Genomic DNA, 131,152 nt, shown 5'->3' on the forward strand with positions numbered 1-131,152 from the left:
CGCACAGGATCAAATAACTGGGAACTTTTTAATTTTTTGTTTTAACACTCAGTCGATATTTCCTCCTAGAACCCAGTTGCTACGAAAGTCACTAGGCTGTAATGATTGAACGCGCTAAGCTAAAAGCTAATCTGATGTTTAGCAGTGTACCATTGAACATTTTGTCGGTCGTCAACTTTGCGGGAGTCCCCATCGAATATATATATATATATATATATATATAATACAATGTTTATTTCATGGGTGCTTTTACAAAAGCGCTGTCCTATCATTGATCATCATTTATTATTCACGTTCTATGCGCAGGAATGGTTATATGGGTCTCCCTTCTCAGTCTCAACTCCCAATCTCTACAATAGGTTGTCTGGAATCTTACCTCAGCCATAGTTTATATTATAGTGGTATTAATTATGGTCATAAGTTAGTTAGCTGCTTCTTTATATTATTATTATTATATGTCTCATCAATCGTTCATCGGAACAGCTATTACGGCATCGTTGCCGTGGTTGCTACATCACTTAGGGGGAATATCTGGACGGTGTCCGCATCTTAAAATCATAAACATCATTATCGGGTACCCATTTCATTCGAATCGCAGTCATCAACTGTTCTAATTGTGTCTACCCAGACGAAGCCTGCCTGTAATTCAAGTACGATAGGCAAACTGTCCCGCAACGGGGTACAAAACCTAACTTGCAAATCCTTCCTCGTCCTGCTATCGCCTGCGATATTCCAATGGTCACTGTGTTTCGCATCATCTCCTACCTCTGTCAATGCATTAATTGCCATTATCTCACACTTTCTTCACTCGATTTCATGTTGCAGTTTTTCTAAAGAGCAAATTTCGCCCTCGCGGTTCTTTCGTCTATGTATGTACACAGCCATCTGCGCTGATAGAAATGTAACATGTGCTGCATTGGTTAGGTAAGTTCAGCCCATGTTTGGGCCATTATCTCTGGAAGGACTGTCGCTCTAGAAAATGGTTGGGTGGAAAATGGTTGAAGATGCCCGTACAACAGTAATAATGTCGCGTCGATGGGCTAGCAGATTTTACAGAAAATTGTTTGCGAATATAGGGAATAGGTGTGCAGAACTAGTGCGATGACGGCTTGACCCTTGTCTCAGTCGTATTTGTTAAGATATAGACGTACTATCATTGTCACCTGTCGTTTCGGTACCGCTGGGTGAAGGCATAGCAGTGGCTATTAAACACTCGGAAAGGAGTTTTTCTAAAGGACATTCTACTTGTTGTGCTATCTCTCTCTCTCTCCTCTTAGTTCAGCGTTGTTTTGTGTGCTGAACTAAAACTTCATTGAAATGCTTGAGCTAGTTATCTTTATACATGAAAATTTGCTTAGTAATAATTCTCATCTATCTTGTATTAGAGGACTAAACAGTCGAGAGTTGGCTTCTTCATTCCGTTAGACATTTCATTCTGCCGCCGTGGGTTAATAGATTCCCTTAGAGGAGTGTTCCCAATGCGGCATTAAGTGAAGTACACCTCAGTCTACTTCATGCTTAACACAATGCCTTCATGACCTGGCTGGCTGCTCGCCTAGGTCACACACTACATGAGTCTAATTCGTCCTATCTGTTATTACTGTTATTGGCATATCTATGACTATCATTCAATTTATCTAATATAATGGTCATTTCCATAATCGTATTATGTTATTATTATTTTTTTTACCAGGAATTTTTTTTATTACCAGGAACCTATCGTGATCGTTATTGTTTTGCTGCCATCATAGCTTTCTATCATACCCTCCCGTAGAGCATTGTTCTATATTGCTTTTACTCTACTTTTCCCTGTAATGGCTTACCGTATATGTAATTTAGCGTCTTTGATATTATCTATGACACATATTTATAAGTGATATAGTTCTATTGTAAAAACATAATAGATACAATTGTTGGCCAACGGTCGAAAATTGTTTCTCCTTTACAACGTGTTTCTATGGCAACTTGTTTGCCGCTTGTTGTTGAATTGGAATGCTTAATACACTATGTATAGCTCGTGTTCATGTTGAATTGAAGAACTACTCATTGAGTCTCACATATCAGGGTGTGAGCTGCGTACACGTGCACGCTCGACTGGATTTTTGCGTGTTTCAGACGTGCACTTATATCTGTGCGGTACGTACTAACAAGATTTATGCATGATAGACAGTGAAAACGGCAACAAGGCACTCTCCTCGTCTACTTACACTATTCGTACTTACTTACGTAATGCGTTACGTTACTTAAGTAATAATGAAGCGTATTCTCATACTTCGCTAGTAATTATTAGAATAGTAATATATCTTGACCATTTTATCATTGTCGATTCACTGAATGTAAAGCTTGAAGGGTCTTTAAAAACTGTCCTTTCGGAACTTCTCTTCAACGAGGAAGCTCCCTTTCGACGTCTATCATCCACAAGTTCGTTCGGAAACCGATCAACTATTTAAGTATGTCAATCAATGAGGTCCTTTACAAACCGGCCTATTGAACCATGAATTATAGTCGTTCCCCATTTAACCTCCACTATAATTTGCATACTGGATCAACCAGCAATTTCAACGACGAGTGACGAACTTTTAAGGTCTATGTGGATATATATGGATATTAGGACGACTCAAACGTGGCGCTGCTAAGTACTAAATGGGTGCAAGTTTTTCTTATGCTGAAGATAACTTACATGCAAATTAATTATCGCGTAAGCTAATGCTACACACTCCTGAGGACGTTTATATTCTAGACGCAGTTGCTGGTTGAACTACGTAGATTTGTAGGTACCCTTTTGAACGTTCATTCACGGTAAATGTGATTCCATGTACGCTATGGCTCGTTGAGTGGACACTTGATTAACTTAGATAACAGTAAGTTCAGCCTCCAATAAACTACAACGTATTCGTTTACGGAAACAATGTGTATGATCATATCTCGATGCGTGTAGAAAGATGTCAGATAACAACCAACGTTACTGCAATTATGACAGACCTTTTCTTCTCAGCTTGTGCACGATATATGTCGCGTATAAAACAGTTTCTCCATATCAGACCCTTGTGATAGATTTCGCACGAATGGTATCTTATTGCGTGCAGAAAGGTTGACTAGGCATGGAAATAGTCATTGCGCAATAAATGGCTATAAAAATGATCATCAAAAGTGCCCATAAATATGCCGACAAAGTATACGGCGATTATTATTGTTAAACACTGTTATTATATCTTTCTTCTTCTTATTTTGTTGTCTTTTTTTTTTACTGAGTCGAAAAGTTGCGAATTTCTCGCTTGCCAAACCCCGCTTTTAAGCACCCCGCGTGCATCATTGGGCATATAACAAAACTAACTCTATGATTTGTACCACTCCACCCATACAAACTGGCTAAGCTATAGATGCTATATAAATTTCCCACATACTTATTATTACAACGACAATTATTAATACAAATTATGAATACCAGAAATTACTATATCGAGGGTAGAATCATACCAACCGAGTTTCCTCCAGTACCTTTATGCGTTGGTTTATTATTATTTATTATAGCATAATATAATTATGTGCCTATTGATCTTGCGAGGCACGGACCCGCCTCGGGCGTCACAGAACCATCACGATTCGTCATTAAGGTATTGCTAATGATGACCAATAATACTTACGATAGTCGTAAGATTATGGTATTTCATATTCAGTGTTATTGATAGCAGCTGAATGTTTTTCCTATTAGAATTTTTTAGCGAGTTCATAGATATATGTATATATATCTACACAATGGACAATGTTAGCATCCTGGCAGCTTGACAAATCTTAGACTCGATCGGTAATCACGCGTATCAGATCAGTAGTATAGGCCCACTTGTACAAGTGGTCCTTTTGACAGTCTTGCTTTCAACAAATAAGTAATGGAGAAAATGCCGATCTTCTAATGGTTGGAACATAATGCAACAGAGATAAGTATCATCATTCTATGAGGTTTTGTTTCTAACCCTTGACACCTCATGGAGACGCACCGATTGCATTGTTTTAAGGAACATCCAGCTTGAGTTGTTCTGTGATTTACCGCTCCAGCAGGGTGCGTTTCGTTATCGATTACTTTACTGGCTACTGGCCATCTTGTTTCTATCAAGCTATCCCTATCAAGGTCTATCAAAAGCATTCTCACGAGTACTGCTAATTTATTTATTTAAAAGAAGCGTTTTTTTGTCTATTTCGCGTGGCTCTGTTCGTCCCCGATAAGAGCTTGTCTTTGTCGACAGGGTTTATCTAGCGGGGAATGACTTCATTAGATGGCTACTGGTTTGTTATGCCTGAGGTCTCTCATTTATGTCTCGTTCAACAAATAGATGAGTGGGCTACATTTATGAACGACTCTTCGTATAAGCTATTTACTATCGACATAAACGGTATGACGCGTTATCGTCATCTGACACTTATATCTGATGCAGCACCATGTCTCCTAATAGAATCAGTGGCTTGCTGATAGCATTCTGATCACTGTGAATCAACTACGGGGTCCATAGCTGACTTGTATCAATGACCTTAGCATGCAAAACATCGGTTTCATCGTATCTACCCACAATCATTGTGGTTAGTGGCTGTGTTATTTATTATTTACTTATTTATCCGTCTGAAACCGCACTATACAGGGGCACAGGGGACCTAGAAACATAGCCTCATATTAAATGTAACTTCCTATAATAGTTTTAAGTTAACGGTGTTTTTCTTCGGTATCACAGTCTACTCTATTGGCCACTCGCTGACGTCAAACATCGACAAGTCGAAGTAATCATTATAATGCATCCAGAAAACGTGGCGTCGTTGCACTCTTCCCCCGCTTCGCTGTGTGCAGTACATCCAGTAACGGTTTCTACACTAAGTAACGGTGTCACTAACTTTTATCAGCGCACCGTGATAGTCTAATCGATGATAGCTCAATAGGTACGATACCGTACCGTACACATTGCGAGTGCAGTCCTCAGTCTTTTGATGGTGTCGTAATAACCTATATGTATTGTGAACACTATTTTAGTGTTTTTCATAGTCTCAGTTTCCACATGGCTGTTTGACCCTACTCGACAACAAACGTGAGCCCTGCGACCGCGTCACCTATTCCTGCACGTCCTGTTACGTGTGGTGGCCATGGTACCGGTAACCTATCACTGGGAGATAGAATGCCGAAGGTCGCACATATCGCATCATATTATTGTATATGGCTGACTGACAGGCTAACTTTGCTGTGGTGACCGCTCCTCTGACTGTGTTTGTCTGATGAGGAAGAAGCAGGCCATTGACGATCTTTTGAGATTCTATATGTCCGCAGAGGCTGGCAGACGTCGCGTGTGCTGTTACACCGTCAGCACTTCCTTGCACCCATTTTCTCACCATTATTGTCACTTATTGAGGATATTAGCTGTTTCTCATTCGACATTCTCCTACGAAAAACGGGTTCGCAGGTACATTCTCACATATACCCGCAGGCCTAACAGATTTCAAGTCTCAGATCTAGGTGTGAGTGTGTGTGTGTGTATTGTAGTAGATTTTATGACCGTTGCTTGTTAATTGTTTCAAAGCAGAGGTCTTCGTGTGCCCGAGAGGCGCTGATGAAATGCTAGGAAAATTGCCGACATCGGCAGAAGAGGGCGGTGAAAATAACGGCCAGCAGAGACCTGGTGATTTATGATTTGTCTGAACAGTTGAAAATAAAGAAAGAGTCTGTTTGCACCCGAAGCAGCGGCAGATATCGAGAAGGGTCTGTCCGTCGCACTGATTTATTAGCAACGTTAACCAGATCGCCGAATATCGTACGATCGGCTCTCATTTGACATATACCTATATCGTTTTCTGTATGGGTATCAAGCAGTGTCTGCTTCGTGAAATGACACGAAGAGCCATTCCTACGAATTGTAGTAACTTTTGTCTGTGTGTACGCTACCGTACGAACCATTACTATGAGAAACTCTCAATCGTCTGGCCAGGGGCGTAGATTCGGTTACAGCTAGCACTGCTGCTTATGGTAAATATAAACTAATTAATCACTGAATGAATAACAGGAAAACGGTGCGCGTCCAGAGGCTCCACTGGCAGCTGAGTTAGTTAGACGACATTTTGAGCCGCCATACAGCTGAAATCAGAAACAAGGCATAAAAAAGTTACAAATAACTAGCAATGAACAAGTAGTAGCGATATTAAGTTAACCCTATTTTAAAGTAGTCCAGAGGTACAAGGTCTGTGATAGCAGATGGGCGGAAAGTATATAATTTTTGTTAGAACATATCACATTGGCAATTGATTAAAGTCTGCGATAATTCGGTAGATCGATGAAATCAGCAAACAAATGAAGATCGCCCTTCCGCTTACGATTTATCTAGTAAATCTATTGAATACATTGATGATAATTGCATTAAACACATATGGACGAAATTTAGTTCTACAGTCCACAACGAAGCGTTCTGAAGATAGCCCCCGTCTAAATGTAGGCCCGTTACCTGCCGATGGAGTGCTTCTGTCCGCAGGGACAGGATACTCGGATGTTGCCGAACAGGGTCAATCGAATCTATTCGTTTTTATCGGTTTCTGCCTTCTCCTCCGTAAGTTCATTGAGTGTATTGACGTACTGAAGAAAAAGACAAACAGGACAATGTCAGCCGCCACACGCCGGACACAGTAGAGCCGATATTACACCTTTGTTCCATGGGAACAATCCTTTACTTTAAGATCAAGGACCATACTTCATATAGACTCCATATAGTAACGTTGCTGAATAGAGCAGCGAACCATCATATACATAGATGCTCGTATACATATAGGCGCTTTTTACTCACCATATATCGGGAGAAACGACAGTGCAGTCTTCGGAGCCACGTCAATTGTGAGCCATGTTGAGTCATCGCCAGCTGGCGCAACGAAGCATTGAAAAATGAATCGGGATGAACCGAGTGAACACCATTAGCTAAATATTTTTGCAAATGTTTTGAAGGCCAAAAAAATATTAGTAATAAAACCACTTTATGTTTTACATTAAGCTCGGCAAAGTTCCTTGTCAACAAAGCTGTTGCGATAAAACTGTGTTGGCCCTAGGCATTTAGGTATAGAGTACATTGTGAATACATGATAGCTGTTTGTTTGCGCAAATGTTGGCTTGGACGATCGGACTAACGGTAAAACTTACATCCAGCTTTCTCCGTTGATCTGGAGTTAGAAGATAGACATAGGTAGACGGCCACAAATAACTGCAAAAGGAGTGACGATTCGTGAAGAAAGTATACACACCAATATTATTCAAATTCGGTAGTAAACTAGGTTATTCTTCGTATAGCGCAGTAAATAAACCGGTCCGAGTAAACCGAGAATGTCGATCCGCAGTGTTAACTACACGCTTAAGTTAGCATAAAGTTATGCACTTGACGACGTTCAATTGAATGTAAAATGTCCTATTGCTTAAATCGCGTGCCGATACGCGTATAAATACCACCAGTGAAATTCAAGGTGATTACCCGAAGGCTCCATCGAGAAGGCCACTGTACTTTCGAAGTATGTTGACTGATTCTAGCATAAACACCCGGAAATCAATCTGAAAGAGGGACATGCGAAAAAAAAAACAATTCATATTTATTCCATTTCACGTTTCCGTTGGACCTATTTATGCAGCCTTGTGGTAAGCGTTCATTATATCGCCTAATTAAACGGCAGCCTCAGCTAAATACCGAACGTAAATTTATTAAGCCTCATGGGAAAAAAAACATATTTTTACGTAAAAAATCACATATTCAACTCAGATTTATAATGAATGTATTGAAAACTAAACAATTATCGTCAGTTTGTGAAAACTAAAAAAAACGTGGTAAAATCCTACATTGAGTACTCATGTCTTTCCTTGAATATTGTCAAATTTATTATCGTCGTCGCTCGATTTGTCTGAGAGGCCTCGTAATAGTAGGCTGACTGCGTGGCTGCTTACCTTAAGGCCTGTTTCCGCAGGGTCTTCAAAGAAATATAACAACGCATCGAAAATTGAAACGTGATTTGAATGGCCTGTCACTCCATAATGGTCAAAGGAAACCACCTGCAATTAAATCCAATGCATTTTATGTCTACAAAATATAAGTACGATAGGACGTGTTTACTTTCGCATTGAATTTTACTGCAACATTAAGTGGGTAGGACAGGAATCAATCAGGGCTTATTCAGGTGACTCCGTTTGTCTTCATTAACTTCTACTGCTATTAGTAAATCCCCAGCAATAAGTGTAAGTAAGGATGATTAATTGTTTCAATCGATCATCCGCTCATCACCTATCTTCATTCTCTTGCCTTTAATGGTACACTATGTAAAGATTAGGCTGTTTCTAAGCACTTCCGAACATTTTTTGCAGAGAGTTCGAGTTCAGCGTCCCAAAAATGCCTTACTTCTTTCCGACGATTCAATGAGTCTTTATCTGAAAATATGTCGACTGAACTTCGTCGCCAAAAAACTATCATTATGCCTACCCCATTTTTCCATTACTATATCTAACCCATTGTTTTTTCGTAATGCGACGTATTATACTTTCTAAATAATCTGATCCCCGCTTCGCTCGTTCGTGTACCAATGGTCCCATTGAAAAGCTGAAAGGGACGCGGACCGTTGAGGATAGTGTTTCATTGATGCCTAACACAAATACTACAGAGCACAATGTGAGGACCAAGCAATATTGCGATCTATCGTCTAATAATAGCCCACATAAAACGCGTTGGGCGAACATAGAGCGGCATAGGATTGCGTTTGAAGGGTTGGCGACGTTACGCACACCACGTCTTACCCACCAAATAAGGAGTATTGTCTAAGACAGAACGGGGGGTAACAGACGAATCCGAATTTCGGAGTAGATTCAACACGTCAGCCACCAGCGGGGGCACCAGTGGAAAGTGTCAGCTAATTAACATATTAGTTAGAATAGTTTCAGTCCGGCAAGCGAGATTACCAGCCTGCGAGAAAATCATCCAGTGTGCTCGACCGTGTATTGGTTTGAAAGCGTTCTACTGATATTGCCAAAACAGATGTGGGCAAAACAAAAAACCAAACAAATTTATATTTTTGATGTTTAACGCACAATGTCCCCCGAGATCCGTTTACGACACGGTAAATCTTTACCCCAAGGGCAAACCAACGTACGGACTGATAACTGTAAATTATACTATCGTTTGGATTCGATAATCTAAATTATTGCCTTTTGTCAACCATAAATCTAGCGTTCATGGTTGACGAAAGGAAGCCCACGTGCAATAAATCGATAGTAGGAAAAGTTGCGTAAAATCATTGACATTGAGCTTGCGTTGTACTTACCGTGTCACAGTTAAGGCTGGTGACGTATTTATAGATGAGGTTGGCGACTAATCGATCATTCCAACGTTTTTTCGGGTTATCAGGCAGCAGGCCATGCTAAACAGAAATCAGAAAATTTCGTAGGCACACGCAGTAAAGCGCAAACGTTTACATAATGTGAACGGGAATACTGGCTCTGGAGTGATTGTTTATTTATTAAATTTACCTAATAGACAGTATCCAGGTGGGTCTGATTGAAGGTTACGACCTACTTGGACATGTGCCCATTTCAGCGACACCTTCTGCAATTACGAGTGGCTGGTTTACCTGAACAGCAAATATCTCCATCCACCCGATCGGCCTGCAAGCCTCCGGGAATATCAAGCATACAACCATGATCCATTTGTCACATAGTTCCGACAGAAGGTTTAGCGCTTAGCGAATAAGGAACGATCCATGTAAGCTCACTAGGCATAAAAGTTACATGCAGAATAACTCGGTATCGCCTTACAAATACATCTCTTAATAACGAAAAGAATACGACTAGACGCTAGAACTATTTACTGTAGGTATTTCCTCATCCGCCGTTTTCTAATGACCATATTACATATATATATGGCTGTCATATATTAAATATGGCCTGTATTCCACCAATGATAGCCTAGCACTGTTCTAGCGTCCGAGGAGAGAGTGTGTAGCAAATCGAGGGTTGAACTGTTTTGGAAGTTGTAATTCGAATTTAGTGTTTCACTTCGACACCTACCTGAATGACTGTGATGTTGCCTGCGGGAATGCCCAGAGATCTACAGGCGTTCAACAATTCCGCCTTCCGCCGCGAACCCTCCCGGTAATAATCGCCTGTTGAATTTAATTGTTCGGATGCGGACAACACCCGAGTTGAGTGGTCGAATGGGAGTGGTTCGCATAGAAAGACCGAGGTAGGGGGTCGATCGTGAAAAGAAAGCCGTTGGTAATAAACATAATGGTAAGGTTAAGGATGAAAACAACGCATCGATAGCGGAAGATTTCGAAACATGGATCACAGGGCTTAAGGGGATTTCAGGCTTTGTTTGTACGTAAGATATTATTGGTTATAAGAAACGTATTATACAGGTATAATTGGTATTGTGCAGCATCTCTTACTGCAATAAACTGGCATCAGGTATTAGAAAAGTAAAGAATTTAGAGAAAAGTATCGAATGATCCCAAATAAAAATATCAAGTGGCCTGAAAGTACATGTATCAGCTTGAAATTTGCCGGAAGAACGGAAGAAGATTTGCCGGTACTCTTCACTGTAACGTTACTGATAAGCTTTACATAGACACTTCTTCCTTACGTCTGGTGCTTTGGTGCGTACGCAGCGCTCACCTGTTGAAAGGCAAAGTAAATACACATCTGTACCGCGTTCGATTTCATTCACAATCAACGGTCCAAAGAACATCGACTCGTCGTCCGGGTGAGCTGTCACCAAGAGCAGGCGCTAAAATATAAAACATGCGAGTACACAGATGACGAATAGGTAACCATGAATACAAGCGATACATCAATCCAAAAAGAAGACAAAGGGTCGCTTGACTATTGTCAAAAGGACAAACCCAAAAAAAATCACGCTTTTGTATATATATATATATATATTATAGCATATGTTGCTCGAAAAATTAGCACACTAGGAGTTGCTCCTTGGTGGAATTTGGTAAAAGGAAGTCCAATCGACGTATTAAGGAGTACGAACAATTTCTGAAAAACGAGAATGATTACCGGACCAAGCCGTTAGGCGGGAGCGTCAATATTTGCAACAAGCGGTTCGTGCTTGGTTCGTGTAAAAGACCGGTGTAGAAACCGGTGATGTGGGAAAGCTTTAAGGGAAGGCTCTACGAACGCTTTTTGCCGGAGGAAGTTTGCCGAAACGGTACTTCTGCCGCCATATTAGAAGCGAAAAACGTGTCTGCACTAAGCGGGCACGACTGGATGAACTGAAAATACAGCTCAAATCCTCAACGTGTCCCAGACAATCTTTTGAAGAACCGCAGCGGCTAGAGTGGATTCGTCATCCAAGTTAGTCTGAGTGGCCCAATAATATATATATATAAAGAAGGACTTGTGTATTCTTCATGTAATTATGTTCCTCGCAATGGCCAACGGTATCGCGCCCAGCAACGCCTCTTGGCTGGCCATTTTAGATAGCGGTTGCGCGCTGTTGCAACAGTCTTCCAACAGTCCGGGTGCCCTCATATTTCCGTTCATCGTCGTACGTATTCGGCGCATTCTCTTCATGGAGCCTTCACGATCCAGATCTAGCCTCCCGTACGGTATACATTTAGTTTCCTCTGTTGGTCATACCCGCTTCCGTCGACAAAATCCTTTCTTTTGTTCCTTGTTTCAGCACTGGCGATGCGATGTCATGGACCAGCGGCTAACCCAAAGGCCAGCCTCCTGCGGACGTCAGACCTCCAACCGGCCTGTTCCTTGTGGCGATTATATAATCTCGTCGTTTGTGTACAGATTGGTAAAAGCGCATCTCACCTTAAAATGCGTAGGATACGCTACAAAGGGATTAAGCCAGTCACGGAATCTTTGCAGTTGAATAACGTCACGGTATGCTACGCATATGAACGCAGAGGCAATATGAAGTTGGGTTAAATGCCAACAAAATCTTCTCATACCAGCACTCAGTCAGTTTATATTTGGAAGACCTCTTCTTACACCCCCAACCCGCTAAAGCACGCGAAAACATTTTTCAAACTGCGTTGATAAAAACCAAAGGCGGCGACGACGATAGATGGTACCAGGGTGTAAACCTGACATACCAGAATTACAGACGAACACAATAGCTTTTTTGTTGGCTGAAGCACAACAGCAGCCGAAGCAAAAAGGGAAAACGCTACTATAACGAACTCTACTACGTACACCAAGCAGGTATTAACCAGTATATAGTCACCACATTCCCTTGTCTGTTACTCTAGCAGAGCGGTAACAACAAGTACACAGAAGACACGTAAAATCAGTGAGGCAAGTTGACAGGCCTCTGCAGTCCCTCCACGACTAGTCCTAGTCCCTTCTAGGTCGCTCAGTTTCTTCGGTGGTGCGATAGCGAAACTTTTGGAAATAGCTAGAGGTTCCGTGCCCCGTGCTTTCTTCATGCTCAATCCCTTTTGTTCACACTTTCCAACTCACAGTGTAGACGAGTCTTTAGGCAGCGCTAGCTCGGTAGAACTGTGCAAGCACCGGGTCGCGGCCAGGAGTGAGTAGTCTGAACTATACGCTATGAGACATACCAACTTCCGATATCAGCGTCGAAGCAGAAAAGCCAGCATCGAGTGATGTGACGCAGATCACAGACGAAGCTATCAACGAAAGTGAGTCAGTCGACTGTGTGTGATTTAGTAGAAGAGAACAAGACTCAGACACGAAATAACAGCCATTATATGAGTCTTTCTTGATATTGACCCAGTTAGCGTTCCAGCAAGAAGAAGAAAGTCATTCGTAGACCCGAATCACCACACTGTGTGTTGGTACGGTATTCTCGGTGTTACTCCGTTAGTTAAATTAAGTAATATACTTCCTCTTTGGCTCGGTTATATAGCACAGTGGAATTCGTGAATAACATACGTCAGTGCTGAGTACCAGCTAAACGCATCATGAGGCGTTTTGATGGGAGATGCCATGGATGAAGGTGCTAAAACGGTGGTGAAGTATTACGCACTCCGGCACACAATATTAGATATTTGACGCACTTAAGATTAGTGCTTCGATGAAATTTTTATTAAATGTTTCTTTTACGTGTATAAATGCATTCTACCTATACAGACAAGCATTACGCCCCTGTATGGGTTGCGTAATGTTATGATCAGATGTTTTTAAGGCAACATACAGTCTGCAAACAACATTTCCTCATACGCCGTACAATACGGCGAAACAGCCTCCGTTTGATGACGTTTGTCGTGCAATTAGTATATCCTAACTATTTACCTCTACGCCACCTAGTTGCTTCGCTGTACGCCGTTTTCGCGAACATATTATCACTGAAAGGGGAAAGTAGCAGAAAATAAAATCAACGTGTTATTAATGTGCAAGAAACGTTATTTTGACCTGATAGGAACAACGAACTTATAGAAAGTCTACTGTTTTTTCTATATAAAACCTACACAAAAAAGGCAAAAAACGTTTGGTAAAAGTCAAAATAAAGGAAAGGCCTTTTGCCATTGACAGTGAAATCTGCGAAGTCCAGTGACTTTTTGCTGTGTTCGGACTTGTTTCTTGAGTATTCGTTCGCAGTTTTGTTGTAGACGAGAGGTATGCTCGGTGCCAGCTTCACACCTGAACCAAAACGCGTGCGCAAAGAGATTGAAGTAAGGATACAGCACGTGTTATGTTACACTATCTGCACTGTTGTCCTTAGATGCTCTCAGTGCGCCTTAATTATCTCTATTTTTCATTAGCTATCCATTGGCTTCTTTCAGGCTCGCGGATAAAAACCTTCAGTGCAGGGCTTGTGCATAGTCCTTCCTGTGCCTCATCCGTTTGTTCTGCGCGCTTTTGTAAGCACTTTTGTAAATTTTTTGTCGTTTTCTCTACCTCATGACGCTCGCTAACAATACTTGCAGATGTACGATACAAATGCATTGAGGCCTATCTAATACAAGTCGTATACGCTATCAACGATCATGAACAGTAGTAAAAAATATGATTTTCCGACGTCTTTTTTGAACTTGTATAAAGGTTTTGTTGTATGTACGTGTAAGGCGCCCCAAACGCGATCTTTCTCCTTGGGGTATCCTTGCTTATTAAAACGCTATTTTAGCCAATTTGTATCAGCTATTGGCAAAGATTATGGCACACGCTGAAGAAGGCAACAAAAAAGACTCACATAGAAACATTGTACCCAGCCCCAAACTCGATTTGACCAACGAGAATGGAGAAGACACGGATAAGCTATGCTGAGACTAAACTGCTTATCAAGCCGCATGCGATGACGGACTTGCGGCAGGCCCGCGAGAATGGGGAAGCGTAAGTTCTGTAGAGGATGGTCCTGTTTTTACGGTTCTGCACATCCCGGATGCGCTGATCCTCAATCTAACAACACAGTACGTCCTAGCAGAATTGAATGCTGCTATTGCTTCGAGTACGATCGCAATTGGAGACATTGTGACCAACATGCAAAAAACATTGATAGCTTCAACAAAGATACAACGAAATGGGAGACCTTTTATCAACGATGACGATGGCAACATCTGTAAGTTAAAAAATGTACGAATAAAATCAAATAATAACGCTAGGACAGAGGCCTTACATATATTGATTTTTCGTGACCTTAGATGGACAAATACTGTGTAATATTTCAACACACAAGAAATCACTTATATGAACAGATGCAACGAACTCGGCGTATCATTCGAGCGTAACTTAAACTTTCGGACATATCGGATACTGAATCGGTAAGTACGACTACATTTACCCCTATTTGAGCGTAACGGCTTACGAAGTGAGTGCAACGTCAAAGTACCGCAAACATGAATTGTCCTTCTACGCAGTCCAGTAAGCGTGAGTGGTGTCCCTCTTTAAATGAATATTAATAAAGCTTTATATTTTGTGATATAAAAAGATATAGACACACTCTAACAGTATTAAATCCAATTTAGTATTTCCTAAAAGGCGTTGCTATTGCACGCGTACAATGGATGCGTTAGTTTATTAAAGAAGATAGCATCATTTCAAGTACATAGCTCAATATCGTTGGCTGGAATTTACGTCAGCTAATCTGAATGTTATTGGAGTATATAACGGTATTTAAAGACGAGCTGAAAAATAAACGTAGCTCAGTTATCCGTACAGGACACTTGTAGGCCAATACCGCCTCGAAACAATTGGGAATTTGTCTGGGTCGCTCGAACGTTCCTATTTTTCAATGGTTAATGGTTAAGTGTAACACGCTTATTTTGGAAGGCTCTTATTCCAAACCTTGTCTTGTTTGACTTATGCTCGAAAGATGGGCTTTTTTGAGAGAAAGAAAGGGGATTTTATGTCGATGGCGTTGAGGTAGTCAGAGGGCTGCGGACGCAGCATAACCTAACAATTGTAATAGTACAGCGTAGATCTAATAACTGAGAGAGGTAGATTCCGGTCTAACAATCATCCCTATCAAAGTTACTCTCGTCAAGTTTAAAAAGGGAAGTGAAAAAAACTACCGTTAAGTTGAAATTGTTTTCATTTTTCAAAACAACAAATCGCTTTTTACTCATACTTGAACCAATATAACTTCGTTCTATACATCACAATCGTCCCAGAGGTTAGCTTTTTAACTTGGGTGCCAGTCAGAAATATCGAAACGATCAAACAAAAAAATCTGTTTGGTGTCCGAAGCTGAGGCCAAGCCTTACGGTTAGAAGTAAACGACCACAATAGTCTTGTCACGTAATGAAAGAACCTTCTAACGGTGCATGATTACTATACACAGAAGCAACAGATGGAAATCGAGACGGCTAATGCACCAGTATGATACGCGATAGGGTGAAACCATCTAACTTTTCCTAGTGAATTCTAAAATAAAAGATCATAACGACCGTTTCCTAAACACGAGCGAACAAAACGGATTCAAGTAAATGCAGAAGCCTGAACCCTTTATTGAAATATTTATTACTAGAGATGAAATCCTTTAAGTCGAAATACCTGCTTCAAGCAACTGGTCGTGTTGCTACAAGAGCCTGTCGTTGATGCTAGTCGCTGCCGTTTGAAAGATCTATGGACTACATGCGTCTGTCTTCTTAGGACACAGCCATAGACACTTGGTCAGCGTCCGACTCGATTTCGAACATCAACGGGGCCAGGGTTTTCTATTAATTTGCATTGGCTGTCAAACCTGTTCTGGCGCTTTGCGCTACAGGATTCTGATACAGAAATGAACCGCACTCGTACACTGCTCAGACCATCGAACACAATGACAGAAGTAGCAGCCCGAACACGTTTCAGAGACCTGAGTTTGTAGCTTCTGCCCACATGGCAGATGCCCGCCAATTACTATGACGCAAGTAACTTAAAGTTCAGCAATTCCTGTCAAACCGCATGATTTTCCCATTATCGCCAAATAGAGAGAACTGCAAATTTGTGGCTTCAAATAGAACGATGTATGTAACTAGTACATTAAATTAGGACGTTGCGATGTTTTTTTTTTTTGCTACTAAACAGGGTATGTTATATTTCGTATTTGAGTGACAGTTAGTTATTCTTACGTTATGTATCCCCGCCACTGCAACGACTGCCTCTTTTGTTTCGGCCAAATGATGTATGCCATCTCATCAGAAAGTAGCTAGTTTAGGCAAAGTTAAGAAGATGAGTATCCAGTAGGGGGAAAATGCAAGAATCAATCGATCGATGCCGGAGAGCATGAAAGATGTTTCGAAATTCAAAAAGACAGCGTACACGGTGTTTGCCTGTGTAGCCTCGCGTTTCCATGAAACACGATGATCTGATTTCGCTTGCGGGGCCTTTTCTCTTGGGTTGGCTTGATGCAAATGAGCCAAATAAACACGTACCGGTCAGGTTTTCGGTTCTTAGAAAACAATGTGTACTGGGTCAGGTCCTAGAAGTTCCGCCAAATGCAAAGCATCTATTGCTTAGACAAGTATTTAGGCCTAGATCGAATTCGATCCCAGGCTTTGGCCTATCCTGAGGCCATCCTTTCCAGTTTCTAGTTCATGTTGATATAGGGATAATTTCTTCTTAGCGGTGACAGTTCTGTGCCAAAATTTGTCATTGTGACTGCATAACGCTTGACACAAGGCGAGACGTCGAGATGCAGCGTTAAGCTGTAATACCTTGTTAAATTCAGGCGGTTAATGAGGCACCCACGTCCCAGATTTCTGTGTACACTCAAAAGACTACATGCGGCTCACGACAGTCGTGTTGAGTGCCGCCGATTATTTCGCCCAATTCTTGAATTGTTTGTCTTGTTTCAGAAGCAACTTGAACTGAGACGGTCGACCATAGCAGGAGGCAATCCTGTCGAACTTAGCATATTACCTTTGGGCAATGTTTTTAGCGATGGCGCCATTACTGTGCACAAGGCAAATGTTTCGCGTCATGGAGAGCTTGTCACCGGTGTTTTGGCTCCAACGAAATCTACAATATAGTGGGGGTCACAAAAGCACTTTCCCATTTGAAGCATCCATGTTTAAGGAGTTCTTGCAAGTTTTTCATTGTACCCGCAACACAATACCGCTATATCACTCCTAGTGTCGCAACAGCGCCTTCGGACGGTATGTCAGAAGTAAATAAAAAGGACGAGGAAAGCTCTTAAGCGCAGAAACACCTTTTCGAATCTTACACTAGGTAAAGTCGAACACATGCGCCGGGAATCGTACTTGACACATGCACAGAAGGTGTAATGTATTGGCCTTAAGTGAAATCCAGCTTACTCATTGCTAAGAAAGAAATAACATTATCCCCTTGAAAGGCCATTAGTTGACTCTAAGAAGTTGATTAAGTATATGAGCCTTGTGTACATGATCGGCACGATACGCACCCATATTTGGGTTCTTTGTACGGCGTATTCTGCTGGTAGTTAGGGAATTCGAAAGGTAACCAGCGATTATTGCAGATTAGGGCATTTTTTAAAGGTTCGAGTACGATGTACAGCTAAGCTTTCAGCGACACGTAATATGAGCGAACTAATGGTATGACTTTGTCGTTTCGAAAACGTTGGCACAAGGGCCAATACCATATAAGCATATTCTCTCAAAATCACAAAATAATTCAGCTTATATTATTGTCTATCGTGGATAATTAGCTAGTTAAAATACGTGTACAACTAACAGTAAATCACTTCGTCGTGCATTTCTGTAGTAATAGATCGTAAATAAAGTTATTACTTATTACGAACACTTTACGCCTGGCACCACTGCCCTATACACCTACGAGGAGGGCATTTGGCACACAGCAACTATTTTTATTCGTTGCTACTCCGTTCCTCCTGTTCGGGAAAAGCATTTATCTAAATAACACACCCTAAGCAGATCTAAGACCTCCGATTGTCCGGCTATATTAGATTAACTGAAGTCTAGTATTAGGCCCAAGTTGCAGGATGCTTTAAGGCATGCTTGCAAACAATATAAATAGCGATGCCCCGGGGCGACATTCCTGTCCTTCTTCCCTACTTCATCCTTTACGTCCTCAACCGCGACTTTTTGCGAGGATCGTTCACTTTGGGATTCGTTCGATATCTCGTATCGATGGCGTTCGTTCAGCTACCTAGTCCGCACTTCATCATATCATTAGACCTCTTTCTGGAGTAATTTTTGTTGGTTTCTAATCAAGGTAGAAAACTCGATTTCTATTTTAAAGCTATGACGCCTGTGAGCCTTCGTCCTAAACGAGACCGAGCCTGTAAAAATGTTTCTGTCAAATAAAAGCTCTATGCTTAATATTTACATCCTATACATGATCATTTCATTTGATTTCAGAGTAAGCAGATCTAATGAATTTGTTTTCTATTTATAAAGCATGTGTTGTATTAACTATTCAACACATTTCAGTCCTGTTTTTGTGGTTGCACGTAATCGACGGAGGATACTAAGAAAATTCAAGTTTTACGCTGGTTGACCCGAGGTCTACGAAATTGGTCATTCCGTTGCCAACATGCACTCAGATACACACTCGGATCTACGAAATATTCAGCTCAGATATTTTAAGCCTAAAACAAAACAAAAGGTATGGGTGTTTTGATTTTTGAACAGTCTAAAGCCATCGGGAGTTCAAACAATCATTTTGTGGGCGTAATCTATGCCTACTTATGTGTGAGCATACTTGTTTGTTGATGAGGGGGGCTTCACAAAAGGGGGCATATCTCTTCGTTATGAGAAACGAGCAGAAGCTGGTGCGTTAAGCCCCATCCTGGAATAAACCTGTCCCGTTTATAGTCGTATGCTGCTTAGAGACGATCCGATTCAGTGCAGCTTTAGTACGTGGCAAAACATTATCTTCCATCGTAGCCTGATTTGGTTATACAAAGCTGGTATCTGTATATTCTATGACTACATCAAGCCAGTTTAGCTGCTACAAAAATCAGGTGCATATACTGTTTTGTTTATTCCCCAGCGATTCCAGTAGGCTGTGTTCAGTTTGGCTAGATTGTATCCTTGGCTTTAGTTTTTACACAGCCGCTGGCCATAAGTAGGATACAGTACAGCTCTTCCTTTCACTCTTTTCCTAACCCGGTCTATTCTCCGTTGCTCAATATTTCACAAAAAGGACACATAACAAATCACACGTAGGAGGACAGAGCGACTCCTAGATCGTTTTTATTAAACAGATTATATTTTGACTAATGCTCAAAGAGTGTGCTGACAACCTGAACACTGCTCTGTTTGTTATATGACTTCTGCTTTTCCAAAAAAAAAAAAAAACTCTATATTGAGGTTTATCTTGTCCTCGCTCTCAAGCGTGGTCCTTTTCTCTACGAAGGTCAAATTTAAATTTTGCCCGTTCACTTTTTTTCCAATTGTTTTAATGAGAGAAGTCGCTGAAAAGACCTCAAGGTGTTACGAAGAAGAAAGGTTTGTTTGAACCCGAGGCGGAACTGACGTAAGAAAGTTTTCCTTGTTATTATTAGGTATATTATTATTAATAATATGTAATAAGTAATTTCTTATGGAAAAACAAGCACTAACATATACCTATAAGCTGTTTGGTTAACCAACTGTTAATTATGTTTGTCTAGAACAAGGGTTGTTAAAGCAAATAATATAACAAAGCAGTTTTTTTTTTGTATGCAATACAGGAATGCATCTCTTGCTCATGACAGATAGAAACAGAATACAAGCAGGATCTAACTTACATTTATTTGTTCCTAAGTTCTAAGTATAGTGTGGAGCGTTACCCCAAGGTGTAGGGCGTTAACCCTATGGGTGAACATTACGGGATCGCGTCCTCAGGCCAAAATTAGTGACCACAATTGCCTTCCGAAAAGATAAGTGGGCTGTCCGTTACACTTTCTAAACGACAGTTTTCCCATTTAATACACAGCCGTAAATACTTTTTCGTCCCATAAGATACTTGTCGCGTAAGCAGATGTAATAAGAATAAAAAAAAAAAAAGTATAAATAGCTGTAAAGTGTAATGTTCGAAAAGTAACAGAGAAACATATAGGTACACTTACTTTTATGTCGGTTTATTGCTTTTTAACATATTTTTCGCGTATTCGTATCACCTCTAAAACAGTCGTTAGAATTGGTTATTTATGTCGTATAGAGCATGCTCTAGAATAAAATACGTCGGTGTCATAAGGGATAGCCATTCGCTCTCGTGATGCGCTTTAGTTAAGAAGTAGAAACTAAGTAAGTTTTAAAGGGCAGCCCGGAAAATTTTAAATTAGCGAACCAAGTTGGCATGCATGTTCAGGGTCTTGCGTTTTTATTTACATGCTGGATAGAATCAGCAAACTTATAAATCCCATATTACGTTCTTGGGCTGACAAACTGAGTACGTGACCCAAATATTTGTTCAGAACAAGCGGAGCAACTGAGCTGGTAACTAACGGAACGAGTTAAGTTAAGAGCCCTAGGGATCCTAGAGAGTGAAGGGTCTCCTAGGATAGCCGCTTAAAAGAGCCTATCAGCCACGCCACGCAGAGGCAAGGACGTTTTTCCGTATTGGCAACAGGCTAACAAATAAGAGAAAAAAGCGACGACAAATATCCGCTTATCCGAAGACGCAGTCCTACATCTGCGTACCAAGGACAGATTTGCCACTCACAAGCAGACACGTAGGCATATATATATATACGTGTGTCAAGATTTTATCCATGCAAGGCAATGGAATTAGCGAGTAATGTGTGATTCACTAAACCAGTTAAAATGTACGAGTAAAACCAAAGCTAAAACTGCTATAGCGAGAAAGCCAATGGAGAAAATGCTTGATAGCTTTTCACTTTTGTTTAAAGGAGAAACCAACAAAACACCTAGAACTGTCTGTCTTCTGCATTCCTTCATACGCTAACTTCGTCTATAAAAGGTGGTCATAAGACGTCAAAAGGAACCTAGAGGCTTTGCTTTATGTATAAACCTGTTGGCATGCAGTTGAAAAAGACCAGGAGCTATTGTTTCTAGTCTCTTCACGTAAATACGACATAATTTAGAGTAAAAAACGAGAGTTATTTTAGTAGTGCTTATATTGGTATCCTGTAAGCATGACAGATCAGTATCGCTTGTGACTATTGTAATGTTATATACTCTGCTCTGATCACAGTATGACATAACCATTTGCATCAGCCTTACTCGTAAACCCAAACTGGAACTTTTATTTCGCCGGAGTATTTAAAAACGGTTTGAGTGTTTTCGTCGTTAAATCGCCAGATGTTACTGCATACACCCGTATTCCACACTAGATTACTACCAGATAATAAGCATGATGCTGGTAATATATGTGAATTTACCGCCATTTCTTCGCCCGCAGCGACATCATGAGTATGAGTGCATACTGTTTTGATTCGTGCTAATGTACTGCTGCTATAAAAACGTCAATACTCATTTGCCCTATATATATATATATATATGCGCATATATATATATGCGTTGGAAACACGCTCTATTATGATCCTGACGCTAGGTCTGACGTTTCTAGCTTATTCTTTCTGCCAAAAAGTTCCATAGTCCACTACTGTCTTGGTCACGTATTACCTCCTGCTGTTTCCTCAGGTCTGCCGCCATTAGCTTTATGTTAAGCGCAACTATTCCTATCGCGCCCCTAGCAGAATGGAGAACCTCGACAAAAAGAAAATCAATCCTGCAATTAGCAGACCAGCTCAGGTCGGAAAACTAAATAAATGTCATCTACAAGAGTTAGTTGAAGAGTATGTTCTCATGAGTAAAAATATGACGACTCCCCCGCCGCCGGCGCAGGCGGGTGCTTGTCGAGTCCAGCAAGGTAAGCGGAGGGCTCCCGGAAGTCTTTGAGCTATTTCTTCGGCGCCCATGATTATCATTAGCTACCTTCGTCGCTCTTATTCTCAATTTCTGTCTGTTAACACGATTACTGCTGTCATAGCGGAATGTCTCGTGGTCTTTTCAAAGTTGACAAATATGCTGCTGACGTAAATATCTGGGGTTGTGTGTGTCCGGTACCCCTTACTTGAGCATTGTTTTAGAAATCTGGCCATTCTACGCCAAATTTCGAGCCCGGAGGATCTCACATGTTCGATTAGGTTTAACAGATTAACGCATTACTGCTGCATTGCTACCAGAACTTAAAAAGAGTTTTGTGCTATTGGAAACCAAGTCTAATTTATGTCCTCTGTTTGAACCCGCCCCGTTTGTAACGTCATCCCAACGAGACTTCGGAATGCCTCTTCAGTTTCTGACGGCCCGCTTCATTCCATTTCCAGCCATGAACTAAGATTTATCGCATTAGGTTACTGATAAGCTGTAGAGCAATAGCGGGCTTGTTGTACTAAACAGGCCCATTCAATTATCAAAAAAATTCTTGCATGAGGAACACGTGCGATGGACTAATAGGTGCGATATATACCTATATCTGCTGTGCAAAAATATACTTTATATTTAGTTGGTGTTATTTACCGTGTTAATTTGATGTAGGTGGTCGAACAGTCAACAAACAACTATAATCTATACGTTATGTGATTTAAAATATCTAGGTATGAAGGCCTGGATCCTATTTTTGGGCTCTGAACTTGCCCTATACATATGATCCCGCCCTTTGAGCCGTATTACGTAAATTAAATATTGCGGACTATTGCGAAGACAACAAACTATTGTTGTCGTGGGTTCGTCGTTCTGATATGAACGTCTCAGCGAACCCAGTCAACGGTTGTTTTCACTGACGCAAAATCTCAAGAAAAAGGTACCAGATCTCTCGTCTACAAGCTAGCTTTAACGTATCGAAGAAATCCAGCGTCAGCTGGAGATTCGCACCGTACTGCAAATGTCCAGTTTAGCATTTATTTTTCTATAATTTATTTTTTATTACTATTATTTAGTATTTATGTTTCCGAACAGCACACAATATTTGGTCCTATCGAGCTTGAAAAGAACCATTTATATCGTATCATAGAGCTTTCCAACAAACTAATATTGGCGTTTCGTGTTGCTATATCATCTTATATCGAATGTTGCCTTAGATTAGAGCTATGACTATCGACATATCTGAGAGGTTGAAAAATTCTGATACCGACGTAGAGCAACTCTTAAGCTCTCCTATATAAAGTTTTCCTATATAAGGATACATGACTGGTGAACACGCCAAATAGAAAAATAATAAGAGCACCATTACTTCGTACAAAGCTAACCCAAGTATAGTTTACTTGGAATCAACGTATTATCCTGGGTGTCGAGGGATCACGTTTACTGTATCGTCCCGAGAACGTAAAAGAGAGACCGCCGTTAAATATTGAAGGACAACTCAGTCGTGCACAGATATGCATTTTTATAATGTTCCATTCATCGATGCTGGGTTCAGATTCAGTCCCACTTGGGCTCCTGGTTTTACTTCATTTTGATCTACCACTACGTTTTTTTGTATATTATAGGCCGACTTGAGAATAACAATGCGATTGTGCCTGTCTCGCGATACGGGTTAGCGGGCTGCAGTGATGAGTACCTTGTTTGCCAATTAAGTCAGATGAGTCAGGGCTTCTGCAGACAAGCCCAGACAAATAAGGGCAAACAAACAGATTCAATCACAGAGATCATTTAGAATATTCTTAGAGGCATTGGAACTTGGAATATATGCTTATTTAGCAGACAGCTAAAAACGAGCTATTCGTCTCGCTGTCTTCTCGGCGGTAAATTACAAAACGAACCTACTAATTGCTTTGCCAATTAACTAATGGTACCGTAGTGAGCTTCGGATGAAAACAACGACATAAAATGGCACCAGAAACTCGTGCATCTCTGAGACTAACTTAATTAGCTCTGGACTTTCTTATATGCACTAATACTGTACTAGGTCCAGTAGGGTAGGCTATCCTGTTATAGGTCCCGCTGGCTATGGTTGTTTATATTGGATTTCCGGTTTTTGGCCATGTTAATTCAATTCGACTTAAATCAACTTCATCGAAACGTACAAGCCCTTAGGTCACATTAGTTTGAAGAGATTAAGATAGACCAATGATTAAATGAGAGCCTCAGGTAGTAAAATCAATGTGCGACAACTAGAAAATCAGCATCGACACCAGATTACTGCGAACAAAGTCTTAGCCACCACCAGGCTAGTACTCTATGCAACCGGTAGAGGGAAATAGGGAGGTTCAAACATACCTGTCAGAACCTAGGAAAATTTATCACGTAGTTCCTACACTTAGTTGATTGATCTAGAAAAGTTCTATGGTGATTTTTAAGAGAATATCTAAAGGATTCGCGACGGTGGAGATCGGATGTACATTGGTTTGCACACCCTCGAAGCGTATATAACTATGAAACAATATGATTTTCATATTCATTGAAAAGGTTTAGTGTACAAGCGAACCTTGATAGCGGAAGGTTCACGCTGGATTGTTGATATCATAGTCAAGTACTGAAAAAATATTTTGTCCCAAACCACAATGACGTATGTAATTATAGATCCAAGAAAGGATCTATAAAGATACAGAAATATATGTCAGAGGAAGCTCGACAATTAGGTAGTATGCCAATGCAGATATAGAGTTCCGGACGCAAAACAACTAACCCAGTCGTTGTTTGCCTTTTCCTCTTTTGTCTTCAGATAATCTTTGTCCAAACGTCAAGTCAAGGCACCTTGAGAATGAGCCTAATCGAACGCCTATTTTATCAAAGTTGATGAAGTTTATTAATACGTTGATGAAGCAATGATATGTTTTTAGAGAAAACACATTTCGTTTTGGAGATATAACAGGGCGATCTTTAATGTTAGCCAGCATGTTCTGAAGGTCACAAGTGTCTGCGCCAAAGGACAATTTGCGGCCTTGTCCTATAAGGAAAAGGTCACCAGCAGAAAAACGGCGGTCGGTCTCTCTTCATGGGACTCTATGTAGAAGAACAGTACATGATATAGGGGATGAATATAAACAGACCTACCCCCACGTTCTAATAAAGCGTCATTCGAGAATGCAATGCCAGTACGTATAACTGAAAAGCGGTCGATCAAATAAAATTTGAGCCAATCGTAAATTATAGGAGAAAAGTCTTAGTAGAAAATTATTTCTGAGAAACATCATAAAATGATGTATCGAAAACCGTTGCAACATCAATTGAAGCTGTAAAAGTATATATAATAAAAAAAGCCGGACCGAATGATGCAAATTACCAGAGCGAAGGCAGAAAAACATTTTGCAAATTAAAAAAATATATATATATGTTGGAAAATAAGCTCAATCTGACGTTCGGGACATTTTTTAAAAAAGCTCTCGTTAAGTTTGTTGGATCATCACGGCTGCCCTCACTGTTAAATAGAAGAATGAAGAACAGAAGTTTGAAAAGCAGCTGATTATGTTACTAACAGGTGGGCAGTTACACATGATGTTTGTCGGAAGATTTTAGGTGGAACAGCATTAAGTAAGTCTGGTAAGTTGGCCTTTTTGGACACGCCCAGGGACAAAACTAGTTCTTCGGTGATAGGCAAAAAATTAAAAAATAGACACAGGAAGAAATGTCTGAACTAACGTCCTCGTATCTAATTTTGGCAAAAAGATGCAAATAGTTCGGCTACTTTATTCTAGCGTTCAAATGTCATATCAGCAGAAATCATACTTCTTGCTGGTACGACATTTGCAGATCATTTTACTACGGCAAATACAGAAGACGCTATAGCAATTTAGCGTCAGCCAATGTAGGTTGTAACCTTAGCAACCTTTCTGTGGCGGTCTCAGCTAACATCTTGTTTTTTCAATGCACGGCCATGTACTTGTCCTAACATGTTAAGAGTACATCTAGAGTGACGAAGCTCTGCCGGAAAAGTTCGAGGATTTTTCACAGCAGCATCGTAAATATTATATAGAGTGCTGTTTAAAGAGTTGTCTGCTAGATTTTATCTGTAAACTCATACAGATTTGACAGAGAGAAAGTACCCCAGCATCTATTGATTTCTACCGAAAATTTCTTCAGATTCTTCGGATTGGCTTCGAAAATCGTTGTGAACGCCATCGAGAGCAGGTCAGAGAGCTCATAGGATTGTATGACTGTTAAAGAGACATGAACCACAGGTGCCCTGAGCGTCAGCAATGGCAAGAACTATAGACGTTTCAGGCTCTTTTCTCGTCATTTCATCCATTGCAGCTAATGAACGTTTGAAAGATACGCCACTATAGGTAATTTAAAGATATCTCGTTTACTCCGATTTATGTTCTCCCTAGCAAAGGCAATCGTGGGTAATCTTTTGATTTGGTTGCAGCATTAAGCATTCCTATTGATGTGAAAGAGTTCTGCTGCCTACATTGTTTAAACAAGTTTCACTCATAATACACTCAGTAGATTAACGCAGCATGCACCACTTTACTACCTGTACATATTGTTGAGACAACAGCAAAACTTCAACAAAACGCACTTCGAAGCTCTATAGAAATTCATTATGACCACCTCACATCGATTTCGCGTAAAACGAGCGATCGTAAAGTGTTCAAGCTCGTAAAGCGACAATATCAACATTTTGCGGGAAAACTCGATTATTTTTCTCACTGCTTCTACAAGCGTGGCAGACGTATTTATTTCTATTTAAAAATTACCTTTTCGGAACCTAGTAATTTGCTGCCTGTCTAGTTTTATAAGCTCTGCTGCGCGCACGATTGTCACGTACGTAACGTGGACCATTTACCATCTAATAGATCCATCCAAGGTAAAGCTATTTGTTGCCAATACCGTAATAATAACCGACATGACTATACTTTTGCCATTAGCTTTTTCTAAGAGCTAAAGGATACTCCTGGGTACCGTTTGTCTTTTATGTGTTCACGTTCTCGCAAGAACAGTGGATTGGTCGTTTAGACCCTGGCGTTCTCTTGTCCATCATGGTTTCCGTGCTTGGCCTTATCAGCAACGTTGTCGTCGCTAGATTCATCATCGTAACCTTTATTGGACACATTTGTATCCTTTTTTTCGGGTGCTAGCGCGTTATTCTTACTCCGTTTGCTCAACGTCACATGTTCAGGTTTGCTGAAATGGCTGATGTCCTTCAGTAGTAGACGCACGCGGATGTTGGCCAGCGATTCCTAAAGTTGCTTTGATCAACTGAGTCCTGAGTTTGTGCCGTTGTGCTCGAAGATCCAACAGCGAATGCATGGCTTCGGACAACACGCTCCTTCTAATGGGAATTGAATTCACATTTCATTATGTGACAGTCACTGGCGGGCTGTACACTGGGGTGCTATTTTGTATACACTGGCTTATTTCGATGTCCAAAACGCGTGTTGCCTTCTTGAAGATAATAGGCTTATTCAGATGTACTTCATTAGCATGTCAACAATACAGCCAAATATCTAGGCTACCTTCAACAGATACGCTCAGATCAATGTCGCTGAAGGAGAATGCCGCTCACTAGCAAACCATTACGCGTGTCACTGTTTTGATCACTGCGCATGTAAAAACAAAGGCTTCTGTTTTAAGTTCCCTAAAAGTTTTTTTTTTTTGTTACAGTACTAGAAGACGGGCTCTGATGCGTGGCCTTGTATGCGATATTATTAATCGTACAGGGTTGTTAATTAAGTCGTTGCATTTTTCTGAATTTGCTTTAAGTAACCGCTCATCGTACAACAAAAGATAGAATACGACGAACGATAGGCTGCTAATTCTTGTGGAACTTTTTTAAGTAATGCGCTTATAAGGGCGTTAATGAAATTTCGGCTTTCTAACGTGCTCAAGCTAGGCCATATTACATAAGCGAAAGGTCTCCACATTGTATAGGATCAAAAAGGCGGAAGCAGACTAGAATTAGAGAACGAATAGATAAAGTAAGTAAATACGCTGTAAAGCTTTGATTTAGGCTATTTATACACGAAATTCTCCGCCTGACACTCTCCCAGTAATACGTTAGACAATCCAACCGATAAACATTTCGTCTGCCTTTCATAGCTATATTATATAGAATAGCCATATTATGTAGAGTATTCTATGCATACATTGCCACGAGCGGTAACGCTTCCACAGAAACCACGTACAGGATTTTTGTTAACAGAAAATGGGCGCCATTTTAATTTTCAATACGACCCTTTAATATGACGGCTATAGAAAGCAGGATTCTTGTAGAATTTAAGCAGTCACGACAGCGAACCGCTGATTATCACTAAACGGATTATGCCAAACGAAGCACGTGATCTTCCATGAATCCAGAATTCCGTGAATCCAGATAGCAGAGTTGTCTTCACCGTCTGCTAAACGCTCAGTGGTCGACCAATGTGCGGCTAATGTTCGGCCTTTCCGTCGCTTGCACCTATGGTAGATAGTTCGGTAATGTTTCCCATTTTCCACACCCGGCTCACTTAGCATATTGCTCTTACTGTCTTCACCTGTGACATCGTAATTAAATGTCGTTCAGAAGAAAAGCAAGCTCTATCTAGCAATGTAGACTCACCGACACTCGAAATCTTTGTTTCAGGTTCAAAGCCATAGTGTTGCATACGCGTTTCGAAACGAACAAGCGTCTCTACAGGATTTGAGTCGTGCCTAACGCACCTAGTTCATGGAATGCTCAACCTTATATGTTCCATTTTTCTTATCTCAGAACTTTCGTCTTCTTATTTAAGACCCAATGATGTCCCTTCACGTTCTCTTTTGCTACGTCCTGTCTAACCATCAGCTAAGGTCCTTCTTAATGTGCTTACTTTAGTCTAATTTGATATAGCGATATATATTTTAAACGAAAATGAATCCCCTACTATATGGAGGTGTTTTAAGTCTTAATCTTCGGTTTATCTTTGATGACGAAGTTTCATCTACGTTGCACCACCATTGGCTTTCCCATGCCTCCTTATGCTTATAGTTATCAGCACGATTATCATTACATACACCGCATCTAGCGTTGCAACCGCCAACGTGATTTCAGCTTATTCATCCCTCAAACATATTGCATCTTATTTCGTACTGATCGGTTTCGCTACGATGGAACTAGCACTGCCGCCCATAGTCGCTATCGTGGTACGGTCGCGTAGATTCCAACCTGTACACAGTAATTGAGCGTTCGTTCAGGGTTTACTCGCTCAGTTGCATCATGTGACCAATTAACGCGGCTGACATTTTCAGCGGTCGGCTGCGGGACAAAGCGAAATTTCGTACAAAGTATGGATGCTTCTCTCGGCGACAGCTTCTTTCGTGGTGGGCGATCAGCGTACAGCGCATGAATCCAGCTACATAAACGTATTCATATAGTTTTATAGATTAGTTCGGTGTGCCGGTGACAACAACCGCCGCAGAAGGCGAAGATGGCCCAAAGCAGGCAATCGCTTTCTTCTGTCAATGATAGAATCAAGGTTATTTTGCAAGACTGAGATCCAGCAGCTGTGTGCTCGTGCACAGGAGCATTGCACGACTAGCGCTCAACGTTAACCGTCCGACGCTCCGCAGTCAACGTAATTTCGCGTAAGTGCTGCGACAACTGGAGGACTGTGACTGAGCACGGTGTCCCACAAAAGACAGGTTAACTAACATGTTTGTGACGTCGAGATGAGAGAGGACTTGCGGCACCGATACTCAATTCACGCGGTTAAGAAAATCGTTGGATGTCCGCAATAGTTTATCGACTCTCTATAGGAAATTTCTCGGCGCGGTCTCGGTGAACATCGACTTGGACAAAGATGATGAACACCATTCTATCGATAGTCTTCCTAGCAATGATAAACAAATGATGAAGATAATGACTAAACCATACTTAATTCCATTAATTTTACTCCACTGTTCCATTCAGACTGCGAATCTTACGAATACTGAATCTGCATAAGCCCTTTTGTGTGTACTGTTTCTCTATTTCAAATCTCGTGCTACTCAGTAGCGAACCAGTTTGAATCCGATAACCGCGCATTACATCGACGAGCATGTATCATTCTCACGTCTATTCGTGTTGTTCACAAAAAACAAACGAAGATACGACCGGTTTCACGGGCATTATTTCATGGACCTTCGACGTCCGCGCCATCCGCCCGCCGAGGCAGCGCCACTAGGGTTAGTACCTGCGAGAAGGAACTGAGCCAGCTGCGACGCCGAATTCAAATATGAAGTCTACGAAGCTCGAAGAAACACGAAGCTATAGAAATCGGGTCGACTAAGTTTCGAGGCCAAAGATCACGGTGGTGCGTCCGCCAGGGAGTCCCTTAACAGCTCGAGGCCTGAGTAGGGCATTCGGACGTTGGAGACAGCGGCAGGGTTCAATGGTTAATCGATTACGCGCCTGTGTGGACTTTTGCCAGATTTAGCTCAATACTGGAATATTTACCGAATCTGCTGCGAGTTCAAGGTTCGTCTACTCGAGTGATATATACGGCAAGCAGGACCTCATACATCAGATTATGCGCGGGTCCGAAGAAATGATGGTTTGTACGCGTTCACCCAAAAAATGCTTTGTGTTGTAATGTGTCAAATTGCCATTCAAATTTAGTACGTTGTTAGAATACATCAAGGAGTCGTGCTTGTGTGAACTACCTTACTGTCATCTCGCTGCGTGTTATTTCGCGACATTTGCGAAGTTACATGCGACTACCGAATGCACCGAAGTATAGCTGAAGTCGAAATCGTCGTTGAAGTCGGCCAGTGTTCTCTTTTCAAACAACTTGGGACCTCAACGATAACAACAGCCAGACCCGATGCATTCGTGTGGCACGGAACGAAGTATGCGAACGCAAAGCTCCAGGTGATCCCTATTTCGCAGTCAAAGGGCTCTAAAGCGGACGAGATTAGGGAAATACAATGGGCAAACCTTCGTGTGAACGAGGTTGTTAGATTTGACGCAGGCCTGATATGTATCCTGGACATGTACTTGTCAATGGGCATTTGCACGAAGTAAAAGGGAACACCGCGCTGTTGCAGATCGTAAGAGGCCCAGACCGTAATCATGCTTTGCTACTCCAAGAAGACAGACGAACATGCAGGCATTCGAGCAACTGTACAGGTAGTACTGAATCGCTTCGATTCGAGCACATCGGTGCCGGCTTATACCCTCAGGCTGGGAAGGTCGCAGCTCAGTGCGAAGGCTACCGAAGTTCAAGGCCTAGGGGATCAAAACTCACGTATTAAAACGTCTACCCTTGTTCGAGAGAACACGGAATTAAAGAGGCGATTGGTTGCAGAAAACACCGAGGTGCGTCTGTGCACCGCTCAACGGAAAGGGTCTCAGCAGACGAAAGAGATTCGGTTTAAGCAAACAGAAAAGGCGGCCCAGTGTTTCAAGGACAATACAAAAATGGTGTGGATTATAGGACAACCTCGCTAAAACAAAATGTAGTTAACTCTTAAGGGGCTTTCATTACAAACTTCTAGGTTTGATGTTTTCAAAGAAGTGTTAACCCAGAGCGCGGACTGTGATGAACCGTAGCGTATGTAGGGATAGAGACGTGGGTAGCGCGGCCGAGTATTACTTTAGACGCTGTCACCCTTTAAGGACGAAATGTAGAGCGAATAAATCGCATTGGTCTCTATAATTTCTCGCCAGTATATATATGTCAGAGACGGAAAGCTATGTGCCCTAAAAGCATCGACGCACAGTCCTGCCGCTGCTCACACTCATTTTTCCGGTATCTGCAGTTTCTTTAAGTTTATCCGTTTGCCTGTTGCCATTTTGGGCCACCAACACAGCAACCTCTGCTGTTAATCTCCAGCCAATCTGCAATTGGCGGCCAGGAATGAGACGATTTTTGTAGTGGAAATGGTGATTGCTTTCCGCCATGATGGCCAACGCCGCTTCTGTCGGCTGTCGCTGCTGTTCACCTTACAACTCCCGGCTAATTATCTGCGAGAGTTGGCAGCTGGAAACAGGAGTCTCCTGCGTCCTGCCTAAGTCGATTGGTCGCAAAAGCGAAAATTATGCGCAGGTTGTATCGTCTATCCGACCGTGATCTTTATTTTCATTTATTTGCTTTTGCAAAACGAATGATACAACGATGTGGTAATATGCAAGTCAGCTATTCGGATGCACCAGCCATCTTCTAGGGTCCTCTGCGACGCGTTTAAGCAATATTCGCTAGCACCGTTTGTCGCCCCGGACATTTGCGTTTACATTGCGCTTTCTATAACCTACCTCGTTCTATCTCGAGAGCTCTGACTCGATTTACTACGAAAATTTCAGAGCTCGGGATGACGAGACTGACAACAAAAGCGGAACGGATCATCTAAGCCTGGCTAGAAACCGGTTCGACTGTCACTTCCGCCGAGGTCCGTGAGGCCCTTTGTGTTGACCTCGCTGGGGGCCGGATGCCGCCAGCCGCGCCTCATTGCAGCGGCAATATAGCAGTGGCAACGACCCGCAACAATTGTGGTCATTTGCAGCAGTGTTCTGAAAGACTAAGGGATGAGGCAATCGGCAGCAGCTTTCCACGAACGAAATGGCAGCAACCCTGAGCTGAACCTTCGAGCGGATCCAAAAATTATATGTAACGGCAAAAAAGCGTAGCAAAACAGAACACCTTAATTCCTTTTTCAAAGCAGCGATAACTTCATAGAGATAGTAATTCGAGTGGAGTTCGAGAATAGAGGTCTACTTTCTATCGTACTCTACCGTATTCTAATTCGCCTATCGTACCCATTACCCACTATTCCTATTATGGTGGCCGCTGTGCTCGATGTCGTTTTTCAAAAAACTTCCCCCAAACTTTCCTCTCTTGTATATAATCAAAGTTTGAATGTCGATAAGTTAGTTAAGAGTTTCGATTTCTAGGCTTCATGCTGTATCCCTGTTTGCGATTATGGAAGATGACTAAGTTAATTTTCATCTTCGTTACCATTTCATCGCTTCCCCATCCCAACTAATACTGCCATGCGTCACTGCTGCGTCACAATATACGCTATTTAAATATTGATACACTGCGTGTATAATAGCGTAGACTGGATAACAAGAACTATACCTATTGCAGTTTTTTCATCTTTGCTACAGCGCCGGTGGGTATTGCTATCATTATATACATGTTACTCTGGTGCGCCGGATAGGATGGTTGAGGCCTCCGCCAAAAAAGCAAGTACATACAAAATCAAATAAATTACACATTTTACCGTATAGTGAAAACTGCCAATAAATAATAACTCCATATACTTCGCTGATTGACTACTCATTGCTTCGTGAAGCCAATTACCAAATTGATCGATTGCAGATGCTGCCCAAACAGCTAGCGATGCTTCTATGTTCTAGAAGAGTCTGGCGACACTCTTTGCTACTATTGCTGCAGCTTTTCGGGTAGCTTTTTTTGTATTAGGAACGCTGACAAATTGCCGGTCTTTTAGTATGTCCACTCGCGTTTGTGGGTAGCTCTCGCCGCTACTAAATCTGCTTTACGTTTATTTGGGGTCATAAAATCACATTTCGTTGACCCTTCGCCTGGCTAGTCGGAAGATTCTCAGAGTTGTAGGAACTGCTAGATCTCCCTGCCGGCGTGTGCTTATCCTGTAAGTGGACTCGTTTCACATCCAGCTTGCCCAGCCCCTAAAACATATGCCTCGTCAAAAGGTGTTGGCCAGGATGGCTTTCGACGGCTCTCGTTGGAAACGTCCCGGTAGCAGCTTACGGACAAAAACAGAATCCTGACGACGCGTGTTTGAGGTCGAGGCGCCCTTGAAGATGATGAGAGCGTGGCGTCCCGCATTGTGAAAGAAATATTTCACGGAAATTGAGCGAGACCCTGGATAAAAGGTGGGAAGCCCCGATCGCGAAAAGTCTTTGACGGCATTAAAGGTGTGTGTGATGCGTTGTGTGGATTATTTCAATAGAAAGGAGTACTAGTGTGATTTTCGGATGTATACGCATATATGCGTGGATAGTCAGGAGAACGCCATTTAATAGAGGCAGAGCTGATATTAATTGATAGTCCGGCTTATGAAAAAGCAAAACAGAAAAGAGCCATTGTCCGGTGACGATACTGTTGCAGTGGATATCAATCACGGGTAAACAATAGCGACAAGCAGAGCAATCGGCTCAAACAGGATATCTGGCAAGGAGCAGAATGATTATTAACAAATATCACCAGGAAGATCGTAAGGCTGATTAGTCTGTAGAGAACGTTTACGGTGCTCTTTAGGAGGCAAGTAATGATGGGTGACGGCAGTGTTTATAAACCAGTTTAATAACAGTGTCGATCAATAAGAGCCTTAGACTTTACACATGTTTATGTCTGATTGCTTTTCCGAAGTAGCAGTTAATGGGCGGGGCCAGTAAGAAAGCCAACCTCCCACAGGTGACAGCTAAGTAAATGCTCTTTATAAGTCACGATATAACTTTAGTTGCATTTCGTACGCTCGAAGTGTGTGCCGTCTAAATGGAGCCAGAACGTTTCCAATTAATTTGCGAGCCTCGCTGATCGTGTTGCCATCTCTGTTTCCAGTATAGTCGGCTCTACAATAGCTGACCTTGTGTTTCGCCTGGAGTAAACCCACGTTACGTCATATTAACGGCGCTATGCTACCGCTTCGAAATGCTATTGCCACGCTGTTTAAAAAACAGACGCCACTAGAAGGAAAAGCCACCAGAAATGTGCAATTAAGTTAAGTCCCAAGGCAAAAGCCGGCACTTTGAGTCACCGCAAACTGTTATTGAGCAGAACGCTGTTTTCTCTGATGTCCAATTAAGTTGAGGTTTGTGCTAGTTTCGGAGACGCTTTTCGACAAACTGCCTTAAATAACGGTAAATTAGGGCTAAAGTTGCAAGGCACGAACGAGTTTTTATTTTCTGCAAAAGGCTGAGGAACTTCCGTGAGCAGCAATGCTTTGCTAGCCTAATTGGACAGCGAACAGGTTGCTGAGCTCAGATCCCTATATAATTCCAGTAACAAACTGAGTACAGGTTTCACTCATTATTTATCTGAAATGGAAAAAATTTGCTTATCAAAAGCCAAGCTCTTCTAAGATTTTTGCTTAAGGCCCGTAGTCCTGTGGTATTTGATTCGAGCGGCACAAGAGCATCAGTTAGAATTACGACACAACGCAATTTGCCTTAGCGCATTTTGCCAATATAGAATATTCCCTAACCTTCTTGTTTTTCAAGCCAATATGCTCTAAACTGGTTATAATATTAATTATAGATAACAAAACATATATATTAGCGGTGCAGCCTAATAATTTTAACGTAGTATGTTTTTAGATTGTGGCCGACCATCGGCCTGCGGTCCTTTGAACGTATACTACCGGGAAAGCTGTAGGTACACGCGTTCAGCCTCATAGCCATCAAAATACGATAGGTGCATCTCTATTTAAGCAACTGGAACGGACGCATGCTGCCATACCACATCGATTGTAATCGAGTGTGACCAACGACCTCTTGCAGACCCCATTGTCTTGCTCTAATAACGGTTACCGCTGAAGCGGTTCACTTATGTTTTTCGACAACCTTTACGTTTCGTAATACCGAAGTTGTTTAAAGTCTCTTTTCAATGAATACCGCATGTATATTTCTATTTTGTACGCGAATCGAACCCCATTTTGTGGCGCAATTCTGGCTCTCTGCTACTGAAGTCGTCTTGTAACCTAAATTTTCGTGTATTTCTTTTTCAGCCACAAAGACACACACATTGTATACTATGTTTTAAATAGTAGGTATTTTTTTTGGGTGCTTTAGCAGATTGCAGTTGTCATTTCTTTCTTCGCTTGATACTTGGCACCGGTGCCCACATAGGTGGACTTCCTGGGTCATCGCAACAAAACTTCCGAGTGTCGCTCGTACATCGTCAAGCATCTCAGCTTGCAAATCTGCGAAAGTAAGTTTCTTAATATTCGTGTAATTCCTGCACATTGAGTCACTATGGTTATGTCAAGCTTTTACTATCGGTCCGGGAGATTGATACGTTGATGAGCTGCTCCTAGCTGCCGTACGCGGTTAACTTACCACACGTTGTTTTGATAGAGGCAAGAACGCGCCGTTCGTTTTCAGAGGTCCTAAATAGTTCAAGCTAGAGAAGCAGGGCTAGGTTTATTGGGTATCTCGTTAGGATCCTCTATGCTTTTCTGAGCATGAACATTCAGGGGTTCCGCTCATTCGACCAGCCTGTTCCCATATTGTACGAACGAGGAAATACTCATTTGCAATCATATTGCTACCCGACGCTAGAGTTCAGTACTTGAACCCACCACACAGATGCGTCACCGTAAGACTTTGGGAAAGTTATTGGACTCATCAAAGCCAAAACCTTCGAGTTAAATCTGCGCTATCGTCATACATTGACGCGTCCCCCGGATCACTTTTTTTCATTTTGCTTGGAACAGTTCTAGAAAGCGTTTTGCTGACCTTTAGGGTTTTTTTTTTTCTGATAGACACGACAGAATAACCAGATCAGTAGTTTCTGTGGTTGGGAACGTTGTTCGTCTTTCTTACAAATCCTTTTCATTTATCTGAAATGCTGATCCTGGGACCAGCGGTGACCTATAGCTCTGTCGCTCATAGGTAACACGACAACGCGTCCAGAGACGCGCATTTGCTTTTCAAGCTGTGCCATCTTCACGGAAACCCCCAGGTCGGCTTGCAAAGCGCTATATATTGGTAAAGAAGATTTAAATTGAATGTTTCCGAGCATGGCATTATTACGACATCAAGCTCAACCCACCTGTTACTGTATCATTCGTTTTTTGCTTGACGTTTTCTAAGTTCTATGTGAGTCTAAGTTACGTTTGGTTTTTCTAAAAAACTTATTAACTATACTTCTGTGAAGGTGTGCTTGGAATAACTGCGACGTCTCTTACAAGATTTCTTATATCATAGAAACGCAACAGGTGGCCATGATCTCAGTAAATTCAAAAAAAAAAACTGTCTAAACATTAACGAACGTCCATTATACAAACATAGGCAGTGTTTCGTTTGACGATTTCGTCAAAACAGAAACGCAATATCAGTGCAGTGTACGGTTCATGCCTGTGTTATTGTCGCTACTACTTATGTAGTTCACTCTTAGCCATAACCTTTTAAGAAACCGATATTCAATTTCTAGCTGTTAGTCTTTAGTCCTCTTGAAGTCGATGTTCGAACAGATGACAATTCAAGAGCTGTTGAGGGCATCGAGGAGCAAGCACAATACACTTGATAACACCGATAATACACTCGATAACTCTGTAGAGTGTAGTCGCCCCTGTGGGTCATATTGACATTGCCAGTCTTGACGGCCAACGATCCGGTTAGCCCCGAGGGCAGCCAGTCGACAGTCTCGTCAAAACAAATTGCCCTACCAATAGAGAGTTGATTCTGAGGGATCTGTGTATGCAAACAACGGCCGTAGGCTCCTATTCTGTTCTTCCGTCGTCCCGATTGCGCTAACAATCCAATAACGCCTGAGAAGACTGTACACACAATATTTCCCATCTCAGAAGGGGGCCATTCGACAGATGAGGGTTGTACATGGTATATGGAACTTACGTAAGGCTCATACGCATCTACGCCGGCCGTACACGCGACCCGTTTGCTGTGAAATCGGTCGTTAGATACCCGCTTCGCTGGTGAGTGACAGGTACGCTATCGATACAGTCTTACAGCGATCGGTCCCGGCAACTTCGCGTTGAGCAACAAGCTTCCGATGCCGAATAAATAGGAGAGGAACTTAACTTATCGGGTAGCTAACTACCAACTTTTTCAGACTCTAAGCCTATATCTGCGTTTCTTCGGAACATCGTTAGCGTCTATCGTGAACAACTGACAAGCCGAAACCGAAGTTAGTCGATTTACGGGTTATACATCGAATGGTCATGCACTAACTGTGATTCGCAAACAAACACTGACAAATGGCCAATTATCGTACTCAATTCGTTTCCCAGCAGCGAGAACAGAGTTTCTTCTTTTTTTTTTTTTTTTTTTTCGTGCTAAAAAACCGTACATATTTAGCGCCACACCACCACAACCTGCAATGGTAGGACCCCGACCCACGCACAAACACCCGTAGCTTTGTTTATCCAACTTTTTTTTGTCGAAATGACTAGCCATTTTACTGTGTTCGTTTTCTACACTGTTCTTGGCAAGAGTACCACCATTGTTGTAACTACTATAATCACTCGTGTCTTTTTTAGGCTCTTCCGGTCAGCGGTCTGTCTTCTCTTGCCTGTCTGCGTCTGGGTAACCGTCCCCTTTCTATGACTCTACTCTCACGTTTGTATTAAGCGCACTCACGGACGCGATAAATAATGCACAATAAGCGAAGATGCGGCCAGGCAGGCGAACGAAAGGCCAACGATTGTCCACAATCCTCAGTCGAATGCTGCGCTGCTCCTTTTCCCGTCCTATCCTCCGATTTCAAAGTGACGAACCGCAGAGTCACAAAGCCGAGTGCCGTCGGGTCTTCCCTATCGCTAGCTATCCACTACGAACAGGTAATATTACGCCGTAGGTCTCGTACCACCGTTTCCTTTCTCTACCTCCAGGCGATACTTCTTTTACTGCTGTCCCAATCTATGGCAGTAGAGGCTCTGTGGTACATTGTATTTAAGATAACACTGCCCCACCGAAGGCCGCAGTTCGGGTCGGCGATGCGACGGTAGAGAAGCAGCATCAAACGACCAATAAGCTAGAGCAGAGATTCAGAGACGTATCTTCTTTGACCTGAATCCTTCAGGAAAGCAGAAGGTATATGTAAGCCAGAAAGCGCGATCGTGTTTAGCCATATTCAAATACTGCAGTAACGGATTCATCTGTGGGTAAGCATAAGATCGGGGGAATAGAATGCGATACCGGGCTATGTTCTGTCAAGCTACCTAAATGTGGCTACGTCTGCACGTGGCTCCAGCAATGCAGCCGACCTAAGCGGAAGCAACGGTGCACGACCCAATGAGATCGTTACATATTCGCTTTAATTCGTCCCTAATAAACGTACGGATCCGTAACGATACCAATATAGCTACCTAACTACTCTACAAAAACGAAATGCACGGCAGCAGCAGTATAATGTATTTGTGTGAATGTGCGGTGCAAACGTCAACGGCCGAAGCAACTGAAGATAAGTCTGTCCGGGGTGTGTTTGCCCGAGTATCGATGTCCTCTTAATGACGAAGCAGGCTCATGCCACAGTCTACCAAAATGACAGACACACGAGTGGTAAATGGATGGCGGGTGATGGCCTGCAGATAGACATGAAGAGAGAACAGGCAAAAGAAGAGCAGACACACAACTTCCTTCTCGCGGTATAATCATCGACAACAACAACAATGGTTTTACCACCCTGCGATAACTACTATTAGGCGATCAACGTACGTATACACGAGTGTGAGTCCTATGCGTAGATCTCCACTTTTTCTGCATTTTTCTTTCTAGTACTGGATCTGCCTTTTGAGGATTTTCGCGTTTGTATGGCCATTTTGTATTCACCAGTTTGATAATAAGCTGCCTATTTACGTCAGTGTCAAAGAATACACAATGAGTGTGGCCGGCATGTTGAATTGACAAACATGTGACTTTGCTTCCTTTTCCCACTCCTCCCTTAGTCGTATTCAGTTCTATGCCGAGATCTACGTTCATGAAACAACTACACTGGCAAGCAAATACGGACTTCGTGATACTATGTGACATACTGAGCTATAGGATGTTTAAAACAAGCTGGCAGCAGTTGATTATAGTAGCGGAATAGTAAGCGACAGTGATGGATTATCGCGAATTGCTTAAGGAGAGCCTTTACAGGCCTTTGTGCCGAGCAAACAAAATCATATGCACCATTGCGGGCCGTGGTACGAGTGACGTGCGCTGACGGAAAACTTTGTCGCTTATGTGACTATTATTGCTGATCTTGATCCTCCCTCAGTCAGAGCTGATGATGCTTGCTGTGTGGGTTTTGCCATACTTGTCCTGCAACCATCGTAAAAGCTCCAGGACACAGCCGACATGATATTGATTTTCGAAGCGTAATAGGGTCAGAATGAGTGCGGTGCACCAAATACCTCGAGCATAGCGTCGTGAGCAATTCGTCGTAATTCTGCTCGTGGAATATCGTAATCGTCCATTCCATCAAATCTGGATGTTGGATATGTAAGCGCGAGGTTTATTTTAATTTATAAAATTTTCAATAATAAGCCTGCGTCTCGCTATTAGATCAATCTGGATCCTCAGTTCAATTTCCGCCTACAAATAATTAAAGAAATGGTTCTCGTGTATAAATACCTAAAATGAGTATAGATAATATAGACATACCTAAAAAGGTCAACCTGGACGGCGATCATTTGAAGACTATACTAATATAAAGAAGCTTATACTTGTCAGATTATTGTTCGACGATACTAGATTATGAGCGATCAAAGATAACACGAATACTTTGCTTCACAGCCAATGATAGGTGTTGACTAATCGTCTTGGTTAACTTTGTTATTTTTTAATTTCGTATTTATTTCTTATAGATACCTTGGTTAATTGAAAAAGACACTCATAGAATTTACTGTGATCAGAAGTTTGGATGCTAATGGTAAAACGTACCCTTGGTGTTGCAACACTTTTCGCTGAAAATGCTCATTTGTACGAAGGATGCAGCGACAACAGCAAGTGGCATCGATTAAAGGAGCTCTAGGCTCGGCATGACGTTTCGGCATATTAGCCCTGTAGCTGCCTTCGGAAGCAATCGGTGTTCCAAAGGATTAGTAAAGTCAATTCTGATTTGTTTTCCGTTAACGCAGCAGGGCAACATAGTAAAATCAGTCTGACGAAAGACGACCAAAAAAAGTGCGATCTCGCAATAGCGAACAGCCCCGGAGTGGGCAAACCGGCCGAGCCACACAGACTTAGCGTACGTAACTATTTAACTGAGGCATATGCTTCGCATGACATACTTCCTTCGTCGTTTACGCCTGTGCTTACCCTGTGTCCGTGTAATCGAAAACGTGCTTAACAACAGATACCGAAATATTTAGGCTATATAACATTAAAGCCAGGAAGTACTCAGGGGAGCACACTTTGATCCACATGAGGGAGACACCATTTAGCCGTACGAAGCTGACTTTAAATCATTTGGTTTTTTTGGATTTCTGCACGATCACCACCTATTTTGGACGCGAAAATTTCGCCCTCGGATTATACCCAAAAGCAATAAATAATTCGAGGATTCTTCGACTTCTTGGTAGTCTTAGGTTTGGTTATATATGATAATACCTTAAAGACGGCCAAGCCAGGTCCATAGTAATATTACTAACAGGGAGAGGTCATCATGTAGCGGGTTCGCGAAACAATTGCATCATAACTAAGCGCGCATGCATCTGATGATGATTATACAGAGAGAAAATGAGAAGGGGCGCAATACAACGGCTGTCTAGCTTTCCTTATCGGAGGAGGCGGCAATGGCGTTAGCGGCAGTGCGAACGGAATGTTTCTTGTGTTACTGAAACGCAATGCGTCATGAGCCATACATAACTAGCGTATTTCTGGCGCCATTTTTGGCGCGGTAATCGTCTGAGGCTCGTATCCCATCATTATCTGGGATTGAGATCTTCAATCTGTCGAAAAGAACGCAAACGAGAACGAGAGAAATCAGATCCGAGGCCGAGTAAACAAACGCGCGATTATTGCAACATTTCATGCAACATAAGCTTCGCAAATTGCTGGATTGGCTGGCCGTTGGACCAGTCAAACGTAACAGTTGTGTCGACAGAAGCACAGCCACTACACGAAAGGCACAAGGGTCAGCCTGAGGCAGTACCGCGAAACTGACATTTTATACTAAGGAAGGCCAAAAAAATGGCCCTTTGTGGTCCACCTATCCATGATGTCTCATTCTTTGGGGTGCGCAGCAAGAGGAGTCGTTCAGGACATGCGTACACATCGACTCAATCCAGAACGAATCGATTTGCAAGCACTCGAAGAAACTGGTACAACGACCGCTGTCTACCAATAGCAGGAAGTGGATTTACTATTTCTTTTCTGGGAAGCTGGTTTTTCAACAAAAACTTTTTCTGTATAGAACAGAACCAGCTGGGTACTACATAAGCAATATAGCTAACGTTGCAATAAAAGGATTCGCGGCGAATACTAATGCACAGCCATAGTAAAGATCAAGTCATGGGCGGACCAAAAAGATACAGACAGATTTTTTTAAAATTAGCCTTTAACTACGCCGTATCAGTCAGTGTGGGAATGCATTGTTTTTTTGTCTTCATAAAAATTCAACAATATTTGATGGAGAACAAAAAAGTGTTTCATCAAAAAAATTATCATCTAGTGAATTCCGTACTACTGAGATTTTGTAGAAACGCTGAATGCGGTTCCTCGGATGCGACGTTCGTCTCATATGGGAGAGCTCGTAATGTCTTCCAATCGACTTTTTGTTGGCTGTTTCCTATATTGGCGTGAAAAGCTAATTTAAGTCTGCGGCACACACAGGGCAAAATCAATCTAAAAATATCCATATATACTAATAGTATTTTGTGTTCTTTTTTGGCTTCTGTTTGGGAAAACATTATCAAGTAAGGCATTGCTTCAGACGGCTGGTCTCTTGCAGCAATAAACATAATATACTGTCGACAGGTTTCAAACCTAAACCACCTTATATGCCCAACTAATATGTAGATAAACACATAACCACTACACCATCAGGGAACCTATAGCGAAACATTGGAAAAACCTACCCGCCCAAACGCATTATTACGCATATACGTGAACAACTCTGATTGTTGCATTAGTTGCAGTCAAAAATGACAAAAACAGCCTCGTCTATTCGAAATGTACCGAACGCCACTACACGATAGCACTACCTGTTCGACGAGCCGTACCACAAGCTGCTGCTGCTGCTACCGACGCGGATGAAAAATCGTTGATGACGGGAAACGCACGAATAGTCGCCTCTTCTGCAAGCAGGAGTCACGTCAAGGGGCAAGGCAGGGCGCAACGAGAGTGCATAGCAACCCCACTGACGCGCAGGCAGCAGACGCACACGCGAACAGTATATGCAATAGAGTTTAAAGGGGATGAGAAGCAAAGAACTAGCTATAGACTAATAGCTCTTGATGGTTGTGGTTTGCAGGCGGTGCTTTTCGTTTATTCTCGTTTGGACCGAAATCCCTATAGGCCTGCTGAAGGTGGCAGCAGCAAGATGCCCAGTAGCGTTTCAAGCCTGTCAACTCAGACTTTGTCTATCCAACTGTCGCTAACTATCCGTCCATTCAGCCAACGTACTTGTTTGTGCACCTCTCCGCGATAATCATAGCGGTCGCCGTCCATCACTCAGACAGGAGCAGGTCTTCATGGGCTTTGGCTTCACGGAAGGGATCGTTGCCATTACTCCCTGTTCCCGTCACAGCGATTCGGACTGTAACGGACGTGCCTGTCTCGGGTCACCTCTGATGCCTCCATAGGAGACAAAAGTGGCAGGCCGTAAGAATAAACCAGACGGTGAACAAAGAAAGTCGCTCGTAGAGGACATTGATATATATATATTTTTTTGCAAAGGCTCTGCTTGCGAATCTGACCCGCAACTCTCTACGCAGCAATAGTATCCTGAACACTCCTTATGTTTGACAGTTAGCTGGAAAGCTTCTGTGTTTCGAAGTGGAATGAAAATAGGCTTCTTTTTGCCTATTTTTCTCTTTGTTGCTGTTGCTTTCGTTGACATCACGGGTGCCGTCATGATGATGAGAGATGTGCAACCAACTGGCGTCTATGGCAGCGTCAGGAACGGCAGTGGATATGGGTTAAGAATTGTATGAACGCTCACCGCAATAATAGCGGTGGTAAAATAAACACAACGATCATTGCTATGTCGGCAAATAATAAGAAAAATAATAGGATAATGACTAATACCAAGTATACTTGTGAGCGCGTATTGCGTGTGCCATGACAAAAATCAAAGGACTTGTGTATTCGTAAGGATTGCGCTTTGCATCGTTGTTATTATCACGAATGCCAGTCTACAGATCACAACAAGTATAACTATGAGCAACTTTTCGATGTTGTTTAGAGTTTTAAAGCTGAAAATAGTTTAAAAAAGTATGTTTTTTTATAACGTAGTGTTCACTTCCGTGTCACACGACGAAAAGCAGGATTCAATCGATTTGACCTTATGGGCTCCCTATGCACCGTTTTCAAAACTCCGCTCTGAATCTCGTTCTGCAAATAGTTGAAACTAGTGTACGTGAAGCGTTCGATAAACTATGTAGCAAAAGGTTATTTTGTCTACATCCAGAAAGCAACAGGGAGTGTCTCTACCGGCAAGTGGGGGTGAGAACTTTAAGCTTGAATCCAACAAAAGTGAACAAGGAAGTGGCTGTACGGCTGGAGTAAGCAAATCGTTCGTGTCCGCATAAACTGGCACGCCTATAGGCGCCGAAAGTTGAATATAGCAGTCGGTAGGTCGTACAAAATAGCTGTCGCCTTTCATGACCAGGTTGGACCAAGCGTTAGATACAAATCGTCGTATTGATTGAAGCGAAATATGCCTACGATAAACTGTTCCGACACCCGTGTACACTTGCCCCACATTGGTATCATGTGACTCGAATAACTTTGACATACTGTAATAAAAACATTTAAATTTTATCGATACCCTTTGTAGCTGTAGGAACTGCGGGGGCGTTTTTTGATGGTAAATGCATGAATACATAGTATTTCTATTATTCAATTTGCTTTTCTGATGTTGTCTCTCTTTTTGCTTGCTACAGAACACAAACTTTATCTTTTCGACGGCCGTTTCCACTGTGCTACTTTATGATTTTGCTCATTGTTCTGTTTCGTGTTTAGTGCTGGCTCAACTTTATAAGCACCTTAACATCCTTAAAGTAGCGTCAACCGTCGCAATCTGATGGAACAGCCCGTACCATTTCTTACCCGTACCATATAACTTTTTCTTGCAAGACGAAAGTTCTCTGAACTGAACACACGTTCAGATGGTCTATAGCAGTGGCCAGCTGTATCAGCACGCACGAGCTTTAACGCAATCCGGTAACGTCTCTAAAGCGTACACGCTACAGAACCTATAATCTTAATACTAGCTATAGATTGAAAATGTGAAATATAATATTTGAAATATGCAAGTTTAAAACGACAAAGGGGTATCGAACTTTAGCCCGTTTCGTCATATGGTGTGATATAGTGGGAACGTGTAGTCCAATTTATATATACTCATCTGTATAATTTATATACATAGATGCGTCGGTCCACTGTCGCTGATGGACGGGAAGCGACGTTCAACCGACACGCGTATCCAAATAAAAACATCAGTTCCTTTTTTTTTTTTTATTACATATCTCTCACTCTGTGTCTCAGTGCCTCCGATGTCGACTCTGTCGAGAAATTTTAATTTATGTTTTTCCTAACGTTATCCTTGAGTCAATCGATTTGCGGCGAAAAAGGAAAATCGGCGGAACGAGGTTATTGAAAAGAGATAGAGGTCAATTTATCGTGTGAAACGCTTGTTTCACTTCACCCAGTCTTGCCGTTAGCAACGACCTTTCAGATTGCCTTGCTACTTGTGGCATCATGGCTGTCTAATATCCAGCCAAATTTGGGTCTACCCAACATAATGACCTTCTTGAAGGTTAATAGTGGTAGGCGAAAAGCCAATAAGTAAATTGAAAATATCGCGTTATTTAGCTTGCACAATGAGTCCTGCTTTGCGTAATAGCTAGGCAAATCGCGCAGAAACCCATTGACGCTTTTTATATACGTTTAGCAACTAAGTGATATGAACGTCTAAGATACGATGCCAAGCGTCCGGACAAGCAATCAGAACTAATGATTAAGGTAGTTTCTGGAAAAATCGCATACGCCCTAAGCAGCTTCCTCAGTTCACCCCCAATAACGCCTTATCCTACTATTTTCATATCTGAGCAAATTCGCACAACATTGCTTTTCGTAAGCAATACTTTGTCGTAAAGTGTTACTTAAAATGCGAAACAAGCCTACTATCTGATAACGTCTCCGACACTTCATCACTAAACCTATGTGATCGTCAATTCCGTTTTGAACCCCGTCTGTATTCACGCAGTGCTTGGGGTACATATTATTTCTCATAGTTTTCGATCGGATAGTCAACTTAAGTATTGTTTATTGTCAATGATAACCCCCCTGCATGTTTAAAATCGTACAGTCTGTTTTATCCGTTTAGTGAGGTTGACATAGTGTATACACGGCTATATTTACTCAATTTCATATTACTGTGGCTTACGTACATTGCACACAACACGTCCGCGTGCGGGCATCACCCGCACCCCTTATTCACTTAAGGATCCCACGCAAAACAGCGTTTCGTGTGAAACAAGGGCACCTTCCACACTTTGCCATAAACCTATTAACTTTCCAAGTTCGTTTAATTTAAGCTGTTCCTTTCAAACAGGTAAACTTTCTTTTTAATAATTAATGTCAGTGTTACGTAGAGTTGAAGAAGCGCCTACACATATCATCTGCCCAGCTCATCTGCCCAGCTCATCTGCTCAATCTGGAAAGAATTGCATGCCCACGCATAATATTGCTCCGCATTAACTAAGGCACATTGTTCCCATTTCTATACTCTTATAGGCACGTTTTACCGAATAGCAAAGATCCCCTGAGGAGGACCAAAATTCGATTACAACGTCGATCTTGGCTATGGCAGCCAATCGCGTAGCAAAAGTCCCGTGAGAAACGCTATTATGTCATCGTCGCGACTTCGTCTTCAGCAAGACGCCGAGCTTGATATTATCATTTATCTATGGCATGCACACATATATAACATTCCAGTAAGAAATAGCAGGCAAAAAGAAGAGCAAACGAGAAAAAATGATTGAGGCTACGTCCTCTTAACGAGTTAGTGGCACGTCTTCTGCTGACCCAGCCGTCCGGAAGGTAAGAGTGGAAGGGGAAGCCGAGGACAATTTTGCCGATGTGTAAAAGAGAAGGTACAAAGGTCTGCGAGACAAGCAGATACGTAAACACACCCAGCCGTCACTGTCTGAATTGAAGACAGTCGCCTCGAAGTCGTCTTTAGAGAACGACTTCATAGATTTATTTCAGAGATGCTCCTTTTGGTTCTCGCGATCGCACGCCTTGCACTTCCATAAATCTCTCTTCTCCCTCGAGATTTTTATTAGGAATGTTTAGGAGCTCAGCGGGCTGCGAAAGGAAAAGTTATAAGGTCCTAAGCTTATCTCCTGCTACCACCAGCATCCACAGACGCTCGCACGCAGACGAACAGCCACCGTCTCTTCCCCAGAGACACGTGACTCTGGACTCCGTCTATACATGACGCGATACACAACAGAGTGGCAAGCAACGGAAAAGAATAACCACAAATAAAAGAGCAGCCAGTTTAATGAAAAAAAAACAAGAACGTTAATGCTGAAATATAGTGACAATGCCAATTTTTGCCATATTCTTCTTTTCTTGGTTTGTTTTTTTATCTCCATGGAGATCGAGAACTGGGGAACGACGGGGTGAAATTTAGTACATTGAGCTCCCCATTACGCGCAACGATTTCATAAAAATTGCATAACGGGGTGCGTACCTTATATATTTTGGTATGCAGGTCGTCTATAAACATAAATAGGAAACTCAGTTATCCATGTGTCTGTGTGTGTGTATGCGTGTGAATGATTGTTTCTAGGACAATAAACCCACGGGCATTGGCTAGCGTGACGTTGTATTGGTACATATGTGTAGGTACATTGAGTAAGATTTTTTAAGGGCTTTTAAGCTATATAAGCGAGGCAATGCATATGTTCTTGATTTTTGCCTATGATTTCTTTCTAAAAAATCGTGGAAAACGTTTGTCTCACATGCTGATGATAATCATTTACGGGATAACATGGACCCAACAAAATGTATGTTATTAAATTAAATAGACTTCATTTAAAGTAAATATTCCATGTGGAACACCCATATTAATGATAGCCGAATAATCGTATCTGTACGCCTTGCTAAGAAAATCATTGAGAGTTACTATCCTTTATTAAACAATCATCTCTTATCATTTAAGACCCCTAAAATATGCACAGCGTAGTGCGGCTTAAAGTAAACGAAGTTAGGGTTTGCGGAGAAATACCTGGAGAAAATTTTGGATGTCAGTAAAAACCTATTGGTTTATTGAGCACTGATACTCCCTCACGCAAAAAATAACAACCAACTCGAAAGAAGTCACTTGATTGTCTTTAGCTCTTGCCGTATTGGCTCTGAACTAGTCCAGAGCAGGAAGGATCAGTCCAGAGCAATAATTGAGAAAAACCGTCAAGGCCGTCATTTCAGGAAGCAAAGGAAACATAGACAACAAAGAGTGACTATGGAAACGCCGAAGTAATTTGAGTAACCTTTTTTTTGGATAGCTGCCTTATGTGCAAACAAAACGGTTGTGGCGTGAGAGAGAACTAATAGGCCGTGCCATATCCGACCCTTTAATGTGCACCCATTCGATTGCAGCTCTGCGAGGTCCTGCAGGACAACAGGCATATAATATATTTGCGAAACAATTTACATACTAGACTTAATATCGACTAGTATGCAATATTTGATGTTTTACGTAAGCATTGTACTACCGTAATCGTGTCTATATTATCGCACGATGTTAACCGTCTCGTGAACGATATGACAGTTTGTAACCAAATAGAACGGTCTTTATGTTCTCGGGCAAACCCTGCCGCGACGAAAGTGTTTCTTGTTGTCATATCTCGCTTTCTGCCAGTTTGATTTTCACAAATGTAGGACAGATATGGCCGTACAATGTAGCTTTTACCGGATTCGTTCTAGGCAGCAGGCAGTGAGCGGACTGCCGGCCGGGCATGCACTATTCGTCCAAAGTTTACGGGGTTACAGTCGAACGCGCCCTTGGGGTAACATTTACCTCTTTCTCGTTCGCGCGATCCGTTCCTTTCCGCTTCATGTCAGCCAAAATGATGACGACACCTAGATCACCCTAAACATGACAAATGGAGGCTAGAGTCCGATCGTTACCAGCATCGGATTCATCACTTTACCTTGGCTTGGCGAGGTGAATAGACTAGGGCTGATATTATTTTCGTCTGCACTATCTTTCTAAACTTTCCTCTTTTTTACTAACCTTTGCGACGTCTAAATACGAGAGCTTTTACTTCGAATTGTGTTTTACCCGTTTGCAGATTCCCTTCTCTTCCACAGTTGTACTACGCTATTTTGTCAGGTCACAAACGCCGAGTTTTTTTTAAAAAACGCGTTTATTTACAAGGAGTAGTCTATTTCTCTAAAAGATGTGATGGTTTGTACAAAAGAAATTACAAAAGAAGGGGCAATAGTTTTATTCAGCTGCCTTATCGTGGCCCTCGTGTACCATTTTCTTGTAACCGACGTAAGTCTCGTTCCCGTTAAGAAGGAATCAATCCAATGTTCTAAAAGGTCAATTACGCACCGCAAAGAACACGCTGTAGCTTCACCGCTAATTCTAGAACAAAGCTAAATAGGGGGGTGCGTTCAAACCAAACTCTTTACTGGAAAAATAGTCATGTTCGATTAGAACCTATTTTTTTTGCATCACGGTAGCGACCGTTTAAAAACTGCCTATTTTTTCAGATAGACATTTGCAAATGCAATGGTCCAAAGCTGATGAAAGGGTACGGGCATCCAATCTTCAATGTTTCCTAAAGTTTTTGCGGTTCTGGTCACACTAAAATAAACAGTACTATTCACCGTGCTGTCTCGGAAGACGGAGCTCTCTTTCAGAAGCTTACGACCTCCTCGTTTATAATGCCTGAAAACGCCCCAAATTCTTGTTCTTCCACGGTAGTCATGGTCTACAAAGGATCGCGCTATCTGAGAATCGAATAAGGGAAAAATAAGCATAAGTATTTGGCTAAGTTTAGTCGTTTAATATCTTTAACCTCCTCGCTCTATTCTCGTTTTTTTCCCAACTGCTACTGCTACCGTGCAGGTAAACAGGAAAAAAATGCCTTAAACCTACCCAAATAAACAAATTTAACCCCACAGCCATTTGAGGGGAGAAAAGCTAGGCAACTCAACCCCGCTTACCAGAATTCGGGCCCATTATTACGCATTTTGACTTGCTCTTTGCTTTTGCTCGCCAATTGCTGAATTTTCACTCAATTACATCATCGCTAGTCATGGGCATTGGTCATCGTTCCGGACGTCGCTTGCCTAACCAAACAGATGGTTCCTGACCAGCCGCGATAGTCTGGGCAAAGCGCGAGTGTATGTAGAGCTCTGTAAAGAATATATGTACGCAAAGCGTTCTATCTCCTCCGCTATCTATCGTTGTCGCCTTCTAGCCTTAGCAGTTTCGACATTTAGAGTACTGTATATATATATATATATATATGACTGTGTGTGTGTAGGTGTCCGCAAATATAAAACCGAATACAATTTTTGGAGACGGTACCTGTAATCGACAGTTTCGCCTAGGCAAAGGATTGCGAGAGCTTCAGGCAGCTCGAAGGCTTGGATGTTAAGGGTGTTTTGGGGTCGCTAAATAAAGTGTCGGTAGCCAGTTCATGGCTGTGGTCGCGGATATACTTTTTTCTGGCGGGCTTTTTCGACTGAAAAACCTATCGCTTCTAGGGGAGAAATTTATATTACTTGCTAGCAGTATTACTGCTATTGCCACTATTAGAGTCAATAAAGTTGACCAAAAAAAGGAGATTTTATCTTTGGCATATAGCTATTGGTTTCATTCTATTATCGTTACTTTGGTCGCCAGATCTTCACGACAAGGCAGATGAAGGAACTCGCATTTACTAACAAATCTATAAGCTACAAGCAGCAATATACGAGGACATTTTTAGGCACGTGAATGTGCGAGTAAGAAGGTTTTCTACGTGGCCTGTGCGCTTACGATTTTATGAGAATGCGTTTGTCCGTGACATTTCGATACGGTAGTGCTTGATTCAGAGCTTTTGCTATTGTAACTACTCATCAAGTTCCGTCAACTATTTCAATCACGATTCGACTATTGACGAACGGGTAGCACGAGTTTCACTTATATGTTAACCATTCTTCTCCACTATAACACATTCATGACCATCATTATAACGAATAGTAATCATCGTCACGATCGTCGACGTAATCCTAGAACTTAGAGTGACACGGACTCTTCATCAGCGGCTTCCCTCCGTTGGCCCGCGTACACAAATAGTTGCTCGTACATAACTTTGCTGCAGCCTGCCCTACGCATATATAGCCGCGACGATATCTATCGCCTCGTTCGTTTATCGTACATAAAAGACCCCTTTCTACGAAATTTCTCGCCATGCAAAGCTTCTCTTATGCGGGGTGTCTTCACCAGACACTACTCTGCCTAGAGAGAAGAGGAGAGTTGGCTGTGTAAGTGAATGGATAAAATGTATCGGTATAACCGAGTTGTCGATGTTACTCGCCGACGACTTCATGAATTCTGCAGCGAAAACTGCCGATAGGCCGAGGCAGTTGGCTAGGCCTAAGCGATGAGACTGCAGCAGAAAGGCGCGCGGTTTTTTCGCCAGATATGGACTTGATCGTTGGCTGACCGGCTGGCTGGCTATTAGAGTTGCCCGAATGGAAACCAAGCAAGGGAATCGAGCTTCTCCGAACCAGATGAAGAGACTCCGAACAGAAGCAGTAACAGCTCAACGCTTTCACATAGTCAGCCACGTATATTCGACGTTGATCCTATTTAGAGGCGCTATCATTTTCACTTTTTCCGTTTTTAGACGAGCGTCAAAACGTTGAAACGACCAGCAACAACATACGAATCACATTAAGTTCGCGTATTCTATTAAGTGCGTACTAAGCGTGTACATTTGCTCGTAACAAGGAACATGTCTGTTGTTGGTTTGTGTTACATAAGCACTTGCCAGGTTCTTGCATCTATCTTAGCTCTATTTAGTTAGACATCCATATTTATGCTTCACGAGAATCAAATAGGAGGTTGGCCCCAATTGCGTAGTGAGAGAGAAAACGCGTTGAGGGGCACAGGGGTAAAACTATACCTCCATGGCGCACTCACTTGCACCATGACCGCCCAGTACTTGAAACAAGCCAAGAGCAACGTGATGAGAAGCTTGGATAGAGAAAATCTGCTACCAGACAGTAGGCTACGACCCGGGAAGCTTCCTGCATTTTGCTGAAAACCTTATGAACCTTATCAGCTAAACGCAATCTCGAGAAGTGTGGCCGAGATATTTCGCCTTGCCATCAGGCCACTTGAGACCAATCTTTTTGAAAGTTTGCTGCAAATTGCTAATTGCTGGAGTCTCATTCAGCTAGGTGACGCACGCCGAGCATGTTTTCCAAAGTAAAAATGAAATGTACATAAAATCATGCAAGACAATTCCGTTATAAACACATTCGCAGATTGTACGGGCAAAGCCAATCCTGATACGATATGTGCGAGTAGAGAACCCTAGCTAGCGTACAGATGATTTCATTTCGTTAGTATACACAACAAATGCGCTTACTCAACGTCAGCTAGCGACCTATGCCTTAATCGTTTCCAGGTTGAACACTATTCATGCACGAAGGTCAAGCTAAAGGTCTAACAAAAATTGCTGTTCCTCAGGTTTTGCATATGTGGCTTTGATCCGTCTTTCTGTTGCCACGAAAACGCTGCTGTGCAACTATATATTAGTATATATACAAATGTCAACGCATTCTTGTCTTTGGAGAAGCTGCCCATTTCATCCAGAAAACATGGGTGCATCCAAAAATACCCGTAGAGACACCGTCTACAAGGTACAAGACGAGTCACCTTATCGACTGTCGAATGCCGAGGTTGCTCTTCAAATAAGCAAGGAGTGCGCGGTAGCGTACGCGACGTTGATCTCAAAGAAAGGTGGCGTATCGGGCTGAAGAAGGGGACGGGGCGAGTTCCGGGGCTGGAGGTGTCGTTAACTGGGGCTCATCGTTAGTTTAATCTTCTTCAGCCGTCAACCACTTACCGACGTCCGGTGCGTCAAGGTCTACAAGCAACTGCTTGGTTATCTGGAAGAGCCACGCAAGCTCGTGCTCTCATCGAGACTTCTTTCTTCTGCGACTATGCAGCTCAGCGGTGGTGAGATATAATATACGGCTGCATCCTAGTCATGGCCACATCGGAGTTGGATACATCCGATCCGACTATTTGTGCTGGGTTTCATGGACGGCTTTTTTTGACAGGAGCAGCCGCGGTAGCAGTAGAAGCCTCCGTAGTCTCTGTGCCAACATCACACGACCATTCTCTCTTAAAAGATTGTTTGCGCTAGCAGAGTGGACAAATCAGATGATAGCGGTGCGCAACCCACGACTAAGAATGGATAGAAACGTAAAATGACTATATACTCGGTGCTTATAATGCTATTAGTTTTAGTAAAGGAGGCCTTAGAAGGGTTTTCGAAGCGGCAAACCTCGAACATACAGGCATATGTTTAGTACTCATACACACGTATCTATATATATGGACTTCGTACTCGCTCTACACCGTACACATCGGATGTGTAACGTATCAAACACGTCTGAGCATATTGCACGGGCAATGCACTTTGTGTTTTTTGATCATCGACGATGAAACATATTACACATATGGCTCAACCGTATCATAAATTGTTCTACCAAAATCAGTCGAACCCTGGGTAAAATTGCCAGGACAAGAAGACGGCTGTAAGGAACAGAAGTGGCCTTCAAATAAAATAAACTATTAATGAAATGACTTGCAGATATTCTTATTCTATAATTTCTGTCCGCTTAGTATATTTAGTCTTCAATATAGCAATATTTTGTAAGATTGTTGCTAAACCGTTATCATCCGTAAGTCTATCGGATCACCGCAGAGGCTGCCGCATCCAATAAATTACCCCTACATACGTATGTAGCCAAAGCGTAAACCATTTCTCACAGGAAAGATCAGAACTGAAAACAGCAGAGTAATCGACTGGTCGGTCCCCGCCCCATCAGTAGAAATGGACGTTGGCTTCACCAAAATAATCCCTCTATCTTTTTAATGCGCGGATGTATCCATTTCTACTATACAAACATATGCAGTACAGCAGAGCCCTACCATTGCGTTGGCCACTGGACTAGAACCATCGCCGTCGAGCTCGGCGGCCTTTTCCGCGGCCCTGTTTGCCCTACTGCTGCCATTGTTCTTTCAAGATGGCATCGCAAGTTCTTTCAATGTTGGTACAATAGCCCCGTATTTGGCGTAATCATTTTTTATAGACAATATAGGGAAATGCTGCTTTGTTCACTCCGTTTTCGTACGCTATCCACGTTCCAATTTTTTATCGTACTCGATCTTCCTTATGTACTTTGTATTTTTCTATCTTCCGTGTTCGCTCCACTGAACCTAGATGTTTGACAAGGGCTCTGACATTTCATCGGTCCGAAAGACAACCATCGAGGGTAGTGTCCCCGTTTGCTGCCGCCTCTCGTATCATTGCACGAAACCGCCTCCCTGGCAATAGAAGCATAGAAAGTACCGGGTGTATTCAAGCACGGAAAGCCAGAGAATGAGAATATACTTAACTCAGCCCGGAAGATATGCTCAAGCCGTTAAGAGACACATGCACAGACACATTGCTCTCTCATTTTTTCCTGCCTTTCGCTCTCACTCTATCTTTCTCTTTCACACACCCACACACACATAGCTCTCCGAATCTATTCCGGAGAAATAACTCTGGAACGCCTGCCGTAGTTTTCAAGTTACGAGTAGTGAACTGGCGAGTCTTAGAGGAAGCAATGACTAGAGCTATTGCTACTTCGTCAGAAGCTCCACAGCCCACTACGCCTGCGGCTGATACTAAAAACTGGGCCACAAGGATAATAAAATGATATAAGTCACCTCACAACAGGGGCAGTCGGCAGTAAGGGCGGCCAGGATGACTGTTGTTTAGATGGCCGGGACGATAGCATACAATCTTTCTACACAAAAGCTGATACGCATATCGTCGTACCTCGTCCATACAAAGAAGCAAAATGGGGCCCCGTCATCCCGTCTAATGTTCTCCGAATGACAGAGGAAAGGTCCTGCAAGCGAATTCTGGGCCGCAAAATGAGCAGATGACGTAAATGGCGCTCTTTATATTCGTTCGGTATTATGATCATGACCATAACTGTTTCTGATGAGTCAAAATTAAAATGGGCTGGCTGAGACGGACACTGTGTTTTGTGACGAAACGTATACGAATAGTTACAATATGATCTGATTATAGCCATTAGGGACGCATTAATTGCAATAACTTGCAATTGTGAACGATCAGTGGAAATAAAAGTGGGCCATCACTATTTTGATGAACTGATTAAATAAACAAATGCTTTGAGTTGTATTTTATGCACTGTGTAGGTGAAACACTGCATAAGACGACTGGATTCTTGCAGCAAGGACGGTAATACGTCTAGGCCTGGTTTCAAAACCGGACGACTCGTTCCTAAATTTATGGACAAATAGAATATTATTTAACCTGATGACATGGGTTGGTTCCATGGTGTTGACAACTAGGGTATCCTATGAATTCCTTCTTCTGTAGTTTATATTGAGCGCATCACGATTCACTGCATTTTTTTTTAAATAGCTAATTTTAATTTTCTAACGTTCAGTCGCTCTATACAAGTCTCTTGTAGGTCATGTTCCTTTTTACCCGCTCTCAGAATGCATTAGCATTGAACAGCCCTCAGATGTACAACCGACGGTTCAGTCTGCTAATGTTCTATTGGGGATCTCGCTCCAAGCGTCTACAGAGCTTCCCTTCTACCCCACCAAAGTTTTTACGTATTGACAAACAAACGGAAACTAGGTAATAATACTCTCTCATAAACTCCATTGGAATAGCAGGGAGTGACCGGCTGTAACAGTCACGACCAGGGCTGCGAAAGCAATACTGTACAAAGGATCTGCTGAACCCGCAGCAGTCGCCGAAGCAAGAAGCACTCTTTGCGCGCTGATCTGATTCCTCCGCTCATGTGACGCGACAAGGAAACTCCGGGGTGATGTCTGTTTCGACGTAGTGATCAAATGATTTCGACTTGTCACACACCCCTCACCAAGTCCACTGCCAGTGCGTAGTAGTAACGTGGAATTTGCTACTTGCAGCAATTGTTCCGGTGACGGTCTTTTTCTCCCGATGGCCGTGACGACGGTAAGCCTGTCCTCACAGAAGCAGCTGCAGCATCGGCAGAACCGGCTGCGTAAATGATGGCCATGGCGATGAATTGTAAAACAATGGAGGGCTAATATATGGTTGTGTTAGTGACATCACCTCCATCGGGCGCATTTAAATAGTGGCTTGAAATACGGGATTTTAATACAGTTCAGGCAAGTACAAAATGTATTGGAACAAGGGATAAGCACACCCCTGCCGAACATGATTGGTTGTGTTTTTGATGGTAGCCAATAAAGAAAGTGTTACACATGAAGGAGCCCTTACTTGAAAGTGAAGAGCACAAGTTACTCCTTAAAGTTAAAGTTATTCCTGAAAAAATGCCATCGACCCCTTAGGATCATGCTGTCTGTCTCGAGAATATGCTGGCTCGACCTATTTATCACTTTATTCTTACAGTTTCTTGGGTGCCAAACATATGTGAGCACCCCCGGGGGGATAAACCACTAACCCGGCCAGTCCGTCATAAGGGCCTCTAGTGCAATCACCAATCAACTCCCTATTTCTCTACGGTTCGGAATTATGCTCGTAGAAAAACGTAAGAAAAAAACGACTGCAATTCGACACTGACGCGGCCATCTCTTTTCCCGTTCACAGCGAGTCAGTCTGACTAATACCTCTGTAGGGAATAACATAGTAATGTTTTTTCATCAAAAGGTTTTTCGCCCGTTGCAGCTGCCAACGTTGCTAGATTTAAAGGTGGAACTGTTAGGACCGAATGTCAAATGTCTTTTGAGGCTGATGAAAGGGTGGCAATAAACTCGAAACTGACACGGCCTTCTCGCTTTTTGAGTAAGTAGCCGATGACGGTGTCTGTCTGTCTATCTGTCGTTCGTGGGCTATCTGTTAAGGAAAAGGCACTTTTTTTTTCTAGAGAAGGTTCTCCAATAATTGTCGATAACCAAAGAGAGAAGAAAAGCAAACACGGTTGGCTTTCATATTATGCTGATATAGAGTATCCACATAATGAAATCACTTTCGTGCATTTCTGTACATTTATTGAGATAACATGACTTTTTAAACATCCTGTGTGCCGTACCAAGTATGAGATGTTGGGCTGAACAAATGCGCACACATTTGTACATCTTTAATAAGCTCGTTGATATGTCTGTAAAACTTATGAATGTATCCATACTTTCTTTCCGTAATCATAAATGAAGCTACATGAAACTTCTCATAACTTGAACGTTACCAGAAATCCGGTGATGTCTCCACTGGCGACAACGTTACTCACCACTAGTAGTACACCCGCCTTTTTCGACCTAACGATTCGTCCGCCGGGTTATCCCCTTTCTTTTTCTAAGACCAAACGCCACATATATACGTTGAAAAGAAAAATGTGAGCCTCTCCCGTACACTTAGCTCAACATCAGCGTAACAAAGGTGGTCAATTAAACGTGTCGCGTGTAAAATGCAACGATAGAGACGCAATCGAATGATTCCAATATTGCGGGAAGGCTGCAAGCTAAACCCAAGACGACTAAGGGCCTTAAACAGTGTTCTATGCACTGGGCCTCGACATTGGGTTTGATGGACTCGTCCAAAGGAAATACATCTCTTCTACTCGTTTGGTCTATATTTCGACAAAGGAACGGATGAAACGCAAGGTTACATGTACATTTGCTAGACTATAGGGCGGGTTTCAGCGAAATTTAAAATCATCCTTTAGCTACCTAATAAAATTATTGCAGTAATGTGATCAGCGGCGATCTATGAATGTATCTACGACCCATGAATACTTACTACTACTACTGAGTTATACGCGCTGCTTGGTAAAGGTAACGGAAAATTCTAGTACAGACCACGTTACCGGCTTGTGAACGTCCTGACGTGATTGGTCGCACAACAGGGTCCGGCGAGTGGTCTGAGACTCGACGCACAAATGTACTGTCGCATAATATATATAGCGAACTCCGCCTCTAAAGTGGACCGTTTCGTTGTTCGTGCCTTAAATGTGATTGTGGAGGCCTTTTGTCTGAAACGGTTACGTGAATCAAATAAAAAATGCTTGTTGTCACACAACAGCTCATCGACGAACACAGATAGTCAAAGATGTGGAAGCCCGTTTCAGCTGTCCGTGTTATCGGTACGTCCATATAGCTTAATTCCCGCTTGTGAGCACACAGAACGACAAGATAGAAGACGATGAATTTGCTTTTTCGAGAAGCAGAGCGATGTTGCAGCTTGCCAACGCTACAATTCCATGTTTTCACCGACGTAACAAGCCGACCAGGCGGTCTGAGCTAACTGAAATATAGCTCTCGTAATATTCTGTGGATAAATGCTTGCAGAAGTTCTAACAGATAAAACAGTTGTGGCAAAAAGGTCGGACTGTTGCACGATGGTGCCGACAAAGTCCCCATATGTTAACCCCACTAACACCGTTTCTAACTTTCACTGATGCGCCCGCCTCCATCCAAGCAGCGAACACATTCGGAAAACTCAAAATGGCAGAGAAAGAACAGGTCTTCAAACACATTATTCGTTGGATTTTCCTCGCCCTGGTTGAAAACAATGGGAATCGCAATTGAGACTGCTTTTGGCCTTTTAATGGTACCTCCGATGGCACGCTGTGATCGATCTCGACGCGCCCGCACTGAGAAGTGCCAATGACAAGCACAGCGAGATCGAGTGACCAACCTGCCGTTCCTTTTATGTTAAATGTATCCTGTACGCGAATCCGTGTGTGGATGTGCGGCATTGACGTTGTCGTGTATTACAGTCGACAGTATATCTAAGTATCCGTTCACTGCCAGCCAACGTATATTATGCGAACAGGCTTAAGAAGAACCGTTGGGCAGTCTTACGTTTATGTAGCGTTGTGCTAAAACTTGTCAACAATGGAACAAACATAGATGATCAACGTATTGCCGGATTATCCGTGTAAATCTGGAAAAGGACACTTTTTAAGAAACGAAAATCACATAGCACTGTTTGGGGTCCTTTGTGCATGTGTAACGCATGCCGATAACTTAGGGTGTATAGGGTACTTGTGCGTTGGACCTCAAATTTAATTGTTTAATTATGCTTCACGATTTGAGCGACGACTAGATAAGATCAAACACGTGTGGTGAGCCGCAATTATATTTGCCTTTTAAAGCTGGAAATTGGAACTTAATGGATGTGTATATATATATATATGTACACATTGTAGCGCAATCTAATTGATCTTGCGTGATTGTGCAGTGGTAAAATGGTCGCTTAGATCCAAGCAGAAAGTCTTTCACGATGATTCCTTTTATACCTGGATAACAAATTCGTCGAAATTAGATTTGCACCTAGTTCAGTCTTGGGCCGACTAAGTTAAAAAAGATGTCACTAATATGTCACAGCAGGTATTGCCCTTCAAAAGTCACTTCCCATGTCTACTTGATCATTGTTTCTAAACCTCGCATCTAAACGTTGCCATATTATCCCATTTATATTTTCTAACCCAATGTACTTTTGTGGCGTTTAGCGAAAGATATTTCACGGCGTTTCTTTCGTCTCAGGCCCAGAAGCTAGCTTTCACCCAAACGGTCCCACTATCTAAGGAGAACTGTGGTCACCGTTGGAGCTACCCCTGAATATCAAAGAACATCACAAGTATTATGACAACCTATTATCTTCTGCTTCAGGAGCCACTGTAAACCACGCCATCAAAAATCCACAGCGCCTCCGCTTTTGTCTAAGCTACACCGTTAGTTCTCGGCTAACCTTCGACAAGAAAGAGACTTTCTGTCGTTTCCGCGCTAGCACAAAATTGGCTTCAGTAACATGAATCGCAGAAGTAGAAGACGTGTCCACATGACCCTGCTACTTTGAGCACTCCTGGCTGCCGCTTCAGCGACCTCGCCGCAAGGCCATGCGGCAATGCAGGTCTAGAGAAAAACAAGCAAACTGGAAGAAGGGCAGATAGGCCGAGAAAAAGAACAAGCTTATTACTAAGAAGAACACATTTAAGCAGTTTGCTTGCTGAGTTTTTCCTCTGAAAGGGGAAAGAATGCTCCTCACTTTGCAAAAAGAGGCAAACACGCCTTGAAAAAAACGTTCTTGAGGAACATTTTATGACTGTTGCGAACTGAAGACCCGCGATCGCTCTGTTACGGGTATACGGACTACGAGAAAGGCATGGACTTGACTTAACAGCAATATATCCAACATGATATCCCCTAATTTCTCTTGAAGCTTAAAGGAAATAAAGGGGTGGCATATGTGCTACAACGATTCTCTCCACCTCGCTAGTTAGGATTTTATGCGACGATTACGGAGATAATAGCGTTATTTCAAGTACCTTTTATTCGCCTGGGATAGTTTTACCGTACGGCGTTGCCGCACTCGATTCGAACTCACGAGAAGACACCGACTGCAGCCAAGTGCTTGCGAGGTGAAGGCCAAGTCGTCAGCGCTACGTGAAAAAAGCGCCAGATCCGCGGCCACGTGCAAGAACGAGTACCGTAAAGTGTTCAAGTGTGTTGAACAAACGCAACAGCATCAAATATGTTTCGCAATGCTTCTGCCATAGGCGAACGCCTGTTAATTCCATTATTGGTGAATTAGCGTGCACGGCATGAAACGCTGACAGCGCCATGTCTCACCTCGACCTGTTCCACATCGCGCGCGAATTTAAACACGCTGAACTGTAGACCATTGGATTGTAGAGGTACGTTCTTCAAGGATGAGTAAGACGAAATCCACGTAGCCGATTGCATGCAATCTTGTTGCTTTCGTGAGCGTTAGTGATGGCACGTTTATATATATATATATATATATATATATATAGCATAAGTATAGCATAATATAGCAAACGCAGCTGAACACACACACACACACCAGACGGACATGAAGGAGAGGGCTCAAGGAAAGCCATCCCACAGAATAAGCTCACGCACACTTGGCTCAAGGACTTTATTACTTTTTGTAAGTGCCCACTGGCTACATGGCTCCCGCCCAAACAGAAGAACAATATCTATGGGATGCAACTAGCAACAATACATAACTACAGTAAACAAATGATTACATACCTACTTGTAACAGCACGAATGCTAAATACAACCATACTGTAGCACAGAAATGTTAAGCAATTCCCTTTCCTTTTTGCGCTTTGTATTCCACTTCGGCTGACCGTATGCCTAAGCGTGTGTACTACATCCTATGTAACCTCCGAGCATGACACCTAATCGTTATTGTACTCTACTGACCGGCTAAGGCGATGAATAGTCCAAAGAAAATGCTGGTGATCGCCGCGACGGTGAGCCAGAGCTCTAACGTTGGCTCCATAAGAAACATCCTGTCAAATTCACATTTTAAATCGGTTAGGCTTTGCCGCTTTGCTGGCAACCTTTTTTTCTGCCTCTCGGCCAGCGAGCAATTGACAACGAGCGTTCGTCACTACAAGCAGCTCGGGTGCACCGTGCCACTAGAACTCTAGCTGACTGACGCCCTCTTGGGCGAGTCGACTCTGTGCGCCAGCTAGGGTTAGGTTGTAGCGACGTCGGGGATCCTTGGACTCGCCACCCGAAAGGGAGGGTAATGTTTGTGGAGATGGGAACAAGTAGAAAGGGCGAAGGGCGTACCTGAGGGTCACCCTTTGTCCCAAAAGACCCGGGACTTACTTGCGAATGAGATTAGGTGAAGGAAAAGAGCGCCAAATTTTGAATCTATATATTTCCTAGGCAAAGGAAACAGGTATATGAATGGTTAGTAGGTAAGTATCGGAAGCACTGAACACAAATGAAAAGAGCATGTATAATTTGAGACGTATACCTACGAAAGGACCAGGCCAGACGATTCAGATCTAATTTTAAGGTAAAGAAACACATGTCATCCGTATATGCAATGCACCGTAAGAGAAACGTTAACATCTTTTAAGAGATTTAAAACAAACAATACCGTTACAGTATAATGAGCGCCGATATATTTAAATACTTCAAAGCTTCAAGTGTCAAACAGATAACAGGCAAATATGAGACTCACTATAGTTGTTTATGCGCAAAGGAGCCAATATGCTGTCTCATAAAACTCGGACTAACAGTGGAAGGACTTTATAACTTGTATGTATCGTCCCATCAATTAAATGGGGTGTAGCTAAGAAGAATTAGCAATCCAAATGAGAAATTTATTCCTTCTGTATGTCCCAGTGATGTTACATACTCTACTGTTTGTTTACCTATTGTTTTACCCTTAGAAAATAATAACTTACTATATTTAAGTGCATATTCCTTTTTATTAATACTTTATGCAGTCGTAGAACTGTGTTACACATACGAAAAATCGCCTCTATCTTGAACAGAGGTAACTAGCATAGTCGTTGTAGGTTTTTGATGTTAATTGGATTTTTATTTTCGAAAACCTCGAATGAAGTGCAAGCAGCAGCGAACTCGAAATTCCAAAGTGCCCAACGATACAATGTTGCTTGTTTATGTATCCGACCCAATCTTCCAATTGAGAATATTTTTGGCAAAATAGGACCTCATAGATCGAATCCTTGCGACGCACAAAATAGTTGAAAAACGCATTTGAATGGATTAATAATTGAACGAGTCAATTAAATATTGAACGAGTGTTTATATGCAGATCCTTAAATTGCGCTACGTAATAGCGGAATCTAGCGTTCGTGTAGCGACCGAGTGTATATATTTTTTATATATATATAGTAGAATGTAGTATTAGAGGATACCTGCTCTATGTTTATTTTCGCTTTTTTTATACGGCCAAAGTATTGCTAATTTGTTTATACAAGGAAAAAGAATAGAGAAAGTTCTGCTGAGCGGGTATTGTCACTGGAATACGAAATTTTCGTAACGGGTCTGTGATAATGCACTTAGTTAAACAAACATAATGAAGTGTTTATTAAAGCCCTGGGGGAAACCTAATTAACTGTATGGACGCATTGAATAGAGGGTATATGTAACGTTTTTTTTCTAGAAAAGCTCGCCTCCAAGAGCAGCTCACAGTCGAGGCAGAAGACAGAAGTGCTAAGGTATTCCCTGTAGCACTTATACGCAAAGGTCTTATTGCGTACGAATCTAAGAGTGTAGAAAAACTTAGAAAACGCGTGCATGTCGTAAAAGTATTGGATAATAGGTAGATTTCATTGAAGAGAAAATCAAAGGTAGAGACAATACTACGAGTAGATTATTAATGATAAACTGATAGCTTAAGGGGTCTTAATTCAAAAAGTTAATCAAGTATTTGCGTAAGGTCGCAAAGGTATGCAAGCTATGATTGTACCAGCGGGAATCGCTTATCGCTAAGGGAAAGGCGGGAAGACTGAATAAATTAGATGGCCTGGAGTAGGCAACCTATACCTCATCGGAAGAACAAGCGTACTTACGGAGGGCTAGGAAAGAACCGTGCCGCGTCAGGAGTACTCACAACGTAAGAGATAAGAGACATTGGCTACAAAGTAAGCTTTAAATTAAAGCACATTACTTTCGTAATACTGTAAGAAATAATCTCCTGGAGCCTTACAACCCCTGCGGATCTGATCCGGTCTTCATGGCATAACCCGGTAAAATATACACGTAGAGCCTATAGGCCACGTATCGTAAGAAAAAGTTAACTATGGAAATGTATTGAATCAGGGAGTTTTTCGATAAACAAAGTCGATCATGCGAATATCCGTATGTGCAGAAGCTGGCATCGTTATGGCTATTTTAATTGCATACAACGCCTTGTATGGACGACAAATTTCATCCCATCAACGCGAGTGGCTACAATCGATAAATACTACAAGTTACTTTGGTCAGATGTAAAATTTTTTTTCCAAAAACTTAACTAGATGCCTGTTAGTTCATATTGGTCGACGTTTCTTCGATGTAACACCAGGAAATTCGTCGTTGACTTCTATCAGAACGATGGGTAATAATAATGATTACGGTACTGCGTCCTTCGGCGCAGTAGACGGTCATTTGCATATACACCAAAGTACCAATTCTAAGAATACATGGGCGAAAAACTGTATTTCGCTGTACTTAATAAAGCGACGGGGGCATGACATGGATTATAAAGAAAATGATTGATTTTTTACAGTAACATTTGGTTCTGTTCATGGAATAATCAAACCTCTGAATAATTACGTTTGTCTACAGGCTTTCACTTGTCATCTTTTCAAAATGTACCATCGAGACTTATCGTAAACCATCAAAACATGCATTGATTTGGCAGGTGGTATCACTAAGCCTGTCAATTATAACTTCAACTTGTTTTTTTTTTCATTAGAGAAGTGACACTCTCGTAGGCGACGGCTTTCATTTATGCGGATTAGTCTCAGTGGAAGTCACAACCAGTTTATCTACTTGCGATTTCCGAAACCGCATATTAAAATTGTAGACGTACATGTCTGAAATCGGGGAAACATGTGAGAAAAAGGGAAATTCGAGCGTTTGTCAGTCTGGCGACACTTATTATTTACATATACATTTATGAAAAACTGAATATGATAAAAAACTGATGATTTATGAAAAACTGAATATGAAGCATTTTGAACAATGGCCTTTTCTATTTTCCCTATAACACCGTACTCTCATCACCGTAAAACTTCTATGGCTTCTGATGAAAACCTTTAACAAACGATATATTCCTTTCTCCATTAAAACTAAATGTACATCATTAAGGCAGTTCTGCAGAGACTGAAACAGATGATGGTCCGTTAGTACGGGATCCGGGCTACACAGGAATGTAATAATATTTCTCATCCCTGTTGTCTTCACTTTTGTGGGGTAGCTAACGAAATATGTGGTCCGACATCATCGTGATTAAGAGCGACTCCCTTCTGCTCATTAACTGTGTCAATAGCCTATTGTACGTTAGCTGTTGATTCCGAAAATTCGGAGCAGTTTCCTGATGCACGATTTTTTTTTCCCAACTCTATCGGACTCATCGCTTTCACACACAGCGTCACGCTGGGCTTTGTCACAGATTGCAGAGCTTTGCCGCGCTTAGACCATGAGCTTTTTCGCATATCTATTATCCGCTCCTCATCATGAATAGCTTTAAAAATGGCTCGAACTCGTTATGTTTATGAAAATGCAACGCTGATTTTGCGCCAATTCTCGTGGCAGCCAGACATCGAGCTTTTTCTTGTAACCGCCTTTTTTTAAAATTATTCAGTATTGGATATCTAAGTTTCTTTGTGATGTAATCGCTACTGACATATCGGTTGACCTCGCGATATTTTGTCAATTTTTTTGTAGTTCGGTCGATCAATAGGGGGAAGCTTTGAGATTGAAATTGCCAGTACAAAAGGGACAGAGCCATCTTTGGACCATCTCTTTCAATGACGAATCCCAACCATAAATAGCTCACAGTTCTTTTCTATGGGCCCGAGTAGAATTTGTGCCTTTATCATAGTAAATTTGTAAAAAAAAAACGTTTTTTGCGCAAATTTCTCTCATTTGCAAGGCGCTTTATCTTAGTACTGAGTAATGACACTTGAACACATTTCCTACTGCCGAATCTCGGCATACGAACGGCACCAAGCACCGCCTGACGCAACTTAAGTCGTTTCATGTCAGTACTTTTTCGATTAGCCAGTGTTAACTTGGATAGTAAGTTTCTTTCTGTTACCCGCATTTTTACTTACCGGGCTAAAAAACAGCACCTTTTTTTCCTGGGACGTTAAGTTATTATGTTATGTATACTCCGTCACTGCCGACAGTCTTCTCCCACCTTTTCATTTGTTGTACTTGATGATCATTTGTTGTAACTGGACCAAGTAATTGCGGAAATCGACTGTCCGGTCTGTACTAAGTGGTTCCCAGCATCTTCGTCGTGAGGAAATGTATTGTACAGAAGGTATAGAAAATTGAAATTTACCCTCATAACACAATACCATTACAGCATATTGATAGAGCAATAGGAACCGTGGTTAATTGTGTGCTGGTAGTAAACAACAACTGACAGAGGATAATAACGAAAGGTTTCTGAAAGAAGATTGTGGGGCTTTGTCAATAATCACTCTTAAGCTAAATAAGGTTTTCCCTCTGAAAATATCCACGCAAATTAAATACGAATCTACCGTACACAGGACTCCGGTGACTTGTATACGTATAGATAATAATAATTTATGTCTACATAAAACCGATTAATATCCTGTACGGAATACAACTAAACGTATTTGGAATAGCAACCTATAGATAAATTAAAATATCAATTTATCACTGTCCGATACTATCACAAAGCACCGTTCCGTACAACGTCGTCGTGTAACGCTGGCATAGATTATTCTACTTACCCAGACTTGTGTTTTAAACATTAATTTCCATGAATGATGAACTCGTCTGGCCACGTTCTGGTCGGCTTTGTCTACTCAGGTATTAGAATTGTTATATAAATAACAACTTAAATTTGGGTAAATATCGAAGGAGAATTCCGTGTTGAAAAGAAAGAGAACTTTTGTCCAAGTTTAGCAGCTTTCAAGCCAGAAGTGTTTGATTAAAAACGATTCTGTCTCATATAGACACATTTTCATTACAGAAATTGTTAAATTTCCCGATATTGAGTTCTATATTGTAAAATGTAAACGAGTACCAATCTGTTGGTGCGTGCTCTCGAGGGGCCGAAGTTGCTGGCATCGAAAACCTTAATAGCGCCGTCCTTGGTAAGAGAGGATCTGAAGTAAGATGGTTTAGAGGTAGGATTATTTTAAGTGTGAATGTAATGATAGTCTAGAAAATGCTCCTGCCTGATCATTAATAAACTAGCGAGCCGAGATTATTTCGAACCGTTAGTGGAACAAATCTTTTTGTATATATTCATATCAAGCTTTAGCATTAATTATATCCGAAGTGGTTTAACAGAAAAGAAAAGCTACCAATCCTTATCCGTTCACTTGATAGCAATGACTTAGAGCCAATTTGTATGTATTCAGAAGTCCCAGTGAGCCGTTGTTGGCACGCTGGTCGCAGTGCACTTACATAAGGCTTGGCCAAATAGGCTTACGATTATTAAAGACAAGTCCACAGGGAGAAAAAAGTAGGCTGCCAGACAGAAAAAGATATCTCTAACTGAAGCAAATTCAATCGGAGATGCAGTTCTACCTAACTTGTCCTATTTATAAGGTCTGAAACGTTTTACCTGAAGCCAGCACGAGCTTCTTTCTACTAGCTAGAACGCCTCTTTTGCGGTACAAGCGTATATTTGCTTCGTTCTACATTTACGAATGAGTCCCACCTAATCATTTATTCACTTTAGATTCGGTATCTGTCCTGATTACGTCCGGCCGTATCGTCTTTGCTAGCAGAGTGGCATTGGCAGTACGTATCACATTTTTAGTCTTCACAACATATTCGCTACATTTCCAGCCTCAGCACACGGTCAGTTTGTATTGCTTAATACAAGCCCTATCATCGTACGCCTTAATACGCTATTGTACAAATACGACTCTCCCAATTACGGTATATTAATGAATATATCTGTCTCTGCAAACGTTATGGTTAGCATTCGTGTAAGATAAGACACTAAACAGCTACATACAAGCACCTCGCCTCTTATAGCGCTATCAAAGGACGTACATGCCCTTCGTGGCTGACAGGTAATGGCCGGCCGTCATCTCTGTACGTAAGCATAGACATATTGTCATAAGGACCGGGTTGCGTCGGCTTAAGTAACTATTATTTAACCACTGACATCGTATCGTAACATCATCTATAATAGCTTTATGTGCTTGTTTTTTCCTAGAGTTAATTATCTGAACACTCCACTAGCTCGTAATACAATACAATTACATATCTACACCAGTAGATGTCAAACCAACGCGTTAATATAATGGTATGTGAATTGGCGACTTGAAGTCATCGATTCGCTCGTAATTGGTTTTCAGGCTGCCTGCTACTACTGCCTTTCGTTGAAAAATTAAATTTTATGAACGACCGAACGACGTACGAAAAGAACCACTGACAGATTGCTGCGGCTGGAATGGAAGCGGTCGCCCCCGAGATTCTCACAGTTCGTGGTCTCAGCTTTCTCCGAATCTTCGTAATCAATTCAGAGACTGCATAAGCCTCTTGACTTTTCCATGACCGCTATCTTCGAAGAGCCCACTTAATAGAAAAAACCTTTCTTAGTTTTCACACAGGTCCTGCGTGTCTAACCGCTAGTGGATAAGCTCTCATACCCCTTTGCTGGACTTGTTCGGCTCGTTCGGCCAGCACGCCCGGTAATTCCAACCAAGTGAACGTGAACCACTCAAAGGGTGTAGGAAGAAAGGCGACGTTTTAGCGTCGGAATCGTGGCTGATCTTTTCTGTCTTAAATTAGTTTCTCTCTAGTCGCCGTATCTGACGACAAAAAACAACGCCGCTAGAAAAATAGATTATATATAGGCGGACCCCTATACACACCCGTAAGTAACAAAAGAAACTAGCATAATTTCGATTGGAGCGGAAGTAGATCAAATACAAACGTGACGGCGTATCTACCATCAGTGTTGATCGTTAATCAACTGGGAAGACTAACTTTCACGCGCGTGTTATTTGACGAAAATAAAACGGATTAGGTATTTACCACATTACTATCGTTATCTTGTTGTGTAATTGTTGTTGTTGTTGTTGTGTACAAAATCGTGTAAGAAGCAATTGTACGCGACCTAACATGCAGAAAAAAATTGAATTGGGCTTTGTCTATTGGCCACTAGCAGGCGGGCTAACCACTTGCTGCTAAAGTAAAAAAATTACCAAATATCGATATAATAAAAAATAAAATAAATAAAGCTGTAATTTACGAACTGGTAAGTAGTTATCACACAGGCTAAATGTTCATTTCCTCTTGGGCTGTAGAAAGCCACAGCTACCACAGCAGTTCGCTCACCTTTATTATAAACGTTCCGTCACTTACATTAAAGCGGTGTGAATAATTAAGTTAGACGCTATTGGTCTATGTCATTCATTACATTAAATGCTTGAGTCGCCATGATAGGAAAATTAAGTACTTCGTTATTCTCTATGTGACGTCCGTCAAAATGTTATAGACTTCGGCGCCCTTCTCCCCTCACGAAAGCTCTCTGGCAGCCACGGCACCCCCTCCCGGGGGTTCCTTGAAGGAGGGTGCCAGGACACCGCTCATGCTTTCGCTAACTGCCAATGTGACATATCCCTGTTTGGCTACCCCATGCTTGATTGAAAAAAGCTTGCTCCTCTCGTTTAGTACCTCCAGACGCAACCGAATGGGTCGTACAATTACGGGCGAAACAAGAAGGCGACTCGCGGCATCAGACTGCGGTTATGCCAGCTGGAGTTTGGACCCGCTTCATCATCCCAATGTCGTATAGCCGTCCGTATTTTATTGTAGAAGTCTAACGTACGATGTATCTAATGTATGACCGTCTACGCTTGTCTGTGTGTGGCTTGCTTTGCTAAAAATCAATATACCCTGCATAGGAACCAGTAGCTGCTTTGTAGTTTTAGAGAGCGTTATTGTGTCTCTCCTATATCAACAGCATTTTCGATACCGTGGACAAGACTTTCACGCAATCCCGAAACTGATAAAATCTACTACTATAAAACATTGTTAAGTGGTACCCAATTGTCAAAGTTAAAGAGTGCTCGAAGGTTGAAGCGAAAAGGCTCGAAAGAAAGTTCATAGGAAGAAAATGTGTACCTGAATAATTTGATCCTTTAAGATTATGGACTTCCGTTTAGCCTAGACGAATTGTACAATCAAATATATCTATTTAGTTATCTATATGTGTCTATGTGGGAGCTTAGCTCGCTGACGCAGTTCCCGATGTCAGAATGAGAGTTCTAGGCCGACCGTATTCTGGTTGATGTTCTGACACATCGCATAGAAAGAGCTATGTCTGACAACGAAAGCAATACACAATAGCGACCTTACCAAGGAGAGTAACTCGAGGATTATGTATGTTTGGTAAGCCATTGCGAGTGACGGCACGGGTAAAGTCAGATCGATCCAGAGTAGACAGAGACACAAAGTCGACCAATTAATTATATCTGTTCATTGATGAATTGCGTACCGTTAAAACTGCCAAGCAAGATCCATCGCTTAGTCGATCAACTTCTAATAGAGTTATTTCCCTACAGTGTGCATCAATCAAACGTTTCCGTAATGTAGATAATACAGAGCCAAGAAGGAAGCCAAAATCCTGTTTAAAATGAAGTGATCATTTCTAATATATATATATGATGAGCGATCTAAGTCTACAGCTCGTATGCTCACATCGAATGATTTACCCTTTAAATGCCTCACTGGCCTCTCTGTAGTTAAAACACAGAAATGGCCTCGTCGAACGAGCTTCCCCATACATCCGAGCTCGTTGATTGGTAAACCTACGCACATACTGATACGGCCATAGAGTTCCGCTTCTGTTTGCTTTGTCAACAGTGAAGAGGCACTCCCCAAAGGCAGCAACTTAGCAGCACATAGACAGTTACCCTTCTGGCAAAAACCTAGCGGGAAATTTCAGTAGAGCCTGGCACGACTATGCCGTCGTTGAATCGCAGTTGTCTACCGCTTACAAAAGTATCCACTAATCTCTTTTTGTCTATAATCGTCCACCGAAGAAATTCAATTTGGCATGTACATGCATCGATGCTGCTGCTGCCATCTCGTTTAGCTCATTTGAGACACGAGCAGTTTGATTCTATTTGGTATTTTTCTTTTTTGACCTTCTGCTACCGACCTGTCGCTCACGGACTGGGATTTGGAGAAATTCATGCAAAGTACGCTATACCTTCTTGTTTGCTCTACGAAATAACGTAGGTAATCATGAGTGATATCAGGTAGGCACTCAGGTGCGCAGAGCTAACGTGTTGCAAGCAAGGCCATTCGGATGGGAAACACCTACTATTTCTATAGGTGCAGACCATTTGATCGTGTCATCTCTTGTATGCGACCAGTTCTTGTATAACGCCCGACCATACATGTTAACAAGCTTATAATAATGCCGTAACGGTAATATCTAATTATTAATTTCCTGCACACGTTGTTTTTAAATAGTTTTTTCAACTGGCATGATATGAACTTCGATCGTTGTCGATGGTAGCTAACTGACTTACGTGTTCTAGTATTCCTAAATATTATATACAGGCAGACTGGAACTGGGTCGTGAGAACTATGACGGGGCTGTTCCGGGGGCGAACCTATCCTATTCTTCATTTGACCATGGATAAATAACTACGTATTAACCACCTGAACTCGATAAGATTCTTCCACATCTTATTAGAAATGTATAGTTATTACAGAAAAAATTCATGATCAAATTCGCTCAGCACTTATACATGCTTGAAGTTAACGCCTATCTCATCAAGTTCACAAGATCATCAACAATGCAAAGTACTACCGCCGCCCTATTGGTCTACTCGCCTAGGCCCATGTTCCACCTGGGACATCGTTAACAGATAAAACCTGTTCGTCCATGTAACTTAATCCCGCCGTTCACCGTACAAATAACGCAACACTTAAATTATTGGTATTACCAATAGAAGTTATCTACTTAAATGTATCCTAGAGTTTACAGACTTGTATCAACTGCCTTAAATGCCAAAACGCAGATGGCAGACGTCACACATAAATGCTGTTGCGGGTTCTAATAAAGCAAACGTAAAAACCGTGGGTAAAACTAGGCAGAAATTAAGTCTATCAACCATTCTACTGTTTTAATTAAATGAAGTTTTAGTTATGTATAACTTCGATTACTGGCACTGCAAAGCTGCTGCAGAAGATGACCAAAGATAATATTCAGATCAATAACTTTCGGAATATAATTAAATATGCACTCAAAATCAGTTATACATTTACATCGATTTCGCTGAAGAGCTCCTCGTGTCCTTTGTACAAATATAGAACGTCTCCATATATTTCGAAGTATCATTAACTTATAACTTATATATTACAACATGTAACGAAGTATCAGTCGAATTGTGAAGTTGTTATCTTGAACAGTTGATATTGGGGTTGCTATGGTAATTGCACATAACGCGTAGATTTTTGCCATATTAGCCATATATTGGCCTAATAGATCTTCAGTGGAACTCACAAGTGTACCATAATAGTACATTTGTGAGCTGTATGCTTCTATACAAGAACTCAGCACGCCTTGTTGAAACAGAAAATTGACCCATTCCACACGAATACCAAGACAACAGCGGCGATACTTGGTTGCGCGTCGACTCCTTGGGTCCCCGATAGATTCTGTCATAAAACCTTAGAAAATACCTATATAATATAATCCTAGGTTAATTTCGAACGCCACAAGATGGGAGAGGTCTATTTCCTATAGGTAGAGCCCTTTCACGGCTTGCGCTGTTTTTCCGAAGTTCTTAAACGGTAAGGTACTATAGCGGTTAAGCTTAGAGTGAAGTTACAGTTACAGTATTAGATATGGCGGCGTCTTAAATGAATGCCTTCCTCCTGTAATCAAGAACGACAGCGACAGACTATATAGCTTACGTTGCTCATTTTTATGCAGATCAGAAGGTTTACTCAAGTAAAAAACCTGAGAGGATCTGAGGATTCTGACGTAGGTGTCGTTGAGCTGGGAGCGTTCGAAAATGCGATATATCAGCGAAACTTGTCGACAGGTACGACAGGTTACTCTCCGTAAACCTAACGAAAAACCAGCACGGATGTGAGTACACTTATCACTGAAAATGTTCCAATTTAAAAGGAGAAAAGCGCTGATCTTAGTTTTCCTTTAAGTTTGAAAAAGACTAATACACGTGTGCATAAGTTTAACTATTTTTTTTGTAGGTTCTATGATAGCTGTCATGTATATATATATATATATATATACAGATATAAAAAATAATAACAAGTAGTATACGCTACTCAGCTATGTGTTATATTATAGTGTACTTTTGAAGGGTGTAACAATACGAGGCACAACCATTATGACGACTGACATTTCTGAGCGAACTGTGCTAGTAAATTGTGATGACAACAATTTAAATAGCTCTATTAAAAATAGAATCACCTATTGCGAAGCATACGGTAAATAATGTAATACTTTTCTGTATATATATATATATATATATATAATTACATCCGTTCTTATCTATGTGCTTCTAGATGAATCTGTAGAGGCCGTTGCACCGTTAATAGAATGGGCAACAGCTCAACAGCCGGATCTGCCCCAGATAGGGAGGTTCCCTAATAATTGCATAGGTAGCTGAAATAAAAGTTTTGCCTTTTCGACAAGGTAAAATCCTGCTGAGATAACTGTTTAGCACTAAGTCTATATTATATCGAATTTACTCTAGTGCCTATAACAATAAAACTAATCGTTTTCATCAATTGAAAACGAAAAAAAAAAAACGAAGAGTCAACGATTGGGTGCACGAAATTACCTACTATCGAACCGTGTCGGACTCTGCAAGCGAACTGTTCACGCCATGAAAGACGTTTAACAAAACAAATGATGAAACCAGGCCCGCCGAGAGTTGCCGCTAGTAAAACGCCTCTATCTATCTCTAGTAAAAACTAAAATACGGGTTCTGCTTTTGGCTGATGATGGTCATCATTGTGACCAAACAGAATAAGCTGGAACCTTTATGAAGATGACAGATCCTTGAAAAGATTTTATCGACGAACCTCAAAATGACCACATCTCATAACGACCCATGTCCCGTTTTTGAACGTTCGTACGTTGATATGATACAATGAAATATTGCTGGGTCGGAATCTAATCGATATATTAGGCATTTCTTTGGCAAAAGATTTTACTTACCTGTATATGCTTACGCCTATGGCGCGTACCTTCAGGATGGACTCTTTCACCATCGATTTTGATGAATGCCTATTTAGCCTCTTTAGAGATACAGAGGCGCTCCACACCGAACATGAGCATGAACCTATCGCCAGAGGCGTCCGCAACTGTCAGTGAGCATACGTTAGATACAATGTTTTTGAACTTGGCTGCATCAGAAGAAAAATGTTGAAATGCTAGACCAAAGATACTACCTCATCCATGTAAGAATACAAACAGTAGGGATTTGGCCTATTCTATGCATCGTTACTATTCTGACTGCATTGTTCCCTTTTAGATATGGTATACCCTGTTCATATCTAGTTTTCCGTTATCATGAATTAACTTACAATCAACCACCCAAGCTAGATCTTAGCAGAGCCCCTAATACATAGAATTCCCAGTCCAGATCAAAAATTTTTTGTAAGATATGCGCATTCTCTTAGACGTTCACGTTTACAATGATTTTCTTCTTTGAGCCAATAAGGCTAATCCTGAGTAGAGATTTTGGAACTATAGAGATTGCGTTCGAATTGGAAAAAATATTCGGTTTTTGTGGGCTGTTTTTGAACGTATGCAGATAAATTTGCTCAAGTAGTTTTCGGCTTCAACGGTAATGTACTAGCTTGAACGGTGCCAAGACGAACTCTGTTTGTGGGTGATGCCGTCGATTCGATAAGTTCACTACGGGAAAAAGTTCTTCCAGCACTCCATAAACGTTTCGAGTTTTTCCTCCTACATCGAGCATTGCTTCAAAGGGCCAATAACTTATTTCAGCACACAGCGAACCGCGCGCCTGCGACAGGTTTCGAACTCAGACCACTTGACGTGTATGTATGCAAAAAGTTCACCACTGCACCGCCATGGCGACTATATGCCGCCGCATACGCTCGGATTACTCGTTCGATTATTCGTAGGGGAAGTTCACCTACGGTTGGTAAGGAAACCGAGATACTGAAGATGTGACATGCCGCTTATTTACGAATAGAGCTGACCTAAGCCCAACAGATAAACCTATTACTGAAATGAGGACCTTGAACTGAATTTACCCTAACTAAACTAAGTCAAAAAGACGAATTCTCTATACAACCTATGTTATTGCCTAGGCACGATACCTCTTCAATCATAAAGGATACCTCTTTGTATCCTTTATGATTGAAGCACAGTTACGTTCTCTTTGCAAATATGTCCGCGATCGTTTTATATCGCAGATGCCGCAGGGTGAATTCAGCTAAAAGCAAGTTAAATTATTGCTAACATTTACATATCAAGCCATTTCACCTGTCCGCTAAAAATCGTGCCTCATAAATGGTTTCCTTTATCATTAATACTATGTCCTATAATATACTTGAGTTCCCTACTTAAGGGATAAGAAAGCATACGGTTCAGTTAATCCTTTCGGTCATAACAAACGGTGTATTTTTTATTTAGTTTTTTTTTATCCAACAGTCAAAACGGCGCTACCCTTAGAGGGGTGGTATATTTCTGTCGTCTAGATTCCTTTTCCTTTTTCAACTGTTTCTCCAAACTGAGTCTGTTTGTTTCTTAGTATTGTAATCGTTGTTGGTATTACTATTATATCAGTTTTCATTATCTAAGGTCGTCTTCTTCACCAACGTATTCATTCTCAACCATTCCCGTCCATTGTGCACGGTCATTCGGGGGCAAATCACAGAGAGATTGTTGTATCGTAGCGTGTAGGCAGTCGCGTTTTCATTGCTCAGCTTAGCTCATCTTGATTTATATCTGTCGGCATTGTGGCGCTGATCCCGTCCCTCCCAATTTGTTGATTCCAGCCGAGGCTGCGAGCAATGCGTGGGGGCCCAGCAGGCGAAAACCAAGGCTCACGGAGAAGGATGGCATTCCACTTGTGGTTACAAAATATCACCCACTAAAATCGTCCTGTCATGCCCTTGTTACGGCTAGGCGACGCTGTTGATCCCTGATCTATGGCCAACAATGTTTCAGGGTTCTTCCTGCGTCTCGCCCAACATCAATATAGCCACTGTCACTCTTGTTGTTGCTATCATTACTGTTCTTATTGTCATACGTGAGATCTTGGCAGTTAGCTTTAACGCTGCCGTGAGCGCGCTTTGCTCTACGGTCGTTTGCTGCCACTTTTGTCAACTACCAATATCCTCAACGGTCACTGGATAGCAAATCATTACATTCACTAATTCTCTTTCAGCTCACAATTTTCATTTAAGCTCAAGCTCTCATATTCGTCAGCGTTCGCATGCGGCCTCTGAATATTTAGGAAAATTTATGCATTCTTGAACTATTTTCGTCACTAGGACCATTAGAAGCAATGCCAACAGTTTTCGTGGTGATTCTAGTCGAATGGTAGGGAAACTCTGTGTTTGTTCTCCTCCTTGTTTGTTAATTACATATCTATACACACATATATATGTATAAAGTATATGTATATAAAGTGCGCCACCTCATTCTTGCTTGACCTATCTGTATTGACGTGGAATTGCCCGCTTGTCAAAGGCACCCATTCCGCGATTTCACCGTGATTCGAGCATCTTCAATAAATCTAATGCCATTATCTGGGCCGTCTCAATTTGCTAGTTACGTCAGGGCACAAAGACCATACGTAAGAAGTGACGTGGTCAGAGTTCTAAACTTTCTGAATCAATTATCTGCCTCTGTGCGAGGTACCTGCTGTAACGGTAACGATATTGCTCCATTAAGTGTCGACATTATAGCCAATTAGCTCAGCTACAAAACTACGGACTGCAGATACGCACGCCTACAAGTTAGCTATTTGGGCATGAGACGGTGTTTTCACAAACGAGAATTAACTTACCAGAAGGAAATCTCTGTAGAACCTCGGTTGAACTCTGTTATTCAGGTCTCAGATTTTACAGATCTGCGTCTGTTTGATTCCTTTACTCTCTGTGGCTCTTGTGTCCTTTACCTCTCGCTTTCTGTTTAATTTCCACTAGTCCGTTCGTCAATCTCGACTGTTTTAATCTTTAATGTAGAATATTTTCATTGGCGGTTTTTCACGTTACCCTTGTTGTCGCCGCTGTCTTATAGAAATATATATTAATGAAGTTCGTCTCATCTGCGACGTTAGAGCGCATGCGCGTGCTTAAAGAACCAAGCGTTCGAAGAAGTCGTAACTATATACAAGTTTTTTCGGCCGTAGTTATGTTTAATTGCCCCATGACGCCTTGTTAGTCGTTTGCGTCAGGTAGATAATTAACCGTTTAGACCCGCGTAAACGACCTATTGTACACTGTCGGGCTAATTAGTCAGCACGTACAGAAGGTTGGAAAATAGACACCAAGTGTTCATTCCGTTGATGTACGCCATCTTGTTTCCAGCTGACAATTTCATCCACATTCATACATGGTCAATACGAGTTAACTTCAATCAGCGACACGATTCATTCGCTTGATGTTCGTAGTTTAGTTTATCACAATTCAGAGGGAAACCCTATTTCGGCCGGCAGTTAACTTAGGGCAATGGATGAACTGTACACGAACCGCGTATTTCTCAAGCGAGCCCTATGGCATTGTTAGTGTTTGACAAGGGCTCCGTTAGTCGCTAGCCCGATCTGGGTCGTAACGCGTTTGCGGCTAATAGTTATCGTATGGTGGATTAATGAAGAAAAACACCCTATGAGCCGAATGGTCGGCATACGAGAAGGATATATAAAATGCATGAAGTAGTATTTGTATTAGTAATTATATTATAAGTACATATTAGCTAAAAGAAGAACTAGTAATAGCAAAAAGTTACTAGGGCATGATCGTCATTATATATGTAGGATAAAACAGATGGAACAAATGTCACGGAAAGGTCAATGCAAATCTGTTAATTGCTTTATTGGCTGTCCTCGTGATGATGCTAAGATCGTTTAGTTGCCTGTTCAACAAAGGGGTACGGTACGTGGTGACCTAGACCGAAACTAGTCAGGCTCGGTGGTCGACAAAAACACCTTTACAAAGCTGTGCCAATCCGATGAAAATTCGATAAATCTATCCGAAAAATGGGCAAGTACCCAAAATTGTGGTTCGCATATGCAGTTGACACGTGCCTCCGGCACTGAAATCGACTGATGCTCAGGAAAAACAGCCGTAGAGCTATTCTGTCCTCGCCTGCTCCGAAAACAAACGCCAAACATATCTGTAACTGTCACCAACGCCAGAGACAGGATTGACACAGACCAGGAGACCATTTCGTAACTCATATATATATATATATATATATATATATAGAGCAGCAGCTTCTAGCAACCCGTGGACGCCATGTAAAATCTCTAAAGATCCACTACGGTCTCCCTAAACTCAGCTCGCTTTCTATATCGCTTCTATTCTTTATATTTGCTTGTTTATTCATCGTGACCATTATGGGAAGCAGCAGTAGTAGCGTAGTTCTTTTTACGGCGGCATGTCTTTGCCAGGAGGACTAGGACGAATATATCACTATAATACCGTTCCGTCGCATATATTATTATTATTATTATAGTACTCTAGTAGCAAACACTCTGTCGCCATTTTTCGACTATACGCACCTTAGAACGAAGTTTTTCTACATTCGATTTTACTTCACTTGCGTTTGTTCCAACCGACTATTATAATCATTATCTCATAGAGTAAATTTCGCACAGTCGTCAGTGATGATTATATATTCATCATAAGTAGCACAAAGTTAGTAGTGAGATACATATAATAAAAGTAACAATAGTACAAGCTAGATCAGTTAGTCCGCGTCATCCTAAGTGATTGATTGTGCTCGTAGATTTGAGCCGTTTAACGATTCGCCCCCAAAAAGGCAGCGCCTACCATTATATACACTTAGGGTTGTCTGTGTCCTTCTCAACCGCACGCGTCAGACTGAAACGTTCATTTGTATTAAATCACTGGGCGTCGACTCGCGCGTGTGTGACAAACGAGATCCCGTTTCGAGTAATTGTGTTTTGCCGTTAAAGTGTAAAATATGACATAATCAGGATTATTAGATAAGATGAACGTATTTGTTTAAGAAAGTGTAAGGTATCAACGTTTATTTCTTTTATCCTTTTCTAGGCCGGAAAAACACGCTAGCAGCAACGGCCCGATCACGATGCAGTCGGACATAAGCCGGACTTCATTTAAAATGTTATTCCATTCGTTGATAAATATTGAACAAAATGAAAGGCAATGTTCAACCAATTGGCGGAAAGTTATTGTTAGTATTTTTTTCCGCTTAGGCGATCGTCGGCCGCATTTTGTGCCTGTGCGCCGTGTTTTTGCTTTTGTAATCGATGATTTTGTAGTTGTAACTGTAATATTAACCGATACGTAAATCTGTGGGGTAACAGTATATACTCGTGCAATCTCTCACAGCGGTGCGGGGGCAACCCAACTGCCTACCTAACTTGCAATGGTCATTACTCGACTGATTAATATCGTTCCTCAATATCGCTGAATCACATTGCCATCTCTCAGTGCTGTCGCACATAGTTAATATTGCCGTAATATCCATACAATTATTGTTGATATCTCTCGCTCTATACTAAGTGCTTATAACTTAGTTATTAAGAACTGCCCAACAACAACGAAGCAGACAAAATCGGCCGGAGGTTCGCTAATCGGGGTATACAAAAGTGTCCTCATGAATTTAAATTGCTTCTCCCTTCTTCTTCTTCTGTCCTGACTACGTCTTCCTCTACATTCATACCATGTATACTACTGCTGTTATGAGATGTGTATAGATCTTTATTTCTTACATACGTAGCGGAAAAGCATGTATCAGGCCTCACCAAGAATTCCACAGTCCTCCATGTATAGTCCCTCGTTGATATACTATAAGACGATTGCATGCAGATCTGTGCAGTCCAACAACTGTAGCATCAAAACCCACAGGTCATATAATTGGCCCGTCCGTATTAACTGCTCTATTGAAGCGTAGCGTTACCGTGGCCAGCCATCTAGCTGGCGGAGAGTATTTTTTGTTTTCCTTTGGCTTTCTTTTGTCGATGTATCGATGTGCTACTACTCTCGATGCTACCACCGTTCTGATGTTTGTATTGATCCTATGTAGTGTTTAAGCTCCTGTGAGAGCGGGGATGTGGTATTCTGTTCGTCGCCATTAGTAGCGTGATTAGTTTTTAATCGCATGTTTCCTCTTTCTTCCCTACCCCCCCTGTAATATTATAGAAGATGCCTAAGGCCCGCTACAAAAAATGTCTAGAATCACCGGGTACACAAAAAAGTTTACTGTCTCAAGTGGTGATTCCGTTTTAGTGCTACCTGTGCATCTACATCTATAGAAATGGTTAACTGGTGCCCTCGACGCGAGGCGCACTAGTCAGTGATTTTCATTTTTCTAAACCGAATTTTTCCTAGTGCTTTTCCTGATATCACCGATTACAGTAATGGCTAAAAAATCAGACTGAAAAATATGCCCAGATAGAGCGTGCATTGAACATGCACTGTCCATAACGGTACTGGTAACCAAGTAGCTATGCGTCTAATAACCGGGCGTCATTAATAATTTGTGACGGTTATTCCTCTTCGGGAAAATTGTTTTGCTGATGTGTTGCAACATTATGAGCTAATTTATATTCTATTAAATATCGCCTTCCGGTCCTATCAAAAAGATCTGCTGAGCTTCGATAACTATGAGTGAGACAATAGTTCCTTGCTACGTTTGACAGATAGATCCCCGTCGTGGCTTGCAATTGATTGTACAATCAACTCGCATATCATCCGACTACCTCATCAATAGACGATTTACCATCTATACTCTCCGATTCATTTCATACATTCCACCTGCATCGAACTTCATCATCCAGTACATTTTACTGATCATCGCGCCTCGTCGCCATTATCATTAATTCGTTTAAGCAGTTCCCTAGCTATCATTCTGGATCAGCACCCCTCGTCTCGTGCCAGCTTTCTCCCGATCATTCGTTGAAGTCGCTGACTCAAAAACAACAAAGGCTCTAACGCTGAAGCAATGTCAACTTGAATGGATCGCGGGGGTATCCCCAATTGCCACAAGGTTCTTCCATCGCCGGGCGAGGCTTTTGTCCGATCAATGAAATCAGCTTCGTCTTTCGCCTGTGCTGACGCATCACATATTATTATATATAAGCGATCACATAGTCCATCAGCCGATAAAAATCTTCCTCCAAAAAATCTTATCATAGTGAAATCGTTTACCCCCCCCCCCCCACACACACACACACACACCATAGTTGCCCTTAGAGTAATACTGTTACGCAAGTGTCGCATATATATTTGCTTCACCGAATGACTAGGCTAAAACTGCTCGTGTGATTCCTTTTTCTGTTTTTCCTCATTTTTATTCATTATAAAACGAATACATGCAAAGATAAGACGACCGTATCCCTAACCTGCGCTCCTGCTTTACAATCGGTGATTGATCAGTTAGTCATGTTGTTACCAATGGAGCAATTTGTCAACATCTAGGGAATACGTTGCGCCTACTTCTTGCCATTGGCTGCCTACCATGACTGGGAAAAAGGGTATTTTTCGTCACGACACAGCGCGCTTACGCTCTCTCCTGTCTGGAAGTATATTTAATTATATAGCAATTATATAACTTATATCAAGACAATTATTATCGTCACGAGTTGTTATGTCCTTGCTATCATCGTCTTTTTCATATTTGTGTTCTTCGAGGTTAGAAAACGCTGTGTGACTAAGCCTTTTGTATTTATTATAAGTAATCATTGTAACTATAATAATTTAATAAGTCTCCGTAACTTCATCTGCTGGCAGCATATCGTCGCTAGAGAGCGTCAGCGTCAAGGAACGCGATGATCAGCCGTGGAATAGGACGCCAAGCGACCACGAGAAACAGTTCTATAGGTTCAACTGCAAGGAGCATGTTAAATCACAGACCAGATAATTGAGGTTGGCGAATTAGATCAAATCGCCTGCGTCGCACGTTTACGCCATCACCACGGCGTCCTTCCGTATCACAATTTATAACCCATAATATCAGAACTGTAATCGCTAATCCTGAGGTCCTTAGTCGGCATCACAAACCTATTCAGCTTAGATATGAATTAGAGTATTTCAGCTATTGTTGCAGTCGTTCCATAGACATAGTTTAGCACTATGTTTACATTTTGGATTCGTCTCTTCACGGAGCAAGCTAACATTTGAGTAGATCCGCCGTGTCGAGCTCACAGATGCCCCCTTTTACTTACTGTATTTGTGATGAACTAATGTACGTTTCTTTCTTCTCTCTTCCTGTGGCTTCACCTTGAGCTAAATGACGACGGCATACGGCCACACCTGTTATTAGGTATTGTGCCAAGACGATAGCGAATAGATCTACTAGATGTGTAGCTAATCAGGATATTGGAACCGGCGGTCATCGCGTCCGTAGTAGATGTTTTATCGCTCGAATTATATACGATTTGTTGTGCATGGCTAATGATTTTTGTTTATTGGAAGGCCTGTTTGCTGCCAGCTTGCTCGACCGGTAAAATTATATCGGGCAGGAACTCGTTTGCTAATTGCAATGATGCTCTTCTTCTTCCTCATGGATGATTTCGTTGGCGCTCGCTCCACTGTGTTCATAAGAATACAGTTAATCAAAGTTTTTCGCTATTGTGGAAAAATGCATCTTTCTTCTTTCTTTTTTTTTTCGCTCCCGTTTTAAAGGTCGCGTCTAATCTGATTGAAATTGCTACTTGTGAGAAATATTGTATACGAGAAAAGTCTATGCCGTATCAAAACGCATCGTCATATCAACTACCTGCTTCTACTGGCTAATGCCGGGGTCTTCATGTGCTGGGAACGTGACGAAGCCCGCCGTTCTGTCGTGGAACGGTTGCGACGGACGTCTTTAAGTAACACCGCACCACCGGGGGAGCGTGCGTTCGATTTCAGGCTCGTACTAGGCGCTAGATCGGAGAAGACACGACAGGGTATAGCGCGCTTGCACAGAACCCCCGGTGCCTGAAAGCGTAGTGCAACCAGGTCAGAATAATGATAGAATAATTAAAAGATTGCTAATTACTATAGCAAGTCCCAATTCGGTCAAGACACACACATTAAGGTTGCTTAGAACGGCCTGATTATCCGTGACGCGTGCTACACATGTTGTAAACTGCATCAGATTTCAATTACAGGCCAAATTGAATAATAAAATGGATATGATCTGTTCTTTTTTTTCTCTACAGATCACGTCGCCTTCTGTAATTCTCTGTTGACAATAATAGGAATTGCAATTTTACCTGATGAGGCCACGCATCGTCCGGTGCCAACGACCAGCAGATGAAGCTCAGAGACAGCTGCTAGACCTGTAATGAGCCACGTAACGATACGTGCAAATATTTAACTCACGAATAACTCATCAGATTTGCCGTCACCTTGTCCGACCTAGGTATGTTTCTGTGCGCTTGTTATTTTTTTTTAGCTCAATTTAACTTGCTGGTTATCATCAAGACCTGACGGATAAGCTGACAAACCTTTCTGAAGGACTCTGGGCAGTCTGGCTGCCTTGATGGGTGGGCGCGTATAAACGCTTCCAGCGTCGCTAGGTGGGCATCCACGGCTACGATCTATTGGCGGGAAACGGGATGGTAGGAAACCAATTTTAATCCAAGCTATGCTTTGTCATACATGTTAAAAAAGCTTTCGTTTCTAATATATTATAGCACATATTAGTAAGGCGGTTCCGTACCCTAAAATGCATGTAATTTAAAAGGATAGTCCCGAAGTTATGTTTAAGCGATCAGTGTCTGTAAATCGGATGCTATAAGTATTACCTTCGGAAAACGGGACATATCGACCCCGAAACGGCGCGCATTATACACCTGAAATAATAGCATAAAGAAAAAAAAAGTGTAAAACCTAATCTAATGTGATGATTAGAAAGAAAGAACGAAAATTTTCACAGGTACATTTTGATACGGCTAACGAAAGGCTTAGGCGAATCTATATTGTGTGGTCGATCTAAAACATGGCAGCGTCCTCATGAAACCTATGTTGAATTTGTTTTACGTCGTAACAAGTAGTGCTCCGAAGCCAAGAAAAATCGTATGCTCAAGATGTGAATGAATGAATTATAAAATATCATTTAAAACACAGCGAAGTCGTTGCGTACCTGAGGTACCAGGCAAAAATCTGCCAACGTCACCTGCTCGCTGATGCAGCAGCCTAAAAACAGAATATCGCAAAGGTTAGGCGTAGCCCTTTAGAGTCCAATACTCATAATAATAATATGAGTTACAAAATTGAGAGCGGCCGGTCGTAATCTTTGGAGAACATTTGTTTACTACTAAACTATAAAAAAACTATCAAAAGTATATAACACGTATGTCTTACTGCGGGCATGATATAAACATCACTCAAACAATGACGACGTCTACCTTTACGTACCTGTAACAAAAACCCGATCCGAAAGCATTCGTTCGAGTGCCTCAAAGCCCTTATTAATAAAATATCGAGCCCACTCTTGACGTTGGTCGGGTTCCAGCTGAAAATCGACCATGAGTTACTGACAGTGCAGTCTGACTAAAGGATCCCGTTTTTAATACCTAAGCACGTCGTCCTAGGCTTATAATGGCCTATTCTTGCTCTGTAGCCTAAAAAATATTTTAAAACAACGGTACGAGACACACTGTAGGGTAACGATATCGACAACAAAACGCATGAGAAAAGCACTAATAACGCAACTACTAAACATAACTTTTATTTCCTCGTATAATCAGAAAAAATGGTTTTCGACGATAAGGATTACATTGTTAAAAGCACCACATAATATACATTATCACATTGTTGTCAAGACATTAATTAGAATCATGTTCACTATATATGGTCTTTAAGCAAAAGCAGACTCTCAAAACATTTATACAGGTCGCCTAGCGACCTCTTACCTTGTTTAAGGTCCCTAAGTTTTGAATGGGTTGAATCCCGCTGACGATGAGTTGACAGAGCGCTCGGCATTGAGCCCGTTGCAGCAAATCTGCATACGAATGGAATATCGGAGCCGTAATATTAGTTTACAGATTTACTAAAAGACTTGACTTGAAAAGGACTAAATGAAGGACGATGAAAAAAGTAATGGACGCAAGGTGTTGATGGACAATGGAAGTTCTCACTCAACTTAATAGTTCAATCTATGCATTACTTTAATGAGAGTAATAATAAAAGGATGCACAAATGAATATAAACATCATATGGGTACATAGTACTACCGGGTACAGATAATAAGCGCGCGATCTTATACACCTTTTCAATACAGCTTTTCCTCTCTGAAAAAAGAGGAACCTCACATGGCCAATTCGATAAAAATTACCCTCTGGGTGTATACGATCCAATACAATATATTATATATGAGTACTATATATTGGAAAAGCTGTTAGCCATAATATTCTACGGGGACATTTCGATACGTCTGGTTCTAAATAGATGGTTCGGAATAAGGGACAGTTGTCGAAATTGTTCACGCACGGATTTAGCGGCTGACTTTCAATCACCGTGCGATAGCAGCAGCGGCAACGACATACTGCTATTATAGCTATAACAATGGACATACCTTTAGGTAATAGGTTAACTCCTGAAAAGCTTTCATCGATGTATTCCATGATGGCCATGCTCTGTGTTAGGTTAGCAACCAGTTCTCCACTTTCGTACACCTACAGTAATAATTATCAGCATGGATAAGGTTACGTTCTGTTACAGCGTCCACTGCGGCAAAAACAGGCCATTCGTAGGCCTCCTTTGGCCAGATTGGAAGTACGTTAACGCAACTAGACTCAAGTGTGGAATACGTCCACTGCCTGTATATAAGCAGTAGAGTGCTAGTACTAATAGTATGAGTGATCACCTGTAAAACGGGTACTTGGGATAGAGGATTTAGCGCACGAAACTCGTCCGTGTGTTGTTGCTTGCCTGGTGAAACGAAGTAGTCGAGAAATGATTTGTTAGACTCAAATGTAACAAAACAATAACGAATCCAGGCATATTAGCTATTGTATTTATCTCAGTTATCTGGTGTCACTCTGAGTAGACTTTTCTGCAAGCGTATGAATCCTTATCTAAAATCCTCAAACATTAAGTTAACTTTAGTCCTCAATATTACCTTCAGGGATGTCTTCCCGAATGTTAACCTCGCGATAGGTATATTTGAGTCCTTTCGATTCGAGTGCAATCCGCACCCGCCAGGCGCACGAACTTCGAAAGTACGAGTGCAACACGAGAGATCGCGGACGTGGGATCTTCTTGTCTATGAAGAATCGCACAGCAGTAGGGCAATCGAATTTGACTATCAGTAATTACTATCATATCTTTTGCGCTAGTCACCATTTTCTGCTTATCTACGTTGCAAGCTATCTGACCAATCGATTTATTTGTATCTATATGTAATCTTATTATACCTACGTTCGTCGTCAAACCTACACAATCTGCCTTTGCTCATAGATGTCAGTCTACACAAAAATACAACATTTTAACGCTAATTTAAGCTTGGAAAAAGAAAAAAAAAAAGAAAAAAAAACTTATTACCAAGGAGATCAGTCCGCGACGAGCTGCAGTTATCGTTAGTGGCCATTTTAGCGCTGCGAGTGCTACAAATACTCGCTCGGTGATTTTGGCTCTGTAAGCAAAAATGCAAATGGATATGATTGAATTACAATTACTCGTATATCTCCGTTCGATAATACGGCTTCGCTATGTATCCTGCCTGTCGTATGAATACGTGTGGGTTTAATACTGATGTGACCCGACTGGGCAGCACGAAGCAGGAGTTAGCTGCTGGACGTTCAAGAAACGAGTACGAACTCAAATGATTTAGAGCCAAAATTGACGCTGAGTAGGAGACAAGTAGAGAAAGTGAAGAGCACCTACTCAATAACTCGGACAGTTAGGGAGCAGACTTCGCGTGCGAAGAACCTATGAAAAAGGATGAAAGGCCAACATGTGCCCCGGAGTTATATTTGGGCCTCAGCAATCAACGTATAACTGAGCTATACGTTGTCATATAAAGTTAATATAGCCAAGTATTTGCCAAGTATATTGATAAAGGGACTAGGCCACTTACTGCACATCATGTAATAGGTTAGATATCTTAAGGCAATAGATTAGCTGGTAAATTTTGTGATTTTTTGCCTAAATTTAGGAACGATGTCCATTTGTCCTTTAGGATCTTATAAAAGTTGCTTAATTTAGAGCAAAAATGTGTCCATGTAATCAGTTACGACAGTCTGTTAAAATGAGTCTACTGTAGCCATAACAGCCTTAACAAATCAAACTAAAGAAATATTAGATTTAGGGGCTATTGAAAACATTTAATCGTTGCCTACCAGCTTAATAAGCGCCATGTTGTACAGAATCCTTGTTAGTTTAAGTGAAAACGAAGCTCGTATAAAATCTTTATAACAGACAGGCGATTCTGCGCTGCCGGTCACAGGTATCCTTGAATTCAATGAACGCTGGGGGTCCTGCGCTATTCTGTACGTATCTCGCTGTACCACTGAAGACCGTAAATGCGATTGCTGTGAAAAAACTGCCATCGATCGTGGCCATTCGATGACCGTCGATCGTCATCGAATACGGTTCGCGTTGTGAGCGGAAACTACGCTACCACGGGGACCCTGGAAGGTACTATGGGTCAGGCAGAAGCCTACGTAGAGTATACTTGACTCACTTTATTGACAATTGGTTACAAATAGGTCAGTTTTTATAGCGACACATAATAGTCGTTTAAACTAAACGAAATTTGTGGTAGAACCGCATAGGCAGGGACGCATCGACGAAGAAGCTACTTTCTTTTACCGAACATGGGATTCAATCCAATCAGGTAGGCGTCATAAAAGTGCGTTTATTCATTAAACGCTACCAGTATCGCCTTTTGCGCACTGTCATTATTTCATAGTCCAACAGGTCTAGACGAACCTTATGGTAACATTACATGTAGAAGACGAGTGTAGTTTTCATTACTATTCCAGGATTCAGGATACGATACCAGCCAATCGTGCATGTCCGTAGTCGACATTATTAAATGGGCCTGCTCCTATGTGCGCGAATCGTCTGACCTAATTCACTCATGCGTAAGGCACAAAAACCTAAATACAAGTGTGAACTATCGGGGCAATCTGTTGTCAATCCCGTTTAAGCTGGACACTTAACTAACGAATTCGCCATTGCGTCGTCGTCGTCATCATCGTCGTCGTCGCCGTTATCGTGCGTAATTACAATTCCGGCGGATGAGTTTTACCCATTAGCTTGTTTTCCTTTAGCTCACGCAAGGCCATGCGCGAGATATCGATCGAAGGCAACGTGGGCTCCCACTTTTTCACGTTCTCCGTAAACAAAACGCCATTGATAGCTAGTCGATTGTACGAACAAATTTCGGATCTCGTTTCGTATTGTAATCCGTATTGTTTTACCCGTATAGCGTATCCCTCAACATTTGTGTGTCGGTCGTTTTCATGTTGCCAAGACAGAACAGACACTTCATTGATATCCACGCAGCAGTAATCCTAATCTGACGCTGCCCCATAAGCCACGGTGGCTACTAAGTCCTTAAGGATTGATTGCTTAGATGTTGTTAAATATCAGGCACGACTCGATCAAACAACAACGGTTACATGAACTTTGGATGGACCGATGGAAAAGTGGGCAGCGGCCCGCGGCGGGATTAAGTTCATACGGTAGTGAAGAAATCGTTATTTTGCAGTTACTCGATGATATTGTAAAGTTTACACGACGCGAACTATAGTAATGGACAGGGTATGTTAATGAGAAGTGTTGGGTCCTACAGTATTTGTATCATTATTATTAACCAACCAATCGGCTAAGAATTTTACGATTACCACACATTACTAGAATTGCCCTCATTAAAATTGCATAATCATAATATATCGTAATAGTTGTTGAAACACACAATTGTTAGAAACAAATGAAACGATTGTTGGTGTCAATTTGGCTGTCAGCCATATTGCCAGTGGTACTTGCCCGTAAATAGGCCTCCTGCGTGCCACATGCTTTCCGTGCACGGAATTGAGAGGTGAGGCCCATGTCGCCCTTCAACAACGCCCTAAAGAACGACAGTTTTCCGTTCATATTTTTGTAAAGCATGCTTATTACAAGTGTATGTGTCCGTTTGTCGTTCTGAGTGTACCTCTGAGCGTTAGCTCCTTCTGTCGGTAGTCTTGTTTATACCGTCATGTGTAGGAGGGCGTCGTCGGATCGCCTTCATCTGGCCTCATTGTTGCTGCGTTCTCAAAACGTTTCCCGCCTTCGTTCGTACTTGCTAGTGTTTTTACAAGTTCAATGTAATCAAAACACGGATATCGTTATAACAGCGGTTAGAGCGAGAAACTGCTACTGATTTCGCTCGCTGCCGGGTCAGGTCAATAGACGCTCACCGCTAGCTGACTGATGACAGTTGAGACGAACGATCAAGCTATCAAAGCGTCAGCAGGTTCGAATGCGTAAACCTTAAGGATCTGTGCGTCTTACAGAACATATTGGTCCGTTCTTTTTTTTCAATGTTTCATCCGTGCTGGGTTTATGGACAAAACGCGGATATTTGTTACTACTTGTGTTATATACGTCAACACTAAGAAGAGGGTGTAGATAGGCGGCCAACAATTATTCATCTGCTGGGCGACATCAAGCGACGAAGTCAGTGGGTAACAAAACCCAGACAGTTTCGACAAGATACAACAGAGTAGGTTGAATGACTGAATAATAATAAGGATAGATAGGATCATCACACAGGGCGGAGTCTCTGCGTATTTCAATATATTCAATGCTTTAATAATACTGTGATGTTAATTCGATCTGCTCAATAAAACGAACGGAGGTGACTGCATCGACGATTTTGATGGATTTCCTGAGCCAGTTGGCATCTATGTGATAACGCCGCTTTCTCTACACATGGACATATGTACCTTGGATGAAATTCAAATCGAAGCATGGACAAGCTAGCTGTGTGTTATGTTAATGTTTCTAGTTTTTCGGTCCTGTACTACCTACAACCGACTTCTTCCACCGCAACGGAGACGGCTAACTATGAACTGGTTAGCAGCGACGGCCAACAAAAACTTCGAAATTTCCTATTTTGTAATCGTGCGTTTTTTTTCTTCACCAGAACAGCTGAGATTGTGAGGTTTCAGAGTAAATAATAACGATTTGCCTGTTCGACCACTAACAGGTTTGCCATCCAGCTTGGTTCTGGCAAGAAAGTAACTCTTAACATAGACATTTGTGTATACACAATTGTATCGTTTTGCGATTTCGTTTGCTTATCGTTTGTATGATTAGTGTGCTCGTATATTACTTAGAAAGTTATTTATGTATTATATATTTTCGCTATATGCGTACGGTACGGGTTCTCGTAACGTTCGGCGGTGGTGTGTCTTCGTGCGCAGTGTTTGAAAGCGGCATAGATCGATCGATCGATCAGTTTGATTATCGTCAACTAATGGTTACTATTGTTTATCCAGACCTCAGACAAACTCACGTTTTGAAAAGGTGATCCCTGACTACGGCCTGGAAGCTCGTTCCCAGGACAGCCCGCAGCTGCGAAGGCAAACAACAGGGGAAACACGTAGTTTAGTCACCGGATATAGAAAAGATCGTGAAATCGTTATTTCATTTAGATGCTAGAAGAAGCGAAGTGAGAAACAGCACAAAATACGTTTTTATTTAGCTTCGCTGTTATCCGCGTTATCGTTAATAGAGAAACAGGTACATATAGGTACGAATCAAAACGAAAACAGCTGTCGGGCCTAAAATTTGATTGAATTGATAATTACGCAAGAACGAGCCCGTTTCGAAGCATGTGATTAAAACGTTCGATGCCGGTACAGGCTTAACATGCAGCTACAGAAACAAATCCGTAAAATTATGCTACAGAATACTATGTCTTGCCGTTGCAGCGTCAAGAACAACAAAAAACCAATAGCAGAATCCGATACTCATCTACCGAAACTTTACTACGGTCTATATGTTGATGCAATGTATGATACAGAAAGACTCTCACCTCTTTTTTTGTTTTTTTTTTTTCTACTTGAATTGGTTCAAGTGTTCATTGTAACAGGGTAGTATCTTTTGATGACTGTGAATTACCTTTCAATTGACTAATGGTTAGCTGGTTACAATCTATAGCTATGTTTTAAGGTACATGCTAATTATTACAAATGTCAGCAGGCTGCGTTACAATTGAAGTGCGGCGAAACCTTCTACTACGGTGTATTTAGGAACACCAAATCGCAAGTAACTGTGCGTTCTCTCTAGATGAAATATCACTGATTTTCTATTCGTAGTCTCTTACAGACACTATGATCTTCATTGCGTGACTCCGGCGATTCTGACAATTATACTGATATACATTAGCGCCCGACTTTAACGCTCATAGAAGCGTTTCGACGTCCGCACAGACTTCACGCAACAGGGGAACGTTTTTGCCAGTCTTCTTGGATTGTTCAGTCTTCGATTTTAGTACGTACTGAATCAACCATTTTCACAGTCGCATGCACACCGGGCACGTAGATCCAAAAAGTTACGGAAATACTGACTGAAGTTTGTTACAGTTCCACAGACGCTACTCAGCTTCTGCTGCTAACTATGGGATGAATATCGTTTGTTATATTGCACAACAATAATATAATAGCTAATGCCGTATCATAGGTAGCATTAAGGCACCAATAAATTTAAATCTAGTAAAACTGGAGCCCATATTATTTCATAGAAAACGCCGGCAAACAAAGACGCCTAACGCACTCTTAGCAAACAGGAAACAAGTCGAAAGCTGAAAGCCAAAATCAATATTTCTCTCAGAGACGTAACCTCATTCAAATGTGCAATATACGTTTAGAATGCGAGAACCGACCAGGCGAGATTGTGTAACAGCCAGACGCGGATGCACATAGAACAGTAGGCCAGTTGGGAGAAGGTTCCCAAACAGCTTAGTTAGAAACAAAGTAAGTATTACCACTTATATAATTAGTAGTCACTCGTTCTTAGCAAACGCAGACAGGTGATGGCACTAGTGAATGAAGGCGTATATTACCTGCAACAAGTGCTTTCCGTTCGGCAGCTCCAGCGTTGGTGGTGCCATCGACGCTCATAGTGCCATCCAATTTCAATCTTTCTATCCTTGCCGTTGAGTGGAACGTCCTCCTACCGCCTTCTTACAGTCTGTCTTTTTTGCCACTTCTATTTGGCTTCGTGGCCCTGGTCCAAGGCTTAGCTTTTACTGTTGGCCTTGCCTTTTCATAGATGTCGAAAGGCTCCCCGCCCATCGGACAAAAATAGGTGTTCGTTGCTTCCGCAGTTTCCTCACTGCTTATCCTCCAACGATACCGTGCTGATAACCACAGCAGTCCGCGTTATATTTGCTCCTGTCCTGACACGTTACTCGAAACGGCCGTAGTTGCAATTTTCATTCATTTAAGCATTCGGAGTCGTTGGCTGTCCGAATCGTGGGGCAGCGATGGAACGGGCAACTAACTGGTCAGCGAGCCTGCGATGTTAGGACCTTCAGCGAGAAATCCAACAACGCATGAACAGGGCTTTAAAGAGCCACTGTGAATGTCGTTGTCGTTTTCAGCGATTTTTCATGGATGCTTCTATCATTTTTGGCCTGTCTTCTAGTCGCCAGTGGCGACACAAGTAAGCAGTTGCGGACCAGCTGATCGGCAACGAGTTTCAATTTCAAAGAAATAAGTTCACTACCTCAGCGCAATTCCCGATTAGCTACGTATCACCTACGGAACAGCAAAAAATTCACGACGATTCAAATCAAGCTGGGCCCCGAGCTGTTGAAGCATACATATTTGCTATCGTAACCGTATATTATACAATTCGTGGCTAGATTTCTTCTGCTATTGCAGCTGCGTGTGCAAAGATGGCCTCAGCGATTTCCTATTTTCGCCTGGTAGTGATAGGGGTAATGATGACGACGACGACGATGATGATAATGGCGGCGCCGCTGTGCGGTCGTCACATTACTCGCAAAAGGGCCAATGGTGAGTCGTGCACTTATAAGGAATGATGGAAAAGGCGACGCACTATTGAAATATCACAGGACGCGAGGTAGCGACACGGTCGAATAAACAATAGAAAACCCCGTCTTCGTTGTTTTTTCTGTTTCTCGTCTTGACAACAACACACAACTTGATGATGATGATGATTCTGCCGTTGCGATAGCTTCGCGAGTAGAAATGCCGCAGAAGGCGGTGGTGGTGATGGTGATGGTGACGGTAAGGGGCGCAGGCCGAAGAGGCTATGCGACTCGGTGCTAAAAACCGCGCAAACGATGCGTCGTCCATCCGACCGTATAACGGCATATGAGCAGCAGTAGAGGATAAACGAAATAGATAGAGACAGAACAAATATATAAATGTCAAACTGATTGCGTTGGACACGACGAGGTCGGGAGAAAGGTCAAGGGCAGAGGGGTATCGGAGAATTTGAGAACAGTGTGACCTACTCATAAGGACGGAAGTCCTTATCAACCTATTGGACTCCTCTCATAAATTAGTTAGGTTTGATGACATGATCACACGAAAGGGTCTCTATTGCGTACGCTCCTTTGACTTAGATTATCCTCCGTATTTAAGCGATACCAGGTTGCAGGACCGATTCTGTCTATATTTATGGTATCATTTGTTAGACGTTAGGACTATATTTGATATTAGATGGGTGAAACTGATGCGATTCATTTGTGTTAGGCTACCTGTACCGTATAGTAGTTAACGGAAATCAACCATTTATAATATTTATTCCTCACATCAATTCGTACGTCACCGAAACTATTGTAGAGGTTTTTATTTTTTTAAAAAGAGTATGTCGTCATTGTCATATTTGACGTTCTACTTCAAATATACAAGTGTTATTAATAATTAAATAACTAATTAAGAAAAAAAAGTGCGAGAGCGAGAGAGAGATAAAGTGAGAGAAAAGACATGGACGTTCCACGCATATGCCAAGAGAATGTGCTCCGATATCATCATACAGAGCTTACCATCAATAAACTGTCTGTTCAGTCTCGGCATAGAGTTTTTTTTGCATCTATTTAGCAGCAGGTTATTTATCTGGGATATGAGTTTTCGCCTATTTAAAATATAGAAGCGTCTACAGAGCAGAAAGAAATGACGTTCAGAAATGCCCTATTTATCATACGCCATAGTAAGAAAGCATGTTTCGAGGGGAACTGTACATAGTCCGTGGCAGGGGAAGTAAACTAGGGAAAAAGGATGCATTTTGATGATGCGTCCTATATCCTCATGGTGGCCACTTGCTAACTTCTACAAAGGCAGCGTGCGCACGTAGGAAATATTTCAGTCGAATGGGAACGCAAGCCAATGCCGCAATGACCTTTCTTAGTGGTGAGAAGGTCCTATTCGCGACCCATAATCATACGACGTAGCATCATATTTTGCACCCCTGTTCAGTGTGTTGACAAAAGATAAGGACTTAATTATTTGGATAGGTTTCCGTATTTCATGGAGACTTCTCGGAAATACATGAGAACGTCACTACTGCTCCGGGCTCTGCTCCTGTGCTTTAAAAGTGGCTAGACAAGCTCAGGGGAGATTATCATGACTTCTCTTGGAGAGAGAAAATCACTGGTGCAAAGGTAGCTTTTATATCACACTATATATGCGATCAAATGAAAAAGTTATAGGTTGATAATACTGAACAGGATCTACAATTGTTGTGAGCTGCAGCACTTCAGGCTGAATTCATTCTACCGAGTCTCGTCTTATTGTAGATTAACATAGTTTGTGCTTAGACCATCGATTTGTTTTCTGCCGCCTGCGCGTCTTGTTGTCTTCCAAAGGACAAAGTGAATCGCTAGTTGGAAATTTTGTTACAAATTTCGAAGGGTCGAAAAATTTTGGGCCTGGGGACATCAAAACAGTAGTAACAGACATAAGCTGATCAGGACAGGCAGCTATATTTCTCGTTTTGTTCTATTGCTGCTAATGAACTTGACTGCTAATTCTAAATGACTTTCAGAAAAAAAATCCAAGACTGTTATTATCAATAAAAAAAAAAAAATGTATTGAAGTTTAATTTATTCACTACTCTTTGGAGCTAGAGCGCGCTATTCTGCATGCCTGTTGAAATTCAGCTTTGCATAATTAAATACACCAGCTCCAAGCCTCTGCGCCTCACGGACCCACAAAACACGTTCCTATCATTGGTTCGCTATGTGGCTTTCTTTTTTCTTTCTCTCCGTAGCATCTTCTCTCCCATACATCTAAGGTATTTATGTACTGTACTATGCAAAACGTCTTCCTCTGTCTTACCCAGCTGGGCACTATATCACGCTGCTGATGCCTGGAACAACAACAAGAAAAGTAGCATATACGACGTAAGCACGACGTGCACGCCGACGCTCCAAGTGTGCACTTTTTGGTCGACATTCCACAGCCCACCGAAGGAGCAGTGAGGGACCGTCCCTACAGCTTTTACAGCAGAGTACGCAGGCAGTCTAAATCGCAGATCCGCGATTGAATCTGCTTTTGAAGTGTTTTTCTATAACGGTGGACGTTTCACGTTTTTCTTTCCCCGTTTGTTTAAGCACTTACTGATTATCAAACTGGCACACTGTCAATTACTTGCAGAATCTTATGGAACACAAATGCCTCGTACACACTCCTGAGTGGCTTCTAAAGTGTTTTCGTCCACCCGCAAATTCGCTGCGACACATTGCATACGTGAGGGGGGGATGACTACTTGACGATCACTTGACTTTATATCCTGTAGTGACTACAGCGACTGTAATAAGCTTCGAAACTGAAGCGCCGTATAAGACGGCTAGGATCACACACCTCATCCGCAAGCGTAAAGCAGCTTTTTTTCCGGGCGTCGCACGTCACGCACGATGCGTCTATATGACAATTTACTTAAAGACTCTATCTACACTCCCTGAGATCACAGTAAAATCACCCAGATATATTTCTGCTTCGTCTCGCGTAGAACTGCGACTCCTAATAATACTCAAAATAGAAACAGAGGTGACGTCGACCACGCTATAACAAACTGCGTTTCTCAAGGCTTCCCTTCAACCGGTTATTTTCTTGCACGATATCTAAATGGCTAATATTCTTTACAAAAACGTTGTCGTCAAAAACGTGTCGCAACTCTGTGGGCGCATCATCGCGGCTATATTATTATCTGCTAGCATTTAGGCCGATTGTACGCAAAGATCTCATATCTGCCAAAAGCCGGAAACCTCAACCAGCCTACCGCTGCTCACTACACCGTCGAATACCGGCAAGACGAGAAAAAAAAACTAGCCGAAACGTATAGCACGTCGCTGTTAACCACACAGTCACGCAGACGTTACCTATTAAAAGGCAGCGCGCCTTGGGCCTCTTCGAACGCCAACATTGGATACGCATGGACTGATGGCGAAACAGATCCCCTGGCTTCACCTGCTTTCACTGGGATAGCCTTTGCCACAACAGCAAACGCACGTCGCTCAGCACATTAGAATAGCTGCTGGCAATGAAGCATTTCTCGCTCTGTCACTAAACGTCAAACGTAGTTGTCATCGTAGCATTGAGGCGTCGTCATGTATAGCCAGCACTCTTTCAAAAAACCAATACTAGCTTGAAATGTCGAAGTAATCTTAGCAATTTCTACTTGTGCTTTCTCACTGGATTCGCCGTCCGTCATTCGGCGTCTCTTCTGCGGCCTCTGTTTCCTTTTTGTTCTTTTTGCTATTCCAGTCTCTCCTAGCTAGATCAAGGCCGCTGATTCGTCGCTAGCTGTATATCTGTTTTGGCTGTATAAATTTCGATGCCATTGTTGATTCAGCTGTACTTGTGCTGTTAGTGGTTCGAAATGTCGGGATGGATTGGTGGCTGCGCTAGCCGCTACAACGGGTAGGATCACCAGTAACGGCGCCAGCTAAGAGAAGTCGATCCAGGCAGCTAGCACAGACGTACAATGCTATTTCCTACTGCACGTACGATGCGTTGGCCAGCAATAAGAGGGTGAGGGGAGGGAGCAGCCTTGCACAGACAAGACCCCACAGCAGAACGGAGCGTCAACACGGTCCAGAGGAGAACGAAGAATAGAGCCCCGACCCCCGTACTTACATGTCCGGCATAGAAAACCATGGACGTAGAAACTAATACGATGTGTGTGTGAGAGGGAGTGAGGAGGAAAAGTATGTATGAGTGCTAGCCCACTCGAATTTATTGCAGTAGGTAGACGGCACCACCTTCACCGCCACTCCCGTCCTTTCGCTCCTGCGTCTTCGAACGGCCCTTTCCAACGCTGATCTTCTTTGCTCTCCTGTCGACGGCTTCATTGATTCGTTTGTTGGTTTGGAGATTGGGCCGTGCAGTTCTTCGTTGCCTCCTTCGGGGGCCTTTCGTTCAACGGCAGCAGGAGCCGGAGTGCCAGCTCGTGGTTCTAGCTCTCAGCTGACATTTGGCCCTACCCTTTCCTTATTTCCCAGTTTGCCCCTCATGTGCCCATGCCGAGTACCTCTTTTCTCCCTTCGGCACCACTACAAGTGCTCCTCTCAAGGCTACTCCATGCTCCTCTACTAGGTCGGAACCCTTACGCTTCAGCGGTGTAAAGCACTGGGCAGGCTCAACTACGTGCGGCGGTGAAGGCGGGGGTTGGATCTAAGGGCATTATCCCACATGCCCCTTGTGCTTCTCCTCCTCCTCCTCCTAATCCTCCTCCTCCTCCCCTCCTCCTCGTCCTCCTCGTCCTCCTCCTCCTCCTCTTTTTTCATTACCTTCTACCGCCTTCGTTACTCCCCACCCTATCCGAGGCGATGGTGGAACGGCAATTGAGAAGTCGGTGCTCGCCGCTGGAGTCATTATGGTCGATTGGCAGCAATAGCGGCAAACGTCTGCTTCTGGTGGTGCGTCTCGAGCTTAACATTGCTCCTGGCGATGCTCCGCCGTTACGCTGTCGTCATCTATTTATAGACGATACTGCGCCTTTGCAATGTCTACTACTACTACGGATCTGCGGTGTGGCGATTGCTCGCTAAGATGCTCCTATACACTGCTAGTGTGTGGGATAGTTGCAATTGTCCCAGAGTTGCCTCACTGACGTCTTCGTCGTTCTCATTGTCGTCGCGCTGTGGCGCAATGCTGACGCAGTCGGCAAAAGGCGCCACTGCTAAGAGACAGACAATCAGACAAATCGACTCAAAGCAGTGATGCTGACGCTGCCGATGGGAAATGGCGCCGCTGCCGCTGCCACGAAGGAACGCAAGAGGCAAAGGAGAAAGCGACATGCCACGACAGCCTAGACCGCACTACCCACAAAAGCGAGTAAGGGAAAAGGAAACTTTGATAAATACTGTACATTTAGCGCGAGGGGGATAACAGCGGCTTTTTTCCAACAAATAGCGAAGTCGGTTGGTCGGCAGGCGGGCGGGCAGGTCGCACAATGGCGGGTGAACGTGTCCAACTCGCTCACAATATCTTGTACGATTCAAGGACGCGCGGTACGCGATGCAAGTCGTAGCCGCTTGCAGCAGCGACGGTGCTGCAAAAACTGCATACAACAGTAGTAAAAGCAGCGACAAAGCATGCATGTGTCTGTAAAGGTTGAGAGAAAATGGATACCACAGAAAGAAAGCATGACAACGTCGGCGGGAAACGCTGAGCAGGAAAAAACAGGACGGAAAATGAAACCGGGAGAAAAGGGGGAAAGGGAACTGGTAAGGGAAAATAGAAAGAAAAGAGCCAAGGACGAGGGTCGGATGTAGGCACAGAGAAAATGACCGAAGTCAGTACGGAGAAACTGCGAGACAGATCTAAACACGCAGTGCAAGGCGAACTAACTCACTCTCCTCTTGAGTTGATCGAGCGATAGGCGGCTTCGGCCTCAGGAAAGGTTTGGTCGACCAGGGGCTGTAACGCCGCCAAATCGCGACCATTTTAAGTGTTTTAGAGCCCTCATCGGCGAGTTGGTCGGTCCGTCGACTCGTCGTGGGTAACTAATAAACGTCATCCCCCATAACAGTCGATCTGGGCAAACATCAGTTGGCAGGGTCGGTGCTACGCAGCGTGGCAAGGTGAGAAAAAGGACGAAGTGACGCTGAAAGTGGTAGAAGGTGCAATCATCAAAACGGGTCATCTTCGCTATCGTAGCAGCCGCCGTTCCTTCATCCTTCCATCTGCTTTGCCCTGTTTTCAATGTCTCGTACGTAGGCATATCATAGCGAAAAGCGATCTGGACCTACAACAGCGATTCCTACTTTGTCTGCTGCTGCTGTAGTATAGGGTGCAGCAGGAGTATAGGGTGAGCTGGCTGCCAGAAGGCAACACTAAAAGATAATGGAGTGAACCCTTAAACGTGTTGCAATCCCGCGAGTTGCGATGCTACGTAGGTTGAGTCGGTAGATAAAAGGAAGAAGTGCCATGGCTCTAAAAAGCACCGCAGCAAAATTGCGTCGAAAGCTTGTGTACTACTATATAAGTACGTAGTAATATTAATGGAAGGGACGTAAATATTGTGGCATTATCAAGCAACGTAATTCTGATAGGACACAACGGTCATCGGGGCTTCCTGATGACGTCGGTCGCTTTGAAGCATCAAGCACATAGTCGGCACACTGGCTTAATGTATATATGTGACACTGATGTGTATGTTCTATGTGTGAACATTCACGTGTGTGCTTCTCCAGATCTTTTCTTCATTTGTGGATCCCACAGAAAGCTGCATGGTCCACGAATAGTATGTGTCCTGATTCAAACGGGTATAGTCTGCGTCGGGCAGTTAGAGGCGTCCACATTCAAATATGCACACAAGCGCAATTTAAACGTCCACTAACGTCGAAACCGACGCCAACATCAACGCTCGCTCCAAATATTATCCAGCGAAACACAATATATGCTATTCTCTGTAGCCAGTATATTCAACGGTAGCAAGCTTACAGTAAATACCAATACTCAACTACTACCTTCCCTTGGAAGCTAAATTCATGCCGCAACGTTGACTAGGTAATCTCTGGATCGAGCAAGCCCCAACCCACAGGATCCGGTTCCAATGAATGTTGTCGTGGTCCCGTAAATCCTGCTACTTTTGCTATTCTCATCTCTGAAGTAGAAGAGCTCGACCTAACGACGAAGCTCACGATCCCTATCTGGGAGAACATAGAGTTTTGCTTCTGCTGCTGCTCGTTTTTTTAAGCGCATGAATGTACCCGGTACGTGCTCACAAACAGGAGTAAAAGAAGGATAATCAACGACTTCCCACCTATGCAAGTCCTAAATCTTGGCCAAGCCACGCTATAGTACTCGTCGTACATGCAAAAGTAGCGTTTTCATTAAAAATAAAAGGAAATAGATCCCCTTTAGCTACGATCCTACCCGCGCGACGCGTTACGAGCAGGCCAATGCATCTAAATATACTTATGTGTTGTACTTTTGAACGCTTGCTCGAAACACATTCGTATGTTTCGAGATGCTTATTAAAGTGTCACGCCTGCGATGGCGAAACACAAGGACATTTCCTTCCCATTAGGAACGCCTCCAATACCCACAACGATGTGGAACTCGATGTGCCTAAAACATTTCCTTATTAATCAATTGATGTAGGAATCCGAATTCGCATTACCTGTGTAAATACCATAAGATTGGGAAAAACTATATTCCAAACCTTTGCCCACTTTAAAGGGCAAATATATATGTTGTTCACTTAGATATTTTTCTCAGTTAACGAAGAAGGTTAGAATGATCAGCTAGCCAAGCAAAAATACGTTTCAATAATTAAAAAAAAAAAACTCTTTATCGGACTCCGTCCAAGTAGCAGTGCTAGATTGGCTGTTACAATGTTTTTGGTTATGTTAATGGCATTTCTGTAAGTAACACCCAATGATTCTATTGTCCGTAGATGAAGAGCGGTTTATGTTACGGATATGACACGATGTAGTGACGTTCACGCATTTGTCGCGTACTACACACTAAAGAAACCGCTAAAAGAAGCCGACGATTGGCGAAACTCCTCTTCGTACAATTGGTGTTTGTTCCTTCTTATCGTAGCAACCATTATCTCAGGCGGCCATCGACACTGTTCGGCTCAGTCAATTGAGTTAATTATGGCCGGGTATAGGTCTAGGAAAACATGTAACCGTGCCAAAAATCCCGGTAGATTGAAATCGACCTGGGTCCAAGACCTCAATTATTTTTATAGCACACACTCGAGAGAGGTTCTTATCCTTTCTACTTTTACGGTCAGTCATGCTGTTCCATGCATCAGCCGATATCTAAACGTGGCCCTTGGCTCGCTACTACAGCACAGCCTATGAGCGGTTAGCCTATGAAAAACGCAAAACTAACGTATATATTGAGACCTGAGGCACCTGCCACACGCTATTACAGGCGCCCCCCTTATATATCACAGTACGTCGCGGCTGTACTCAGCAGACTCGGGCCACTTATTTATAGTAAGATGTCGGTAGAGCTTTTGACCTGCTCGGCTTTAGCCGCTCCATATTCAATACGCACATGCACGACCTGTTATCTTCATCGTAAGTCCAATCCACCTTTTTGTCACTCGAACTAACGGAAATTCCCTGAACTTTTCTATGTACTGTCTCGGAAAATAATGAGTAAATTGCTGATGCTTGAAGTTCGTAAACTGCTGAGTTAAGATGAAAATCGTAGGACGCTTTCGAGAAAATCAAGACTCTAACGAGCAGTTACATTATATAATGGCATGCAGCATAACTCCTGGGTGGAGGAACTCGAGACTGTGTGTATAACCTGATCTATCAAATGCTCGAACCGAATCTGCTGACTTAAGCGGAACCTTCCTGAAGTCGTTTCGCAACCTTTATTTTCAAACATGAACTATATGCATGTATGTGTATGTTGCAATCGTGTCCAGTTAGATGAAAAAAAAAGGGATTTCGCACGGGTTGCGGTTCTTAAAAGTGAAACAGCCCAAAAATATGTCCTTGTTATTTGTCCTAGTTATGTATATGCGGCTTCAGTGTCAAAACTTTGTACAATGGCAGTTGTGATTCGCTTTACTCGACCGATCTTTCGGGCCACTTGCCGCGATTTTCAACCCAAATCTGAAATAAAGGATACCGATTTTTGTGGCCGGGCTCGCATGACTTCAGTTGCATCTAAATCGGTTAGTCAAATCCCGCTGTTCTGATGCCAATCTGTTTGTGGTAAATTTTCTTCCGAAGCTGACCGCCATTATTTAGCGCGAACGACAACGCCGTGATGACTAGCTAGACATCGAGACGGAGACCGCTTTTACGCTGCGCCAATATGAAGTAGTATTTAGTTATTTCCTGTCGTAGTATTACATATGGACCCTCATTTGAAGTTTTACTCGAAAAGCTCGAATCGCACTCTCAAGGCTATGGTGCCCGGCCGCCATTATCCAGCATCAAGTGCATAAAGAATTCAATATTTGTATTTCGTTGGTTTCTGCTTTACGTAGACCTTGGTTCTTTCTTTGTGACTGTGCACACCCTATGTGGTGCGACACTTTTATGCCAAACTTGGAGACTTCTGATCGAGCATCTGGCAAAAATACTCATAAAATAGCTTTCTCATACTCATAGATATTTCCCAATACTGATGAGATGTTTTCGTCTGAGAGGAGGGTTTTTCCTTGTATATTCCAAGTGTTTGGATTACCAACCGAGAAAAGTAAAGTTAGGATTGAAGGTGTTTTAAAAGAAAAAATGGCTCTGTATGTTTTGTCTAAACCTTTTGTCACTCGTCGCAGCACAACTGCTCAATTAATCGTTCTATGTTATTAGGTGAGATTGTTGATTCTCCAAGAGATGCAAATTAGACGCGTGCTATTTGCAGTAATGTTCGACACGCTTCTTGTCCCGAGTGACATTTACGTCAGGGTAATGCTGCCAGATCACGCTCTCCGTCACCGACCGCAGAAAGATGTCGGGTCCGTGCCGTGAACTGACAACTCTAAAATCATACGAGATTTCATATTTTATGAGTGAAGGCCGTGGAAGATGTCTAGCCGCTTGGCGACAGCTTCGAAACCCTTCAAGGTATCTTGATAAATGAATGCCCTTACCGCTGTTCTATGATTCTTATTTCAGTCTTGACGCCAACAGTAACAAAGGCTTCAAGACAATACCAACACCCAATAAATGAGCATGTCAGCACATCGACGTCCCCCAAAAGCCGTCCATTTCTCTAAATGGCACAAACACCTATAATTTTTCGTTTGTGGTTTTTCTTTCATCAGTATCAATTTCATCAGTACGACTCGCATTGTTTTTGCAGTGTTCTTTTTGTGAGACTCGTTGAAACGGAAACACCTCAAAGACGCCATCCACCGCCGCTTTTCCACAATACCGAACCAGGCGCTACTTGCTCATCGCTGGGAGCTTATGTTTGGCACCGATACAACATCCCTCTCTCGCTTCTCTCTCCATAGACGAATGAATTTCGTGTCTCATCGATCGGAATCCGCTTTTTGTAAAGATTTAGCGGTAGCAGTCAAACTTTAGCGTACGCGCTTCTCGTTGTCACCAAAGGACAAATGACACTGGAAGCAATTTACTTTGTGCAGTCTCCGATGGTAGTTAAAGTTCCAAGGGGGCGTCTAGCGAAATGGGGAAACTGGGGTAGACGGAATCGACACGCTCTCCTCTGGTCTATTAATTGAGCTTCACCAGTATGGTCACGCACTAGCGATGCGCTGCTGGCCAACCGTCGTATTTTACCCCTTGAAAGGTAAATGAGGAGTATCGATTTAATTTGATGCTAAGCACGGATGAAATGATGCGAGAGGGATGACGACAACGGCAATATCCAAAACAACAGGAGCGGTGGCAGGAATTAAATAATGGAACACATGCGGTATTCACAAATAAATAAGCGGCCTGAAAGAATGATTCTGTAGAGAAGATTTTGCATTGAAGAGCGTTGATCAGACATTGCATTTGATCGTCTGATCGTGAATCGCGCTTGTAATCGAGTACCGCAACGCGATCTTATGCGATGCTTATAGTTCACAATTAATGGACTCAGTTAATATATAGTCCATACGTATCTGATGATATAGACAGGGCCGAAGTATTCATATTGATTTTCAAAAGAGACATACTTTATATCATATGAACAGTTACAGGATGTGTTGGTTCTTTGCAGCTATATAATATAACAGTACACCTGGGCCTAAAAATATCTGGCTACGATCAAACATTTACGAACCTTATGCTTTTCAGTAAAGTTGGCAGGATTAGATTTTTAAATGACATGTTTCAGCGCTGAATATTTCGTTTTTTTTTTACAAAAAGTGAAGGTTTTTACAGGGTACATAACATTGTCAATTCTATACAATTTTTCATCGCTAATGGATAGACATACATACACACACATATGCAACTATTATCAAACTCGTAATGTAGGACTTCCTATTGCTAAAAGCCATCCGAAATGTATACTGAATAATCAAACGAGACTTCAATATTCAATAACAATCCTAAATTCAGAATAAGATGTGACGTTAAAAACCCGTTTCGGATCAAACCTGGTTTTTGGTTACTCGAAATGCAAACGTATTTATTCAGTAGAAGGAACGGTTTAAAATTAATATTACGTTACTACAAGAAAACACATAGCAAACGATTACGCACTCCATTAACTAGAATCCAAAGACAGATGTGACATTTACTCACCTACGATAATGAAAGCTACAAAACGGGTGTTTATCAGTTCGCAACTCTGTCTCCGACTTCGTTTAGAGTTATGATAAGCTGCTCCAGTATCCACTAACAAAGATGCAGGGCCTGCCGCCGTTGTTGCGCCAACAACGATCTTCCTATGTGTGAGGCGATAGCTTTCGGGATTCTTATAAAGATATGAAAATAACTAACACAAACAAAGCGCACATTTGCCAACTCACTCACTGGCTTTGTTAGCGCAGCGTTATCTGGTGCGCGTAAACGCAAGGGTAGGAACAACGGTCTTATACTGCTGTTTTGTCGTTCTTCTCTTTTGCTGGTTTGTCTGTCAAGCCTCTTTGCGCTACTTTCCGTAACAAAATACTGTTGCGCGTTTAGACGGGGCAACATACAGGATCAGTTATCGCCCCGTGGCTTGCCATAACGTCTGTAGCTCTATCGACCCATCTGGCCTTTCCCTCTCTTGACACAAGATGGCGCTGCGTTCCTACTTGCTACGTAGATCATGTCGTAGCGCCACCTGGTTCCAAGGCAGCTTAATAATCGCGCAACTCTCGGTTCCTTTTGGTATCTCTGCCTAGCCAACGTGTTACGTCACCAGTATCTTTTGCACTCAGCGCGTTATAGTAACAGTAGTACGTTGGAAATGTTTATCTTTTTACCTTCAACCTTTAACGACTCTGAACCGTATCTCTACGGCCGGCTTCGAACCTAGACCACCTCATATATCAGTAAGTTTAGTTCGCAGACCCATTAGTACTGTATCATCGCGGGGATTAAAATGTCTTGAGTGTTACTGGCAGTTACTGGCGAAATACCATTAGCTAAGATTACCTTACCGCCTTAAGAGATCTTTAAGGCGAGTGGTAATATGTGGCAATGATGATTAATAAGTGATTGCATGTTATTTTTATTTTTGGGTACAATTTTGTTGCGGTCAGTTTCTTACAATGTCGATGTTACGTTTGAGAAAAATTCATGCTAATTATTTCAGTTCACACACATGCATATATGAATGATGCTTTGTGTAATACATCTCTATAGTAATGACAAGTATAAAAACAATGACGGACCTCAATCCACAAAAATAGGTGGAAAGAAGCTGTCCCGGATCGGCGACGAGTATGGCGACCCGTATACCGAACGAGAACCAGGTAATTGTTGCTTACCGCGTCTCTGTTTTTTGTTTATACGTTTCGCCGTTCTCGATATTCCTTTAGACGTGGTCAAAGAAGGGCACATTTGCTCATGCACCGTCTCAGTATCTCACTCCATTAATCGAACATCATACGTTTTAATATTGCAACAATAGGAGGTTTGTCCTACAAATTTGTCTTTGCCAAGATTTATAACATTCAATTATTATAAACTAGTTGACAGTATTTACGTTATCTAGAGAACTTTTCATATAACACTGACTATCTGGTTAATTTCAATCGCATTTACAAAAAATAGACGTGCACCTAGATTTGTCGTTAAGAATTAAACTTGAGTAACTCCTTTTCCAATGATCTTCCGAGGTCGAAACCAAGGTCCTGATAGACAACATTCATTTTAGTTCAGTCAGTTTAGGATCAGTCTAACGATTCCTGAAACGCTTTGCCGTTTAGCTTGGGCTATCACGTATACCTTCCCATAGTTGGTATATGCATTCACATACTTCAATGAGCCAGTGGACTATGGGTACGTAAGAGCGTCGAGAGCAGAGTTCTTTACGGGTAACTTTATATAACTTGAGAATGAAAGAACCGACATTTATTCATCCGTACCCAAAAGTTTCTCGCCGATAAAAAGTATAACATTCAGTTTGTTAGTTTCTTACCTGTTCAATGTTTAGGCCAGCTTTTGAGACGTTTGTCGTAAGGTACCGTTTCGAATGCCAAGGTGAAATAAAAACCTATCTAATCCAAAATGTTTTCTATTGGTTATTGCGAGAGTCCAGTTGTCGTGCCTGCACTCTTTTGTCTGCCCTACTTTTCAGTCGCATGTTTTCGTCTATATGAATTACTTTTCCTAGAATAAAGCCTGGCGGATTGCATTGCTGTGGACAGCACAAGAAGCCGTACTTATTTATACTGCTTACATGGGATCAAGTGTTAGTTTTTCTTACGGAATTTCACGAGAAAGCGCGTTATAGGGCACAATTAAATAATCATCTAATAAATTCGTAAGATTCGCGGAGGATTGGGCCATTCTCATTTAGTTGATCATCATGCCGTTTCATAGGTCTCTTGCAGAAGCCCCAAATTAGACCAGCATCACTTACCTCATGTAGACCCTTTAGTGGGAGCAGGTCATTGATGCTATACCAAACAGGTTATTTCGAAAACACATTCTACGTGCAGTAACAATAGCTGAAAGAATACGGAAATCGTTAAATACTGATACCAGATTTAAAGTCTATGCGAGCTCTAAATGCAGCGTCAGACGACAGTATTTCAATGACGGAGCGTTCATGTTTCAAGCTGTCAGCAATCACGAAAACACAACAGGCTGATGATGACCATTGTCAACCAGATGTAGCTTCAATGAGGTGCAAAAAGTATCATTTGCCGTTGCTTCCGTTCGGTGTCAGCATCGCCGGTTGTTACAAGGTCAATACTAAACATCGTTCGGCACTTATCGTAACACCGACCAGTGCAATGTTGCCATTCGCAAAGTCCTCAAGCCGCATTTAGCTCGGAAGGACATGCCTGGCTTGCAAACACGGCCTTCCTTAGGACAGTATGAATAGTTAATACCAAAACATTTTCACGGCCTTAATGCGAAACCAGTTATCAAACATGGTAACTGGTGTGGCTGGTTATCGATGAAGTCTGACATCAAACACGAGATTGCACTTAAGTAATGGCGCTGGTTATTCACGCCATTGCATTGTTGCATTGCTTCTTCATGACTAAGGACTCGTTGTATAGCTAAAATGCGTCCAACAGAGGTGTTATTACGGGTATAGACGAGCCCCCTTGACCTTGACTTTTACCTCAAACAGCTTGGAGTGTGCAACAAACTGGTGTGTGAAAAGAATAAGAGGGGTTATAAACCCCTATAGATTAGATTTACGTCGACCGAACGTTTGTGCGAAATATTTCAAAGCTGATTTTTCAGTGCATCGTTCGATCGCAATCGATCAGTTGTTCTTAGCCTTACGTCTACTTTTTTTTGGGGGGCTCATCTAGAAAATATTTTTATATAACCATGAAAGTAACATAATTTAGCTTTACATTACCTGATATTGTTTGCGAATGAATGTGTGCAGGAGTTTGACTTAAGATTTGCGTAGAGTCAACTATGATTGCCCTTTATACATCATTTCCAAGGAACGCGATGTGCGTGACAGAATCGCGTGTTTATGTTCAGTTGTTACCAACGTTTAGAACAGGGCATTAAAATAGAACAAATGGTTATTGTCACGCGCTAGCTATTCCACCCCTCGCCGTGGCCAGTGTCGTATTGTAGTGCGACGACTGTGCGGTCGCCCGGACATTGAGGACAACCTCAAGGACTACGCTATGAACCTGTTGGAACGTTACTGGGCATGCTCATAATGCGAGCGAACCCTCGATTGGGAATCGTTCGGCAAGTGCAGCTCTGACTGAGGGTGCAAACGTGGCTCGAACAGGCCGGTTCAACATTGAGCTTTCTACCCTCGGGCTATTTGAATCAAACGTTGAAAAATGAGCACGCTTAATGCTATCGAATACTCGGACGAAATCACCTGCCTTCGATGCTGGGCTGAGAGTAGCTTCATTAGAATACAAGCTCGGTCTTGAACAGCCAGCCATATGGGCAGCTGGTTAGCCTATTATCTGACCGCTGATTACAGTTCGAGAAACTAGAGAAGTCACCCATTATGTGAGGGAATAGACATAACCTCAAGTAGAACTGGCATGAAAAGAGAATAAATCAAAAGTTACGCTAAATGTGCTTATCAAAGAGACGAACTTAGATGCTTGTGGTATCCAGACATCATACGTGAAGACCGTAATATCTATATTATCTTGATTATTATCTATTTCTCTTATTATTAGTATTAATGCATTGATGATCTCCGTGGATGTCGGTTGGGCGGAATACTGCAGCATAAACATTCCAATGACGTCTGGCTAAGTGTGGTGAGGCCATTGAGTATTCTTGTAGAAGCTAAACAATTGAGATGCAAGTGTTTATATGGCTGCACAATAAATTTAATTTTAACACAAAGTGTTTGTTATGAAGATATCACAGTTAAGGCTTTTGTGTGTTTGCGATAACACTAGATACTAATAATAACAATACAAATAGATACGGCTGACGAACAACATTTAGAATTAATGTTTATTGTTAGTTTCACAGCATCAGCTCATAGACGAAATCCTGCGGACATTTACTGATATGGTATCAACATGTTTTTTGACCTGAATTCTCTTTGTCCGCTAACAGCTCCGATCCGTTAACGGATTCAGCGTGTGAACGGAACACTTGTCTGTCTAATCAATACCTGATACTGTTTAATGTTTTAGTTATTCTCTGATAGCGGTTTTAAGGTTGTATTTGTCAGTCATAGATCGGACCGTCGACACCCAACTATTTTCTGATTGACTGAAAAATTGCAAAATTAGAATTAAAAATGTTGTTTGTTTTCTATGTCTGCTCCACACAGCGACTGTGAAGCAAATAAGCGTAGCTAGTAAGCATGCGACGACATATATTTCAGTACCATGGGGAACGCCATTATTTCAAATGAGCCAATTTGCAGTTGTCCTAAAATTGACAAAGGTACATTTTTACGTAGACTTCACAAGCGGCTGAAAGGCTGTATATATATTTTTTGTACTATAGTCTTGTTGGCTATATAATGGTTATACGTTCTACCGTTATTGAAGGTGTACATCGGAGTCGAGTGGTTTATGCGATTTTCGTAACGAACCGCATTAGTACTGATCCTTTGGCTGCGAACACCTAGGCCCATGCAGATTTTTCAGTCATCCTTCCTCAATGCCGTTCCGGCGTTGCCCTATTTTAGTGAACGGTAAAGGTCGTTCCATGATCCGGTTGTGCGATTCTTATACCCCGTTTCGGCAAATCGATGAAATCACTTGAGCTATTCCGTTACTTAGCTTCGGTTATCTCGTTATTGTTAGACCAGTGTTCTAATAAAACGTTTCAATCCTGCTGTGACCCCGTCACAAGCTCTTTTCTTTCCTCGATCAGTTATTTTATGCCCCTCAGCGCAGGTTAATCATCTATGTGCTGCTGTTGACCGGCTATCCTCCTGAGGATCTTAAAAAGCTAACTATCACCTTCAAACCTATACGTATAATATCTATTGGACCGCTGAAGAAATCAGGAAATATGGTATTCGGACATCGGTTTTGTTCCAAATATTGAATTATGCATCTGCCTTATAGAACTTTTACATTTGGAATGTTTCATGAATTTTCAATCGCTGTTTACATGTGTTTTTACCTTGTTTACACTACAAAGAAGTTCTCTATATTTTTAGCACAAAACACATTTCTATTGGGTATGATGCTTTCAGCAGGGCATTCAAGCCTGCACGTATAAAATATTGTGCAAGGTGATTTAGACATACTGATATACAACATACACGCTAAAAAAAAATCCCAGATCATCCTATTAGTAGAGGATACCTGTTCCGCAGTGGCCTCAGTAAGTTTCTGCTGTCAAACTTTATAACGTGAAAAATAATTTTAGTACATTTCGTTAATACTAATGCGACTACCTAATAGAAACATCTCTTTCTTTCATCCATGAAAACATATATCGTTGGACGTCTCTGAGCATTGATAACATAACCAATATATGCTAAACCGGCGTAAATTTGCTACGTAGTATGTATAGCTAGCTATTCGTATATGTTTATTCAACGTATTCGTCAATTCGTATATGTCAACGCATGCGATTGAGTCTTATCTTTAAATCAAATACTGCCTTCGCTAACGTTCGCTTCAGACAGCTGTCTCCCAGCACAAAACAAACTGTGTCTAGGCCCGGTTTTGGACCTCGACTTTCCCATCTGTCTTCGAGTTCAATAGTAAACTAACGTGTCACGACCGTTAGCAGACCAACTTGGCAAATGAATCAATACACCAGGAAGCATACTTGGGTTTAAGCTGTTTATTGATAGGTGTGAAGTGAACGAACGACTGATAAGCCCGGAAAATCCTTGCCACTTTATGCGACCGTTGGCACCATAAGTAGAGGGTTAGCCTTTTAGTTCGTGTGCGCGTTTCAAGGCCATATCTTGCGTATTAGGAACTCGTCGTCGGACGCTTTCATCTCTTCGCCATACGTACGTACTCCAAAATCTAAAGGTTCGCTGGTTCGCCTGGTGCAGTCAGGCTTTCTCTAGTCGGTTAATTCAGATCTTGATGAAACCGCGGGCAGTACCAAAACAAAGTTAAGTTGGAAAAATCTAGATTAAGTCAACATTCATTCAATTTGCAAAGTTGCTTTCAGTGTACCTAATTTTCTTGAATCATATAGTTACAGTTCCTGATAACCTGATCGATAGATCTAACCTTTCCTAATAACAGATTTTATTTTAATTATACTTTTACGTCCATTTTAAAGTATTTAAGTAAATATTTTGAGTGCTTGACTGTTTTCTCGTTTTTCTTCTACAATGTGTATAACCTCGATATCCCGATCCTAGAAAGCATTGACCTACAATATAACCATTTGATGGAAGTCCAGTGGGCCCTCTTTGCTCAAAACCTTTGAACAACCCCTGAATGACGTTGTGGGCTACGTGCCATGCCAGGATCAATTTTTTTTGGAAGGACAGGTTTTTTGACATGCTGCCATTCCAATCTAGATCTTTTATATTTTCCTTTTGACAGCCTTGAAAGGTCATTCAGGCTTATACGTCATATCTAACTTTTGCTGCGAGTGTCAAAGCTGCCAAGTAGAACGAAAGCAACCGTCGTTCACATTTTGAGATATATACCAAATTGGCTCAACTGGGCCAATATGTGGCAAGCTTCATAGTTGGTTTTTTTTGCATCGACATTAACATAGACATACACGTGTATATATACGGTAGGTTATATAGATGCATCCATATCATTCGGCTTGCGGCGAGGTCAATTCATTCAACACGGCACCCACTCAAGACGGGTTGTTGTTGTTGTTTGTTGCTTTTAGGCCTCGTTGTCTTTTGTCATCATTTTGTTTATGCTATGGCTATATTTGTCTTCGCATCAGTTTCGTCAATTACTCTTCTCTTAATATTCTTTTTATGTTTTATACGAAAAAAATCAATAAAGGTACATGATTCGAACACCTAAACACGTTCAGAAGCGTGAGACAAAGATAAACGGACCAGAACGATGACTTTGTTGAATCTGTATTAGTGTTTATTTTTTGCTGTTCTGTATTTTTCATTATTAACTATTCTTTCGTGCCTTTCTTTTCTTTCATTTTTTATGAATGACTGTTAAGATGTATTTTTTTCGTTTTCACTCGCCTCTATTGCGGTTTGCAGGTGATATACTATTTATTTCCATTCGTGAAGTAGTTACAGTTGATTATTGATATTATTGGACAGGGTGACCAACCAGCATTCGCGCCACCAGCTACGTGCGGCCTTTCTTCCGGTGTTTCTATTTTTATCAATATTTTTGTTTGCATTGTTATTATTATTGATATTACTGTTGTTGTCCTTACCTTATATCTCGATGAAGAAAAAAATACGTAATTCTTTTTACTTTTTCAGTGACTCTTCCATTGGCTATACTGTTTTTCACCACGTCCGCGAGAAATCCAGGCCTAAAGTCCTCATAAGCATTTCTCCCCGTTCTGATCTCATCATTTGTGACATCGGGTCAGATAACACCAACCTCTTTCATAGCTGTTCTTTGTCTTCTATGGTATCATTATCTATTATTTGTTTATCATTGTTCTGTCTATTCTCTTACATAATCGCAGCTGCTAATAATCGACTGTGTGCTCATGCTCTCCGCATGCCTTTCTCATCTAGCTTTTCTGACCTTATAAATTAGAACTGAAAATCACACTTGCATCGGCACTCTTTGACCCGTTATAGCTCAGCTTTCGACGCTTTGCCAGAAAACAAACAATTTTTTAAAAAAATTAGTAAGTATTTTACGCGAAAGCCCGCTCCTGTCTCACCGTCTATAATTAGTACGCATCACTGTTCCCGCTGGTTTTGCTCGTTTCTTTTAACGCTAATCAGCACCGTGGAACGGTGACTAGTGAACCCCAGGGTCTATTTTCGCCGATGCAAATGGGGCTTAAAAACATCGGTAGGCGGCCAATACAGAATATGGGATTTGGCTATGGGATCTGCTGGAGTCTGTTGAGTTGTGATGATCAATCAATAATACACTTGCGCGCTGTCACTGTTTGCCCTCTTCTACCTCTACGTTGCCATGAAGATAATTGTCAGTTTCGCTTTTTTTTCCCGTTCTCTCGCATCTCGCTCACGATGAATTTTCTTCTATTTTGTTATTTATTATTTTTTGTTGCTATATCATAAGAGCAGTAGTAATTATAGAGTACAGCTGAGGTATTACGTCAGTTTGTGTTGTTTCACAGTAATAATAGTAATAGTAATTATAATAGTAGAAGTAAGTATGCGTGTGTTCTTCATTATTGTCTTAACTATCCATATCTTCCTTGCGAGCCTCGCCGATTTTCCTGTTCCCTAAAAAAAGCAAAAAACAGCATCTACTCCGTCTTTCTTTAAGCAGAAACGAATGATCACTATCATCATCATCGTCAGCGTTTAGCGCGCATCGGGAGCGCGCGAAAGCGTATCGCTGTGCTCGCGAACCCTTCGAGCTCTATGAATCGCCTCGCGATGTCATTACGATTCCTGTGACACTCTTTAAGCATGTTTTAACTGTTCCCTTAGCGTTAGTATGATAGCACTCTTATTCGTATCATTTCGTGCTTTTCTTTTTTTGTTTTGTATTCGTATAATTATATATAATAAATATATAAAGAAATCATCACCGTACTTGATGTGATCATGATCCTAATCATCAGTATGATTCTGCAAATTATCTTCCCGTCGACGTAACTATCGCTTTATGCGTGGTAAAGAAATGCAGAAGCAGGGAACAACGAATTATGTTTATCAGAGTTGTTTCTATTGTGTGTACGGCTAAAATAGGACGACAGCAGGACTCGAGCAGGCGCAACTGCAACCCCAGCCGCAGCGCCTTCTAGCTATGATGTAATTATAGTGCCATGATTATGTAATTTGGGTTTGTCAGCCTGGTCTACAGTCTTATAATTTCATAACATTTTAGTTCTGCTCTTGTATTAGCTCAACGAACATTTGTTGCGCCGATATCGACGTTTTGTTTGTTAATCTCCTGTCTACCTAGAACGGCCTCGCTTTGGTGAGAAATTGGCTGGAACTCCGATTTCACTTGCAAGTTTGCCCTTAGGCGTCTTGGGCCGCTTGAAAAAGATAACGTAAAGCCCCTATTCGAGCTGTGCCATTGCGCACTGAAGGTTGCCGCTGCAGTCTACCCAAACGCTGACCTCACTTTATGCAGCGAGTGATGGGAAGTCATTTAGATCCTCGACCTGAAATCGAGATGACACAGGCGAAAAAGAACAAAAATATTTATGACGCCTGACCGTGTCCAGATCGATGCATCGCCAATATGAACGCGGACTTCATTTTCAAGAGCAATACGTGGCTTCACATAAACAAGTAGACGAACATAGAGGTAATTCCCTATATACGCATGCATTTGCAAACTGCAAATATGTACATGTATATATATGGAAGATAAATGTAAAACTATCGCTCCATTTTGTTGTTGCAATAATCAATTGTTGATTACTATTCACAAAATTATACAGCGCATTATTTAAACTATAAGATATTGCGCTTAGCAATGCCACAACAATAAACTATTGAAGAGGTTTCCGTAACATAGATGTAATCCCCTTTTACTTCAACGATATATATTTATATTAAATGTATACATCAGACACATTCGTGCCATCACATACGCTATTTACTTATCAATGCGTATGTAAATGTGTTTTTGTATATGAAAGAGTATGTGCGTGCGTGTGTTTGTGATCTAATGACTTAAATTGTACGAGTTATGTAGTAGTACGTCGAGCGTCCCATTTGCGAGAATAGGACATCACTTACGCGGGGAGTGGGCCTGCTCTGGGGCTGCTGTGCATTATGGCCGTTGTGGGCATGTCCTCGGCTTCCACGGGAATCTCCACCGCCCGCCGATCGGTCACCAGGCCCAGTACGCCCACCTCGGCCCCCACCGCGGCCCCCGAACGATCCACCACGGCCCCCGCGATTCGAACGCCCGCCCGCAGTAGACCCAGTATTTCCACGTGAGTCCAAGTAGTGAAACTGTTTCGATACCGTCTCCTGAAGTCAAGATAGGTTAACCAAATGAGACAATACATATGTAGCAGAGTTCCGATAATGATAACGAAAACATGCTTAAGCTACTTAGAATCGCCAAAGGACAACGCAAATTTTAATGGGCTAGATATGACAAAAACGTAAGTAATATTGTGGAACCGTAATACAGAGGCCGAAAGAATGATATTGAACGATCGGTGGCATTGTGAAGATAAACCCTAAGTTCTTCCTGTTAATCTAATATGATTTTCCTGGCTGCCCTGTTATCTTCAATATTTGTACTATATTCTAATACGCGTTTTCTAAGAAAGACGATTTAATTGAAGCATTTGTGTGTAATAAATTACTTCAAGTCGTTTCAATTTGCGGTCCTCTTCGTCTAGCATGTCCTCGGTCACCGGATGATGTTCCTTATGGCTAATGATTGGAGCGGGTGAATCTGAGTCCTTCTTTTTCTTTATCATCTTCATCTTGGCCCACTGAAAGAAATATTCGGAAATATAGGTACATCGTGGAATATTGCCTACAGACTATCACTGCAAAATGCTAGTCCGTATAATTTAACCTACACTTTTCTGTAAATTATCATCCGTATGGCAGATACGTACTCAAAGCCTAGGCTATTTATAATATAATGCATACGAAGACGGGTTGCTTACTTTCGGATCGGAGCTTTCACCCTCGTTCGGTTTCCGTATCGCCGCGTTGTATGTCGTCTGCCGCAATTTTCAGTATGAAAAAGTTAATCGAATAGGGACATAAACCATGTGTTAGTGTAATAGTCTCCGTTGAACGAAAGCGTTTGCACCTTCAAGTCGTCTGTTGTCCTGAGTCCACATCACCGCCATCATCAGCTAGCATTGAGTACAAACAGAAAAATATATACCCCTTAGCTGATCTAACCGATCGATATACCTTAGATTTACGTGCTTCAAGCTCTTTCTTCCATTGGTCCAGGGTCTTTTCGGGAGTTTCGGGTTCGACCTCACCTGAGACAGAGGCACCGGAAAACATATCTTGTAAGTTCAGTAACAAGGTATTATTTGTTACCTTAATGTTACTTTAATGTTTATGCTAAATGCTACTTGAGGTAACAAAGTATATTCGTTGATAAGCTTATCATAACATAACTCTTTACACTAATAATAGCGACCTTCTTCAGGTGACGTCATGTTTTAATAAAACGCATTTACGAAAGGTATGTTTTTCAGTGAAGAGACTGTTAGATTGCATACGGTCGATAATTCTACATTGGTATTTGTAGATGTAAAAACTGACAGTCCACTCATCATCTGCACGATGCCAAACATTTTTACCTTCGGCGGGTGTTTCCTCCTCTTTGGTGTCAGTAGCAGCTCTGTCCTGAAATGCCCCCCGAACGTTTCGTGTTGTCATCAGACTTATAAGCTACATACATTTCGTTACATTACAGTTATTTACTAGTGAATAAATAAAATTGTTCTGTTTCTGATTCGATAACTAATTGAATCACTATGCAGTATATACTATGAGGCTGGACTTGTTCTGTTGAATAAGTAACATAATCACAAGCTCTAATACTTTGCTTTTGTAGACGTTCTCTGTAACGTTTTAGTCTTGGAGAATAGAACTGTTTCTTTTAGTTAGTAGGTTTTTTTTTAAATGTACCACTAGGCACACAATATATGATGGACTCTAAAGTTGAAATTTTGCACCAAGCGCAAATTTCGATACGTTCTCAATGTCTAAGAAAGTCTGTAAATAGTTACGATCTGATCTTGGTCTATGGGGGTGGCTCCGTCGGCAGATGTCTGATTTTCACCCGTCGCCTTTGGGTTCGAGGCAAAGTTGTTCCCCTGGCTAGCTTGATTTCCCAATTCGGTTTTGTTATTGGCAGCCATTGCACCGGCGCCTGTCGTCGTCTGCGAATTCTGATGATTCCGGTCGCGGTCCGTCCGTGGCGGTCGGTCTTTTGTGTCCTGTGCGTGCAACAGCAGATACGGAAATGCAAGTGGGTATACGAATCGTGCAAGCGCTTAAGTCCAACTGAGAAGTGTCTAGTGTGTACGGGAAACGATCCAGCAGACAGTCCTTATGACAATAAAGCTGTTTTATCGGCTTCAGCTCACCTTTGGATCCCTGTCGCTAGGTTCTTTCCGGGGCCCTCGCGATGGCCGGAGTCCTGTAAAGGAAAAATAGGCCATTGTGTAAACGTAATTGATGTCGAACTTCTTTTGTTGATTCACTTCTAAAGTACTGTTTCCTGTTGATCTTTTTTACCTCGCGCAAGAAAGAAACATGCGTCTGATTGTAATTAATTATAAAGAAATAATTATGATAAGAGAGAACAAATGTATGCGCATGATACATAGAGGACAGCCAGTTTTATGTTAGAACAGATTATATAATTCTAAACAAACAAAATTTTGCTCTGGTGTGGTGGTAGCGATCTGGAAAACAACTTCAGTACTTGATCTTCCAGAGAACGATGGTAAGCAGCTCGGATGTGTATTAGACCTAAAATAGTATTACTACGTACTGTTTGTAGGCAGGGCAAACGTAAATGTCGCAAATATGTACATACCTTTGTCATCCCTTCCGCCTACTCGTTTGCTATCCTGGTTACCGTCTTGACTTATTCTGAAATCCCAACATAGGAATTAATGTGTGCAATATAATAATAACAATCATAATAATACAATTGTTACCGGCTTACTTTCTCTGACGCCGGTCATCTCCCGAGTAATTTCGGTTTCCATCATTGCTGTCACGTGGTTTTCGATTGCTATCTTGCTGAGTTCGATGATCCCGAGGTCTCTGGGCTTCGGTCTGCTGGTTTGACTGTGAAAAAAAAATCTGAGTTGTCAAGTACGCTTTTACGTTAAGCTATAATTAAGCAATTCAAATTTGAATTAATAGAAATATACGACAGTCTACCGAGGGTGCTTATTGAAAACCAGTGATTGAAGTCACAGTTTGCCAGCACTAATCTGGCTTATTATTCTGTTAGTGGCAATGAGAAGATAACTAGATATAGTACTGGGGGACAGGATTCGTAGTTTCTATCTAATGAGAACCTATGCCAAACCTGCGACAAACCTTGTTTGAGTTTTCCTTGGCATTTATTCTATTATGGTTTGTGAGTGGCGCTTTTGACACACTAGTGGCCTGTTTGGCTCCTTCAGCAGCCTGAAAGCGATTGAGAAATTTCAGCTTTTTTACTCATTGCTTCCTTCTCACTCTGGCGACTATTACTGTATAAAGCCTCACTAATACGTATAGTATATACGGCAAAAGTCTAAGGGAAGGTGTTTTTATGTTAGTTTCATTCTAGACAGTCCATAGTCGAGAAAATAAAATAAAAAAGTACGAAAATTATTAGGTGAATACCAACACAGGGATGCCTACAAACATTGAGTTTATTAATTAGCTACAACTGTTGTTTATTTACTATAAAGATAATTGGAGAAAAAATCGTGGTAGAAATTGAGAAAAGTCGTTAATTTCTGGTATCAGGAATGTTTTTTCTGCTAAAAAAAGCCAGTTAACTATGTAGCTATGTAAGTTCCAGTATGAATTTACGTAGATTCCCTAGAATTTAAGTTCTGCCTGATGCTAGTCAAGCGTTACGTTTAAATTAGGCATCACCTGAATAACTGGCACTTCTAATTTACTGTAGTTTCGAGGACAAAGCAACATTCTGTTATGGTAGCATCTGCTACGCACAGCTGCTTCGATTGGCGAGCTGCTGTCCCAAACTATTCTTGTGAGACCTAAGCAAAGTTGAATATTTTTAAACTTAAATTAGATACGAAAAAAGTTTCGTTATGGTGCTGACATGCTACGTTTTGTTATTAACCGCCTATTTACTCGAACTTTTTATTTAGTTTGTTTCGGCCATGCTCGATGTTTCTTTAAGTTTCGAAATATAGGTTCGTTACTACCATTTTATGAAATGGTAGTACTTAGTAGTTAGTTTTCGGGTGCGCTTTGGGTGCACAGCCATTGCATGGTATAGATGCTGACAACCGACAAAATCGAGCAGTACTGTTTTTTGGTCCAGGTCAGAACAGCGCATAAAAGACTGTCCAGGATCTCGTCTTAATGATACAGCAGTGACAAGGAACCAACTTCTCCTGCGTAATCCCTACGTGGTATAAACGACAATGCTATTGGAAACCTCGAAGATGTATGTATACTAGAGGCATTTAAAAAAAAAAAAGGTTTTTAAAAGCGAATTCAGAGGCCTTTTCATTGCATCCTACAGCCCAGCTAGAATCCGCCTTCACTTGATGTCTCAGTAACGTTTTTTGATGGAGCAAACTATCGGCCAACTTATATATATATATATATATATATTACAATTAGGTGACCTAGATCGAGATTTAAGCGAGGAAGTGAGCCGAAATAGTAATTCATCCTTGTCGTACCCTGCTAGTACATATATATCGTCGGCATCATTTTCATTAGCGAGCTTGACCTGTAGAATGAAGCCACGATGATAGTTTACAGGATCCCAAGATACTGCTTAACTAACGTAAATGAATAAAAATCTACTTAACTATAAATAAGAATAAAAAAAAAAAGTAATTACTAAACAAACGCGGATACAGAAACAGAGACTTGACAAAAATTATGTCAATATACGAACCAAAATAAAATCACGATTTCATTGCATATCATAATAGTGTTAGGCCTTTCAATACGAGCAATTAAATCAAAAAGGGACGTAATCACGCTTCCCACCCATAACTGAAGCTGCATAATAATAATGCTATGATAGATTCTTTATAGTTAAATCAATATATCGTTTCTATATCACTTGAATAATTGAAGGTCAGATCTTGCACAAACATCTGCATCAACAACTCAATACCATTTTCATCTAACTTTATCTACAATTTATTTACAATGACATTTAACAATTGATTTAACTAAAAACGAGGTAAATTGAGGCAGGCTAATAGGGAAAGTGGCTGTAATAGTTCTCTTTGTAAGGTAACAATGTTTTATAGAAAGCGCTGTTCGCATTGCTGGGGGGTAACCGGTTGACATTCCCTGTTATCCCGCCTTTTATAGTTCTACTTGCGTAGAGGATAAGTGCGGGCTGTTCAGCCGCGCTTACAACAGCGTAACGCGTGCGACAGACATTTCTAAACCTTATTGTGTATATAACAACTAAAAAAATGCAGCGCTATCATCGTACGATTGAATGCCAATTTCAAATGACAAGATCCTTAAACAAGTATCCTTAAAAAAAACTTTGTTACACTATGAAAAGTTGCTATTACAATTCTAAAGGTCGGCAACATTTTAAACGGTGTTCTATGAGATAACATTACGTTTTGAATGGCGTAGTCCTAAATTTCACTACTTTCAAGGTTGCCAATTGTCATTAACGCTTATCCCGAACACAGTTTTCGTTAGTAAAATCTGTTCGACGTAGTATTTAGTTGTTGTCTGTTATGCACTCCTTATAGGGAGAGCTCCCCACTATATCGAGTGCACGTTGCCGGGCAACCACGATATGGCTTACTCTCTTTCTGTAGTTAACCCATTCAGAGATCTCCTTGAACCATTTTAAACCTATACTGTAGCTCATATATTGTACGAAGCATGTACCGTGTTCGGTACACAGAACCGTTGCTTTGTCGACCGCTTACAATACTGATGAAGAAGGGAATAACGAAGAAATGTTATTACAACTACAAACGTAACTTGCGGTACCTTATAATGTGTAATGACTTACAGCCATTTTCGAAACATTTAAATTTTCGCTGAAATTCATCAGGGTCTTTAGCTGAGCTTTCAGAAAAGAGGTGGGAGTCTTTTTCATAGAAGACAATATTTTTAGTCAATTAAAAGATATATTTGTTCACTCATATAAAAGTAACGGTGACAACACGACCTCACCGCGGTTTCGTTTTCCTCAAATATTTCGTCTACCGCTACCGTTATCTATTATTTCGTTAGTTAGTGTTCATATCCCAAAATTACTTCATCGACTCTTCTTAATCAGGAACCAGTGCTTACCTTGTTTTTGCTTCTCTCGAGCTGCGACAATCTTCGACGCTCCTCTTCGCGTTGGATTAACTCAAGAGGATCACCACCATCTTCATCCGCAAACAACTCATATCGGTTTCGTACTCCACAGCCGTACTCCATGACAGCCCGATGAGGACCGCGGCCGTCCGGGGCTTCGCGTATATGCTCTTCTGCACCCCTCTGTACTAATCACCGCCACCTTATAATTAATAATCGCCCCTCATTACGCGCGCTTTACACCGCAGGTTAGGCACAGTTACTACGCTACAGTTTCACGTTGCACTAATTGCGAGTTACTAGCGTCAATCAAGTAAGTCGAGCACGAAGCGCACTAACGGTGAAATTTATCGAAACTCGTAATTTCTACAAACAAGAAGCGATATTCCTTCACGCCGACGATTCCCAACACCGACACTCAGACTCACAACGATCCACCGAAACTGTCGACCGCAAGTAACTCTATACGGCGCAATCGGCAGACGCAGCTAAAGCTCGCAGCTCTTTCTATCGCTCACTCGATGCGGAGATATCGCACAGCACGCACATGCACGGAATACACCATGTAGCTAAGGCTCCTTAATTCCCAAATTATGCTGTTGCTTGTGGAGCGACGATATTTAACAAGCATCCGCCGTCAGGGCTGATCACATTGTCTCCCTAAAACGGCTTCAGACAAACGAAAGCCCTTCGTGGGCTTGCTCCTAGAGCCTTGTTCGTGCTACTTCTACCGCTTAGCTCGATGGCCACTTCGTCCTGCGATTGTAGTTGCGCCTCAATAGTTGTATTTAGGCAATCAACTTGCGTACAATGTGTTGCGTTATTTTATTGCTAGTCCTTCGGCTGTGTATCTTTGCCAGCCCTTCCGTGGCGGGCGTAATCGTGTTTTCGTTCTAACTGAACGAGTTCGGTTCGCTTGAAGACGCCCGCTCAAATCCAATTGCGGCACACATGCTATGCTCGATTCGTCAAGCAAGATATTTCTATTCAATGCGGCTCTAAAAAGGCTTGTCAACAACTCGATCGTCGGTGGACAAACCAATGGGTCGTCGCTGCTATTAGGTAACAACCAATCACGGCTCGCGAGGTGTACGGCACGCGCTCGACCAACTCTGTCAGGACACTGTGCTTACCTGCAAGTGTAGCTAGCGAGGCAACAGCATTTGCTAACTAACTGAGTGTCTTGCAGCTCGGTCCGGTCGTCGCCGACCTATCGGTTTGAGAGTTCGTTTCTCCTGCGTTTTCTATATCTTGCGTCCTTATATTACTCGCCCTCGAAACCGACACAGATGCTGATGACTAACGGGCAGGCTGTAGGCAACTGTGGTTTCTGCACCGCCGCAAAAATGAGAACTACCGCTGCTGATGATGACTGCAGGGTACTTCCGAGCAGTCACGACTGCTAACCCAGCGCTGGTAGGGTCTCAGTTCCGCTCTTAGCAGCACTTATTTCGGCTTGCTTAGCTCGCTACTTGTTTCTGTTTTGCGGTGTGCTCTCTTAGGATGCAAGCCGTCTTGCAGGACCTAAGCTTGCTGCCACCTGAATCTGTATGGGGCCTGCACCGACTCACTGCCGTACACGATTGCTAACGCTGGCCCGCCAACGGTTCCCTCAACGGTACGAACGCTGTTATTGGTTAGCGTTGATCGTAGTGCCGAAAACCGAAAGTCTTCGGGCATAAAAGGGCCTGTCGAACGCAGCGCTGGCGCTACCGCTGGCCTGTATCGCACCTACTGTCCGCCGTCGCTTCGAGCTGTTTCCACTTGCAGACTTCTCTTGGCGGATACCGTGTCAATGCCAATGATCCGCAACCGTCGTATTACTGTCGCGGCAACTATTGCGAATCTCCTCCGTGCGCCTATGTCACTGAGCAGAGCGCACCACACTCGGTACGGAGAGCCCTTTGCTGGGCAGTGGGAGTTCAGGCCAGAGCGCAACTCCGGGCGAAAGGGCGGATGCGCGCGAAAGGGTCGTAGAAAATTACCCAACTAATTAACTTGAGATAAGAAAAATCCAAAATCAAGCCAAGCCAACAAAAGGCCAAAGGACGCTCAACTAGGTATTGAGTAAAGCAGACAGCCGATAAAGGAAAGAGACAAGTGGCCCAGGATTTAACAGCAACGTAATATCGCTGTGATGGTGAAGGGAAACGGCACATTTTCCGATACTTGCCTTACTGCATTGCCGCATCATCATTAGGCTACCGTCACCACCAAGATATGTGCTCAACGACAAGCGATATATCTGGCGTACCATTTTCTATTTCAGCATATAACACAGTACCTTGCGCCATATGCAATAGTAGTAGGTTGTACATGCAAAAATAAGTAAATTATTACGGACTGAAAGAGTCCAATAAACCTCTACAAATTCATTGATTAACTTCTAACTCGTGCAGGATGACCCGTTGAGTGTCAACAGCTACGCGCAGGAATATTGTTTTTACTAAAAGGAACATTGTATTCAATGTGTAGTATTTATTTATTACAAAATGCAATTCCATGGCATACTCTTCAAGTCTGCCCAATGGCTACGGCATGCAGAGCTGAATGCTTTAAAACACGAGCCAAGAAATTAATACAGTTAAAGTTTAAGTTAAGAAGCTTGTCAAAAATAAAAGTATACCATAGCAATCTGCTGTGTAATTTTTCTACTAGCGACTGGTTGTATATCGTTCCGTACTTGGAAGGATCAGCAATTTTCAATTGATGCCTAACTAGGGCAATATCGGATGTGAAACTCGGGGGCTGTGTACATATCGAGCACTCTAGCAATTTTTTTTCGTGGAACATTTAAAAGCATCAATAGATTTTCAATTGTTCGATAAATTCTTTTACACGTGATGCTGAAAGCACACTTGCCTTTGCCTAGCTTTCTACCAGGTTCTGCAGAGACGTTACGTTTAAAAAAAAACTCAATAAGGACATAGATAGACGTTTAAGAAACACCTGTAAAAATTACTAAAAAACAAATATATTTGATCTGCTTAATAATAATTTAAAAGGATTCATCGTTTTTGAGATATTACAGAAATTAGGTTTCAAGCTGTGTAGCTTGGTGCTGATCGACTTTCGAACTAAATCCTTCCACCCTCATACAATCGTAGTGTTTCTTTGCAATTTATAAGAAATAATTAGCGAAATCAAAATGTTATTGGCCTCTCCATGCAAATGAAGTTTGGTGTGGACGGTAGGTTTTAGGATGCGAAAGGGTTGACAAAAGAGAAAAACCATCCCTAATACAGGAAAACTGCCTTACAGCGCTAATTCTAGATCATTTTTGGAAGCAAGTGAAAGGGTTTGCTCACGAACTTCATACATACAATTGATACTTGCGGGACAAATTCCTACAAACTGCTGTTGAAGGTATCGAGTTTTTTTTTGTGGTTCTGTTTTCGGAAAGACGTTATTTATAGCAGATCCCATTATGAAGTCCGTATTATCCTACGGTGATACATATTTTCACGGAACCTTTTTTCGTTTTTAAAAGGAATTAGGAAACTTCCAACGCTAAGGTGTCAATTTCATTAAAATTTTCGCTGCTGATGGGTAATACATTATATAATAGATATGCTGTTAAACTAAGCTCAATAGCATATAAAAATATATATTTCAGGGTCTGTTGTTAAGTCTTTGAATGTCGCATTATTTAAAGGATGTAAGAAGTTTTTATAAAGTTCCGAAAAAAAATTAACATGCGTCATGGAATGAATAGAACTGATACGTTTGTAATCGTAATAAACTTTTGCATTTTTTCTCATGAGATTTAATTATATAACATTTAGAGAATAGCCTAGAGCAGCTACCTTATATATATGTGCCTATTAGGCCTTGTATTGGTTACACTTGGCCTAATAACTAAATGCCAGCGTAAAACTCGAAATGTTCAGGCTACACTATGTCAAACGGTTTGTTTAAGCATCCAATTTATTAACATTGTGCTCCCTTTCAGATAGTTCGAGAGTCTTCATGTCCGGTAGCAACTGAATGGTTATTTCTAAAAGACAGTGATCAGTGTACCGGATTACATTCAGTACATAAAAAATAAGACGCCCTATCCCAGGGAATTTTCTCGTTCAACGTGCAAATACAACCATCTTGGGAGCTGCCCTATGATGAGCTTCATATATAATTTTATCGTAGCGACGTTGTTTTAGCTGCAGTCGACAATAATACAGCGTAGTCGATCAACTTCAGCTTTCGACCGATATCTTTCACGAGCACAAGCACGTAGGTAGCATTAGTTGTTTCTTCGCGATTTTGAATACTGCCGCCAGTAAGCTGACGTCACTGACATTAATGAAATCGTATATTTGTAAAACGTTACATTTTATTCTCTGCTTTTCAGTAGAATTTGATACTTGCTTCGTTCGTTCCTGCATGTCGCACCGCCCTTTTGCTAGCTATCGAATACCACAATGCGTTTATCCGAAAAAAGCGTTTTGCCTTCGCTCGGGGGACCTGCACCTCGAAGTAGCCTAGGTGCAATTGTCTGCATCGAAAGGAAGTAAGGTCGAGGGTTAAAAGGCACTATTAGTGTAAAATAATATTGTATCGTTTTCCTTTCTTATTTTTAATCGCCGCTCCTCAATGGTACCGTTGCTATTACGTTCCATATTTAACCCGCACACTGTATAGTCGTATTTCACGATGCAACGAATCACAGAGATGTCGTCTAAGCTGAACGCGAATCGTAGTTACTGCTCTGTTTGCGTACACACAGTAATACTCGTGTCATATCCACTGCGAGGGCCGCTTCGGCTGCCACCGTATTATCCGACTTTAGTATTTGTTTACCCTTCCGCTACTGTCGGATATATTCCAACGTAGAGAAGCGGCGCATAGTCTCCGTCCATGAGGGAAAACACTATCGCATTGGCTGTCGCTGTCGTATACAAGCAAAAGAGAAAGAGAGAGAGAAAAAATAAGGTGGTGTGTGTGTGAAGTCATATACATATATATATATATATATATATGTATATATATGTATATATATATATGCCTTTAGTGTACATATAGATAGATACATGTTTGGATATCAAAATAGCAGTGCAACACTGTGCAGTACAGAAGTTAATTGTGGTGTGAGGAAGTTTTTTTTTTATAGTATTGATATGTTTTACCGTTCCCGGTTATAGCCAGAGTTTCAACGGACTGTACCAGGTTATTTGTGAAGGACTTACCTCGAGGATACACCGTGCTTACTAACGGTTGTTCGAAATCTGGGTAGTCACTTGTTCTCGAATGTCGATAGCGCAGTCATCTAATGGCTTTATTCATTGAGCTTGTGTTTCTTTCTACATGTGGGGCCATGTACTGTCCAATGGATTTTAGCGTTTGTGAGTGTTTCCTCCACAGAGACCATTTGATTGCTACTGATTTTGGTATTGATGTCATGCAGGACAGGTTTAACTAAACGTCAATGCATATTTAGAATGTTTAAAGGAGGTCTTCCCGCTTCTGTTAAACACGTCTAACACGAGGTGTGCGCAATGCAAGCGACTATAGAGTCAATTACAATAGCCCTGTAGATACCCGACAAACGTAAGTAGACTAGATACGTTAATTCAGCCTTTATCTAAGTGGAACTTCTTAACGTTTCGCCAACCATATCTTACACTAGAAGTTCTTTTAGTCAGCGAGCACTAGTTTTGATGAAGCTACCGCTGCGTTTCTGGTTAAGTTACATAAATGGTACTAGCAGGCGTTTTAAGGGACGATGCCGAACTTCCCCGGAGTATAACATAAAATTATATGTAAATGAATAACATAGACGGGCTTATCTGTTGTTAGATGAACTATCTACAATTTTGCATTTTATATATATATATATATATATAAAATTATAAGAATGCATAAACGACGGAACATTTTAGTATGGGGACTACCTAAGAAATTACTTCAAAATCGAAGAAGCTATTTCTCTCTATTTATTATCATTAACAATTTACTTAAAACGGTGCAATCATAAGTTCGTCCAGTACATCGGCAAATCTCATACAAAAATCAACATATGATGCCCACGGAGAATTCATTTTCAACATGTACGAATACAAAGACAAAAAACCTTTTACTCGTACTTAAAAGGTAAGTACTGGCTAACTTTGCTATACTAACTTTACCGTGTAGTCTTCATACGATAATTAATGAACTCAGAGAAAGCCGATAGCAGTTACTCACATAGTTCAAGCTAAACATTTTTCTGAACTCGTTATTCGTTTTATCATCGCCCTTGCATATGTTTTCCGCAAAAATTTCTCATTTTATTACTATTATTATTATTTTATATTAAGATTATATTATTTTATTAATAATTAAACGTTTGTGTATCTGTACACAAGAAAATTTAATCTGACAATAATTAATCAATATTGTTATGAATATTATCAAGCTGATTTGCTTTATTATTCCATCGCTTAAATGACAATTATAAATCTAAACGCGATTATTTCTTCACGTTAGTCGCGAGTTAGGTTGAGCTTTTAAAGATGGAGATTTTTACGCGTGATGCACAGTGCAGACAAAAGCCAACATATGTATGGCTCAGACCGTTTTTATATGACCACATCCATGTTAACACTAGAATAAACTGACATTTGCTTCACAAAACATCCCGGTAATCGATTCGAATAACTAATAGATCAATCAATTATAGCTTTCGTTACGCCTATTTGCTGGAATATAATAATGATGACAATGTCTAGTTACTTAGACGTATTTCGAGATATTCCTGGTGACCTTATTGGTGAAAAGAAAGAACCAACATTTGTTTGGATAAAATAGAATAATTATATACATATCGAATTGTACGATGCATGAATAACGTTGCCTACTTCAGTTACAGATGCTGGCTGCGTACCATTGACGAACGCCGTTCTATCAAGACACTACCTTATACTGCCAAATCATCAGTACTAGAATTTGAAAGCGATCGGTTGAACTATGCGACGTACCTTTATTGGCACGGAAGTGTAGCCTAATAAAATACGCAGTACAGCTGCTGCCGGTTTCGTTATTGAACAGTTTTTACGAGTGTATTCTTTCTCGGCTTGCCTGCCATACTCCCAAAGCGTTTATCCCGTTACCACAATGACAAACTTTTTGCGTAGCTTTTGTAGCTGAGAACTTTCCTTTTTATCTAGAACGACAAAAAGACATGAGATCAATTAATGTGCTTGCAAAAGTATATAGCACTTAAAAGTAATATGCAAATATGTGTGTTTCTGTGAACGTTCCAGCTTCAGTGATTCGCCATGGCCTACACATAATCTCCCAGGTAAACGATCTATATATGGTGGTTCCGTATTATCATATGATGATAGCGACAATGAGTACAAGTATTATGCATGTTGTCGTAATTAATGATTGTTAATTATTGTGGGTTTTTATTACTTTAAAGTTCTCTCATGGCAAACTGCCCGTTCACATACACAATAGTTATGACGGGATTACGAACAGTTACAATAGGAACGTATAGATTACACGCTGTTTGTTTTGTTACTTTTTTCCATTTCATCCCATACAGCTAATGGCGCAGTCTAGTAGCAGCGCCGCAAGTGTAAGTAGTAGCGACAAAAGAAAACAGCCTCGAGGGGCGATCCGTCGGCCGCACTGGCCGCCGAAAATGCTTCGCTGTGAATTCTGTGACTTCACCACCGATAAGAAGCTCTTCCTTGACGTACATCAGCGCAAAACACATCGGGATCTTAAGTCGTTTAAATAACGGACCAATCTTCTATTTCTTCCAAGTCAAACGATTATATCAGCGCCAGCGAAAGAAACGTAACGTGCAACAATCACGCGGGTCATCTGGCGCGACTGTGCTCATCAGAGTGGATCAAAAAGATTGATCCTCACCAACATCATCTCCCCTTTGTTAACAAAGTGATGCATTATCTAGAAGTAGTCGATATATCTAGCCAATTTAAGCAATGTTTCTGTTTTTACTGCATTACTTTCGGGTATGTTTTTATTTTTCTCGTGTCACACTTAGCCCAGGTGTCATTCGGCCTAATAACGATAGGTTTAGGTATTTCGGAAGATTTTTTTGCAACTTGCGCAAATTACTAAGCTTGGGAATTAACGCAATTTGATTGTTGCACATTTTCATGCTTGAATCTCTTGCAGGAAATAGTGCCATTATTGAAAGAAAAATGGCTTTTTGTTAGACAACTACAAACTCGAGAGCATGTACTATGGCACGCTTTGTTACATGCATGATTATCAGAGAGAAAAAAATTACGATATATGCGGTTTCTTCCTTCGTTTCGAACAGCCATATTTGCTATGGCGTATTTAACGCGTGTTGCATATATTCACGTGTTCTAGGTGTGTGTGTGTGCATGTGGGTCTGCGCGTATGAGTGCGTGTGTGTGTGTGTGTGTGTGTGTGTATATATAAGCACGTGTGTGTTAGTAGATACAGAAACGCTGACAGATAAATATTAACGAATGGCATCGATTTTGAGTGTCGATACTTAAAAGATGTGTGATAAATCTGACGGCACTTAGCAAAGTGTTAAGAGCAGAAATTAAGCTTATGAAGAGTCGACGTAGACTGACTGAAGGTAAATATCCTCTACGAAATTCGATAAATCTTTTTAACTTCTAAGACTTAAATAAATTCTGCTCGACTTTTTGGTTGCTAATAGTTTGGCAAATTCAGGGTGGAAAGCCGCGTATGTCCCTGAAGAAGAGACTAGATTTTTTACGTGTCGATCTTTATAATATTCTAGCTTGCCTTCTATACATGCAAATCGGTCTCAATACTCTTACAGGATGTTCGAAAAGTTAAGTCTTTACGTTTCAATAGGTTCTTGCAACCCGATAAAAGAGATACCATGTAAAGTGTTTAGAAACAAACGCAGCCTTACGGGTACTCCTATGGTAAATGGTATAATATTTTTAAAGGCCATAGGATTGCACGACTCCTCAATTACCCTGTATTTAATTATCAATGTCGATATATTGTGAGCTTGTTTCTTTAGAAAATTGCATTCACCATCTGTTGTTTCAAGGATGCTTTTTATCATAACAGTAAACGCTTTTTCACGAATCACTGTCAGCCTACTTTTCAAGCATCGTCCTAGACATTTCTGGCTTATTCTTTTGCTTTCCCTGAAGGCCAAATGCCCAAAAGTTTAGATTGGATCGACAACATTTAATAAAATGACATTTTCCTTTGTTTCGCATGTACATGCAAACAAATACTGTGCACCCGTCTTAAAGTGAGCAGCCTATTTCATTGGCTTTGGTACGTCCATAGGGTTGCCGTCTAGAAGCGTATGCCTGTCGGATTTTAAGTTGGTTTAACTTAACTGACCGATTTAACAGCATAACATAATCATTGCCTAATGTCCTTTGGAATTTTTCTGACCCTTGATCGATTCGCAGTTTTTATTGCCACTCCGTATCATGTGTGCCATTGCATATCGAGTGAAAGCCATAATCTATCATACTTACGAGCGAGATTTACGTCTAAAAAGGGAATAACCTATACGGCCAAAGCAAAAAGTCCATAACGCTAGTACCGAAGCCAATTTAAACCCTGCTTGCAAGGGAAAATACGGCTCTCTAAAAATTATATGCGAATAGTAAATAACTTATCATAATAGTTCGGTAGAATTTTATTCAAGCTGTTTGATTGTGGAAGCCATCTTCCGCAGTTCCGTGGTTTCGGGTACGAAGAGGTGCCATGGTTATCAAGTGCTATATAAAGAAAAAACGGTTACGCAAGGTCAGCCGTATGTTGCTTGGAACGGCAAAAAATCGACACCAACCGACATTGGCAACGTGTCTGGTTTTTTCTCTATTCAGATGCAAAATTACGCATCCTTCATGTCACGCGCGGCAAATCTGCGTATGGCCACAACAAGGTAGATTAACGATGATCACGTTGCTTCGTCGAAACTATATAGTCTGTACATATCTTGCATACATTAAATATATATATATATATATATAAATTAGACACGGCAGACTTATTATTATTTGCAATCAAATGTAATGTAATCGTAGTGCACCATATCGGTGGAAAGAAATAACTGACGGATGTATGCGATTTAGTAATATCTGTCAGTTCCGCTATGAATACACTTGAAAAAAACAT

At 41.7% G+C, this 131,152-nt stretch overlaps 4 protein-coding genes and 2 long non-coding RNA genes across 15 annotated transcripts in view; 2 read left to right on the forward strand and 4 right to left on the reverse strand.

Moving 5' to 3' along the window:
* Window positions 1–3,485: 3,485 nt before the first annotated feature.
* LOC111273462 (N-acetylglucosaminyl-phosphatidylinositol de-N-acetylase) lies at window positions 3,486–61,810 on the reverse strand. Of its 2 annotated transcripts, XM_022855157.2 has the most exons (11): window positions 61,539–61,810; window positions 13,256–13,308; window positions 10,655–10,766; window positions 10,049–10,143; window positions 9,307–9,402; window positions 7,943–8,047; window positions 7,479–7,555; window positions 7,154–7,214; window positions 6,807–6,878; window positions 6,471–6,598; window positions 3,486–6,106 (listed from the first exon to the last, which is right to left on the reverse strand). In XM_022855157.2, the coding sequence occupies exons 1-10, from the start codon at window positions 61,624–61,626 to the stop codon at window positions 6,539–6,541; spliced, it is 819 nt and encodes a 272-aa protein (XP_022710892.1). In that variant the 5' UTR covers window positions 61,627–61,810; the 3' UTR covers window positions 3,486–6,106; window positions 6,471–6,538. The 2 variants fall into 2 exon arrangements, with proteins under 2 accessions (XP_022710892.1, XP_022710899.1); XM_022855164.2 differs by lacking the exons at window positions 3,486–6,106; window positions 6,471–6,598 and having other exon boundaries at window positions 6,853–6,934.
* A 10,221-nt stretch (window positions 61,811–72,031) lies between these two features.
* LOC147753827 (uncharacterized) lies at window positions 72,032–82,914 on the reverse strand. Its single transcript, XR_015316003.1, has 4 exons — window positions 82,771–82,914; window positions 82,217–82,582; window positions 74,020–81,878; window positions 72,032–72,899 (listed from the first exon to the last, which is right to left on the reverse strand). It is a non-coding gene; the product is annotated as an uncharacterized LOC147753827 (long non-coding RNA).
* LOC111273487 (maleylacetoacetate isomerase) lies at window positions 82,900–105,064 on the reverse strand. 3 transcript variants are annotated; one of them, XM_022855187.2, is made up of 14 exons: window positions 104,641–105,064; window positions 92,041–93,270; window positions 90,490–90,548; window positions 86,526–86,616; window positions 86,104–86,247; window positions 85,849–85,913; window positions 85,558–85,657; window positions 84,896–84,984; window positions 84,399–84,495; window positions 84,124–84,176; window positions 83,786–83,833; window positions 83,486–83,578; window positions 83,252–83,317; window positions 82,900–82,973 (listed from the first exon to the last, which is right to left on the reverse strand). In XM_022855187.2, exons 2-13 carry the CDS (start codon window positions 92,096–92,098, stop codon window positions 83,312–83,314), a joined length of 903 nt encoding a protein of 300 aa, XP_022710922.1. In that variant the 5' UTR covers window positions 92,099–93,270; window positions 104,641–105,064; the 3' UTR covers window positions 82,900–82,973; window positions 83,252–83,311. The 3 variants fall into 3 exon arrangements, with proteins under 3 accessions (XP_022710922.1, XP_022710928.1, XP_022710935.1); XM_022855193.2 differs by lacking the exon at window positions 92,041–93,270 and having other exon boundaries at window positions 104,641–105,061; XM_022855200.2 differs by lacking the exons at window positions 90,490–90,548; window positions 92,041–93,270 and having other exon boundaries at window positions 104,641–105,062.
* A 43-nt stretch (window positions 105,065–105,107) lies between these two features.
* LOC111273534 (uncharacterized) lies at window positions 105,108–119,625 on the forward strand. Its single transcript, XR_002687934.2, has 3 exons — window positions 105,108–105,377; window positions 105,738–105,800; window positions 119,067–119,625. It is a non-coding gene; the product is annotated as an uncharacterized LOC111273534 (long non-coding RNA).
* LOC111273516 (uncharacterized) lies at window positions 110,746–125,930 on the reverse strand. The gene is made up of 12 exons (XM_022855210.2): window positions 121,037–125,930; window positions 118,103–118,192; window positions 117,720–117,844; window positions 117,588–117,643; window positions 117,133–117,185; window positions 116,773–116,982; window positions 116,341–116,386; window positions 115,940–116,013; window positions 115,684–115,740; window positions 115,372–115,503; window positions 114,791–115,027; window positions 110,746–114,207 (listed from the first exon to the last, which is right to left on the reverse strand). The coding sequence occupies exons 1-12, from the start codon at window positions 121,166–121,168 to the stop codon at window positions 114,169–114,171; spliced, it is 1,251 nt and encodes a 416-aa protein (XP_022710945.1). The 5' UTR covers window positions 121,169–125,930; the 3' UTR covers window positions 110,746–114,168.
* Window positions 125,931–125,949: 19 nt separating this feature from the next.
* LOC111273527 (uncharacterized) overlaps window positions 125,950–131,152 on the forward strand; it is a 7,191-nt gene continuing 1,988 nt past the window's right edge. Inside the window, exons 1-3 of one of the 7 annotated variants that reach the window (XR_015316000.1) lie at window positions 125,950–126,589; window positions 128,284–128,321; window positions 128,571–131,014. Coding sequence is in view for 2 of the 7 variants with exons in the window: in XM_086973530.1 (XP_086829656.1) it covers window positions 126,312–126,384; window positions 128,284–128,321; window positions 128,571–128,768 (309 nt within the window). In the remaining 5 variants the exon portion in view is untranslated. The other 6 variants (XR_015315999.1, XR_015316001.1, XM_086973530.1 and 3 more) reach the window with 6 other exon arrangements.

Source organism: Varroa jacobsoni, unplaced genomic scaffold, assembly GCF_002532875.2.
Source record: "Varroa jacobsoni isolate VJ856 unplaced genomic scaffold, vjacob_1.0 scaffold_198, whole genome shotgun sequence".
Lineage (NCBI taxonomy): Eukaryota > Metazoa > Arthropoda > Arachnida > Mesostigmata > Varroidae > Varroa > Varroa jacobsoni.

What these genes read in the sequence shown, in the direction of transcription:
- LOC111273462 (XM_022855157.2), bottom strand. Translation starts at nt 61,626, where the DNA reads ATGTTTCTTATGGAGCCAACGTTAGAGCTCTGGCTCACCGTCGCGGCG. An exon ending in TTTACTTTGCCTTTCAACAG is followed by an intron (nt 10,144 to 10,654) that starts GTGAGCGCTGCG and finishes TAAATTCAACAG; the next exon opens with GCGATTATTACCGGGAGGGT. An exon ending in CTTCTCGATGGAGCCTTCGG is followed by an intron (nt 7,215 to 7,478) that starts GTAATCACCTTG and finishes CTCCTTTTGCAG; the next exon opens with TTATTTGTGGCCGTCTACCT.
- LOC111273516 (XM_022855210.2), bottom strand. Translation starts at nt 121,168, where the DNA reads ATGGAGTACGGCTGTGGAGTACGAAACCGATATGAGTTGTTTGCGGAT. An exon ending in GGAGGAAACACCCGCCGAAG is followed by an intron (nt 116,014 to 116,340) that starts GTAAAAATGTTT and finishes CCTCTGTCTCAG; the next exon opens with GTGAGGTCGAACCCGAAACT. An exon ending in GCAAATTGAAACGACTTGAA is followed by an intron (nt 115,028 to 115,371) that starts GTAATTTATTAC and finishes TCTTGACTTCAG; the next exon opens with GAGACGGTATCGAAACAGTT.
- LOC111273487 (XM_022855187.2), bottom strand. Translation starts at nt 92,098, where the DNA reads ATGAGCGTCGATGGCACCACCAACGCTGGAGCTGCCGAACGGAAAGCA. An exon ending in AGGGATCACCTTTTCAAAAC is followed by an intron (nt 86,617 to 90,489) that starts GTGAGTTTGTCT and finishes TTTTGCTTACAG; the next exon opens with AGCCAAAATCACCGAGCGAG. An exon ending in GGATCGGGTTTTTGTTACAG is followed by an intron (nt 84,177 to 84,398) that starts GTACGTAAAGGT and finishes TTCTGTTTTTAG; the next exon opens with GCTGCTGCATCAGCGAGCAG.